General features: G+C 47.5%; 2 protein-coding genes across 2 annotated transcripts in view; one reads left to right on the plus strand and one right to left on the minus strand.

Moving 5' to 3' along the window:
* MECR (mitochondrial trans-2-enoyl-CoA reductase) overlaps positions 1–6,937 on the plus strand; it is a 16,408-nt gene extending 9,471 nt beyond the window's left edge. The window contains exons 5-10 of the mRNA XM_069971573.1: positions 58–160; positions 985–1,087; positions 1,169–1,242; positions 1,948–2,008; positions 4,520–4,592; positions 6,280–6,937. Coding sequence (XP_069827674.1) covers positions 58–160; positions 985–1,087; positions 1,169–1,242; positions 1,948–2,008; positions 4,520–4,592; positions 6,280–6,443 — 578 coding nt within the window. The 3' untranslated portion in view covers positions 6,444–6,937. The remainder of the gene's footprint in view (positions 1–57; positions 161–984; positions 1,088–1,168; positions 1,243–1,947; positions 2,009–4,519; positions 4,593–6,279) is intronic.
* A 9,871-nt stretch (positions 6,938–16,808) lies between these two features.
* LOC138793886 (putative transmembrane protein 244) lies at positions 16,809–79,534 on the minus strand. Its single transcript, XM_069972613.1, has 6 exons — positions 79,496–79,534; positions 26,061–26,146; positions 24,270–24,343; positions 22,201–22,326; positions 17,784–17,828; positions 16,809–16,910 (listed from the first exon to the last, which is right to left on the minus strand). Exons 2-6 carry the CDS (start codon positions 26,090–26,092, stop codon positions 16,819–16,821), a joined length of 369 nt encoding a protein of 122 aa, XP_069828714.1. The 5' UTR covers positions 26,093–26,146; positions 79,496–79,534; the 3' UTR covers positions 16,809–16,818.
* Positions 79,535–144,179: the final 64,645 nt, after the last annotated feature.

Consider the following 144,179-nt stretch of genomic DNA (forward strand, 5'->3'; position numbering starts at 1 on the left):
CCCTATAGGTTGTATAATGCTTTTTGCCATTCATCCATCGTTTGTCGTTCTTCACAGGGGACTCTGTAATCCAGAATGCCAGCAACAGCAGTGTAGGGCAGGCTGTTATACAGCTTGCAGCATCGTTGGGTATTACGACCATTAACGTTGTACGAGACAGGTGCGTATATAAAATATCAGTCGTTTTTAAAAAATAAATGTAAACTTACTGTAGATGATGAGTAAAAGGGCTACTTTCAAATCAAATAGTGTCAGAAAGTTATATAGATTTGTAATTTACGTCTAGTTAGAAATCTCCAGTCTTCTAGTACTTATCAGCTGCTGTATGTCCTGCAGGAAGTAGTGTATTCTTCCATGTCAGGAACTGTCAAGAGCAGTAGCAAATCCCCATAGAAAACCTCTCCTGTTCTGGACAGTTCCTGACATGGACAGAGATGGCAGCAGAGAGCACTGTGTCAGGCTATGTTGACACTACATAAGAGACTGGTCGGGTCACGGAACGGCCGCTCTCAGAAATGATCATCCCGGCCGGTACGAAGATCTTTAGCGCCACAGAGTTCTGATGTGGCGCACCCTTGTGCGTTCGCATCAGAACTCCCCACTGCACACTATGGAGCGTGCGGCCGGAGAGAGTCAGATGTTTGCGGCGCCGCTAGGGAACCGGGCCGGAGCGTAAATTATGTGTATACGCTCTGGCCGGGATCCCATAGACGGAAATGTAACGTATATATTCGTAATAATCACGACCATTGTTGCAATGTGAAACAACGGCCGTAGTTTTACGAAAATATACGTAGTTTGAACATAGCCTCAGACTGGAAAGAATACACCACTTCCTGCAGGGCATACAGCAGCTGATAAGCACTGGAAGACTTGAGATTTTTAAATAGAAGTAAATTACAAATCTATATAACTTTCTGATATCAGTGTATTGGAAAGTGCCGGAGTATCTCTTTAAAAAAAAACTGAAATATGTATTTACAGGTCAGATCTAAAAAGCTTGGTGGATAGACTTCGGGATTTAGGGGCTGACCATGTGATCACAGAAGAACAACTGCGCAAGCCAGAAATGAAAGATCTGTTTAAGGTAAAATAAATCTTTTTTTATTTATTCTCGTTACTTCCACCTACTCGGACGCTCTTAGTCATTGAGCTCTCTCTCTTACAGAACTGCCCCCGCCCACGATTGGCATTAAACTGTGTTGGTGGGAAAAGCACGACTGAAATGTTGCGTCATTTGGAGTAAGTCATTTCAGCTCCTTCACTGGAATACTATAGTGTCAGAGCATGGTTGTAATTATACCTTTTGTATGTACTATGTAAAAAATTACCATACAATAATTAGCCATGTTTTATAGACTGGTCTGTTTTAAAGGGGCACTCCATCTAAATGTTTTTTTCTTTCAAACTGGTGTCAGAAAGTTATATAGATTTGTAAGTTACTTATATTTAAAAATCTGTAGTCTTCCATTACTTATCAGCTGCTGTATGCCCTGCAGGAAGTGGTGTATTCTTTCCAGTCTGACACCTCTGCCAATTGTCAAGAGCAGCAGCAAATCCCCATACAAAACCAGGAGTGGTGGTGCTATGAAAAATATATTAAAAAAAAAAAAGAAAAAATCTCCTGCTCTGGACAGAGGTGGCAGCAGAGAGCACTGTGTCAGACTGTAAAGAATACACACACAGATTTTTAGATAGAAGTAAATTACAAATCTGTATAACTTTCTGACACCAGTTGATTTGAAATAAAAAAAAAACTATTGCTGGAGTACCCCTTTAAGCACAAACAGACATGAAAAATCTGTATAGGTGAGCTATAAGTAGCTTTCTGTAGTTTAGAAAGGGTCTTTCTTTATTTTCCTTTATTTTAGTAGGGACTGCTAGTTTGTTTTGTACACTGTAACGTCTTAATGATCATGAATGTCATAAATATTATTTGCTTTTTAGTTATGGTGGCACAATGGTGACCTATGGAGGAATGGCTAAGCAGCCAGTTACTATCCCAGTGGTGAGTTTCCTCTACAGGATTGTATCAAGGTGTGAAATGTTAAATTTTAGAGCTCGACTGCCTATACGCCTTTTCATTGTGGTCATTAAGGGACCTTATTCTAGGCCGCTGCTTTTTAGGTCCATAAAATAGTACATAAAATTAAATTTTGAGAAAAATTACCACATATAATAATCAATAATTTCCCTTTACCCTTCCTTCTTCAAAAAAAACAAAAACAAACAAACACATACTCAGTATCGCCATGTCCATAACATTATGGTATTCTTTATTTTTTATCGGGAACGTGGTAAAAGGAAGAAGAAAAAAAAACACTTGGATTGCTGTAGCTATATTTTGTTAATCTCTGTAAAGCCATGCATATTCCAAAAAAAGTACCAATAACAACGACTTGCCCTGCAAAAAAATCATTTGCCTATGTCGATGGAGAAGTAAAAAAATAAAATGAAAATAAAAAAATTACACAGCTTGCGAGGTGATCATGGAAAAAAATTACTTGTGTAATGTGTGATGGGGAAGGAGTTAAAACAGACATTTCAGCAGCTAAATAAGCCCATGGTTAGATAGGGGGTCTCATCAGGATTCAGACATACCTGTTGTATCTTCAACATTTCCAGATTTTCAGCATCGAGATATCTGTCATTTTGGTAATATATAAATGAGGCTCAAAAGACAGGAGGGTTGTTCCCCAATACAGTAAAAGCCCAGTGGGTTGTTCCCCAACAGGGCAAAAGTCCAGAGGGTTGTTCTCCAGCATGATAAAAGTCCAGAGGGTTGTTCTCCAGCATGATAAAAGTCCAGAGGGTTGTTCTCCAGCATGGTAAAAGTCCAGAGGGTTGTTCTCCAGCATGGTAAAAGTCCAGAGGGTTGTTCTCCAGCATGGTAAAAGTCCAGAGGGTTGTTCTCCAGCATGGTAAAAGCCCAGAGGGTTGTTTCCCAGCATTGTAAAAGCCCAGAGGGTTGTTTCCCAGCATTGTAAAAGCCCAGAGGGTTGTTTCCCAGCATTGTAAAAGCCCAGAGGGTTGTTTCCCAGCATTGTAAAAGCCCAGAGGGTTGTTCCTCGACACAATAAAAGCCAAGAGGGTTGTTCCTCAGCACGGTAAAAGCCCAGAGGGTTGTTCCCTAGCACTATTAAAGCCCAGAGGATTTTTTCCCAGCATGGTAAAAACCCAGTGAGTTGTTTCCCAGCACGGTAAAAGCCCAGTGGGTTGTTCCCAGGAAAGTCCATAGAAGGAGCTAGTCTGTATGACTGCGGTCAGCTCTTGGTCATCCTGCATACAGCGCTGTTAGGGATAATATTGTCTAATCTGTAATTTAAAGGAGGACACTAATCAAGGTTCAGGCCTAGACATGGGCTCCGAGCATACATACCACTTGGTGGTCACCTGGGTAATCTCCACATCTCCACATTTTTTGTAATGGAGCATGAAGCCGCTGTTCATTTGATCAGTGAACCTGCCCGGTGATTTATTATACTTTGCCTGTTCCCATCTGTTCTTCCCACGCAGAGAAGCCCTGATATTCTGTTGGATAAATCATTAATCCTTCTCTTTTACTGGATCATAGTCATGTGAATGAGCACATTATGGCGGCACATTGAGTACGAGTAGATGTCACAGAGAGACGTCTTTCTATGTATCACCTCTTGTGTAGCCATCAGGCAATCCTCTCGGCTGCATTATAAACATGTAGACTCAGCCACGTGATTATTTCGAGGGAGAAAGCAATAAGCTGCCGCCTGATATCTTTGGTAGCGGCATATTTCTCACTGCAACAAAAGATCAACGGGGAGAGCCAAGAGGCCCCTTAACCCATTACAGCAGTTCTTATAATTTTTTTCTTAGAACATGTGTCTATTGCCCAGTGCCAGTGTACATACCTGCGAAGCTATGGCCCACTATCCAATCTGTACTTGGAATACATGGGATTTCGGTTAGTATGTAGATGACTTCTTCCAATTCATTCTTTCCAGTCTGACACAGCGCTCTCTGCTTCCCCCTCTGTCCATGTCAGGAACTGTCCAGAGCAGTAGTAGCAAATCCCCATAGAAAACCTCTTCTGCTCTGGACAGTTCCTGTCATGGACAGAGGTGGCAGCAGAGAGCACTGTTTCAGACTGGAAAGAATACACCACTTCCTTCAGGACATACCGCAGCTGATAAGTACTGGAAGACTTGAGATTTTTAAATATAAGTAAATTACTAATCTATAACTTTCTGAAACCAGTTGATTTAAAGGGGGAAAAATCGCCAGAGTTCCCCCTTTAATTTTAAACAGATGCCTACATGCAATGTCTGTAAATTGCTGGGACCATTGGCAGAAAACTGTAGTCTACTATTGATCTGCAGGCAGGGGTTGTCTCGATAAGTCAATGGACATAGCACCTGTTGTTAGAATAGTGTGCTGGCTTATTTGGTATACTCAAACTTCTATGTGTTACAGAGTTCAGATGAAAGTTGTTAAATGCGTTGACACTTTTTTTTACAGTTTTTCCCGTTTTCATTTATTTCAGAGTGCTCTAATATTTAAAAATGTGAAGCTCTGTGGTTTCTGGGTAACTCAGTGGAAAAAGGACCGCTATAACAGTGAGTATCCATGCATCACTCAATGCTCAACGTTACCTCACATAAGCCCTTAAAGGAAATGTGTCAAAAGACGTGCCTCAAAGGCTTCCATTATGAGGTCGTCTTATCACGTGACATAGAGCCGTGGCTTCTCCCGGATCATTCTCGCAGCCAGTCAGGGTGTGAACACTTAGACCCGGACAGATCAAAACTTTTCACATGTCTACCTCACATGTCAAAATATTTTTGTGATGACAGTGACACTTTCACACAGGCAGATTATCATTAATGAGCATTCCTAGGAACACTCATTTACCTGATAATCAACCATGTAAAAGGGCCAACCATCAGCCCGATGTGCGAGCAAACACCTGCTTGTCAGCTGATTTAATCTTTTGTGTGGTCCTTGTTATTGGCCGCACATCTCTCTATCTAAACAGGGGATGTGCAGCGAATAACAGTGCATTTTAGCGGCCGCACAAATGATGCAGCGATCGTTCGTGCTGCCCCTACGCATGATTAATTATGCCTTGTAAAGACACTGCAAGCAACAATGATATTACTAATGCTGCGTTTACACGGAACGATTATCGTGCGAATTTGCACGATAACAATAGAATTCGAACGATAATCGTACGTGTAAACGCAGCGAATGAGCAAACGACGAGCGAGAAATCGTTCATTTTGATCTTTGGACATGTTCTCAAATCGTGGTTGATAGTTCGCAAAAAATTCGCAGATCGTTCCGTGTGAACAGTCATTCGCCGATTTAACCAATGTGTGACATAGGCTTAAGCGATCGCAAAACGAATTTTCCGTACAATATATCGTACCGTCTAAACGCTGATCGTTATGAAAAAAAAAATCGTTACTCAGACATCGTTAATTGTACGATCGGGGGAATTATCGTTTCGTGTAAACGCAGCATAATTGTCTCTCATTAATATTTCCTTTGCTGTACGTTATTGCTAGATCGTACCCAAACTAGCGCACAGATTGGACGCTGGCATACTGCGCACATCCGGCTCTGGGGAGAAAGGCACATGACTGCTCTCTTCTTACTGCTCGTTCTAATGATGATACTGACACCAGTGTTTTTTTTTAAGATGGCAGGGACACTAACACTACCATACTATACCCACACATACACAGCTTAGCTACTCTTACATAAAGCTCAGTTTCACATGCACGCACAGCTCTGCTGCATTAACATATACACTCATAGAGATTGATAGATGGACACACGCATTTTAACACAGATAAATCTCTACCCTACCTGTACCAAAATTGAAGCTCCTTGCGACCATGGGACTAATCACATGACTGTGATATCATTGAAGGTCCAACAGTATCTTCATCTCTCATAAGTGCATGGGAGCTTTACTTGTAGGAAGCTGGATGTGATGTGCTCATTGCATCCAGCTTCCTCTCTGGCCTCCCACAGATGAGTGTTCAGCAAGCAAAAGGGAGAAGCCTGTGCCATAAGTGGCTGCACAGTTCTCTCAATGAGCAGGCATAGGGCTTATATAGGCCGGCCTGACTCTTATCGGGCTGCCTAGACTGTCTTATAGATTAAAAAATATGGTACATTTAGTCGTACGACAGTAGTTTACGTAAGTGAAGATTTACTTCAAAATAGTTTATTTTATATTTATTTTGCATAAAGATTTTTATTTCTCTACTTCTTATAACATGAATTTCTCTATAGATCGTGAAGAAATTACTAAGATGATTCGGGACCTCTGTGACTTAATCCGCAGAGGGGGGTTGCTTCCTCCCCCATGCACTGAATGGCCCCTGGAAGATTTCTCCCAGGCACTGCGAGATGCACAGACGCCATTCCTCTCCCGGAAACAGATCCTGATTATGTAATCGGGATACTTATTTATTTGCACTTGTCGTCTGACCGAGACCCTGCCAGAGGTGTACATTTATAGATATATTTTTATGTCTGTAAACAGTCTGTGAAATTTAAACTCTAATATAAGATTAAGGCTATGTTCTCTAGACGAAATTTTATCGGGAAAAGGCAGCCGTCTATTAACAATGACAGCTGCAAATAATGATCATTATCAATGGACGTCTGCCTGTTCCCGATAAATGCCGGCCCATTCCCGTAGTGGGAACATGGCCTCTATGTGACAGTATTTTACTTCTCTGTATATATTGCTTCATTAGAACATCCAAAACTTCCTTCAGTTGGTATATATATGGTTGATATATATTATGTATCGTATTACCTCCAGGTCCAGTCTATTCATGTATGTCAGGGAGGACACTGTACACAGCATTGCTCAGCTGAGATGTTGTGTGCAATGTGCAAGGCATTATATATATATATATATATATATATATATATATATATATATATACACACACAACACAATGCCTACATCTATATGCAATATGACAAACTCGCACAATAAGCAGCTCTGTTGACATAGATTGCATATACCTGTAAATAAAGCATAACTAAAACAATGTGTGATGTTTTTATTTTATTATTTGATGTAATTATTTCCAGCCCTGATCATACCTATACGCAGTACCAGGGTACAGTCATTATGTATCTGGCTATAGAAAGGAAACTGGAAATGGAGAGGCTTGTTATGCTGTGAGGTTTTATTGGTTTACCTACAGTTATGACTTTAGCTTGTGGCTAAAGATGAGCGAAACTCAAGCATGTTATAGGCTGAATTTATGTTTCCCCAGATTCTCTAGGGCTGCATCCATTTTCTTAAGCCACCAGTAATCAATTATCGAACATGCTTGAGTTGCACTCATCTCTAAGGGCTGTATCACATCACGATTTTCTATGTAATCGAGCACCCCTGGAGAGGACCTCCCACCGCAGGACAGGAAACCTGTGAAGATAAAAGTCTGACATACCTCTCCACACCTCAGTTCAGGTTTCCTGTCCGGCGGATAGGAGGCCTCTGAAGAGTCCCTTCCTGGGATAAAGATCTACCTTCTCCACGCCGGCTGCAGGTCCCCCGCTTGGCTACAGCAACAGAGGGGTTTCCTGGAGGCAGAAGCCTGTCCTAGGACAGCAGCCTCAAGCCTGGTAAGAGCTCCGGACGGAGCAGATGCCTCCCCAATAGCTCCTGGGACCATGCGGCTTAGTGTGGATCCGGGGGCTAGGGCAGAGCGGGCCGTGCCTGTCTCTCCGGGCGCGCGGCGTGCGTCCCGGGCGGGCGTAGGGCGTACGCTGCGGCGTGCGTTCCGCGTACGTTCGGGCGTGCGTACGCTGATGTACGTGTATACGTCAGACGCCTCTAGCGCCGAAGCAGAGTCGCGGAGGGATGACGTCAGACGCCGGAGCCGCCGCATCCGACGCTGCGGAGTTCGGTGGCCCGGCAGATTCATAAGGCCTGGGGATGCGTTCACCTCTTGTCCACAACTCCTATGCGTCCAGGAGTGGAGGACTCTGCCAGCCAGCCTCACCTGTCTGGTGAAACATATTTCCTGCCTCAGCATGTCTGAATCCTCGGGCAGGAAGGATAAAGGACGCCATGATCGCTCCTCGAGGTCTGATAGATCGGAGAGATCTGAGAGACATCAGAGACATGAGAAGCCTGACAAACCACCTAAGACTCCGGTACCTTGCAGACCAGGGGGACATGTTGGTGAGAGATTTTAACCCTTCTCTATAGTGAAATGGTTTATGTTGATGTTTTTCAGGTGTCTGATAAACCACCTAAAAAAGCTGCTGCCAAACAACATCATAAAGAATGTGCAGAGTGTAAAACCCCAGTACCTGATGACTATGCCAGGTCGATATGCCAGTTATGCGTTGATAGACTAGTCTCTCAAGAGTCGTCTTCCGTAGCGAACACCCTTAAACAAATTGTAAGGGATGAAGTCCAGGCTTCCCTAGCGGGGTTTGGAGTACTGGCACCCACTTCCTCTACAGCCCCAAGTGTACCAGTAATCTCTGTAGATATGGAAGGAGAAAACATATCCGAACCCCCTACAGGGGACAAAAGTTTAGAGGAAGGCGAGATAGAATATATACATTTATCTGATGAGGAACAAGATAGCGGGCCATCCAGCAAAAATCTTTTTCCAACAGATGACATTGACCAGCTAATTAAGGCTATCAGGACTTCAATCAATATTGAGGATAAGAAAATCCAATTATCTGCAGAAGATGCTATGTATGTAGGGTTGGCCCCCAGTAAACCCCGTACATTCTCTCTACACAAATACGTAAAAGCCCTGATTGATAAAGAGTGGGATAACCCGGATAGAAAATTTTTTATTCCGAGATACTTCAAAAGGAAATATCCATTTGAAGAAGAAGAGACTAGTGCTTGGGACAAAGTTCCGGCAATAGACGCCCCAGTAGCCAAGATAGCAAAGAAAAACTCTCTCCCATTTGAGGACATAGCTACTCTGTCTGATCCAATGGACAGAAAATCAGACTATTATAACAAACGAACGTGGGAGGCGGCCACGGGGGTTATCAGAACAAGCGTAGCCTCCACCTGTGTAGCTAGGTCGCTAAGGGTTTGGGTTGCTAAACTTAAATCCCAGTTATCCAATGAACCATCCTGTGAGAAAATCCTGGAAGATATACCAGTATTAACCAAGGCGGCAGATTTTCTTTCTGATGCCTCAGCAGATTCCATCAAGATGGCGGCTAAAGCAGCTGCACTTTCCAATTCTGCTAGAAGGGCTTTATGGGTTAAGTCATGGAAAGGAGATATGACTGCCAAAGCAAGATTGTGTGGGATTCCCTGTAACGGGAAACTCCTGTTTGGCCCCTTTTTAGATTCACTGTTAGAAAAAGCTGCAGATAAAAAGAAAGGGTTCCCGGTCCAGCCTAAACAACAGGAGACCTTTAAACAGAGAAAACAATTTAAGAGACCCTTTCGTGACTCCCAGGGAAACAAGAAATTTAGAGCCCCAGGGAAGGGTAAAGGCTTCATCTTTAATTCCAGGGACGACAAGCCTAAACCCTCCCAGCAATGATGGTCTCCCGGTGGGGGGTCGTCTGTCTCTTTTCTCCCAGGCTTGGGGGGGCATCTCCCCCAGTCCTTGGGTGCTCAATTCAATTTCTTCGGGACTTCTTCTGGAATTCAGAAGTCTTCCCAGAGACAGATTTCTCCCCACCGGGAAATTATCGGACGAAGCGAAACAATTTGTCATAGAAACAGAAGTTATGTCCCTGATTCAGAAAAAGGTCCTAGTTCCAGTCCCTTTACAAGAACAACAGAAAGGATATTATTCACCTCTATTCCTGGTAAAAAAGCCAAATGGCTCCTTCAGGGTGATAATAAATCTCAAGGGCCTAAACAAATTCCTGCAATACAAGAAATTCCGAATGGAGACCCTAAAATCAACCTTAAATCTTCTATTCCCAGACTGTGTGATGGCATCAATAGATCTAGAAGATGCATACTACCATGTACCCATTAATGTATCACACCAGAGATATCTTCGTGTAGCAGTCTGGCTGAAAAACAAGTGGGTTCATCTTCAGTACAGGGCTCTTCCATTCGGGGTCTCGCAAGCACCCAGGGCATTCACGAAAATTGTAGCGGACATGGCTTCGTATATAAGGAAACAGAACATAATCTTTATCCCTTATCTAGACGATTTCCTCATAGTAGCAAATACAATTCCTTGTCTTCAGCAACATCTCGAGATAGTATCTCAGATAATAGAAAGATTAGGGTGGAACATAAACTTGAAAAAATCAAATTTATCACCCTCAAGACAATGTGTATTTCTTGGGACACTACTGGACTCATCCCTCCAGATTTCTCTGCTTCCCTCCCCAAAACAAGAGACAATCAGGCAAAGGACTCTGGACTTGTTCCTCACCCACAGGCCTACGCTGAGGGAGGCAATGTCGCTTCTAGGCCTGTTCACCTCTTGCATCCAGCCGGTCTGCTGGGCCCAGATAAGGTCAAGGCCTCTACAGATGGACATTTTAGAGAACTGGAACGGAACCCAAGCAACTCTAAATCAGACATTTGTGCTGAGCTCCTCAGCAAGACTAAGCCTGCAGTGGTGGTTAGATCCAGAGAATCTAAAAAAGGGAGTAAGTTGGAATCCCTCTCAGGTAATCAGAATAACAACAGATGCCAGTCCCTGGGGTTGGGGGGCCCATACCAATCAAACTTATCTGCAGGGGAGATGGTCTCCTCATCTAAAGAACCAGACTTCAAACTACAAAGAACTCTATGCGGTTCTTCAAGCCTTAAAGGACCTTTCACATCAAGTATCCTCAAAAAATGTGCAGATATACTCGGACAACACCACAGCAGTCGCTTATATCAACAAGCAGGGGGGCACCCGCTCCCGGTCCCTACTTCAACTATCATACAACATTTTTCAGTTTGCAGAACACAACCTGCTATCCCTATCAGCAGTGCATCTGAAAGGGGATCTCAACAGACAGGCAGATTTCCTCAGCAGGACCTGGATCAGTCAAACAGAATGGTCATTGAATCCAGACATCTTTCTCAAAATAACAAAACGGTTCGGTTCTCCAACGATGGACTGGTTTGCCTCCAGAAACAACAGAAAACTAAGGAGGTTCTGCTCCCTAAATCCAAAAGATGCCCCAACAGCGTTGGACGCGTTTGCACAGGACTGGAGCAAGGAGTTGGGCTATGCATTTCCCCCTCTCAATCTGATCCCCAGAGTCCTAAAAAAGATAGCCCAAGACAAAGCCAAAATGATCATGATAGCTCCCTTTTGGCCCAGACCCCCATGGTTCACGTTACTGAGAACACTCTCAATAGACCATCCATGGATACTACCAGAAGTCCACAACTTGCTAACTCAAGGTCCAATAGTACACCCGACCTCGCCTCACTTGCACTTGACTGCATGGATGCTGAGAGGCTGATCCTGAGAGGTAGGGGACTGTCTGATGCTGTGATTAACACTATGCTTGCTTCCAGGAAAGAAATTACCTCTTCCATCTATTTGAGGACATGGAGAGTCTTTCTTAGGTTTTCACAGGGGAAACAAGATCCTTTTGGCGAACCTAATATCCCCTTAATACTAAGCTTTCTTCAGGCAGGTCTAGATAAAGGGTTAAAACCCAGTACTCTTAAAGTACAGATCTCAGCACTCAGTACCTTCTTAAATGCTAAAATTGCAGAGAACCTTTTGGTCAAAAGATTTATTAAGGGGGCAGTGAGACTACACCCTCCATCCAGAATTACGATTCCTCCCTGGGATCTGAATTTAGTCTTAGACGCACTTACTAAGCAACCATTTGAGCCTCTAGACACTCTGCCTATAAACATTCTTTCTCTAAAACTCACCTTTCTCCTAGCTATCACTACAGCCAGAAGGGTAAGTGAGATCCAGGCCTTGTCAGCCTTTCCTCCACATACACAAATCTTAGAAGACAGAGTGGTTATGAGGACCCTGCCATCCTTTCTCCCTAAAGTTGTATCTGAGTTCCACAAAAATCAAGAAATCATCCTTCCTACCTTCTGTAATAATCCATCTGATGAAAAGGAAAGAGTTTTTCATAATCTAGATGTTAAGAGATGTCTTTATAAATACCTCAAGGTCACTAAAGAATTCAGACGCTCAGAGAATTTGTTGATACAGTTTTCTGGAGTTAACAAAGGGAAGTTAGCCTCTAGACCTACTATTAGCCGCTGGATTAGACAAGCCATAACACTTGCTTACACATCACAAAACAGGGATCCCCCGTCCTATTTCTCAGCTCACTCTACTAGAGCCATGGCAGCATCATGGGCAGAAAAAGCAGATGCTTCTCTAGACCAAATTTGTAGAGCAGCAACTTGGTCTTCACCACATACTTTCTTACGCCACTATAGACTTCAGTTAAATCCTCTGTCTGATCTTTCTTTTGGTAGAAAAGTTTTATCTGCGGTGGTCCCTCCCTAATTTGGTTTCTAGATTAATCCTCCAGGGGTGCTGTCATAGGGCGACTGGGTAAAACCAGAATTACTTACGGTAATGATGTTTCCGTAAGCCCATGACAGCACCCCTCCGGTATACCCCCCCCCCCCATTGTTGCTAATTAATGTTTTTTATATTTTCTCCGCTGGAGTACTTTTATAGAACTGAGGTGTGGAGAGGTGTGTCAGACTTTTATCTTCACAGGTTTCCTGTCCTGCGGTGGGAGGTCCTCTCCAGGGGTGCTGTCATGGGCTTACGGAAACATCATTACCGTAAGTAATTCTGGTTTTCGATCATTGCCTGCAATTACACAGAACGATTTGCGTTTAAATTCAAACGATATAATGATTTTTCGCACGGTAATCGTCCCGTGTAATAGGGCCCATAGAGAATGTGAAAGCTCTTGTATTTTGCATCCTGTACCATTTAAGGCCCTGTGAGGAGCAAACGAGCGCTGTCGGCTCTCGTTTGCTCCTCATTTCCCGTTCGCTGCCTCCGATATTACACGCGGTGGCAGTGAGCGGGTGAGTGCGGAAGGGGCCGCGGGGAGCTGTGGGGGGGGGGGGGGGGGGCTGACCGGGTGAACATGGTTGGAAGACAAAGGACAGCAGCAATCAGCCGACATGAACAATGTAAGCTGATCGTTGCCTTCTATTCCACGGGACGAATACAGTCGATAATCATTCCGTGGAATAGGGCCTTTACATCAGCTTCTGTCAATTGCTTGAAGGTCATCTGGAGGGCAAGGTTGATGTATATCATCCTTATATGTAAGAAAGCAAGAGAAGGATGGCATCTCTTCAACAAAGTGCTATTTCTTTATTGTGCTAGTCCGCATAGTACAGTGCAACGCTTCAGCTCTTTAGCATGAGCCCTTTTTCAAGCTTAAAAATAGGTTGTGCAAATCGCCATTTTATATCTTAAATAAGCGATCACCAAAAAGATACAATTCAAATACATCAAATCAGTTCACAGGGTAGGTGGAACATAGCTACATTTATTAACCCTTTGAGGACCAGGCCCCATATGACCCAGTGGACCGTGCAAATTTTGATCTTAGTGTTTTCGTTTTCCCCTCCTCCCCTTCTAAGAGCTCTACCACTTTGTTTTCTATCTACAGGCCATGTAAGTGCTTGTTTGTTACAGGAATAGTTGTACTGCGTAATGGCGTCATTCATTTTACCATAACATGTATGACGGAATCCCAAATATATTATTTATGAAGATATAAATTGGTGAAATCATAAAAAAGAATGCAATATGGTAACATTTGGGGGGTTCCTGTGTCTACGTAATGCACTATATGGTAACAGCGACATGATACTATTATTCTATAGATCAGCCCGAACACAACCACATGCAGGTTTGCACAGATTTTCTAATGTTATATATTTTTTTTGGCAATTAATTATTAATAAAATGGGCTTATTGTGACACTTATAACGGTTTTAGTTTTTCACCTACGGGGCTGTATGAGATGTCATTTTTTCCGCCATGATCTCTAGTTTTTATTAATACCATATTTGTGAATATCGGACGTTTTGATCACTTTTTATAAAGATTTTTTTTTATATATAATGTAACATAAAATCGGTAATCCGCACACTTTTTTCCCTCGTTTCGTGTACGCCGTTCACCATTCGCAATGATGCTTCTTATATTTTAATAGACTGGACAATTACGCACGCTACGGTATATGTTTGTTTATTTAGTTTTATATGTTTTATTTATATAATGGGAAAGGGGGGTGAGTTCAACTTTTATTGGGGGAGGGGCTTTGGGGTAGTGTATTAGTGTTTTTAACTTTTTTTTTTACACATTTGAAGTGCCTTTGGGGGACTTGTACATTCATTACTTTGATTTATTACACTGATCATTGCTATGCCATAGGCATAGCATTGATCAGTGTTATCGGCGATCTGCTCATTGAGCCTGCCTGTGCAGGCTCAGTGCAGCAGATCGCCGATCGGACCGCACGGAGGCAGGTGAGAGACCTCCGGCGGTCCGTTTTGACGATCGGGACACCCGCAGTTACACTGCGGGGGTCCCGATCGGTAAGTGACAGGGGACTCCCCCTGTCACTTACACTTAAAGGCCGCGGCCGCCAGCGTGTCATTACCGGTGAGGTGCCGGCTGCTGATTGCAGCCGGCCCCCACCTGCTATGAAGCACGCTCCGTTACCCTAGGTCGTCTAGGAACAGACTTCCATGGCGTAACTATACGCCCTGGGTTGTCTAAGGGTTAAACATATCCATGGAATAAATTGTTAAATATTAGATATAACAGTTATAAACTCATCATATTCTATCGACTTCATATTACACTTAAAAGAGATTCTGTCAGCAGGTTTATGGCGTCCTATCTCAGGGTAACATAAACTAGTGACAGAGAAGCTGAACAGAATGATGTATCACTTACACTGCTCTGTGCAGCTGATTCGGAGATATCCTGCTGAATAACATGGACAATAAGTAGACCTCTCCATTATGTGCATGAGCTCAGTAGTCCTGGATATTCATGAGAAGCAGAAAACTCCACCCACCAGCTGCTAAATGGCAGTTATCTATCTTTGCTGTGTATAGTCAACTGTCAATCAGCAGGTGGGGGGAGAGGTGTAACAAGAATCCTATTCTCCTGCATATTGGGAGAACGGCTAAACAGGCACTCTAGGCCCCATATCATTGACACCGCTCCTTTTTTTACCCCAAGGAAGGCACCAGGACTAATTTGAACCCCAGTACCTGTGGTTTAGGGGAGGCTGTGGGTAGGTACAGATTTGCTGTAAGGTCCATAATATTATCTAAAAAATACAAGGTGACACAGAATTATTTGCTGTTAAATGATGGGCGTCCAATAAAAACAGCCATCATTTTGACAGTGTGTGAACATATCCTATGACTGTAAGGGCTCTATTACTTGGGACAATTATCGTGCGGAAAATCGTAATTCATTATAATTTGCTGTAATTCCGTGTTCGGTCACCAATCGTTCAGTGTAATTCCAAATCATTCCTTCTTTTGCTGGGATCAGATGGAGTAAACGATCGTAGTAACTAATGACCATCGTTCTGCGTAATATGGTGAATGATTTCAGGTTAACGATAAACAATCTCGTTTGCAATCATTTATCAGTAATCGTCAAAAATCGCTTCATCTAATAGGACCCTAACTGTATCCAGCCTGTAAAGGCCGTATTACACGTAGTGATTATCGTTTAAAGATTCGCTATAACAATCGATTACTAGTGAAAACTTGTGATTTTGTAGCAAACAATTCTGAGGTTATTATATTCCATAAAACCACAAATGTATATCGCAGAGCCCTGTATATTAAATGTCTATTAAAGAGGTTGTTCACCAAAACGTTTTTTTTTCCTGTCAGATCTACAGGTACCAGAGAGTGCCAGAGATTTGTAATTTACTATACTTATAGTATACTATAGTACTTATCAGCTGCTGTATGTCCCGCAGGAAGTTGTGTATTCTTTCCAGTCTGACACAGTGCTCTCTGCTGCCACCTCTGTCCATGTCAGGAACTGTCCAGAGGAGGAGAGGATTTCTATGGGGATTTGCTACTGCTCTGGACAGTTCCTGACATGGACAGTAAGTGCAGGGGGCAGCGGGAGAGGCTCCCTGCATCATCTTTAGATCGCCGCTGGAGCCCTTACGAGATAGCTAAGGTTTGCTGCTGCCGCTCCTGTTGCGCAGAGCGACAGCCATCGTTATCGTTCAAATAATTTTGAACATGTTGAAAGACAAAGATCAGCATGTTGGTTGATGGCTGCCTTATAAGAGCAGTTACCACACCATTCGCTTATCGGCCATAACACCTGATAATCGGCCAGATATGCCCAATAATCGCTTGGTGTAATAGGGCCTTTAGATAGATCCACAACCTCCTACTCTGGGTTCTTATCCTGATTGTCCTGTATGAAAACATAGTTTATAAGAACAGAGGAAATCTGTGGAAGTTTGGCAGTATTTGGTGTAGGCATCCTTTGTCTTTGTAGAAAACTTTTCAAATCAACTGGTTTAAGGAAGTTAAATAGATTTGTAATTCACTTTTATTAAAAATCTCAACTCTTCCAGTACTTATCAGCTGCTGTATGTCCTGCAACTGTGTATTCCTTTCAAACTGACACAGTGCTCTCTGCTGCCACTTCTGTCCATGTCAGGAACTGTCCAGAGCAGTAGCAAATCCTCATAGAAAACCTCTTCTAAAGGCAGAATGTTCTCTGCACAAACTTCAATACAATGAATAAAAAAGAAAAGATCTGTAGGCCAATATATATACAATATATATTTATTTGCCAATTGTTTTCATGTATTCATATATTACAGATAAACTGATTAAATAGTTGATATGTGCCTTTGACTTGAGCTTCTGCATGTGAAGTATGCGAGGGTCTGGCCTGATAGAATCATGAGGAACAGTCCACAACCTGGAATAAAGTTATTTATTATCAGTCCAATTGTAATCCACCCATACACACCACACTATGGATAGATAGCTACGGGTCAGTGCGTACGAGGTAGGCATTTTTCATATTTCTTTTTACAATGACCTGTTTCTGCATCACTATAAATAAAAATGGACATTGTAAAGAGAGTTGACCTTAGGACTTTTTTTTCCGTTTTACATGTTGCTTTAAAGGGGTATGAAAAACAATTCTTTCAAATCAACAAATAGATTTGTAATTTACTTTTACTTACAAATCTCAAGTCTTTCAGTACTTATCAGCTGCTGTACGTCCTGTCCAGTCTGACACAGTGCTCTCTGCTGACATCTCTGTCCATGTCAGGAACTGTCCAGAGCAGGAGAGGTTTTCTGTGGGGATTTGCTACTACTCTGGACAGTTCCTGACATGGACAGAGGTGGCAGCAGAGAGAGTACTGTGTCAGACTGGAGAGAATAAACCGCTTCCTGCAGGACATACAGCAGCTGATAAGTACTGGAAGACTTGAGATTTTTAAATAGAAGTAAATTACAAGTCTGTATAACTTACTGACACCAGTTGATTTGAAAGAAGAAAAAAAAAATCAGACTACCCCTTGGAGTTTGGCCGTGCACTCATATACCCAGGACTTTTGTATTGTTTTAAAAAGCTCTTTAAATGCTGTTATAAGCAGCTCAGAAAATAAAACATAAAAATACAAGAAGTTATATCAGTATATAGTATATAGTATATAGACCTTCAGACTATATCTTCTTTACTACACAGAGAGAAATGTCTTTGCCACTATATGATGGGGACCTTTATAAATATGATGTTTGAACGTTTTTCAGTAAGCAGTTATATAATTCTCCGTGTTACCTATTTGCAGCCACCACTGCCACATAAGGGGAAATTCTTGTGTAACTGTGGGAAAGAAAGTAAAACATTGTTGACCAGTAGAGCAGTATACAAGGTATTCTAAGCCTAGAAAATTGGGTCTAATATAATGTCAGTACCTTAAAGTGTAAGGCTATGTTCCCACAGCGTGAGACACCGGCCGTTTCATGACCCGGCCGGTGTCAGGGAAGATCATGCCCCCCCTCCTCGACATGCGCTGCCCCCCCCCCCCCAGTAGTCCTCTTATAACCCTCCTACCACCATACAGAGATTACATATCACCTCAAAACTGCTCTGAACAAAACAGGAAGATATTACCAATGAAGCCATAACATAATACTGCCACACCATGACCCCTATCACTACAGACCCTATAACAGAGTGCAGTTACATCCAGTGACTTACAGGAGGCGTCTTCTCTGATCAGCGTCTTTTTTTTTTTTTTTCTTTCTCTCTCCATCCAGCGTGAGCCACCTTGAAGTCTTCTCCTGGCTGGTAATCTTCCCTCCAGAATCTGTCAGAGAAATATTTTAGGCTCCAACACATACAGTAGTTAGGTCCCCTCTACGTCTATATAGTAGTTACGCCCCTCTGTGCCCCCACAGATTAAAGGTGTCCCTGTGCTCCCACTTAATAATTAGGTATGTTCTGTGCCCCAGTATAGTAGTAAGGCATATAGGCACTCTGTGCAGTCCCAATGTAATTAAGACCGCTGTGTGCTGCCCCCAGTTATATAGACCCCTTGTGCGCTGCCGACAGTAGTAAATACCACTTGTGTGCTGCCCCCAGTAGTATATACCTCTTGTGTGCTGTCTTCAGTGGTATATAGACCCCCCTGTGTGCTCCCGCAGTTATATATAGACCTGTGTGATCACCCAGTTATACATAGCCCCCCTGTGTGCTCCCCCAGTATACTATATAGACTCCCTGTGTGCTGCTCCCAGTCGTATATACCCCGTGTGCTCCCCCCAGTTGTATATACCCACCGTGTGCTGCCCCCAGTTCTATATACCCCGTGTGCTGCCCCCAGTTTTATATACCCCCTGTGTGCTCCCCCACTTGTATATAGCCTCCCTGTTAGCTCCCCCACTTGTTTATAGCCCCCCTGTGTGCTCCCCCCCTATATAGCCCCCCTGTGAGCTCCCCCACTTGTATATAGCCCCCTGTGAGCTCCCCCACTTGTATATAGCCCCCTGTGAGCTCCCCCACTTGTATATAGCCCCCCGTGTGCTCCCGTTTATATAGCCCCCTGTGCGCTCCCCCCATTTATATAGCCCCTGTGCACTCCCCCACTTATATAGAGCCCCCTGTGTGCTCCCCTGTTTATATAGCCCCCCTGTGCGCTCCCCCGTTTATATAGACCCCCACTGTGTGCTCCCCCCGTTTATGAAGCCTCCCTGTGCGCTCCCCCGTTTATATAGCCCCCTGTGCGCTCCCCCCGTTTATATAGCCCCCTGTGCGCTCCCCCCGTTTATATAGCCCCCCTGTGCGCTCCCTCCGTTTATATAGCCCCCCTGTGCGCTCCCCCCGTTTATATAGCCCCCCTGTGCGCTCTCCCCGTTTATATAGCCCCCTGTGCGCTCCCCCCGTTTATATAGCCCCCCTGTGCGCTCCCCCCATTTATATAGCCCCCCTGTGCGCTCCTCCCGTTTTATATAGGCCCCCACTGTGTGCTCTACCTCCTATATAGTATATAACACAAAAAAAAAAAAAAACATTTTTACTTACCTGGGACCGGCATCTCCTCTTCTCTTCTCTTCCCTCTTGTGGCCGCGGGAAGTGTTTCCCCTGCGGTCACATAAGGCCGCTGTCTGTTGTCATGGCACCAGTGACGCCTCGAGCGCCGGCACCAGAGACACAGAGCAGCCTCTTGTGACCGCATGGAAAACACTTCCTGCGGCCACAAGAGTGACTGACAGGGAGGGAGCCAATGGCTCCTGCCCTGTCAGTGCCGCTGCTGCCTTTAACTATGTGCGCTCGTTACGAGCGCACATAGTTAGCCGCAGCGGTCTTGGGCACCAGAGCGGGGCCCCCCTGGATGTTGGGGGCCCCACGCAATTGCGTGGGATGCGTGGTGCCCAAGACCGCTACTGGGCCTAGCTACACAGAGGGGGATGTATACAGTATGGAATGCATGTATTGGATCAGCTGTACTATGTAATGACAGCTTGCAAGTATTTTTGATGCAGAATTGCACTGTGTTAGAGCAGGGTAATGGCTCTGTTAACAATATGGTTAAATAGGTACTCCGGCTAAAATCTTTTTCCTTCAAATCAACTGGTTTCAGAAAGTTATATAGATTTGTAATTTACTTCTTTTTCAAAATCTTAAGTCTTCCCATACTTATTAGCTGCTATGTGTCCTGCAGGAAACTGTGTTTTCTTTCTGGTCTGAGACAGTGCTCTCTGCTGCCACCTCTGTCTATGTCAGGAACTGTCCAGAGCAGAAGAGGTTTTCTGGTTCAATGTTTTAATTAGGTTTTTTAAGAACAAATTACAAAAGAGAAAATCTTTAAGCACTGACTTTAGTGCCAACAGTATAGTTAACGTTTAGAAACAACAGGAATAACATTCGGTATATTATATAGATATATAATTGTGGTAACATACATTCAGCATGGTAGAATGACAATAGGTGTAGCACCTCCTGAGAAAATTAGTATAAAGTATACTGGTTTGTCAGTAAAGATAATATACAAGGTAAAGAGAGAAAAATAATATAATATAATGTACATTTCCTCAAAGCCCATATGTGAGCTGCTTATTGTGTGTGTGTACAGTATGATGATTCCATCCATAAACCCCATTTGCGTAGAAAAGGTTGTGTGGAGCCAGCGCCATATGCTAAAACCTTTTCAAAATGGAAAGAAGAGTTTACTGCTGTTATATACTCATTTTCCAGAGGGAGGGTACAAGTTTTCCAGTATCTGGCTAACACTATTTTTGCATGTATGAATAGTAGACAAGCTAATGGTCTGATTGTGGGAGGAATAGACTGGGTATCCAAGAAAAGAAGGATCATGTGGGGCCCCAGGGGCAGCTGCACCTGTAGTACTCTATTAATGATTATAATACTTGAGTTCCAATACGGTTTCACTATAGGGCACTGCCAAAGTAGATGGAAGAGCGTGCCGCGGTCAGCACAATTCCTCCAGCATTTGTCTGATGTTCCGGGGTAGATATGTGCTAGTTTTGTGGGTGTGTAGTACCATTGCAAGATGGTTTTTATAGCAGATTCTATATGGGGGCTACATGTGAAGGTTTTATGTATAACAGAGAAGTCTGCTTGCCAATCTTTGTCACTAAATTGCCGGCCCAGCTCCCGCTCCCAAGTACACAAGGGCGGCATTTTTGTAAAGGTCGTCAGGTTATTTAGTTGCTCATATATAGCACGCAGGCCTTTTTTGTTAGAAAATAAGAATAAAAATACTGTTTTCTCCGCCCTTATTCCTGAAGGTCTCAGCTTTTGCAAAAAATGTCTTACTTGTAAAAATTTGTAGAAGTCTTCTTTTGGTATATTAAATTCATCCTGCAGACTTTGATAAGGGCGGAGAAGATCAGCCTCATAGAATTGTGCTGTGGTGAGCAGCAGCAAAGCTCCATAGAAAATCTCTCCTGCTCTGGACAGTTCCTGACATGGACAGAGGTGGCAGCAGAGAGCACTGTGTCAGACTGGAAAGAATACACTACTTCCTGCAGGACATATAGCAGCTGATAAGTACTGGAAAACTTGAGATTTTTAAATATAAGTAAATTACTAATCTATATAACTTTCTGACACCAGTTGATTTGAAAAAAAAAGAAAAAAAAGAAATTTTGCCGGAGTATCCCTTTTAAGGCTGGCACAATGTCAAAAAAAGGAGTCTCCTTTAGCTCTATCTAGGATCTGTACCAGGGATGGTAAACCTGCAGTTATTCAGCAACCATTGTACAATTCCCATCATGCCTGGAGAGCAAAAACAGAGCTTGAGTTGTCCAGGCATGATGGGAACGGTTGTTCTGCAACAGCTGGAGGGTGAAGGTTCCCCATCCTAACCTATAGAACCAAAGAAGGGATCCAGTGGTCTCATAGAATAATATTAACGGCGATTCATTCACATTCACATGAAAAATCCTGCCAGTTATAAAGGTTCAGATAGTCAGCAGAGATGAGGGCAACTGGAGCATGCTGGGGTCAGATCGTTCAGCATTTGAATTCCGGTAGTAGAAGTTGGATGCAGCCCCTGGGAAACATGGATACAGCGAATTGCCTATGGCGGTATTCATGTATTCCAAGACTCTCTAGGGCTTCATTCACCAGTATTCACATGCCGAACGATCGGACCCCAGCATGCTCGGGTTGCCCTCATCTCCCTAATAATCAGCAATACTCTCCATACATCCAGGTATATATCACTTACCTACACAGCAGACGATTACATGAACAAATGTCACTGTGGCGGAATAATCCCATACCATGGAGCCAACAAGAGGGACAAAGAAAAGGCCACTCAGGAAGAAGGTTGTCCCAGCAGAAATGACATGGACTGGTGGAGAGAGTCGCCATATGTAAGGTTAGTAGCTTGTAGAGATACGGGGGACAGGTATCATTCCCTGAACCAGTACAGTGACAATAGGATGCCATTTTTTTGTACATTTCATAGTGCATATTCCCACTAAGTGCAAATGTGGAACCCAGGGAGGGGATGGATGGTGGGAAGGGGGGTGGATGGATAAATTCCATATTCCTACACATGCATTAATGTTATTTTGTTCTAAGAACTTGTGTCTCCTGTAGTGAAGCCTCCAGTGTTTCTGCTGTGACCAGATCCTGTGGTAGACTGTTCCACATAGTCACTGTTCTCATGGTAAAGAAGGCTTGTCGCCTCCGGAGATTGAACCTTTTTTTTCTCCGGGTGGAGGGAGTGTTTGTCTTTGAGTGGGTTTTACATGGAACTTCTTTTCCCAGTGTTCTTTTTACTTAAAGGATAAGTCCAGCAAAAATTTTAATTAAAGTCATACAAATCACCAATATACACTTATTACGGGAAATGCTTATAAAGTGCTTTTTTCCCTGCACTTACTACTGCATCAAGGCTTCACTTCCTGGATAACATGGTGATGTCACTTCCTGGGTAACATGGTGATGTCACTTCCTGGATAACATGGTGATGTCACTTCCTGGATAACATGGTGATGTCACTTCCTGGATAACATGGTGAAGTCACTTCCTGGATAAAATGGTGATGTAAATTCCTGGATAACATGGTGATGTCACTTCCTGGATATAATGGTGATGTCACTTCCTGGATAATATGGTGATGTCACGACCCGACTCCCAGAGCTGTGCGGGCTGTGGCTGCTGGAGAGGATGATGGCAGGGGGACACTGAGGGACACAGGATACTGGAGGGACACTGAGCATCCCTCTGCCATCATCCTCTCCAGCAGCCACAGCCCGCACAGCTCGGGGAGTCGGGTCGTGACATCACCATTTTATCCAGGAAGTGACATCACCATTTTATCCAGGAAGTGAAGCCTTGATGGAGTAGTAAGTGCCTTCACTTACACTTCACTTATTACAGGAAAGCACTTTATAAGCATTTCCCGTAAAAAGTGTAAATTGGTAATTTGTATAACTTTTGGGGGACAATACAATACAATACCTTAAAAAAAATTTCACTGAACTTCTCCTTTAAAGGGAACAAATCATGTTAAAAATGCCTATTAAGCTAGGGAAATGTGCTGATACATCAGCCAGCACACCTCCCATACATGTCCCCATATCCTCCGCCCTGCAAAGTAAAACTTACCGTTCCAAATTGGCGCGCTGTATGTTAATCACCCCCAAGTTATCTGGGCAGTGGGCCATTTGCAGGTAGTCACTGGGTGGTCCTGCGATGTAATCACGCCCCTCTGGGCCCACCTCTGGATAACGTTATGGCCTCACTGCTGTTTAAACAACACCTCTGCCAGACATGACCTCGCAGTACTGACCTAGCCTGTCTGACCTGTTTTTTCTATCTGACCCTTTGGCATGTTATGTGCCTGTTTGGTGTTGACTCGGCCTCTCTGACCTCTCCCCCTCACCTGTGCACTTATCCCAGCATGGGAAGTGTCAACCCCTGAGTATTTTGAGCTGCTACCGTTCCTGAGTTACAAGTTTCTCTAAAAGCCGATCTATATCCAAGATAGGAAACTACATTTCCCATCATGCATCTCCTTGTTTGCTCCATTTCTGTACTCACCCCCTTAGCTTTCTTTCCTGCCCACTGCTGTCATGACTATTGCACAGAAAACACAGGATTATTTGTTTCACCGATTTTGCATCACATCACCCCAGTATGTATTCCATACTAGCTGATGATGTAGCAGAGCCGACACCCGTATGGTGTAGCTATGTGCTGTATAACGGGCATCTGTTTACCAGGGTTGGGGGGTGACAGGATGACGGGTTTATGGAAGGTTTGAGAGCATGCTGGAATACCCACCTAGATATTGAGCACTACTGAGTGATGGTGTTATTGTGTGTTTAAAGGGTAACATCCAATCAAAATCTTCTATCCTTAATAAAAGATAATATAAATTTTTAAAGTTACCAACAAAATAAATGAGAATGAATTTACACTCAGCTCCCCACACAAATAATGAGGCCTCATACAGCCCCATAGAGGGAAATATACAAAAGGTATAAGGGTCAGAATAGAGCAACTTTTTAGCAAAATATTATTTTTATTAAGAAAAAGTAAAAAAAAAAATTATATATTTTTTTGCAGAAATCAATAGTACAGGTGATTTTAAGAAACTTTGTACTTTGTAATTGGGTTTATTAGCCGAAAAATGCATTTTTATCATGAAGCTCTCCCCCCTGTCTTCATGGGTTTCTTTGGAGAGGGGAGGGGTGGAGGGAGATGAGGCACCAAAACAGGACAACAAAGAGTTCATTTACAGCTACATCAACAGGCTATCTCTACTAAAGTCAGCACTGACCTCTCTGACCTCTGAATACCGGCTTTCATACAGCTCCCACTGTGTAATCCTTTGTTTTCTGCTCTCTCTCGGCGACTAATCTCCCTCCTCCCCCCTCCCCTCTCCATACAACAGACAGGGCCCGACTGATGTAAAACAGTTGAGATTTCCTGATAATGATCAGTGGATGAGAAAGAGGAGGGGGAGGGAGGGGGGGGGACCGGGGGAAAGTCTTTTTGAATGCAGATAATGGCATATTTGCCTAATAAACTCAATTACAAAGTTTCTTAAAATTGCTTGGACTATTGATTTCTGGAAAAAACAAACAAACAGCAACACAGTGACACTTTAATTAAGCAAAGTTATATAACAAACAGCATGTAACAAACGAAGGCCAAGAAAAATAGTAAAATTAATAATTTTTTTTCTTTTTTAATTTCACCTCACCAATATTTTTCCTCAGATTCGCTATACATTTGGTGGGAATATAAAAATTAACACTACAAATACAATTCTTTTCTCAAATATACAGGTCTGTAAAGGCTATGGCTAGGGATGGTCCGAACCTGCCGAGGTCTCGGCAATGATTCCTGCTGTCTTCCTCCTCCGTGGAGAGGGTGGATACAGCGGGAGGACATAGGCCATAGGCTGTATCCCAGTTTTCCAGAAGGTCCTCCCGCTGTATCCACCCGCTGCACGGAGCGGCCAGACAGCGGGAATCTGATGCCTAGCGTTCGTGTTCATACGAACCCGAACCTCGGCAGGTTCGGACCATCCTTAGTTATAGCTTCTGGGAGGCAAAAATGAAAATTGGGAAGTAAATACATTTTGAACCATTACTGATAAGGTTACATAGTGATTCTATTTCAAAATTCCCAGTCTTCCAGTACTAATCAGCTGCTGTAAGTCCTGCAGGAAGTGGTGTATTCTTGACATTCTGACATAGTGCTCTCTGCTGCCCCCTCTGTTCATGTCAGGAACTGTCCAGAGCAGGAGAGGGTTTTCTATGTTGATTTGTTACTATGGACAGTTCCTGATATGGACAGAGGTGGCGGCAGAGAGCACTGTGTCAGACTGGAAAGAATACACCACTTCCTGCAGGACATATAGCATATCATAAGTACTGGAAGACTGGTTGATTTAAAAGAAAAAATACATCTGTGTACCCCTATAATCAATTGCCCAATCAAAATAGACATAGCATACTATGATCCAATGGGTAAAAAGCTTGTACACCATTAAAACATGGATTAGTTTATCTTCAGCTAATTCTTTTCAATTTTACTAATGTGAAATGCAGTCAAGGCTCTTACCTCATGAACCCTGCACACACGCTGCATGCCATGTAGAACAGAGTATAAAAGGTGAGAACACAGAGGAATACATGGAAATGGATGTTCTAGGAGAGAAGACGATACGTATTCAAATATAATACAGAAAAAAAAGTGTCATCATAAGGTTACAGCCAACTCAGGGTCATCTGAAGTAAAATAAGAGAGTTTGTAGCAAAAAGTCTAAAACAAACCATTATAAACTTGAAGTCTGTCAGCTATACTGGTTTTCTTTAAGTGGTATCTGTCGATCCAACAAACTCTGCATAAACAACCGAAAGGAAATATTATAATATATCTTATAAGAGAAAAACCTCCTTCTTCACTTAGGCTCCTAACTTGCTCCTCAACTAAACGAGTCACTGTGAAAAACACTGGCCATAGAAGTCTATGGAAAAGGAAGGAGGCTTTAAGTGGCTAAAGAGAGTGCCAAAAGAAGACAGAAAAACACAAGGAAACTGTAGGGAGGCTTCAGTAGCCTTTAGTGAGTATTAGATCGCCCCTAAGTGCTGGATTCCCAGCTTCCACTGCTTAGTACTGCTCTATAATGTCATCCATGCTGCTGCTTCTAATAATGTGTTACTGTATATAGATATAGGAGAGCTCTGTGTGTATAGGAGACATCATAGCAGCTACTTTTCACTTGCTAGCTCAGGGACAACTAAAGCCTTGTGTATCAGAAATCTGGTGAAAAATACAGTTAAAGTACAATTAAAGGGGTAGTTATGCAAAAATAATAATAAATATATATATATATATATATATGTTTTTGTTTTTTCAAATCAACTGGTGCCAGAAAGTGCCAGAGTTTTGTAATTTATTTGTATTAAAAAATCTCAAGTCTTCCCGTACTTATTAGCTGCTGGATGTCCTGCAGTATTCATATTCTTTCTAGTCTGGAGAGCAGGCAAGGTTTACTACGAGGATTTGCTACTGCTGCGGACAATTCCTGACATGGACAGAGGTGGCAGCAGAGAGCACTGTGTCAGGCTGGATAGATTACATCACTTCCTGCAGGACATACAGCAGCTGATAAGTACTGGTAGACTTGAGATTTTTTTATATAATAATGTAATAAATTACACATCTCTGGCACCAGTTGACCTGAAAGTTTTTTTGTTTTTTTTTGCTGAACTACCCCTTCAATTCATGGTTAAATGGGTTATATATGATCATTTGTCCTGTGCCTTCCTGTTTATCCCAGATTAGACCCCAGGCAACATTGGATCTAGTTATATATTCAGACAGTGTGGATATATAGAAATAACATGATATTATCGCCTGCTTTGCAGCATTGTATATATAAAAGCATTAGTATTACTGCAATGTATTTACCCTGTACCTCCAGTTATGCAGTCAGCTTGGAAAAATGCGGCTCGATCCAAGTAATCGGGTTGGATAAGCAACTGTACAACACCCAACGAGTTCCGTGCAAGTCTCCTATGAAGGAGGACCGGCTCATGGAACAGAAATAATGCAGTAAAGCAGGGGCGTAACTAGAAATGGCTGGGCCCCATAGCAAACCTTAGATTCAGCTGCTTCATCTATAAATTATTCTTTAGGCTATGTTCACACAATGTACTTTTTATTAACAGAATGGCTGTCCTTTTCATAATGAAATGATTGGAATGCAAACAACAGACGTTCACACAATGTATTCACACAACGGCCGTCAAAATAATGATCGTGTCAATTATTTCCGTCCGTTGTTGGTAGACTTCAGTGAAATTTTTATTTAAAATAATGACCGTTGTTTATACTTTGTGTGAACACAGCCTTAGAGGGGTTATCCAGCGAAAATCTTTTTATTTCAAATCAACTGATATCAGAAAGTTATATAGATTTACTTGTGTTAAAAATTCTCAAGTCTTCCCACACTTATTAGCTGCTGTATGTCCTGCAGGAAATGTTTTATTTTCAGTCTGACACACTGCTCTCTGCTGACATCTCTGGCCAAGACAGGAACTCTGTCTCGGTTTTCTATGAATCCCCATAGAAAACCTCTCCTGCTCTGGACAGTTCCTGTCTCAGCCAGAGGTGGCAGCAGAGAGCACTGTGTCAGACTGAAAATAAAAAAAGCTGCAGGACATACAGCAGCTAATAAGTGTGGGAAGACTTGAGAATTTTTAATAGAAGTAAATTACAAATCTATATAACTTTTTGATATAAGTTGATTTGAAAGAAAAAGATTTTCACTGGACAACCCCTTTAAACCTGATACTATAACTGTAATACACAATGTCGGACTGGGGTATCTGAGCCCACCAGTGGAAATTATTCTGGGGGCCCACCAATGAAGAACCAGTGTGAAACAACGTGTCAATCAGTGTTACTGCAGGTTCTAAAGCTGGGGGCCCACCGGAGGATGGGGCAGTCCAACACTAATAATACATGACTTGATCAATAGATGTGGAATTGGTCAGAAATCTGTTGCATAACTCATAATATACACTCATAATATACAGCTATGACGCAGAAGAAGAGAGAAAGGTTCATTGAGGTCAAGCGAAGACTTAGGCAAAATAATATAAAATTTGCAGTCTTGTACCCGGCGAGGCTCAGAGTGATTTACCAGCAGCAAACCCACTTTTTTGATGATGTACCAGAGGTAGTTACGTGGTTGGAGTCACATGGTTTTTAGAAATATAGATATGTTTATTTATTTTCTTCCCCCTGAGAAAGATCTGCAGCCGCGTGTTGATATGGGCTGGCACAGATAAGCACAAGTTTAGGGTGTCTAGGCGGGCTCGCTTAGAGACCATGTGGGGGGGGGGAGGGGGGATAAGGGGGGGGGGATCAGGAGGGGGGGAGGGCTCAGCTGGCAGGGTGTTTTTTTTTTTTTTTTTTTTTTTTTTTTCCTTTTCCCTATTTTAGTAAATGATAAAGGTGGTGTTTTGGAATGCTAGAGGGATTAACGAAAAGCTTAAGAGATATGCGATATTAAGGGAGCTGCTGAGGCATCTTCCGGCTATAATATGTATTACTGAGACCCATCTGGTTCAGGATAGGATCCAAGTATTGGATCGCCGGTGGGTGTCTCACCAGTACCACGCAGTGTATTCGTCATATGCGAGGGGAGTGAGTGTGTTGGTTCACAGATCAATTAATCTGAAGCCCATTCAGGTAGAAATAGACTCGGAGGGTAGATACGTATTTATGGCGTGTCACCTAGAGTGTATTCCAATGTTATTTGCATTTGTATATATACCCCCGCCTTTTTCAGTGGAAGTGTGTGTAAAATTCTTTACGTTTTCTTTAAATTATATGGAGTGGCCACTATATATGATGGGGGACCTTAATGCTGTCCCGAATGAGGAATTAGACCGGAAAAGGGTGGATGGGAGAGGAGCCCCTCGGGGATTGGGGTCGCCTCTCCAGAAATTAATGGAGGAGTTCAAGTGGGTGGACGCTTGGCGTTATCTGTACCCAGAGCATAGGGCATTTACCTGTTATAATGCATCTCACGGAGTGTTCTCCAGATTAGATTTGGTCCTAGTAAACGACAGAGCCCTGATGCTAATTAAGAATATCAGTTTTGAACCAAGAAGTGTGTCGGATCATGTTCCAGTGAGAGTGGATATTGATACGGGAAATGGGAGTAGTTGTCGTGGTCATTTATTTAGATGTAACCCACATTGGTTAAATTTGATAGATATGCAACTGGTTATAAATGAGATGAATAATTTCTATGAAATCAATAGGGGCTCTGCGGAACAACATATAATCTGGGACACATCGAAGGCATATTTAAGGGGGCTACTGATAGGGCAAGTTAGTGGAGCAAGGAAAAGATTTAAGGAAAAAGAGGAAAATTTAAGACAGGGAGTAGTTAGATCTGAAAAATTATATATAGAAAAGGGGACTGAGGAGGCTAAAGTTAAATGGGTGGAAGCCACGGAGGAATTGGGTCAATATATGCAGGAGAAGGCTCTTAATCAGAGTAGATTCAGGGGCTCGCTTAACTATTCGCAGGGAGGTAAACCTGGTAAATTATTGGCCTCACTGGTAAGAGGAAAAGACTCTAAGAGAATTGTGACAGAGATTAAAAACCAGGAGGGAGTAGTAGTTAGGGAACCTGAGGGAATACTGGCAACATTTACCGGATTTTTTAAGGATCTGTATAGATCTAGGTGGCAAGATGGGGCTGATCTAGATGGTTACTTTTCCTCTCTTGAATTACCAAGACTGTTGGAGGAACAGAGACAATGGCTAGATCGGCCCATCGAAACGGAAGAATTATCACAAACACTTAGAGGTATGGCACCAGGAAAAACCCCGGGGCCAGATGGGTTACCATCAGAAGTTATTAAAGCAACTGAAAAATCTTTGTTGTTCCAATTTCAGGAGGTTTTGTGTAATTCTTATGTTAGAGGCTATCTTCCGGAATCCCTATATGATGCGGATATTGTCCTAATTCCCAAACCAGATAAGGATCCCCTGGATCCAGAATCATATAGACCCATTTCCTTGATAAATGCGGATATGAAGCTTTTGTCAAAACTTCTTGCTAATAGACTAGTGAAGGTTTTTACTTCTTTAGTTAGTAGGGAACAGTGTGGTTTTGTTCCAGGTAGATCCACTCATGATAACATCAGAAGGGTGTATGCAAATATACAGGAGGGATGTCCGGGGGGGGGGCCACTCTGTACTGTCCTTGGACGCAGCTAAGGCGTTTGACAGTGTAGAGTGGCCCTTCCTGTGGAGAACACTGAAGGAATTTGGTGTTGGTGAAGTGTTTGTAAGGTGGATGCAGATAATATACTGTAAACCGAGAGCTAGGGTTGTCCTTAATGGATGTTTGTCGGAGTATTTTGATTTGGGTAGAGGAACCAGGCAGGGTTGTCCCCTCTCCCCCCTGCTCTTTGCCCTGGTGATGGAACCTTTGACTAGATCTATTAATAAAAACGAGAAGATACGGGGCTTTGGAGTGGGAGGGAGTGGGGACAAAATAGCTTTATATGCAGATGATCTTTTACTTTTTCTGGGAAACGCAGCAGAAGGATTGGAGGGGGTGATGGAAGAGTTACGGTGGTTTGGGCAGCTCTCCGGTTTGGTTATTAATTGGGGGAAATCGGTCCTCCTTCCCCTTGACTCTAAAATTAGGGTGTACAACCAGGAAGAACTTAAAATCTTGGAACCAGATGGAACCTTTAAGTATTTGGGGGTCTGGATAGCCGCAGAGCTGGGAACATATAGACAACTAAACATATATCCGAGAATTAAAAAAATGAAACAACAGGTCAGTATATGGAATAGGCTCCCCTTGTCTAGGGCAGACAGAGTAGGCTTAATAAAGATGATCTGGTTACCGCAGCTGAATTATGTATTGGGAGGATCTCCAGTGTGGTTAAGCAAAAAGATCTTTAAGAAGATTGGTGGACTACTGAACGAGCTCATTTGGAACAGAAAAAGGGTGCGCCTAAAGTTAGAGATTTTGATGTTGCCAGAAGAGAAGGGGGGGCTGGGAGTACCTGATTTTTTTAGATATTTTGTGGCCTTTAATTTAGCATGGATAGTGAAATGGAGAGGGATAAAGTTTATGGATAAGTGGCTAGGGGAACAAAAGGGGTGGGTGACAGATATATTTGAACTGTTAGAGGCAAAATTAAGAGTAAATTACCATAGGGATTCATTATATAATTTGGTAATTAAAGTATGGGAAATGGTTAGAAACGGGGACAAAAAAGACGGAATGTACTCCTTCACTCCAATGTGGGGTAATAGTCAAATTCCAGAAATAGCTAAAATTCCTGAACCAGAATACTGGATAAAAAGGGGTTTAAAATATGTTCATCAGTTTTTTACGAGTGGGGTGTTTAAGTCATATAAAGATTTAAATAATAATTTAGAGATTTCACTTTGTCATCTAAGATATTTACAAGTAAAAGATGCTATTAAAAACACGAAACATGGAGTGTGTTGGAATGTTAGAATTTCAGAAGGAATTGCACAAATTTTGGGTATGTCGGGAAGTACTAAAGGTAAAATCACCAAATTATATAAGGTTTTGGGATTGATGTATAATAGTAAGGTTAAAATTAATTCACAGAAGAAATGGGAGATTATAATTGGGGAAAGAGATCAAGAGTTTTGGATAAAAGTGTATGAAAATGCAAAAAATTATATCACAGATAAAAAACATATGATGACACAATTTTTTTGTACACATAGATTGTATTACTCAGCAAAAGATATTAGTAAATGGAGGAAGGGAAAAGTGGTTAGTTGCTATAAGTGCGGCACAGATAATGTAACCTTAGAACATCACTGGTGGATGTGTGGAGGGGTGAAATCATTTTGGGAGGAAGTTTTTTTAATTTTGTCACGATTATTTGATTTGGTAACAGAAGATGAATATATTTCTGCAATTCTGGGGGTGTTTGATGAAAGACATACATTGAAAAGTACTAATAAGGTAATTTATAAATTGCTTCTGGCAGCTCGGATGATTATATTGCGAAACTGGATATCCCCAAATGCCCCTAGTGTGAGGGAATGGAGAGAACTAAGTACCGTAATCTTAAAGAATGAACTCTGGCATAATATTTACATAAAGAAAAGTAAGGATAAGAAGCTAAAAGATCACGTTGAACAATGGGAAAAGTATTGGAGTGATAATGTTTAGAGTAGTTAAAATTTTTTATATATTTTTATATATTTATGTTTTTTTTTTGTTTGTTTGTTTTTTTTTGTTTTGTTTTGTTTTCTTCTTCCCTGCCAGCTGAGAGGGGGTGGGAGGGGTTGGATAGAGAAGTTATGGTAGAATAAGAAGAGTTAAGATTACATCTGGGTTGATAGTTGGAGAACAACAAGAAAGTGAAGTATTATACTGGTGGAGGAAAAAGTGTTATAAGTTGTAAACCTGTGTGGTACTCTCAGGGCGCCTATGTTGTTGTTAAAATTATAAAGGATGATTGGTGGGTGATTGGGGTGGGGCTTTATCGCGTCCCTGCTGGATCGTGGAGGCGGAGTGGGTTGGATGGGCGTGGGGACCCATCATGTTTAATATACTTATAGAGAGGTTCAGGTCAAGATGTAGACCGGACTGAGATGGAAGTGGTTAATTTTTTTTTTTTTTTAAAGGTTAAGCCTCAAGAGTTGGAAGAATGTATGTGAATCCCACCTGTTCGGAGGTACCTTGTTGTCCATGATATATGGATGTTGGGGTTCATCGGAACAGGTTGGGGCTGGGGACTACTGGCCCTGGTGAAACGGTGTCGTGGTTTCCAGTATGAGTGTGGGTTAGCTTTGTCTGCCCAGGGCATCTGACAAGGGTGTGTTGGGTAGGGAAGGAGACTGGAAGCATGTTGTGATCAATAAGAGGCTAAGAGACTGATATATGAAAATGTGAAAGATCAAAGAATGAGCTTGAATATGTTGGGTTGGCTTTCCCCTTTTCTGGCCTGCTCTGTCCTCCTGGTGGGGTGGGGACGCGGTTGGAGCCGTCACCTAGTTATGTATGGTAACTTTGTAAATAGTTGCAGTGGGGGTGGAGGAGGTATAGCTTTAAGAGTTGGAAGGGTTATGTGGGCGCCCTGCGGGTTTTACCCATACAAGGGGACATACCACGATTGGTGATGTATGATTCTTTGGATCTGAAACTAAGATAAAGGTCATAACTTCTGGGCGGGAGGGAGGGGGGGTTAGAAATGTTTTTTTGTTTTTTTTGTTGTTTTTTTGTTTTTGTTTGTTTTTTAGATATTACAATGTAATGTAAGGTGATACTGTTTCTATATGAAAATAATAAATTATTAATAAAAAAAAAAAAAATAATACATGACTTGATCAATAGATGTGGAATTGGTCAGAAATCTGTTGCATAACTCATAATATACACACAGAGCTCTCTATCTATCTATCTATCTATCTATCTATCTATCTATCTCCTATCTATCTATCTATTATCTATCTATCTCCTATCTATCTATCTATCTATCTATCTATCTATCTATCTATCTATCTCCTATCTATCTCCTATCTATCTATCTATCTATCTATCTATCTATCTATCTATCTATCTATCTATCTCCTATCTATCTATCTATCTATCTATCTATCTCCTATCTATCTATCTATCTCCTATCTATCTCCTATCTATCTATCTATCTATCTATCTATCTATCTATCTATCTATCTATCTCCTATCTATCTATCTATCTATCTATCTATCTCCTATCTATCTATCTATCTATCTATCTCCTATCTATCTATCTATCTATCTATCTATCTATCTATCTATCTCCTATCTATCTATCTATCTATCTATCTCCTATCTATCTATCTATCTATCTATCTATCTATCTATCTATCTATCTATCTATCAATCACTATCTATCTATCTCCTATCTATCTATCTATCTATCTATCTATCTATCTCCTATCTATCTATCTATCTATCTATCTATCTCCTATCTATCTATCTATCTATCTATCTACCTATCTATCTATCTCCTATCTATCTATCTCCTATCTATCTATCTATCTATCTATCTATCTATCTATCTATCTCCTATCTATCTATCTCCTATCTATCTATCTATCTATCTATCTATCTATCTATCTATCTATCTATCTATCTATCCATCTATCTATTATCTATCTATCTCCTATCTATCTATCTATCTATCTATCTATCTATCTATTATCTATCTATCTATCTATTATCTATCTATCTATCTATCTATCTATCTATCTCCTATCTATCTATCTATCTATCACACAGCGATGATAAGAAACAATCATGGAAACAAATACATATTACTGTACCATGCTCCTGTCCTCTCGGCTAATCTCAGCATTTGTGACGTGGCTGAGAGGCATTCTGGGATATCCTAAAATCCTCTCAGGCTAATGAGAAGCGTCCACCATGCTGTATACTGTGATTTTCCTGCCACTGTCACTCAGGGTTTAGTATGATGGACATCTCGGCAGTGGGAGATTATAGACTGATTAGTCGCAGCCACAGATTACACAGAGAATTTCACCTTGTGTACATTATATCCAACAGGCAAAATACTCAATTTATCAACACTATCAAATAACATAACCCCACTAATCACAGTGACCCACTCAGGACATGCACCATCACTAACCTCTCTGTTACTTACCACTTACATACTGTACATTGCCCCCCCATCCCAATGCATTAGAAAACAAAATATAATATATGACATCCAACATGGCGACCTGGTCCAGTAGGACTGACAGAGCGATCCCAAGCTAACATGGAGTTATTCATTTATTTTTCAGATGGACCATCATCTCTTGGAGAACCATCACACTATTTACATACAACAAAGGTTAAAGGGGATGTCCGGAGAGCAGAAGACGGCTAAAGCTTTCTGATCCCTGGCACTCATTTCCAGCCCTTTCATGTCTCGGAAGTAAGCGAAGACCTCGAGGGGGTGGACCCTGATCCTGATCATTGCATGCAGATAAAACCACACCTGTACGCAATGTCCAATAGCCACATGATGTCTCACCTCACAATGGCTTACTTCAAAGATTTGCCGGAGATGAGCGTCATGGAGCAGAAGGCTTCAGTTGTCTTCTGCTCCCCAGAAAAACCCTTTAAAGGGGTTTTCCAGCGCTACAAAAACATGGCCACTTTCCCCCTACTGTTGTCTCCAGCTTGGGTTGGGTTTTGAAACTCAGTTCTATTAAAGTTAATGGAGCTTAATTGCAAACTGCACCTGAACTGGAGACAACAGTAGGGGGAAAAGTGGCCATGTTTTTGTAGTGCTGGATAACCCCTTTAAACTGACAGGACTTTAGTTCCCAGCAGTGGCGTAGCGACCGCGGTTGCCGCTGCGACCGGGCCGCTACCAAGGGGGGGCCAGTGCCACTGCACTGCTCGCCTCCCACTCCCTCTTGTGACCGCAAGCAATGTTTTGCTTGCGATCACAAGAGGCAGGCTGGGACGGGCCCCCGGCTGTCTTGCGGCTCCCCAGGGAGCTCTGTGTGCGCGGGGGAGAAGTACTTCCGCAGGGAGCATCGTGTTGAAAAAAAACAGGTCCTGCGAAGCTCCGCCCCCTCCGAGGGAAGCCCCGCCAGCGCGTGTGACTAGGGGACTACAGAAATCATTCAGGTGAGTATAGATTTTTTTTTAAAGGGGATGATGAGGGGTGTAGTGGTATGATGATGGAACAAGAGGATGATGAGAGGAGTTGTGGTATGATGATGGAACAAGAGGATGATGGGGGGGTGTAGTGATATGATGATGGAACAAGAGGATGATGAGGGGTGTAGTAGTATGATGATGGAACAAGAGGATGATGAGAGGAGTTGTGGTATGATGATGGAACAAGAGGATGATGGGGGGTGTAGTGGTATGATTAAGGAACAAGAGGATGATGGGGATGTAGTGGTATGATGATGATGGAACAAGAGGATGATGGGGGTGTAGTGGTATGATTAAGGAACAAGAGGATGATGGGGATGTAGTGGTATGATGATGAAGGAACAAGAGGGTGATGGGGGGTGTAGTGGTATGATGAAGGAACAAGAGGATGATGGGGGGTGTAGTGGTATGATGATGAAGGAAAAAGAGGATGATGAGGGGTGTAGTGGTATGATGATGGAACAAGAGCATGATGAGGGGTGTAGTGGTATGATGATGGAACAAAAGGATGATGAGGGGTGTAGAGGTATGATGAAGGAACAAGAGGATTATGAAGGAACAAGAGGATGATGAGGGGTGTAGTGGTATGATGAAGGAACAAGAGGATGATGGGGGTGTAGTGGTATGATGATGAAAGAACAAGAGGATGATGAGGGGTGTAGTGGTATGATGATGGAACAAGAGCATGATGAGGGGTGTAGTGGTATGATGATGGAACAAGAGGATGATGGGGGTGTAGTGGTATGATGATGGAACAAGAGGATGATGGGGGTGTAGTGGTATGATGATGAAGCAACAAGAGGATGATGAGGGGTGTAATGATATGATGAAGGAACAAGAGGAGGATGAGGGGTGTAGTGTTATGATGATGAAGGAACAAGAGGATGATGAGGGGTGTAGTGTTATGATGATGAAGGAACAAGAGGATGATGGGGGTGTAGTGGTATGATGATGGAACAAGAGGATGATGGGGGTGTAGTGGTATGATGATGAAGGAACAAGAGGATGATGAGGGGTGTAATGATATGATGAAGGAACAAGAGGAGGATGAGGGGTGTAGTGTTATGATGATGAAGGAACAAGAGGATGATGAGGGGTGTAGTGTTATGATGATGAAGGAACAAGAGGATGATGAAGGAACAAGAGGATGATGAGGGGTGTAGTGGTATGATGATGAAAGGGCAGGAGGATGAAGGGGTAGTAGTATTATGATGGAGGTGGTTGTAGTATGATGATGGAGGGGCAGGAGGATGAAAGGGGTAGTAGTATGATGATGGAGGGGCAGGAGGATGAAAGGGGTAGTAGTATGATGATGGAGGGGCAGGAGGAGGGGACAACATGGGGGGCATCTGTAAGGGGGATAAAATGGGGGGCCATCTATATGGGGGATAACATGGGGGCCATCTATATGGGGGATAACATGGGGGGCATCTATAATAGGGACAACACAGGGGGCCATCTGGGGCCATCTATAAGGTGGACTACACGGGGGGTGTATACAATAGGGGGATATGTACTATAAGGGTGATACTAAATGAGGGTGTAAAGGGGTCAATACAGATGTGCAGTTTGTAGAGAGATGAGGATGGTGCCAGAGTGAGAAGCCTAATATGTCTGTCTGGCAGATTCTGTGGATTCGTGGTTCAGAGAAGTTCTCATAATGGCCCAGGGATGATGAAGAAGATGAAAAGGGAAGAACTCCGATCAAAGAAGACATCCCCTGTGAGTCACTTGATATAACTGCACTGTAATGTATATGGTGTATAGAGCCTGTGTACAGTGCGTCCACCTCTATATGACTGTATGAAGTGATATTGGTCTATGTACAGAGGATTTTATTCAGTAGCAGCGGTGGTGTTAGTCAGTATGTGGTAGTGTTAATCAGTAGCAGCGGTGGTGTTAGTCAGTATGTGGTGGTATTAGTCAATAGCAGTGGTGGTGTTAGTCAGTATGTGGTGTTATTAGTCAGTATGTGGTAAGGGGGGGCCCAAGTTGACCTCTTGCACCAGGGCCCAAGAGACATTAGCTACGCCCCTGGCAGGAAACATCGGCACACTACTCTTATTATATTGAATCAGTGTATTTGGAAAGAAAAGGAACAATTCCAAAATTGACCACTAGAGGTCAGTGTTGCTCTCCATACGAGTGTCCTTACAGCCGTGGAATTGAATTCACAATATTGTGATTAGTATTTGTACTGCAATCAATCTCTGCTGTAACAATTAGCCTCACATTGTGTAGAAGTTGAAGACAAAGCAGAGACCAATATGCTAGAACAGTACACGGGTATACAATACCACTTAATTAACAATAGTGTGATTGTTGGTATGCCTATAAGTGTACTCTCCACTTCTAACAAAACCCAAAGGAATTGGACACTAGATACGATGTGTGCTTATAAACCACACCAGTATATTGCCCGTAGGGGCTAAGTGGCCAAGTAGGGCTGAAGTCGAGGTCTCTAGGCATCCAAACTAAGTAATAAAAGTAAGCAAAAGTACATACGGCAGACACAAAATTGAACACATACAATGTGCCACACAAGGATTAATCAGTACATGATTTCAATACACACGTTCATACAATGATTAGGAATTGATAGAAGTTGGTGTGCCGGTAACCCTGATCTGGTTGCTAAACTGCAGGGCTTGAGCCCATACTACTAGGTTTCAGATATACTAGCTCGCTATCTAATCGGTCTTACTCTTCCCGTATTACGCTGGACGGGATAGTTGCCCGCCAGCCCCGGGAACAGAGACAGAATATAACGGCAACCAGGATGGATTAGTATCTACATGCACCAACACACACTCTGCTGCAGTCACGAGTGTAAACCACTCATCAGTGAAAATTAAAAGACAAGGACAGGCCCCCTCGACATGTTTCGGCACGACTTGCCTTTGTCAAGAGGTACGGGCACTCTGTCCGTCGTGCCGAAACATGTCTTTCAATTACACGGCTGTAAGGACACTCGTATGGAGAGCAACACTGCCCTCTAGTGGTCAATTTTGGAATTGTTCCTTTTTTTTTCAAATACACTGATCCAATATAATAAGAGTAGTGTGCCGATGTTTCCCTGTTACCATGGTCTAATGAACCCAGACACCCACAGTCCACTCATCAGTGTATTTTTAAATTTATACTTTGCACTATGATATATACCCACTATCAATAAAGGTATTTTTATGATACACAATTTCTTTAGATTCTGGGTAAATTTAGAGTCTTATTAGTCCAGTTTTCAACTGGTTCTATGTGTAAAAGATAAAAAAAAAAAACACAAAATGTGTAGAGCAATTTCCCCTGAGTACGGAAATACCCCACATGTGGACATAAAGCGCCATGCGGGTGCAGGGTAAGCCTCCAAAGGGAAGGAGCGCCATTTGGTTTTTGGAGGCTGGATTTGGCTGGAATGGATTTCGAGGGCCTTGTTGCATTTAAAAGGCCCCTGTGTTGCCAAGACAGTTGAAACCCCCCACAAGTGACCCCATTATGGAAACTACACCCCTCAGGGAATGTAACAAGGGGTGTAGTGAGCATATGGACCCCACTGGTGACGGGCACAAATGTGGAACAATGTGGCTGAAAATGAAATATTACATTTTCTACACTATAATGTTGGTTTAGCCCTAAATTTTTCATTTTCACAAGGGGTTAAAAGAGAAAAAAACACACAAAATGTGTAGAGCAATTCCCCCTGAGTCCGTAAATACCCCACATGTGGACATAAAGCGCCATGTGGGCGCAGGGCAAGCCTCCGAAGGGAAAGAGTGCCATTTGGATTTTGGAGGCTGGATTTGGCCAGAATGGATGATGAATGCCATGTCGCATTTACAGAGACCTCGTGCCGCCAAGACAGTGAAAACCCCCCACAAGTGACCCCATTCTGGAAACTACACCCCTCAAGGAACCTAAGAAGGGGTGCAGTGAGGATATGGACCCCTTGATGACGGGCACATTTGTACCGTGAAAGTGAAAAAATGAAAGTTTTCCCTTTCACGTCAAATTGTTCCACATTTGTGCCCGTCACCAGTGGGGTCCATATGCTCACTGCACCCCCTGTTAGGTTCCTTGCGGGGTGTAGTTTCCAGAATGGGGTCACTTGTGGGGGGTTTCCAGTGTTTTGGCAGCACGAGGGCTCTGTAAATGCGACATGGCCCTTAAAATCCATTCCAGTGAAATCCAGCTTCCAAAAGCCAATTGGCGCTCCTTCCCTTTGGAGGCTCGTCCTGCGCCCGCTTGGCACTTTATGTCCACATGTGGGGTATTTCTGTACTCAGGAGAAACTGCGCTACACGTTTGGTGTTTTTTTTTCTTTTATCCCCTTGTAAAAATGAAAAATGAAGGCTAGAACAACGTTTTAGTGTAAAAAATTAAATGTTTTCTTTTTTACACCACATTGTTCTGAAAATCTGTGAAGCACCTGTGGGGTCCAGATGCTCACCGCACCCCTTGTTACATTCCTTGAGGGGTGCAGTTTTCTAAATGGTGTACCTTTTAGGGGTGTTTTTTAGGTTCTGGCACCCCAGAGCCTCTAAAAACCTGAAGTGGTACAGTCAGAAATGACCAAATATAACGGAGGCGTTGAAATTCACTAGGCGCTCCTTTATATCTGAGGCTTGTGGTTGAGTCAAATAGCGCATTAGGGCCACATATGGGGTATTTCTATAAACTGCAGAAACGGGGCAATCAATATTGGGGTGCATTTCTCTGGTAATAGGTTTACAATTATGAAAGATATTGGATTACAAGAAAATCTCTGCACAGAAAATTAAAATTTTCAAATTTCTTACATACTTAGCTTTTATTTCTGTGACTCCACTAAAGGGTTAAAAAACTTTCTGGATGTGCTTTTGCAGAGTTTGGGGAATGCAGTTTTGAAATGGGGTGCTTTGTGGGGCTTTCTAACATACAGTCCCCTCAAATACACTTCAAACCTGAACAGGTCCCTAAAAATATCTGATTTTGAAATTTTACTGAAAATTTGGAAAATTGCTGCTAATGTTTTAAGCTTCCTATTGTCTAAAAAAATGAAATATAGTTTAATAAATGCCGCCAACATAAAGTAGACATGTTGCTAATGCTATTTAATATATAATTTATGTGGCATATGTGCTGGGGCACTCCGCTGAGGGTAGTAGTAGGTGGTAGTACTGGGTAGGAACCCGGGTAGCCACTTGCCTGATGTTAGGTCACGGTATAGGCACGAGGGATAGCAGCTAATTAGCGGGGACCTGACCATGTGGAGGCCGAGCAATTCTTTGTTGCCCCTAGTCAAGGCACCAATAATTAAACCAATGCCAGTGTTCAGAAACAACGGTAGTTGTGTATTTATTGAAACGGTGATACCTGGTAGCAACAGTCTCTCCGGATGCAACCGGGGATAAGGCAGACTTGGATAAGGCAGAGTAATGGTCGATGCTGCAATAGGCTGTGATGGTAGCGTTACTTGGAATAAGGAAACTGAATGATGAGAGTAGTGGTACTGGAGTTATGATACTGGGCGGAATGGAGTTGAGATGAATACTTGCTATTGATGATGAGAGAGATGATGAGAGTAGCGAATGAAGACGGCACCCAGATCTTTAGTGAAGATGAGTATCTTGAAGGACTTGAGGATAGGAAACCAGGTCCCGACTGGACCGGAACACCTCTGGTAACGCTGGAGCAGCAGAGCAGACGTGCCTCTCTCCTGACAGTGGAGAGGGGACACACACCCCCTGTCCTCTTGAAGATAGAAGACAGGACTGAGGTAGGACAGGAAGTCACATGGTATCCCCAGCCAAAGCTCGACGGCTATTGGAGTTACCATGGCAGCAGGGGCAGTCACGTCACATCAAGCCATTGCATCATCACACCATTAGGCACTGACAGCTGAAATAATACAAGAAATAAATGAAATAATGGACCTGAATACTAAGAGGGGTGATATAACACACAGTTTGCAGTGGACCATAGTTTCCAGAACAGGGAAAATAAAATACTGACTGACACCTTTGGGCAAACAACAGGAGGAGAAAATCTGTTCTGGGACACTGCATACCTGCCCACTAAGAATGAGCCGACCTCGGCGAATCTGCAGTGGAAGCATCTCGATAATTGAAACAAAAATGAAAAAGACAACCAGACGAAAGGAAGGAATGTGGGTGTGAGTATGTAGGTGCGTGTTCCCCACGCTCAAGGCACAGGTGATGAGAATAGATGTGAAGAGAGAGAAAACCCTAGTGGCAGGACTTCACCTAGGGGTGCCTAACGTACTCTGGTGACCAGGTAGCTAGTGCGTGAACCATCTGACATGTGAGCCAGGACTACTTAACTGCTGGCGGGTGACCCTCAAATTCCAGACAGTTTAGACAGTAGGTTTACAATGGCAATGAGTTACCCTACTGGAAGAGAACACGTGAAGACCTGTGTAATGCCTTGGGTGTCTTGACACTTGAGCCGAGATGTTATGCATGGAATGATTTGGACACCTTGAGGAGGAAAAGAAGAAAATAATAAAAGCAAACATTCATCCGGAGGCCTCCATACATACCAATCAATCATACAATCCAATTGTTCATAGACCAGGTACACAAAAAGGTGCCAAAGGTGCAGTATGTATGAACAAGTGTAAGTGTTGAAGGCGACTATGTGCAGCAGCTACTGAGTGTTGGGACAAACAGGGATGAACAAGCAATGGAGACACAAGGAAAGGAAACATAGAAGACAAAATACTGTGAGGTCTCGAAGGAAGCACTGGCCCAAGGAATCTTTCCAGTGGAAAACACCATAACATAATATATGAGGAAAAATTCAATACTCTGTTAGGAAACACACTTTACTCTGAGGCTATCTATATGACTTTTTTTCTTACTCAGAGGAGGAAATATATGACTCTGATATGGAAAATAACCTTTTGACTACTGTAGTGCAATACTAGAGTGCAATAATAAACCTTGATAATCACATACTCATGAAAGTGCTTTAGGAAGAACTGGATAAGTGTCTCTGTTTAGAATGAGTCTCTTTCAGGCAATTAGACTATCGTCCATAAAAGGCTCTGGGACAGGCAATGAAGAACTATAGAACCCTTTTAGTGTCTCTTCAGCACATGGCTGGGTAATAAACAAGGAAGCTTGATCAGGAGGACCAGGTACACAGCTTAAACGTTGCAAGTGAACTTTCTTATACTAAGGCAACAAGGAAACACAGTGAAATGTAACATCTGAACAATCAAGAACTTAGCAACAGTCAGGATGGCCACCTTGGCCTAGCTCCCGAATGGAGCCTAGTAGGAGGAGGCAGGAGGACCCCCAGCAGACTTCTCCTTCTTCTCCCAGGGATAGTATTAGCGGGAGGGTGCTGGAGCAGGATCATCATTAGATGCAGTAGTGACCACACTGTTGGGCAAAAAACAAAGGGCGACAGCGCTCCATGGCGAGGATCAGAAGGGCAAGGTGAAAAAGGGATAGGGGTGCACGGCAACCCTCACCTGATGTGGTTGTGCAAAGGGAGGCACAACACTCTGCAGCGTATATATCAAGGACCGCAGCCACTCCCGATATCCAACAGGAAACAATGATGCAAACAACCTCCAACTCCAGACTACACGGATTATGGGGCGCAGGTCCAACTTGAGATCAAGGCACAGTGAGTAATAAAAATATATTTTATTGTGGAGACTCAACGCGTTTCGGAACCGCACCGGTTCCTTTCTCAAGAGTCATGATACTGATAAAACAGAACAGCACTATATATCACAAACCAAGATGACATCAAAAGGGGAGGAGGACTCAGAACCTCCCACTTCAATCAACACAGACACCTGTAACACCAATAAAGAAAGGCACATAGCTATATACTACATTGCATTAAAATACAATAATATATAAGAAGAGTATATAAAACGAATATGTATATAAATAAAAATAATAATATGTGTAGAAAATGTATAAAAAAAAAAATGTATAAAAAAAAAAATGTACCACACAAAAAAAGATTTTAGATAAGATGACTAATAACCACAAACATGAAACTACTTCTGAAGATCTCAATAAATATGGCATTTCTATGGTTACAGAATATAATTGTGGTACACAGGAAATTAAAAGGGTCTTAACGAAACATTGGGGTATTATTCTCAGTGATCCTATTCTAAAATCAATTCTTCCCAAACAACCTAATGTTATTTTCCGTAGAACTAAAACATTACGTAGCCATCTAGCACCTAGCAAACTCCGTAAAATTACTTCAGATATGGAAAATAGTAATAATACAAACAAAAATAATAATACAAAAACTAGATCTGTGGGCACCGTACGCTGCAATGTAGCGAGGTGCTTATGCTGCAATTGGATAACAGATACCCCAGCATCAACATTTACCTCTATAGTCACCAATGAGATATTTTTTGTCCGTGAAATGTATTCTTGTTCATCACAGTATGTTATTTATCTCCTAGAATGCCCATGTCACCTGCAGTATGTGGGACGCACCATTCAGACGGTGCGGTGCCGCATGAACAAGCATCGAGCTAATATTAAAAATTCATTTTTATTGCATAGTGTCTCTCGACACTTTTTTCTTAAGCCTAATTCTGACCCTAGTAGTTTGAGACTCACTATTTTGGAACGTATAGGAGAGAATGTTCCCAATAGATACAAGCAGCTCATTAATAGGGAATCATACTGGATTTTTAAACTTTGCTCTTTGTCACCAGATGGCTTAAATGAGACACTAGAAAATACGAAGGTATAATTTTTTAACTTTATATACTTATTTTTAAATGTGTGTATATGGGTGTGTGGAGGAAAGAAAGAAGGGAAAAAAAGAAAAAGAAAAAAAATTATTATATTTTTATTTATTTTTTTTTTTATTTTATTTTTTTTATTTTTTTTTTATTTTTTTATTTTATTTTTTTTTTGTTTGTTTTTTTTTTTTTTTTTTTAATTTATTTATTTTTTTTTTTTTTTAGAAAGAATTTTTTTTTTTTTTTTTTTTATACATTTTCTACACATATTATTATTTTTATTTATATACATATTCGTTTTATATACTCTTCTTATATATTATTGTATTTTAATGCAATGTAGTATATAGCTATATGCCTTTCTTTATTGGTGTTACAGGTGTCTGTGTTGATTGAAGTGGGAGGGTCTGAGTCCTCCTCCCCTTTTAATGTCATCTTGGTTTGTGATATATAGTGCTGTTCTGTTTTATCAGTATCATGACTCTTGAGAAAGGAACCGGTGCGGTTCCGAAACGCGTTGAGTCTCCACAATAAAATATATTTTTATTACTCACTGTGCCTTGATCTCAAGTTGGACCTGCGCCCCATAATCCGTGTAGTCTGGAGTTGGAGGTTGTTTGCACACTGTTGGGCGTCACTGTGGTGATAGGAGAGATGATGGGGGCCACGATAGATGACTGAAGTGGTAGAAGCGGCAGCTTTAGCCACAGCAGTGGAGGCAGCCATACTGGTAGCCGTAGTGGACGGGCCCACTGTAGTGGAAGCTGCAGGAGCAGCGGTAGGCATAGCGGTTGCAGCTGTAGTGACAGGCGGCAGGGCAGCGAGGGCCTCCTGAATGTCCTCGATCAGTTGCATAATTTTAGGCTCACGCCCGAGCACCCATTGCGGCAGATACAGCGAATCACGCCCTGGAGGCCCCCACAGACCCGGGGATACTGAGGCCTTGGCGGAGGTCTCCCCTTTAGGACCGGGGACTGAGGACAGCGGGGACGGTCCACTTACAATTAGCTCGCTGTCCGGTGATAAGGACCCTCCAGTAGAAAAGGCGAAGTCAGGGGCACTGGAGTGATCGGGCCCCGGGGAGGTATCGGTCTCAGACGTAAGCTCCTCGTTCGGATCAGCGGAGGTCGGAGTGGAGGCCCGGCTACGACTCCCGTCATCTGATGTGGCAGCGCCCCAGCTGGTATCACTGTAGGATGGGAGCGGTGCTAGCAGGCATGCAGGATTGCGTGGCGGTAGGCTCTCTGGCAGCTCCAGTATCACGGGAGCTGCGGCTGCAGGCAAACGTTCCTCGGGGGCCGCCATCTTGCTACGCACTGGCGGGCTTTTCAGGAGGACGAAGGAGGAGCGAGAGGGCAGAAAGCTCAACTCCCCAATCTGCCCAGCAACTGTGACGTCAGCAGCCTGGTGTAGCCAATCAGGGGAGGCAGCAGCAGAGTCTATGGCGCCTGGTGGTTCCCGCGCTTCGGCAGTTAAACCCCTCCTCTCTGGGGTATGGCGCAGCAAACAATTCCAGGGCAGTAGGCCCCCATGGGAGGGCCGCAAAGAGGTCGCGGGGCACATCCACAAACCCCATGATAAGGCAGCAAACTGTCCACTTTTAGCAACACCACCCCAGGCAAAGTCCTTCTGGGAGTTGTAGTACAGTTTTAGGGGTCATGCGAGTTGGCACAACGAAGTTTATATCCTGTTCGTGACGCCAAATTTCTTGCACTGGGCCACTCCGCTGAGGGTAGTAGTAGGTGGTAGTACTGGGTAGGAACCTGGGTAGCCGCTTGCCTGATGTTAGGTCACGGTTTTGGCACGAGGGGTAGCAGCTAACCAGCGGGGACCTGACCATGCAACAGTCTCTCCGGATGCAACCGGGGATAAGGCAGACTTGGATTAGGCAGAGTAATGGTCGATGCTGCAATAGGCTGTGATGGTAGCATTACTTGGAATAAGGAAACTGAATGATGAGAGTAGTAGTACTGGAGTTATGATACTGGGCAGAATGGAGTTGAGACGAATACTTGCTATTGATGATGAGATAGATGATGAGAGTAGCGAATGAAGACGGCACCCAGATCTTTAGTGAAGATGAGGATCTTGAAGGACTTGAGGATAGGAAACCAGGTCCCGACTGGACCGGAACACCTCTGGTAACGCTGGAGCAGCAGAGCAGACGTGCCTCTCTCCTGACAGTGGAGAGGGGACACACACAGCCCCTGTCCCCTTGAAGGTAGAAGACAGGACTGAGGTAGGACAGGAAGTCACATGGTATCCCCAGCCAAAGCTCGACGGCTATTGGAGTTACCATGGCAGCAGGGGCAGTCACGTGACAACAAGCCATTGCATCATCACACCATTAGGCACTGACAGCTAATAATATACAAGAAATAAATGAAATAACGGACCTCAATACTAAGAGGGGTGACACAACACACAGTTTGCAGTGGACAATAGTTTCCAGAACAGGGACAATAAAATACTGACTGACTCAGATATAAATATACACCTTTGGGCAAACAACAGGAGGAGAAAATCTGTTCTGGGACACTGCACATAACCATTTTTTGTATAAGCAGTAAAGTCCCAAAGTTGGAAAAATGCATTTTTTCAAATTTTTTCACGTTATTTTTTTTTTTTTTCATAAAGATTCGTTATAAGTATTGACTCCAATTTACCAGAAATGTGAAGTACCATATGTCACGAGAAAACAATCTCAGAATCAGCCGGATAGGTTAAAGCATCTCGAAGTTATTAATGAATAAAGTGACACAGGTCATATTCATAAAATTTGTCTCTGTCCTTAAGGCCATTTCAAGCTCTGTCCTTAGGGGGTTAGTGAAAGTTCAGCTCAGCAGGCGGCTGGTGGTGGATATCCAGCTAAGCAGGTCAGTGAAGGCGGTTGCTGCGCTCTGGAGATGGCTGGTGATTGAAATGAGGTCACAGGTGGTCATATTCCAGTTGGGCAGGTCTCCAATGGTGTTGTTTGGACTTTGCATTTTGATGGTGCTGGAGTTGCTACGCTGCAGGTTGATGGTGGTGGAATTGGGCCTCTACAGGTTGGTGGTAATCTTCCAGCTGGGCTGCTCTCTGATGTAACTGTTCAGCCACTGCAGGCCCCTGGTGATGTTGTCACATCATTTTAAATCATTCGCTGTCGGCGGTAGGGATGTTCCTCTGAGCGTGCTGTGGTGGTGGTGGTGGCGGGGAAGCCACTGAGCACTTCCTAGGATATGATGGCCAGGCATTTCCTCAGCTCCTCGGTACTGGAAAAGCATTGCACGATAAGTCTGATGCTCTGGAGAAAGCCGATCAGCATCCTGCTGGTGGTGGTAGTCCAGGACAACACCTCACTTGCAGTTATCAGCCAAGCGCACCTGTTGCAGTGGCTGGTCACCCAAGTCAGTAGCTGGAGGGTTGTGGTAGTCCACACCAGCTTCTCACTTATGCTGCTCAGGATGTAGATCGCTGATGGTGATGGCAGACATCCATGTTATCAGATCACCGGTGGTAGTGGTGATGATCCAGGTGGCTGCAGATCCAGTTGACAAAATCACAGGTGGTGGTGATCACACTCACTCGCTCTACAGCAGCTGCGATCCAGGTCAGCAGGGCGCTATTACTGAAAGTCCAGCTCAGCAGGCGACTGGTGGTGGATGTCCAGCTGAGCATATCACTAATAGCAGTCAGCCAGCTGAGCAGGTCAGTGAAGGCGGTTACTGCACTCTGGACATGGCTGGTGATGGAAATGAGGTCACAGTCGGGCAGGTCTCCAATGGTGTTGTTTGGACTCTGCATTTTGATGCTCCTGAAGTTGGAATTGGGCCTCTGCAGGTTGGGGGTAGTCTTCCAGCTGGTCTGGTCTTTGATGGTACTGTTTGGCCACTGCAGGCCCCAGGTGATATTGTCTCAACTGAGTGGGTCGCTGATGGAATTGCCCCAGCTCAGCGGGTTGATGAAGGGTTCAATCATGATGAGTGCTTGTCTGGTGGAAAGACAGCCCACCAGGATTGTAACCAAATAGCAAAGGAGGTTGCCAAAAATGGCAAGCTCCCTGTCAATCCTCTCCTCTCTCTCCATGGAATGACGAAAATCAGAAACACTAGAAATAACTGGCACTATACACAGGCAGAAAGCAAGGTAGTACAGACAGTGTGATCGCTAGTGAGTCCCTAAGAACAGAGAGTCTGGGGCTCTGCACCGTCTTTTATAGGGCCCTTGGATGACATCACCAACTGTGTCACTTACGTGATGTCACTGCTTATCGTAGTGATGTCATGAGCTTGCCCAGACATGTTGTCATGATTGGAAGTTGTTGTTTTAGGTTGGAGGACATTGCACTAGCACATTGGCTGATGGGCCCTGGGGCAAAACTTTAGCTTGATTCTTATATCCAATTACTCTAAGGTGACGCCCCCTAATGTGCCACAGTGTCCTAATGAACTGTCACTGTCACTCCTCATGTATTGCACCAATGTCCCCTTATAATGAATGGACAGCTGAAAAATTACAACTCCCTTTATGAACTGATGGCATGATGGGGGTTGTAGTTCTAGGGATAATAATCTCACCTGTCCAGGTTTCTGCTCTTCCCTGGGGCTCTGGCCTCCTCTGGTCACGTCTGGCTGCTTTGTATGATGGCGGAGCTAATGGCTCAGCCTATATTACACAGAGCAGGAGTCCCGGAGGCAGGAGAGGGAGCATGGGGCTCCTGCCAGCAGTCTATTCAGTTGCTGATACAACTGAGTAGGGAGAAAAAGAAGCCTGGTAGCAGCATCCCCTATAGCTACGCCACTGGGCATTTGATTACCGGTGGTTGAAGAAGTTGGATGCAGCCCTAGACCATAGGTTGTATCTATGTTTTCCAGGACTCCCTAGGGCTGCATCCAACTTCTTCAGCCTCTGGTAATGAAATGGCGAATGATGGGACCCGAGCATGCTCCAGCGGTGCTCATCTCTACTGACCACATAAGCTGGCTGCACTTTATTCACTCAGTGGTCGAGACTTCTGTTCTTGGAATTGGTGGTGGTCCTAGTGGTCAGACTCCCACCCATCCGTTTTTGACTCTTGGTGTTAAGGATACACCTGTATTTTTGCTCAATATTTTTGGACAGTATTTTGCAAATGAGGAAAGAAAACACAGAAAGGCTATGTTCACACACTGCTGAAATTTAATGCCATTTAATAGCAGATAACAGATTTTTTTTTTTTATAACAGTAATTATTTATTAAATGGCGGCCGTCCACTCAATTTCAGCAGTGTGTGACCATAGCCTTTCTGTGTTTTCAATCCACTCCTGGTTTTGGTTGCAAAATACTGTCCAGAAATACTGTGTGTGAACATAGTCATAACATGGATACGTAAGTGATCCCAACCTAGAGCTCCCCAGAGGTTGCAGAACTACCCACAATATCCAAACAGCCTTCTTCAGTCCTGAGAGGGTTAAACTCTAAAGGACAACCTAAAGCTATCAGGGCATGATGGGAGTTGTAGTTTTACAAAAGCTGGAGACAGGTTGGAGAATATTTATTTATTCATGTTAACCCCTTCAGGCCACTGTTAGTTTTACATAAACATTGTTTGGGGTTATTAAAAGGTTTGTTAAAAAAAATCTTTTTAATCAGCTGGTGCCAGAATGTGCCAGAAATTTGTAATTTACTTTTTATAAAAAAGCTCTCAAGTCTTCAAGTACTTAGCAGCTGATGTTTGCCCTGCAGGAAGTGGTGTTTTTTTTCCCAGTCTGGCACAGTGCTCTCTTCTGCCACCTCTGTCCATGTCAGGAACTGTCCAGAGCAGCAGCAAATCCCTATAGGACTTTTCTTGCTCTTCAGACTAGAAAGAATATACTACTTCCTGCAGAACATACAGCAGCTGATAAGTACTGGAAGACTGGAGATTTTTTTAATAGAAGCAAATTACAAATCTCTGGCACTTGCTGGGACCAGTTGAGAGGAAAGGTTTTGTTTGTTTGTTGTTGTTTTTTTTTGTATACTATCCCTTCAAAGCGGTTGTTTTACCTCCTAGTGAGATTGGTCCCCTAAGGTGGAGATGGGGAACCTTCAGCCTCCAGCTGTTGCACAACTACAATTCCCATCATGTGGCTCAGGGAAGAAACAGAGTGCTGCACATCACACCTATGGCTGATACTAGTGCCGCTTGGCTAAATAAAAAACACATCAGAATTTTGTGTATGAATTGATCAAGCCATACTGCCCCATGTACCTCGTGCCGGTATCTGATACACATGGGTCCCTACACTAAGTCCACACCGTGCCAGTCAGTGGCCACCAACCCCGCAGGCGTGCACAGCCAGGGAACGGGGGCCATGGGACGGCCCTGCGACCCCCATGCCACAGGACCAGACCCAAAAACACCACACCAGAACCCGGCCAGCACCGCCGGCGGAGAAGGTCGCCCCCAAGCAGCACAAGTCTGGAAAAGGTATTGCGCTCACCATAGCTGCAGCAAACAGAATGGGAAAAAAACAGGAGGGATTAAAACCATGTGCACTCAGGTGTCTCCTGCTAATTGCGGTCATGTGGGTCTCACCAGGAGGAGTGCAAAACACGGAGAAAAGAGAGAAACAAAATGTGGCTCAGGGAAGAAACAGAGTGCTGCACATCACACCTATGGCTGATACTAGTGCCGCTTGGCTAAATAAAAAACACATCAGAATTTTGTGTATGAATTGATCAAGCCATACTGCCCCATGTACCTCGTGCCGGTATCTGATACACATGGGTCCCTACACTAAGTCCACACCGTGCCAGTCAGTGGCCACCAACCCCGCAGGCGTGCACAGCCAGGGAACGGGGGCCATGGGACGGCCCTGCGACCCCCATGCCACAGGACCAGACCCAAAAACACCACACCAGAACCCGGCCAGCTCCGCCGGCGGAGAAGGTCGCCCCCAAGCAGCACAAGTCTGGATAAGGTATTGCGCTCACCATAGCTGCAGCAAACATTCTGTTTCCTTCTCCGCCGGCGGTGCTGGCCGGGTTCTGGTGTGGTGTTTTTGGGTCTGGTCCTGTGGCATGGGGGTCGCAGGGCCGTCCCATGGCCCCCGTTCCCTGGCTGTGCACGCCTGCGGGGTTGGTGGCCACTGACTGGCACGGTGTGGACTTAGTGTAGGGACCCATGTGTATCAGATACCGGCACGAGGTACATGGGGCAGTATGGCTTGATCAATTCATACACAAAATTCTGATGTGTTTTTTATTTAGCCAAGCGGCACTAGTATCAGCCATAGGTGTGATGTGCAGCACTCTGTTTCTTCCCTGAGCCACATTTTGTTTCTCTCTTTTCTCCGTGTTTTGCACTCCTCCTGGTGAGACCCACATGACCGCAATTAGCAGGAGACACCTGAGTGCACATGGTTTTAATCCCTCCTGTTTTTTTCCCATTCTGTTTGCTGCAGCTATGGTGAGCGCAATACCTTATCCAGACTTGTGCTGCTTGGGGGCGACCTTCTCCGCCGGCGGTGCTGGCCGGGTTCTGGTGTGGTGTTTTTGGGTCTGGTCCTGTGGCATGGGGGTCGCAGGGCCGTCCCATGGCCCCCGTTCCCTGGCTGTGCACGCCTGCGGGGTTGGTGGCCACTGACTGGCACGGTGTGGACTTAGTGTAGGGACCCATGTGTATCAGATACCGGCACGAGGTACATGGGGCAGTATGGCTTGATCAATTCATACACAAAATTCTGATGTGTTTTTTATTTAGCCAAGCGGCACTAGTATCAGCCATAGGTGTGATGTGCAGCACTCTGTTTCTTCCCTGAGCTACAATTCCCATCATGCCTGGACAGCCAAAGCCAGGCATGATGGGAATGGTAATTATGTAACAGCTGGAGGGCCAACGTTTGCCCATCCCTGCCCTATGGGTTTGATTGCAGAAGGGGGGGAGGGGAGTCTGACTGCTGAGACTCTACTGATCCCGAGAATCCTAGACACAATGTGGATTTAGGTCCTGAAGTAAGAAACTACATCTGAGTTGCTGTGTGTCACATCATGTCCTACACAGCAGGTTTTGTGACTTCTGCCGTCTATGATAGAAAAGTGTCAGAACACACAGAGCTTGGTAGTTTGCTGTATATGAGGCTGCATGGCCATATAATGCACAAAAAAAAGTGTATATATATATATATATATATATATATATATATATATATATATATATATATATATTATAGAGATTCAATTTTTTTCTCGGTTATTCAGTCATAGATTCCTGGTTGTGGCATTTCATGTGACGGCATTAGTGACATGTCTATAGAGCAGGATCACACACCATACAGTAATGCCAGGCCTTGTATTATTGCCCCTTTGGCACTTTAAGCCTCTATATAAAAAGACTGTAATGCACAGACAGCTGTAATAGCCAACATCCCATCTTCACCCGATATCAAAGAAGATTCTCAGACTTATTGTCGATTAAATTCTCTATATTTTATTGCATGATTATTACATGAAGCCATACCTCCCAAGTATCCCTCTTTTGGAGGGACCAGGGATGCACGATGCACCGAAATATCGATACTACTATCAATATTTCAGGCAAAAAAACGGTTCGGTACCAGGATTTCCTGGTATTTGATACTTTATGTTCAGCTGCGTAATATAAAGTATAGCGCAGAGAACACGGCGGGCGGCTATCTGAGCACCGGCCATGTTCTCTGTGTTGCCCCCTGGTGTCACCTTTTCCACCAGCGCACTGTCCGCTCCCAGAGTCGGCAGGTCGGAATTTTATGATCTGGAGAGAGGGATCCCGAAAAGCTGAGAACACACAGGGAGCAGTGCGGGCCCTGTTATCAGTGGCCGCAGGAGAGAGACGGAGCGCACACACAGAAGGCACAGAGAGACGGAGCGCCCACACAGGAGGCCCAGAGAGACAAGAGAGCCCACACAGGAGGCATAGAGAGAGAGAGCGCCCACACAGGAGGCACAGAGAGACAGAGCGCCCACACAGGAGACACAGAGAGACGGAGCGCACACACAGGAGGCACAGAGAGAAGGAGCGCCCACACAGGAGGCACAGAGAGACGGAGTGCCCACACAGGAGGCAGAGAGAGAGGGAGTGCACACACAGGAGGCATAGAGAGACAGAGCGCCCACACAGGAGACACAGAGAGACAGAGCGCCCACACAGGAGGCAGAGAGAGAGGGAGCGCACACACAGGAGGCATAGAAACAGAGCGCCCACACAGGAGACACAGAGAGACAAGAGCGCACACACAGGAGGCACAGAGAGACAGAGCGCCCACACAGGAGGCACAGAGAGACAGAGCGCCCACACAGGAGGCACAGAGAGACGGAGCCCCACACAGGAGGCACAGAGAGACGGAGTGCCCACACAGGAGGCATAGAGAGACGAAGCGCACACACAGGAGGCACAGAAGGATGGAGCGCCCACACAGGAGGCACAGAGAGACGGAGCCCCACACAGGAGGCACAGAGAGACGGAGTGCCCACACAGGAGGCAGAGAGAGAGAGGGAGCGCACACACAGGAGGCACAGAGAGACAAGAGCGCACACACAGGAGGCACAGAGAGACAGAGCGCCCACACAGGAGGCATAGAGAGAGAGAGCGCCCACACAGGAGGCACAGAGAGAGAGGGAGCACACACACAGGAGGCACAGAGAGACGGAGCGCCCACACAGGAGGCACAGAGAGACGGAGCGCACACACAGGGGGCACAGAGAGATGGAGCGCACACACAGGAGGAATAGATGACCCGAAAGGAAACCAGGGGGGAGACAGGCCTGTCGGGGGAGGGCACACTGCTTGGACTGCAAGTGAAGAGCTATGCGTACTGCCCCCAAACTGCTCCACACAGAGGTTAAAGGCAGGCCTGTATTTAGTGTTCACACTGCCCTAGGCACTTTGCATGCTGAGGTGCCCCCCCCTTGCCCTGAAACCTCCTGCCCCAATCCTAGACTTGTCACCCTGTATCCTCCTGCCCCTACCCTAGACAGGTCACCCTTCAGAGTAACACCCTTAAGACACTACTCCCAAGACCCTGCTTTGTTGTGTCCCTACCCTTACTGGTCACCCTATATACCCCTGCCCGCACCCCAGACTAGTAACCCTGTATCCCCCTGCCCCCACCCTTGACGGGTTACCCTACATCCCTTTGCCTCAAACCCAGACTTATCGCCCTGTATCTTCCTGCCCCACCCAAGACTGAACAGCCTGTATCCCTCTCTCTCAAATCCAGACTGTTAACCTTTTGTCCCTAATTCCAAGCCCAGACGGGTCAACCTGTATCCCACTGCCCCACCCTTTACCGGTAATCCTTTATCCTACTGCCCTCACCACAGACTGGTAACCCTGTACCTCACTGCCACCACCCCAGACTGGTCACCTTGTATCCCCCTGTCCCCTCCATAGACGGTTCAACCTGTATTCCCCTGCCCCATCACAGACTGAACACCCTGTATCCCCCTGTCCCCTCCATAGACGGTTCAACCTGTATTCCCCTGCCCCCACCCTAGACGGGTCCCCCTCTATCCTCCTACCCCCCACCCTAGAGTAGTAACCCTGTATCCTCCTTCCTCCACCCAGATGGGTCATACAGTTTTACGCTGCCCTCACCCCAGACTCGTCATCTTGTATCACACTGCGCCCACCCCAGAATGTTCACCCTGTAACCTAATGTTAGTATCCTCGCATGTTGTTTCTTCTCTTTGTCCACCTACAGTAGAAAAAAAATCACAGGTGTGATAATATGTTCCTAGAATGGAGATCTCAATATATATGTAACACTCTAAAGACACTGCTCCTATGACCCTGCTTTGTTGTGTCCCTACCCTTACCCCAGACTGGTCACCCTATATAACCCTGCCCCCACCCCAGACTAGTCACCCGGTATCCCGCTGTCCCCATCCTAGACGGGTTACCCTATATGCTCTTACCTCAAACCCAGACACATTACCCTGTATCCTCCGGCCCTCCGCCCAGACTGGACACCCTGTACTACCCTTCCCCACCCAAGACTGAACAGCCTGTATCCCTTTGTCTGACACCCAGACTGTTAACCTTGTGTCCCTTATTCTAAGCCCAGACTGGTCGACCTGTATACCACTGCCCCACCCTTAACTGGTCACCCTGTACCTCACTGCACCCTCCACAGACTGGTCACCCTGTATCCCTCTGTCCCCTCCATAGACGGTTCAACCTGTATCCTCTTGCCCCATCACAGACTGAACACCCTGTATCCCTCTGTCTCAAGCCCAGATTGTTCACCTTGTGTCCCTAATTCCAAGCCTAGACTGGTCAACCTATATCCCACTGCCCCACCCTTAACTGGTCACCCTTTATCCTACTGCCCCCACCCCAGACTGGTCACCTTGTATCCCCCTGTCCCCTCCATAGAAGGGTCACCCTTTATCCTCCTACCTCAACCCCATACTGGTTACCCTGTATCCCACTGCCCCCATCCCAGACTGGTCACCTTGTATCCCTGTACCCAAGCAGAGACTGGTCTCCCTGTATCCCACTACCCCCACCTCAGACTGATCACCCTGTATCCTCCTAACCCCACCCTAGACTGGTCACCTTGTATCCTCCTTCCTCCACCCAGATGGGTCACACTGTTTCCCCCTTCCCTAACCACAGACTGGTCACCCTGTAACCCCCTAATGTCAGTGTTATCATATTAAGTGTCCATGGAAGATATAGGTCATTAAAACATATATCTACATGGCCCAGGAACATATTATCACACCTATGAAGGTCTAGACCAAGAGTCTAGCCTGATAGTTATCAGTAATTAATAATGATATCAATTACCTGTCCTGCGATTCTTCTATTCCAGCTTCTGATGGGAAATCTTAGTCTCCTTGCATGTTCTTTCGTCTCGTCGTCTACCTACACTGGAAAGAAATCACAAATTAGTAACTATCATAAAAAAAATTATTGTAAAAAAACTACAGTAACTTTTCACAACTTTAGCATCCTTGCTACCTACCTACCTATCTTGTTGACTGCCTGGCTGCAACTAAACTGCTTGCCTGTCTAGCAGTTATATATGTCATCACAGCCTTGATGACATCATGGAACACTTTTGTGGCTTGCTAGCTGTAAACAACTTTATCTATTTGCTCTATTCTGGCATGGTATTGGAAGCAAAAAAATGCCTTAGAAAAGTACATTAGAAATGCATAGCCTCCTATGCAGTCACTTAGGAAGGTGCTCACGACACACAGTGTGGTATACAAACTTGGCTAAGCACCCTTTTGGGGGTCTTTTTTTTGCAAACACATTTGGAAGCGTGGCAACATATTAGGAGACCAGGAACATACAGGGGCGGTCTTGGCATTTCTGGGGCCTCAAGCGAAGTTATGTCTAGGGCCCCCCTCAACATGCGTTCCAAAACAATAGACCGCTGTGTGTTGCCCCCAGTAGTATATACCTCTTGTGCGCTCAGCAGTGAGCGGGGCAGCAGCTCTGTCCAGCGGTCTTGAGCACAAGAGCGGGGCGTGGGGGCCCCCGTGGATGTTGGGGGCCCCAAGCGATCGCTTGGGGTGCTTGGTGCCGAAGACCGCCACTGGGAACATATTATCACACCTATGCAGATGCTGGTCTTGGGGATGTACAGGCGCTTAGACTGTGTGACCAGGGACTGCAGTGGTTTTGGGAGGCATTCGCACAGGCATGGCTATTGTAGGCATAATGTGTTTTCCCTCTGTTTTGCTTCCTGGTTCTTGGTGTGGTGCTAAGACCGCCTGTGCTGCGTCATGAGGGTCAACCAATGGAAGGCGTCTATATTCCCGCCAAGGGAGTCTATAAATCCCCCTCTCGCACTCACCACTTCCTCTTGTTGTTCCGGAAGCGAGCTGTCCCTCCCTCCCTCCCTTGTTGTAAAAAAAATAAATATATATATATTGTCATATGATGTTCATATGTCTTCTGTGTTCTGAACTATTTCTCTATAAGTCACAGCTGGCGGCTTTTATGGAGCAGTTATGGTTTAGCCAGTAAGAACGATGTGCCCGTTGGGAGTCCAGCGGCCGGCACACCGCTTCCGGCTCGAGTTTGGTATCTGCAAGTTGAAGTTAAGTGCCTTATAATTCCTTGGAGAAGTAAGTTAATAAAAGCTGTGGCCGACCATCGTCCAGCAAAGATTTAACCTGTTTCATGTCTTCATTAGGCCTACCCGGGTTTAAGGGGTTATAGATCACCTTACTGCAGTCAAGACAAGGGGGAAGATTTATGAAAGGGTGTAAATATACACCGGGTGTAAACTGCCCACAGCCACCAATCACAGCTCCTCTTATATTTTACCAGATCTGAAAGCTGAGCTGTGATTGGTTGCTGTGGGAAGTTTAAACCAGTTGTATATTTACACCCTTTCATAAATCTCCCCCTAGGAGTCTAGCCTTATATTTATTAGTAATTAATAATTATATTAATTACCTGTTCTGCGATTCCTCCATTCCAGCTTCTAATGGGAATATTCTTCTCCTTGCATGTTCTTTCTTCTCATTTTCCACCTACAGTAGAAAAAAAATCACAGGTGTGATAATACATAACTAGAATGGAGATATATATGTAACACTCTAAAGACACTGCTCCCATGACCCTGCTTTGTTGTGTCCATACCTTTACCCCAGACTGGTCACCCTATATACCCCTAGCCCCACTTCAGACTAGTCACCCAGTAAGCCCCGTAATGAGCCACATGTACTGTATAATGGAGGAAGCACATGACAGGGGTAGGATGCAGTTGTGTAAAGGGTTAAGGGGCAGTTGGTTTAGGAGGGAATAGAAGGGGTGGAGCAGGGCTAGTGTCGAGGAGTACATAAGAGGGGGTGGGGTTACACGTGGTCAATCAGGAAGCAGAGCGGGTAGCAGGAGTTTGTCTGCTGTGTGAAGGTGCTTACCATGCTGTCTGCAGACGAACTTCTCAGGCAGGTGCGGGAGCTGGCAGCTCAACAAGGTCCTGGCTGGCTGGGGAAGCAGCTCCTGGGATCCTCATCTGCAGCTCCTTTGGACGGCTCTGCGGGAAGGAGGACGAGGACCGGCCGTTCCAGGCCGCCGGAGAGATTAAGTCTGGATATATCCCCCGTCCCCCTGGCGCCACAGAAGGAGCCCTCCTCGAGACCCTCTGCTTCCCTCTTCCAGCCGGCCCTCCTCAGCCTCTGAGGGGAGAGCGAGGAGGAATCCTATACAGTGGCAAGGGGTGGCGAGCCCGGGGAGTTCACCTTCTTCTGCCCCCTCCCCTGGGCTTCAGAGTCGGCGATCGGAAGTTGCTGCTGTTCCCCCTGTGGAGGCACCCCACGGGGGGAGAGCCTGGCGGAGCGTTAGTAGATGAGCATCCCTGACCCCTCTGGCTCTGGTGCGGGCTGGAGTGAGGACGTCAGCAGCATCGGCAGTCCAACGTGCTATCCTGGGATGCCGTGGCCCAGACTCCCAGTGGGCGCCGGCACTGCTAATTGGGAGGTGGAAGATAGCACTAGGTGGAGTGCTCCTCCGGCCTAGGTTCTGGCTGGGAGGAGGGAATCTGCAGCAGGGATCTCACAGCTTTCCCGGGGGCTTGTGGCGGCAGCCCCGCGCCCAGCCGGGGGTCAGGAGCTAGAGGACTGTGCCGGTCAGTGACCACCACCCCCGCAGGCGTGCATGGGCAGGGAAGGGTGGCATGGAATGGCCCTGAAACCCCCATGCCACAGGACCAGACCCAAAATGCTCTATGATATAAGGGTCGCAGGGCTGCTCCATGGCCTCCCTTCCCTGACTGTGCACGCCTGTGGGGGTGGTGGTCACTGACCGGCACAGTGTGGACTTAGTGTAGGGACCCATGTGTATCAGATACCTGCACGCGGTACATGGGGCAGTGTGGCTTGATCAATTCATACACAAAATTCTGATGTTTTTTATGCAGCCGAGAGGCACTAGTGTCAGCCATAGGTGTGAGGTGCAGCGCTCTTTTCTCTCTTGTATTGCATTTTGCTTTCTTTCTTTCTTAGTGTTTTGCACTCCTCCTGGTAAGAACCACATGACCGCAATCAGCAGAAGACACCTGAGTGCAGGGCCGTTCCATGGCCTCCCTTCCCTGACTCTGCACGCCTGCGGGGGTGGTGGTCACTGACCGGCACAGTGTGGACTTAGTGTAGGGACTCGTGTATCAGATACCTGCACGCGGTACATGGGGCAGTGTGGCTTGATCAATTCATACACAAAATTCTGATGTTTTTTATGCAGCCGAGAGGCACTAGTGTTAGCCATTGGTGTGAGGTGCAGCGCTCTTTTCTCTCCTGTATTCCACAAAAATACTAGTTTGTGGATGAGGTTGTTGGCGGCGCCGAAGGGTTTGGGGGCTGGGCAGTCCTTTCGGGATGGAGCCGGCAGCTCTGGGGCTTTCTCGGGGCAGTCGGCCTCTTCCGGTAAGGGCTGCTGCTGGCAGTTTAACGAGGGCCACTGCAAGTTTGGCTCCGACTGCCGATAAAAGCATGAGTGCTCCGGCTGCGGGGGAGAACATAGCTTATCGAGATGTTTCAAGGAAAAAGGTAGAGACGGAGAAGTTAACCAAAAGAGGGGTGATGCCAGTGAGGGTGGAAAGGATGCTGCCGTATCACGCACGGTATCCAAATAATGCGGCGGCACAGTTGCTTAGAGGGTTTCAGTAGGGGTTTTCGAATCCCGGGCGGGCAAGGGGCTCCGGAGGGGCCGATGCGTAATCTGGCGTCCACGTTGGTTTGGCTGGATATTGTGACTGATAAATTGTTGAAAGAAGTTCTGTTGGGCCGGATGGCGGGGCCTTTGATACGAGCCCGCTTCCGGGATTGCGGGTCTCTCCTCTGGGCCTGGTGCCTAAGAAGGAGCGGAATAAATTTCGGCTTATTCATCACCTGTCGCATCCCGGAGTTATGTGCAGTTTCTTATACCTCGTTTGACGCGGCTTTTAAATGGGTGCACCGGTATGGGAAGGGGACACTGCTAGCTAAAACTGATATTGAGGCGGAATTCCGGTTGCTGCCGGTTCACCCGGAGAGTTTCCATTTGTTGGGGTGTTGTTGGCAAGGGCAGTTTTTGTGGACTTGTGTCTCCCAATGGGTTGCTCTATTTCTTGCACCTATTTCGAGACATTTAGTTCCTTTTTGGAGTGGGTGGTGCGGCTGGAAGCTCAGGTGGCGTCCGTGTTGCACTACTTGGATGATTTTTTGTTTGTGGGGCCTGGGGGTTCGAGAGTTTGCGCGGCATTGTTGCAGACCATGGAGCGGTTGGCGCAGTACAAAACTGATGGATCGGCTATGGTGATGCGGTTCCTGGGTATTGTCATTGATACTGAGCGCTGGGAGTGTCGGTTGCCGGACGATAAGCTGGTGGAACTGAGGGAGGCGGTGAATGGGGCTTGCGGTAGGAAGAAATTGCGTTTGCGGGAGCCTCAATCTCTGCTACGGCGTCTCAATTTTGCATGCCGCATTATGCCCATGGGTAGGGTATTTTTCGCAGGCTAGCCATGGCATCTGCTGCTCCCTGAAGAAGCCAATAGCGAAACGACATTGGAGGAGTGTGAGGTGGGAGGCCTGAGGCTTTGGGAATTGTATCCCTGGGTAACATTGTTTATGTGCACCTGCTTATACCTTGGCTTATTGAGCTATGCAGCCTGTGTTTTTGGATATATTCTAGTATTTGCACTTTATAATATGCTTACAACCGGGCTGTCTGTAGCTAATTTATGAGTATTTAAGATATGCACTTGCACTTTAATCTTAAAACATATACCTGTCCTCATGTTGGGTCTCCCACCTCCCGGGTCCTTGCTTGTTTTTATGTTTTTGTTTTCTCTTGTCCCTATTATTGTTGCGATACTTCCCAATAAAGTTTTTTTGTACTAATGTATTTCATATTTTTGTTTATATGCATATCGGATGGGTTTATAGGTGTTTAGTTCATTCTCTGTACCATTCGGTTATTTCTCCCCCCCCTATTTTTTTCTCTGGGGTATAGGACGTTTATCACAGAATCCAGAATCTATAGGTGTTTTCTAGCCATGGCATCTGCTGGAGTGGGGCGTCTGTATCATTATGTCCGGTTGCCCTCTGAGTTGCGGGAGGACTTGTTGGTTTGGAGGGAGTTTTTGGGTAAATACAACGGTCGGAGTATAGTCATGGAGGGGCTGGTATCCAATGTTGATTTAGAATTATACACGGATGCTGCTGGGGGACACGGTTTGTGGCATTTTTGCAAGGTCAGTGAAGTGCTGAGCTGTGGCCGGAGGACTGTGTGCAGAGGGGGAATTTTGGCATTTTTAGAAATGTTTCCAATTGTGGTGGCTTTGGAGCTTTGGGGGGGGCAGCTGAAGAACAGGAAGGTGTGTTTCTTGTGCGATAACTTGGGGGTGGTGCAAGCTATTAACTTACAGTCGGCTAGGTCTCCTCCTGTTGGGCTGCTGTTGAGACGCGTTGTCCTGAAGGGCTTAGAGTTGAATGCCCATTTTACGGCAATGCATGTGCCAGGGGTCAGGATTAAGATCGCTGATGCTCTTTCTCGTTTCCAGTGGTCCAGGTTTTGGGAGCTGGTGCCAGGGGTGGAGCCTCACCGCACCCCTTGTCCAGAGTGGCTGTGGCGGCTGGTTTGAAGGCGGCTTTGAGTTTGGTGCGGAGATCGGTTTGTCTAACCACGTGGAACACTTATCGCAGGTTTTGGTGGGAGTGGGAAGCTTTTTTAGGTCAGTTGTGCGGGGTGTGTGGGCCTCGGGATTGGGAGTTGTGCTTGTTGTACTATGTGGGTAGGGCCTTTGAGGATGGGGTCTCTCCCTCTGGAGTAAGCCGTCGCATGTCGGCTTTAGCCTTTTGGGTTCCGGCTTGGGGGGGAGCAGGATGCGACAAAATCCTTTTTGGTGCCTAGGGCTTTGCGGGGGTTTCGGAAGGGGTGTGTGGTGAGGGATGCACGTAGGCCAGTGTCCCTTTCGTTATTGCTTCAGCTGGTGACGGTGCTGCTGTCGGTGTGTTTGTCGGGGTACGAGCGTGGGCTGCTTGCCTTAACCTTTTCCTTTGCGTTTTTTGGGGCGTTTCGGATCTTTGAACTGGTGGCGCCAAGCAAAAGGAAACCTGGGGGTCTATTGGCTGAAAATTAGGTGCTGAGGGGTTCGGTTTTGGAATGTAGACGAAGACGAATCAGAGGGGCAGGGGTGCTGTGGTGCACTTGGGGTAGTGGGCTGGTTCAGCGGTTTGTCCCGCGAGTCCTTATCAAGCCTTCTTGGGGGTGCGGCCGCCGGGCGGCGGTCCGCTGCTTAGGCATGCTGACTATAATCTTTCCTGTCCGTATATCAGTTCGTACAGGTTTTTAGGAAGGTTTTGGGGTTGTTGGGTTTGCCAGCATCGGAGTATAGTTCCCATTCTTTTCGAATTGGGATGGCCATGGAGGCAACTAGGTGGGGGTTTGCCCCGGAGGTTGTCAAATGGATTGAGAGATAGGAGTTTGACAGATTTCGCCTGTATGCTCGCCCTCAGTTGTTGTAATTGAGTTTTTTCTAGAATTTCGGGAGCCGAGGGAGTGCTGTTGAAAAGGGGTGCTATTGGTTTTATGTTGTGCCATTGTGTTTTTCAGGTGAACCTCCCTGCCTGGTGTGGATAGCTGGACACTCTTATGTGTGTAGGGGGAGTGTGCGGGCGGATGTGCGGACCGATGGGCAGCAGCTGGGATTTCCAAGGTCCGAGGTGCAGGTTCGCTGGCTTGGTTTCCCTGGCTTGATGTGGCCCCGCTTGTTGCCTGAGTTCCAGTTCTTAGCCGGTATGGATCGTTGTCCAGATATCCTTGTGATCCATGCAGGTGGGAATGATCTGGGGGTGCGGGCCTCCAGGGCCATTATGCGGAACATAAAACTGGATTTGCTCCAGCTATGGTCGTCTTTCTCGGGTATTGTTATTGTCTGGTCGGATATCGTGGCCAGGGGGAAGTGGCATTAATAAAACAAGGGTGAAGATTAATAAAGTGGTGGGGTGTTTTGTGGCCAGGGATGGGGGTTTCGTAGTTTGACACAGGGATCTGAAGGATGGGTCGGCTGATATTATGAGCTTGGATAGGGTGCATTTGAATGCTATGGGGCAGGATCTGTGGAACTTGGGGATTCGAAATGGCATTGAGCGGGCTCTGGAGTTGTGGAGGGTCGACCATTTGTAAGGAAGGGGTCACAAAGGTCGTCATGGCCGAAGTGGGAGGGGTTTTTGAAGGCTTTGGCAATTGGATAATTCTGCGGATTGAGGAGGAGTGATACATTCTCCTCCTATACCTGTTACGGTAGACAATGTCCTGGGGCTGGGGTGTTACCCAGCTATAGTTTGGTCCCCGTGGGTAAGGTCCCCAGGGTGATTGTTAGGTCTCCCGGTGGGTGCCTTCGGGTTAGGTGACGGCGGCCGGAGACATATATTTATATTTATGTGAATAAATGTTAATAAAACTGAAAGAGTTATTTATATGTTATTTTACATGTTATTTATGTTTTAAATAAAGGTGCTGTTGCGGCCTTTCCTTTTAGCAAGGTGTCTGAGTGTTATTAAGGGAAGGGAAGGTTGGTATGTAGCACGGAGAGCTAGACTATCCCTTAGTCACGTATCCCCCTGCCCCCACCCTAGACAGGTTACCCTATATCCCCTTGCCTCAAACCCAGACTGATCACCCTGTATCCGCCTGCCCTCAGTCCAGACTGGTCACCCTGTATCCCTCTACCCAAGCACAGACTGGTCAGCCCGAAAACCCCTGCCCCAACCCTAGACTTGTAACCCTGTATCCACGTGCGGCCACCCCAGACCGGTGACCCTTCATCCCCGTGCCCCTACCCCTGACTGGTCACCCAGTATCCTCCTGTATCCACCACAGCCTGGTCACCCTATATCACCATGCCCAGAAGCTTAGACTGCTCACCCTGTTTGCCCCTAATGTCAGTGTCATAATATTAGGTGTCCATGGAAGATATAGGTCATTAAAACATATATCTACATGGCCCAGGAACATATTATCACACCTATGCAGTTCTAGACCAAGAGTCTAGCCTGATTGTTATCAGTAATTAATAATGATATCAATTACCTGTCCTGCGATTCTTCCATTCCAGCTTCTCATGGGAATGTTCGTCTCCTTGCATGTTCTTTCTTCTAGTTCTCCACCTGCAGTAAAAAAAAAATCACAGGTGTGATAATATGTTCCTAGAATGGAGATCTTAATATATATGTAACACTCTAAAGATACTGCTCCCATGACCCTGCTTTGTTGTGTCCCTACCCTTACTCCAGACTGGTCACCCTGCATACTGTTGCCCCCACCTTAGACTAGTCACCCTGTACCCTTATGTCCCCGCCCCAAATTGGTCACCCTGTATGCTCCCGCCCCCATCCCAGACTTTTCACCCTGTATATCCATGGAACCACCCCAGGACTAGTCATTGTGAATCCCCCTGCCCCCACTCTCGACTGGTCACTCTATAAGCCTTTGCCTCCACCTAAGTCTGTTCACCCTATATACTTCTGCCCCCACCCCACATGAGTCACTCTGCCCCAAACCCAAACTGGTCACCTTCTATCCCCCTACACAAGCCCAGACTGGTCACCCTGTATCCCACTGCCCCCACCCTAGACTTGTTACCCTGTATCCTCCTGCCGCCACCCCAGATGGGTCACCCTTCATCCTTCTGCCCCTACCCCTGACTGGTCACCCAGTATCCTCCTGTTCCCACCATAGGCTGGTCACCCTACATATGCCCCCAAACCCAGACTGGTCACTCTGTTTCCCCCTATTGTCAGTGTTATAATATTAAGTGTCCATGGAAGAGAGAGGTCATTAAAACATATAATTAAATGACCCAGGAACATATTATCACACCTATACAGGTCTAGACCAAGAGTCTAGCCTGACAGTTATCAGTAATTAATAATTTAATAAAAAAAAAATAAAAAAAAAAAAAGTTCCCTCCCAAGATCATAGAGGGGGCAAAGAGAAGAGCTATGGAATTAAATAGAAAAGAACATTTGGGAAAGAAAAAAGGAGACGACAAGAAAGGAGAGAAAAGTGACATACAAGAAAATAGAAAGAATGATGTTAATTTTATTACTCGACATTCAGCCAATCATATACAAATAAAAAATATTTTAAAGAAAAATTGGAATATTTTACAGAGGGATCCGTTTCTAAAAGACTGTATAGGTAAAAGTCCCAGCATGATATATAGGAGAGCACAAACAGTAGCCCCCTCATATCCAGTTTTAAAAAAACAAATAAATGCGGCAACAACAACAAAAAAAAGAAAATATTGGTATTTTTAAATGCAATAAAAAAATGTGTAAAACATGTCATTATTTAGAGAACAATACGAAAAGCATTGAAAGTAATATCTCCAAAGAAAAAATAGATATCAAAACCTAAACTGTGGATCAGAGTATGTGATCTACGTGCTGGAGTGCCCGTGTGGCCTCCAGTACGTGGGTAGAACTAGTCAAACACTACGAAAAAGATTTAATACACATCGTTTCAACATCAAACAAAAATACAGGAAACACAGTGTGTCCCGTCATTTCGCTATGTTTCATAATGCTGACGATAGCCTACTGAAAGTATATCCAATAGAGCAAATACATTTCTCACTGAACAGATTTGCTAAATTATGTAAAAGAGAAAGTTATTGGATATTTAAATTAAACACCCTGGTACCAAATGGGCTTAACGAAACAATAGAACGAGTTTGAAAGGAGGGGGTTAATAAGGGAAGGGTTTTCCCACAAAATAAAAGTGGAAGTGACATCACAAAAGGGAGGGTATCCTCTAATATATAAATATGTGTGTTTAGTATATGTATTATCGTCCCTGATAAAGGAACTTGTAGTTCTGATACGCGTCGGACAGAATAAAGTTGTCTACTTGTTTTAGTTATACTCACAGCTTATTTCCAAGTGCGGTGTGCACCAATCCGGGTGTAGTGAGAGTTCACCCGGGAGGATTACCACGGGTTTCCGTAACACACATGCCGCAACTGAAGACTCTGGGAGGACTTCCAGCAGTAGAATACCGTCTATCAGGGCCGGACTGGGGCTGAAAAGCAGCCCTGGCACACAAGCCCCACCAGCCCACATATATATTCCCCACACACCTATTTCACTATGTTGAGCAGAATTTTTTTTAGCTTTACTACTGTCACATTATTTTCTTACATATGTGAAGTATTACTCCCTGCAGACTATAGAAGAGTATACAGCAGTGATATCCCATAGCAGATGTACACAGATGCTGAGAGTATACAGCAGTGGTCAGACAGTCACAGGTAGAATACAGAGCCATTACAGAGGATTTTTCCCCACTCCTGTCATTGTGCTGTTCCCCTATCCGACGCCTAAATAAATTATCTCAGACTGCTGACTAAATGGAATTCACAGACGCTGAAATAAATTCATAACCTGGACCCCAAAAAAAATGTATGACACAGGCCTAAAATGCATACCCCAACATGTAACTTCAGACCCCAGGCCACATTAACTTATACTGCAAACTCCAAAGGAAACACAGATCCAAGACTGCCTCTCCCCACACAGCTCAATCGCCTCAACCTCCAATCTCTCGAGTGCACCTCCTCCGTACTCCTCCATTCTCTATAGTGTGCACCACCTCCGTACTCCTCCATTCTCTATAGTGTGCACCACCTCCGTACTCCTCCATTCTCTATAGTGTGCACCTCCTCCGTACTCCTCCATTCTCTATAGTGTGCACCACCTCCGTACTCCTCCATTCTCTATAGTGTGCACCACCTCCGTACTCCTCCATTCTCTATAGTGTGCACCACCTCCGTACTCCTCCATTCTCTATAGTGTGCACCACCTCCGTACTCCTCCATTCTCTATAGTGTGCACCACCTCCGTACTCCTCCATTCTCTATAGTGTGCACCTCCTCCGTACTCCTCCATTCTCTATAGTGTGCACCACCTCCGTACTCCTCCATTCTCTATAGTGTGCACCTCCTCCGTACTCCTCCATTCTCTATAGTGTGCACCACCTCCGTACTCCTCCATTCTCTATAGTGTGCACCACCTCCGTACTCCTCCATTCTCTATAGTGTGCACCACCTCCGTACTCCTCCATTCTCTATAGTGTGCACCACCTCCGTACTCCTCCATTCTATATAGTGTGCACCACCTCCGTACTCCTCCATTCTCTATAGTGTGCACCACCTCCGTTCTCCTCCATTCTCTATAGTGTGCACCCCCTCTGTACTCCTCCATTCTCTATAGTGTGCACCACCTCCGTACTCCTCCATTCTCTATAGTGTGCACCACCTCCGTACTCCTCCATTCTCTATAGTGTGCACCCCCTCCGTACTCCTCCATTCTCTATAGTGTGCACCACCTCCGTACTCCTCCATTCTCTATAGTGTGCACCCCCTCCGTACTCCTCCATTCTCTATAGTGTGCACCTCCTCCGTACTCCTCCATTCTCTATAGTGTGCACCTCCTCCAGGTAACACAGAGGGGACACAACCAGAGTGACACTGCCAGGAGCCACACTGTGTGACAATGTGAGTGCGATGTGCTGCATCACCGGCTCTCACACACACCTGTCCTAGCTGATCTGCCTCTTTCTTGCACAGTAAACGCTTAGGGGAAGATTTATGAAAGGGTGTAAATATACACCTGGTGTAAACTGCCCATAGCAACCAATCACAGCTCAGCTTCCAGCTCTGGTAAAATATAAGAGGAGCTGTGATTGGTTGCTGTGGGCAGTTTACACCACGTGTATATTTACATCCTTCTTCTATGCCCCATATTTTTCACTTCAAGTCCGATCTGTGCCCCATATATTTGATTAAAGCCCCTCTATGCTCCAATTACTAGTGTCCCCCCCACAGTGCCCCCACCAGAGAAAAAAACAAACAAACAACAACTCTCCTGTGACCCGTTCCTGCAGCTCCTCTCCCGGCAGCGCGTGTCTTTTCTCTATAAGGCATCAGTGTGACTTCTGGTGCTGCATGGTTTTGCTGATGGCTTTGTAGTCCTAGTCCTACACACTACTTACCCCACCTGACCCCCCCCCCCCACACACACACACACACTACCCCACCTTAACCCACCCCCCCGGACCGCCTGGAAAACTGGGATACAGCCATAGCCATAGGCTGTATCCCAGTTTTCCAGACAGTCCTCCGGCTGTATCCACCCTCTCCACGGAGCGGCCAGACAGCGGGAATCAGAAACCGATAATTCAGGTTCTTACAAACCCGAACCTCAGCCGGTTCGCTCATCTCTACAGTAAAGTTAGTAGGTATGTGGGTTGCCCCCTGTATATAGAATCCCCTGCTGTGCTCCCATATAATAATAAGGCCACCTGTGCAGTGCCCCAATAGTAATAATCCCCCCTGGGCTGTCCCCATAGTAATAATCCCCCCCCCCGTGCTCTGTCCCATAGTAGTTATCCCCCTGTGCTGTCCCCATAGTACTCCCCCTGTTCTGCACCCCCATAGTAATCCCCCCGTGCTGCACCCCCATAGTAATCCCCCCGTGCTGCACCCCCACAGTAAGCCCCCTGTGCTCTGCTCCATAATACCCCCCCCTTTCACCCCACGCCCCCCCCCCCCCCCGCATCGCCAAATACAAACAAAAACATTATACTCACCTTATTCTGAAATACAGCGGGTCCTTCTCTCTTCTGATTTCCTCGCAGGCCGTATCCTCCCAATAAACTTGCGGTCCCGTGGGCTGTGGGTGGGCGGCACTATCGTCAGTCTGAGCATGATGTTTCGGAGGGGCGGCCGCTGACAGGGGCACACTAATTAAGATCCCCCCCCCACACTCACACACTACCCTACCTGACCCCCACACACACACACTCACACATTAGCCCACCTGACAAATCCCCCCCACACTCACTACCCCACCTGACACTCCACACACACTCACACACTACCCCACATGACCCACCACACTCACACACTACCCCACCTGACAAATCCCCCACATACGCTCACACTACCCCACCTGACAAATCCCCCACTCACGCTCACACTACCCCACCTGACAAATCCCCCACACACGCTCACACTACCCCACCGGACAAATCCCCCACTCACGCTCACGCTACCCCACCTGACAAATCCCCCACATACGCTCGCAGTACCCCACCTGACAAATCCCCCACTCACACTACCCCACCTGACAAATCCCCCACATACGCTCACACTACCCCACTTGACAAATCTCCCACTCACACTATCCCACCTGACAAATCCCCCCCCACACACTCACACTATCCCACCTGACGAATCCCCCCCACACACTCACACTATCCCACCTGACAAATCCCCCCCACACACTCACACTCACACTATGCCACCTGACAAATCCCCCACACACTCACACTATCCCACCTGACAAATCCCCCCCACACACACTCACACTATCCCACCTGACAAATCCCCCCCACACACACTCACACTATCCCACCTGACAACCCCCCCCCCCCACACACTCACACTCTCCCACCTGACAAATCCCCCCCCACACACTCACACTCTCCCACCTGACAAATCCCCCCCTCCCCTCTCCACTCCTCCACCTGACAATCCCGCCCCTGCCACCGCCTCCCCCCACCTGTCCGAATCGGCGCTTCTGCCACCTCACCCCTCCGTGGCCTGCTCCTTCCCCCGCAGCCCGCTTTTTTCCGTGCGGCCCGCTCCTCCCACCGCAGCTTGTCCCGTCCTGGCCCGCTCCTTTCACCGCAGCCCGCCCCTGCTCCTGGCGTGCTCAACCAATCAATGTGGAACAGGAGCGTGGGGCCGCTGCGACTGGCTTTTGTGCATGTACAACGCGTGCGCCACAGCCAGCCAAAGCGGCCCCACGCTCCTGCTCCGAGTTGATTGGATGAGCACGCCAGGAGCAGGGGCGGGCTGCGGTGGAAGGAGCGGGCCAGGACGGGACGGGCTGCGGTGGAAGGAGCGGGCCGGAAGGAGAGGAGCGGGCTGCGCGGTGGGAGGAGCGGGCCGCATCGGTGATTATTTTTTTTTTTTTATTGTGCAACCCGGGCGGCCCACGGACTGGTAATCCGGCCAGCCCAGCGGGCATTTGCCCGGCTTGCCAGATTACCAGTCCGGGCCTGCCGTCTATCCTAATATAAGCGATCCGGGCAACGGGGGGGAGTAGGTCGATCTCCCCTCCGAGAAGTAAGTGAACATTGGTTTATCTTTCCTTTCATTGTATAATAGAGCTGGTTTAGAAGTTGATCGCTCCCCACTTATACATTTTTCTTGTGCTTGTTGCCGCTTTCATCCACCTATACGAGCCAGAGCTCTCAACAGTGTCCGGAGGGTGCAGCGATCCCAGCAGAAACCATTGGATCCATGTGTATTGCCGTTGTTTCTTTGTGAGTGGTGTTTGCACCACTCACTAAGTGTAAGTGTGTTTTTTCTTTGGTGCCTTTTTTTGAGTTTCTATCTATAAGAATCTAGCCGCTCCCGCAGTATTTTTTCTCTATTTTTTTTCCAGTAATTAATAATTATATCAATTACCTGTCCTGCTATTCTTCCATTCCAGCTTCTAATAGGAATGTTTGCCTCCTCGCATTTTCTTTCTTCTCTTTGTCCGCCTACAGTAGAAGATAAATCACAGGTGTGATAATATGTTCCTAGAATGGAGATCCTAATATATATGTAACACTCTAAAGACACTGCTCCCATGACCCTGCTTTGTTGTGTCCATACCCCTACCCCAGACTGGTCACCCTATATACCCTTGCCCCCACCCCAGACTAGTCACCCTATATCCCCCTGCCCCCACCCTAGACGAATTATCCTATATCCCCTTGCCTAAAACCCAGACTGGACACCCTGTACTACCCTGCCCCACCCAATACTGGACAGCCTGTATCCATTTGTCTGAAACCCAGACTGTTAACCTTGTGTCCCTAATTCCAAGCCCAGACTGGTCAACCTATATCCCACTGCCCCACCTTTAACTGGTCACCCTTTATCCTACTGCCCTCACCACAGACTGGTAACCCTGTACCTCACTGCCCCCACCACAGACTGATCACCCTGTATCCTCCTGCCCCCATCCGAGACTGGTAACCCTGTATCCTCCTTCCTCCACCCAGATGGGCCATACTGTTTCCCCCTCATGTCACTCCAGACTGGTCACCCTGTAACCCCCTGCCCAAGCCCCAGACTTTTCATCCTGTATCCTCCTGCCCCCAGCCCAGACGGGTCATCCTGTTTCCATCTGCCCTGTTTCCCCCTAATGTCAGTGTTATAATATTAAGTGTCCATGGAAGATATAGGTCATTAAAAACATATATCTACATGGCCCAGGAACATATTATCACACTTATGCAGGTCTAGACCAAGAGTCTAGCCTGATAGTAATCAGTAATTAATAATTATATCAATTACCTGTCCTGCGATTCTTCTATTCCAGCTTCTGATGGGAATGTTCGTCTCCTTGCATGTTCTTTCGTCTCGTCGTCTACCTACACTGGAAAGAAATCACAAATTAGTAACTATCATAAAAAATTTTATTGTAAAAAGACTACACTAACTTTTCACAACTTTAGCATCCTTGCTACCTACCGACCTATCTTGTTGACTGCCTGGCTGCAACTAAACTGCTTGCCTGTCTAGCAGTTATATATGTCATCACAGCCTTGATGACATCATAGAACACTTTTGTGGCTTGCTAGCTGTAAACAACTTTATCTATTTGCTCTATTCTGGCATGGTATTGGAAGCAAAAAAAATGCTTTAGAAAAAGTACATTAGAAATGCATAGCCTCCTATGCTCTCACTTAGGAAGGTGATCATGACACACAGTGTGGTATACAAACTCGGCTAAGCACCCTTTTGGGGGTCTATTTTTTTTAAACACATTTGGGAGCGCAGCAACATATTAGGAGCCCAGGAACATATTATCACACCTATGCAGGTGCAGGTCAGGACAAGAGGGGAAATTCATGAAAGGGTGTAAATATACACCTGGTGTAAACTGCCCACAGCAACCAATCACAGCTCCTCCTATATTTTACCAGATCTGAAAGCTGAGCTGTGATTGGTGGCTGTGGGCAGTTTAAACCAGGTGTATATTTACACCCTTTCATAAATCTCCCCGTAGGAGTCTAGCCTTATATTTATTAGTAATTAATAATTATATTAATTACCTGTCCTGCGATTCTTCCATTTCAGCTCCTGATAGGAATGTTCATCTCCTTGCATGTTCTTTCTTCTCATTTTCCACCTACAGTAGAAAAAAATCACAGGTGTGATAATATGTTCCTAGAATGGAGATCTTAATATATAGGTAACACTCTAAGGACACTGCTCCCATGACCCTGCTGGACTGGTAACAACCCTGTACTTCACTGCCAACACTACAGACTGGTCACCTTGTACTACCCTGCCCCACCAAAAACTGAACACCCTGTATCCCTCTCTCCCAAACCCAGACAGTTAACCTTGTGTCCCTAATTCCAAGCCCAGACTGGTTAACCTGTATCCCACTGCCCCACCCTTAACCGATAACCTTTTATCCTACTGCCCTTACCACAGACTAGTAACCCTGTACCTCACTATCACCACCCCAGACTGGTCACCTTGTATCCCCCTGTCCCCTCCATAGACGGTTCAACCTGTATTCCCCTGCCCCCACTCTAGACAGGTCACCCTGTATCACACTGCGCCCACCCCAGGCTGGTCACCCTGTAACCCCCTATCCCCTCTATTGATGGGTCACCCAGCAATCCCCAGCCCCCACCCTAGACTGGTCACCCTGTATCCTCCTGCTCCCATCCAAGCTGTTAACCCTGTATTCTCCTGCCCCTATCCCAGACTAGTCACCTTGTATCCTCCTTCCTCCACCCGGATGGGTCACACTGTTTCCCCCTGACGTTACTCCAGACTGGTCACTCTGTATCCCACTGCCCTCACCCCAGACTAGTCACCCTGTAACCCTCTGCCCAAGACCCAGACTTGTCATCCTGTATCCCACTACCCCCACCTCAAACTGGGCACCCTGTATCCTCCTGCCCCAAACCCAGAATGGTCACCCAGTATCCTCCGGTTCCCACCTTACGCTGGTCCCACCTTACGCTGGTCACCCAGTATCCTCCTTTTCCCACCATAGGCGGGTCACCCTCCATATGCCCCAAGCCCAGACTGGTCACCCTATATCCCCCTAATGTCAGCATTATCATATTAGGTGTCCATGGAAGATATAGGTCATTAAAAACATATATCTACATGGTCCAGGAACATATCACACCGATGCAGGTCTAGACCAAGAGTCTAGCCTGATAGTTATGAGTAATTAATAATGATATCAATTACCTGTCCTGCGATTCTTCCATTCCAGCTTCTCATGGGAATGTTCGTCTCCTTGCATGTTCTTTCTTCTAGTTCTCCACCTGCAGTAAAAATAAATCACAGGTGTGATAATATGTTCCTAGAATAGAGATTTTAATATATATGTAACACTCTAAAGATACTGCTCCCATGACCCTGCTTTGTTGTGTCCCTACCCTTACTCCAGACTGGTCACCCTGCATACTGCTGCCCCACCTTAGACTAGTCACCCTGTACCCTTATGTCCCCGCCCCAGATTGGTCACCCTGTATGCTCCCGCCCATCTATACGCTGGGACCACAAAGATATTAGTTTGTGGATGAGGTTGATGGCGGCGCCGAAGGGTTTGGAGGCTGAGCAGTCCTTTCGGGATGGAGCCGGCGGATCTGGGGCTTTCTCGGGGCAGTCAGCCTCTTCCGGTAAGGGCTGCTGCTGGCAGTTTAACAAAAGCCACTGCAAGTTAGGCTCCGACTGCCGGTATAAGCATGAGTGCTCCGGCTGCGGGGAAGAACATGGCTTATCGAGATGTTTCAAGAAAAAAGGTAGAGGAGAAGTTAAATAAAAGAGGGGTGATGCCAGTGAGGTTGGAAAGGATGCCGCCGTATCACGCACGGTATCCAAATAATGCTGCGGAACAGTTGCTTAGAGAGGGTTTCAGTGGGGGTTTTCGAATCCCGGGCGGGCAAGGGGCTCCGGAGGGGCCGATGCGTAATCTGGCGTCCACGTTGGTTTGGCTGGATATTGTGACTTATAAATTGTTGAAAGAAGTTCTGTTGGGCCGGATGGCGGGGCCTTTTGATACGAACCCGCTTCCGGGATTGTGTGTCTCCCCTCTGGGCCTGGTGCCTAAGAAGGAGCGGAATAAATTTCGGCTTATTCATCACCTGTCGCATCCGGATGGAGCGTCCGTGAATGATGGGATAGACCCGGAGTTATATGCAGTTTCTTATACCTCGTTTGACGCGGCTTTGAAATGGGTGCACGGGTATGGGAAGGGGACACTGCTAGCTAAAACTAATATTGAGGCAGCATTCCGGTTGCTGCCGGTTTACCCGGAGAGTTTCCATTTGTTGGGGTGTTGTTGGCAAGGGCAGTTTTTGTGGACTTGTGTCTCCCAATGGGTTGCTCTATTTCTTGCGCCTTTTTCAAGACATTTAGTTCCTTTTTGGAGTGGGTGGTGCGACAGGAAGCTCAGGTGGCGTCCGTGTTGCACTACTTGGACAATTTTTTGTTTGTGGGGCCTGGGGGTTCGAGAGTTTGCGCGCCGTTGCTGCAGACCATCGAGCAGTTGGCGCAGTACTTTGGGATTCCGCTAGCGCTTGGCAAAACTGATGGACCGGCTACAGTGAGGCGGTTTCTGGGTATTGTCATCGATACTGAGCGCTGTGAGTGTGAGAAATTGGTGGAACTGAGAGAGGTGGTGAATGGGGCTTGCGGTAGGAAGAAATTGCATTTGCGGAAGCCTCAATCTCTGCTACGGCGTCTCAATTTTGCATGCCGCATTATGCCCATTATTTAACGAAATCCTTTTTGGTGCCTAGGGCTTTGCAGGGGTTTCGGAAGGGGTGTGTGGTGAGGGATGAGCGTAGGCCAGTGTCCCTTTCGATATTGCTTCAGCTGGTGACGGTGCTGCTGTCGGCGTGTTTGTCTGGGTACGAGCGCGGGCTGTTTGCCTTGGCCTTTTCTTTGCGTTTTTTGGGGCGTTTTGGATCTCTGAACTGGTGGGTCGTGGGCTAGTTCAGCGGTTTGTCCCGTGAGTTGTTATCAAGCCTTCTTGGTGGTGGGGCCGCCGGGCGGCGGTTCGCTGCTTAGGCATGTTGACTATACTTTCCTGTCCGTATATCAGTTCATACAGGTTTTTAGGAAGGTTTTGGGGTTGTTGGGTTTGCCAGCATCGGAGTATAGCTCCCATTCTTTTCGAATTGGGGTGGCCATGGAGGCAGCTAGGTGGGGGTTTGCCCCGGAGGTTGTCAAATGGATTGAGAGATAGGAGTCTGACAGGTTTCGCCTGTATGTTCGCCCTCAGTTGTTGTAATTGAGTTTTTTCTAGAATTTCGGGAGCCGGGGGAGTGCTGTTGAAAAGGGGTGCTATTGGTTTTATGTTGTGCCATTGTGTTTTTCAGGTGAACCTCCCTGCCTGGTGTGGATAGCTGGGCACTCTTATGTGTGTAGGGGGAGTGTGCGGGCAGATGTGCGGACCGATGGGCGGCAGCTGGGATTTCCAAGGTTCGCTGGCTTGGTTTCCCTGGCTTGATGTGGACCCGCATGTTGCCTGAGTTACAGTTCTTAGCCGGTATGGATCGTTGTCCAGATATCCTTGTGATCCATGCAGGTGGGAATGATCTGGGGGTGCGGGCCTCCAGGGCCATTATGCGGAACATGAAACTGGATTTGCTCGAGCTATGGTCGTCTTTCTCGGTTATTGTTATTGTCTGGTCGGATATCGTGGCCAGGCGGAAGTGGCGGCAGGCCAGGTCTGTGGCCAGCATTAATAAAACCCGGATGAAGATTAATAAAGTGGTGGGGTGTTTTGTGTCCAGGAATGGGGGTTTCGTAGTTTGGCATAGGGATCTGGAGGATGGGTCGGCTGATTTTATGAGCTCGGATAGGGTGCATTTGAATGCTATGGGGCAGGATCTGTGGAACTTGGGGATTCGAGATGGCATTTAGCGGGCTCTGGAGTTGTGGAGGGTCGACCATTTGTAAGGAAGGGGTCACAAATGGTCGTCATGGCCGAAGTGGGAGGGGTTTTTGAAGGCTTTGGCAATTGGATATTTCTGCGGATTGGAGGAGGAGTGATACATTCTCCTCCTTTACCTGTTACGGTAGACAATGTCCTGGGGCTGGGGTGTTATCCAGCTATAGTTTGGTCCCCGTGGGTAAGGTCCCCGGGGTGGTTTGTTAGGTCTCCCGGTGGGTGCCTTCGGGTTAGGTGACGGCGGCCGGAGTAAAAGTGGAGACCCCCAGTGTGTTATTATAGTAATGGAGTTGCAATTTGGGACATATAATTATATTTATGTGAATAAATGTTAATAGAACTGAAAGAATTATTTATATGTTATTTAACATGTTATTTATGTTTTAAATAAAGGTGCTGTTGGGGCCTTTTCTTCTAGCAAGGTGTCTGAGTGTTATCAAGGGGAGGGAAGGTTGGTATGTTGCACGGAGAGCTAGACTATCCCTTAGTCACGTATCCCCCTGCCCCCACCCTAGACAGGTTACCCTATATCCCCTTGCCTCAATCCCAGACTGATCACCCTGTATCCGCCTGCCCTCAGTCCAGACTGGTCACCCTGTATCCCACTGCCCCACCCTTAACTGGTAATTTTTTATCCTACTGCCCTCACCACAGACTGGTAACCCGGGTACTTGACTGCCAACACTACAGACGGGTCACCTTGTATCCCCCCGTCCCCTGCATACAGAAGTAAACCTGTAACTTCCTTCCCCCACCCTAGATGGGTCACCCTGTATCCTCCTACCCCCACCCAACACTGGTTACCTTGTAAACCCCTGCCAAATCCCCAGATTTGTCATCCTGTATCCTCCTTCCCCCAGCCCAGAAAATTCACCTTCCTTCCCCCTGCCCAAGACAGATCACCCTGTAACTCTCTGCCCCAACCCCAGACTGGTCACCTTGTATCCCTCTACCCCAGCACAGACTGGTCAGCCCGAAACCCCCTGCCCCAACCCTAGACTTGTAACCCTGTATCCACGTGCGGCCACCCCAGACCGGTGACCCTTCATCCCCCTGCCCCTACCCCTGACTGGTCACCCAGTATCCTCCTGTATCCACCACAACCTGGTCACCCTATATCACCATGCCCAGAAGCCCAGACTGGTTACCCTGTTTGCCCCTAATGTCAGTGTCATAATATTAAGTGTCCATGGAAGATATAGGTCATTAAAAACATATATCCACATGGCCCAGGAACATATTATCACACCTATGGAGGTCTAGACCAAGAGTCTAGTTATCAGTAATTAATAATGATATCAATTACCTGTCCTGCGATTCTTCCATTCCAGCTTCTCATGGGAATGTTCGTCTCCTTGCATGTTCTTTCTTCTAGCTCTCCATCCGCAGTAAAAAAAAAAAAAAATCTAAAGTGTGATAATATGTTCCTAGAATGGAGACCTTAATATATATGTAATACTCCAAAGACACTGCTCCTATGACCCCTGCCTTGTTGTGTCTCTACCCGAACCCCAGACTGGTCACCCTAAATATCCCTGCCCCCATCCCAGACTAGTCACCCTGTATCCCCCTGCCCCCCACCCTAGACGGGTTACCCTATATGCTCTTGCCTCAAACCCAGACATATCACCCTGTATCCTCCTGCCCTCAGCCCAGACTGGACACCCTGTACTACCCTGCCCCAACCAAGACTGAACAGCCTGTATCCCTCTGTCTGGCTCCCAGACAGTTAACCTTGTGTCCCTAATTTCAAACCCAGACTGGTCGACCTGTATACCACTGCCGAACCCTTAACCGGTCACCCTTTATCCTACCGCCCTCACCACAGACTGGTAACCCTGTACCTCACTGCCCCCTCTACAGACTGGTCACCTTGTATCCCTCTGTCCCCTCCATAGACGGTTCAACTTGTATCCCCCTGCCCCCACCCTAGACGGGTCACCCTGTATCCTCCTACCCCCACCCTAGACCAGTCACCCTGTATCCTACTTCCCCCACCCAGATGGGTCATTCAGTTTCCCCCTGACGTCACCCCATACTAGTCACCCTGTATCCCACTGCCCCCAGCCCAGAAGGGTCACCCTATTTCCTCATGCCAGGCAGGTCACCTTGTAACCCTCTGCCCCAACCCCAGACTGGTCACCTTGTATCCCCCTACCAAACCACAGACTGGTCACCCTGTATCCCACTGCCCCCACCCTAGACTGGTACCCTGTATTCCACTAACTCCACCTAAGACAGGTGACCCTGAAACCCCCTGCCCCAACCCTAGACTTGTTACTCTGTATTCTCCTGCCGCCACCCCAGACAGGTCACCCTTCATCCCTCTGCCCCTACCCCTGACTGGTCACCCAGAATCCTCCTGTTCCCACCATAGGCTGGTCACCCTACATATGCCCCCAAGCCCAGACTTGGTCACCCTGTTTCTCCCTAATGTGAGTGTTATCATATTAAGTGTCCATGGAAGATATAGGTCATTAAAAACATATATCTACATGGCCCAGGAACATATTATCACACTTATGCAGGTCTAGACCAAGAGTCTAGCCTGATAGTTATCAGTAATCAATAATGATATCAATTACCTGTCCTGCGATTCTTCCATTCCGGCTTCTGATAGGAATGTTCGTCTCCTTGCATGTTCTTTCTTCTCGTTGTCCACCTACAGTAGAAAAAAATAACAGGTGTGATAATATGTTCCTAGAATGGAGATCTCAATATATATGTAACACTCTAAAGACACTGCTCCCATGACCCTGCTTTGTTGTGTCCCTACCCGAACCCCAGACTGGTCACCCTATGTACCCCTGACCCCACCCCAGACTAGTCACCCGGTATCCCGCTGCCCCCACCCTAGACGGGTTACCCTATATGCTCTTACCTCAAACCTAGACACATTACCCTGTATCCTCAGGCCCTCAGCCCAGACTGGACACCCTGTACTACCCTGCCCCACCCAAGACTGAACAGCCTGTATCCCTCTGTCCCCTCCATAGAAGGGTCACCCTTTATCCTCCTACCTCAACCTCATACTGGTTACCCTGTATCCCACTGCCCCCACCCCAGACTGGTCACCTTGTATCCCTCTACCCAAGCATAGACTGGTCTCCCTGTATCCCACTACCCCCACCTCAGACTGATCACCCTGTATCCTCCTAACCCCACCCTAGACTGGTCACCTTGTATCCTCCTTCCTCCACCCAGATGGGTCACACTGTTTCCCCCTTCGCTCACCAAAGACTGGTCACCCTGTAACCCCCTGCCCAAGCACCAGACTTGTCATCCTGTATCCTCCTGCTCCCAGACAGGTCACCCTGATTCCCCCCTGCCCCTACGCCGGAGAGACCACCCTGTAACCCTCTGCCCCAACCGCAGACTGGTCACCTTGTATACCCCTACCCAAGCAAAGACTGATCACCCTGTATCCTACTGCCCCACCCTAGACTGGCACCCTGTATCCCACTACCCCCACCTCAGACTGGTCACCCTGAAACCCCCTGCCCCAACCCTAGACTTGTCACCCTGTATGCTCCTGCCCCCACCCCAGACGGGTCACCCTTTATTCCCCTGTCCCTGCCCCCGACTGGTCACCCAGTATACTCCTGTTCCCACCATAGGCTGGTAACCTTACATATGCCCCCAAACCCAGACTGGTCACCCTGTTTCCCCCTAATGTCAGTTTTATCATATTAAGTGTCCATGGAAGATATAGGTCATTAAAAACATATATCTACATGGCCCAGGAACATATTATCACACCTATGCAGGTCTAGACCAAGAGTCTAGCCTGATAGTTATCAGTAATTAATAATGATATCAATTACCTGTCCTGCGACTCTTCTATTCCAGCTTCTGATGGGAATTCTTTGTCTCCTTGCATGTTCTTTCATCTCGTCGTCTACCTACACTGGAAAGAAATAACAAATTAGTAACTATCATAAAAAATTTTATTGTAAAAAGACTATAGTAACTTATCACAACTTTAGCATCCTTGCTACCTACCTACCTATCTTGTTGACTGCCTGGCTGCAACTAAACTGCTTGCCTGTCTAGCAGTTACATATGACATCACAGCCTTGATGACATCATGGAACACTTTTGTGGCTTGCTAGCTGTAAACAACTTTATCTATTTGCTCTATTCTGGCATGGTATTGGAAGCAAAAAAATGCCTTAGAAAAAGTACATTAGAAATACATAGCCTCCTATGCACTCACTAAGGAAGGTGCTCACGACACACAGTGTGGTATACAAACTCGGCTAAGCACCCTTTTAGGGGTCTTTTTTTTTGCAAACACATTTGGAAGCGTGGCAACATATTAGGAGACCAGGAACATATTATCACACCTATGCAGGTGCAGGTCTTGGGGACGTACAGGCGCTTAAGGCCCTATTCCACGGAACGATTATCGGCCGATATCGGCCGCTACGGACGATAATCGTCCCGTGGAATAGAGTGCAACGATCAGCCGACATCGTTCATGTCGGCTGATCGTTGCAGTCGCTTGTTTTTCAACATGTTGAAAAACAAGCGACTGATATAGCAGTGATCTGCTGCTGTCGCTCCGTTGAATAGGAGCGTCAGCAGCAGACGCTGCTATATCCTATGGGCTGCCCGGACGATCAGCGATCACCCGGGCAGCCCCCCCACAGCTCCCCGCCGCCCCCTCCCGCACTCACCTGCTCGCTGCTGCCGCGATGAATAGCGGTGGCAACGAGCGGTGGCTGAGAGCGCTCGTTTGCTCCTCTAACGACCCGTGGAATAGGGGCTTTAGACTATGTGACCAGGGACTGCAGTGGTTTTGGGAGGCATTCGCACAGGCATGGCTATTGTAGGCATAATGTGTTTTCCCTCTGTTTTGCTTCCTGGTTCTCGGTGTGGTGCTAAGACCGCCTGTGCTGCGTCATGAGGGGTCAACCAATATCCCCCTCTCACACTCACCACTTCCTCTTGTTGTTCCGGAAGCGAGCTGTCCCTCCCTCCCTCCTTTGTTGTAAAAAAAAAAATATATATATATATATATCACTGGCGTAGCTACCATGGGGGCAGGGTACGCCGTCGCTATGGGGCCCGAGGGTTTAGGGGGCCCGGGCCCGGGCCCCCGCGTTAAAGTATGCCCCCGCCGCCTGTATTGCCGCTCACTATGCATATGCATAGTGAGCGGCCCTGAGCCATCCCCTCCGCCCGCCCCTTCTATCGCTGCTCAGCTGAGCCGATCAGAAGCCCGGAAAAGTGCAATGAGCAGCACTTTCCTGGGCTCCTGATCGGCTAAGCGGCGATGGAGGGGGCGGGCTGGGCGTGCGGAGGGGATCGCTGTCCTACTCACCTGTCCGCCGGCCCCAGCAGCTCCTCTCCCGACACTCCGGTCTCCCGTCATCCCCCGGGCACAGGCAGTGGGGTACAGAGACGCTGCCTGTGTCCCGGAAGTGTTCTGCAGCGGCAGTCTCTCTGTCCCCCGCTGCCTGTGCCCGGAGGATGACGGGTGACCGGAGTGTCGGGAGAGGAGCTGCTGGGGCCGGCGGACAGGTGAGTAGCCTGTTTGTTGTTTTTCTGGTCGCAGGGGGGATTGGCTACTATGAGGGGCACTATATGGGGCATTGGCTACTATGGGGGCACTGTATGGGGCATTGGCTACTATATGGGGGCACTGGCTACGATGGGGGCACTGTCTGGGGGCATTGGCTACTATATGGGGGCACTGTATGGGGGCATTGGCTACTATATGGGGGCACTGGCAACTATCTGGGGGCACTGTATGGTGGCATTGGCTACTATATGGGGCACTGTATGGGGGCATTGGCTACTATATGGGGGCACTGGCTACTATGTGGGGGCACTGTATGGGGGCATTGGCTACTATGGAGGGCACTGGCTACAATTGGGGCACTGTATAAGGGCATTGGCTACTATATGGGGGCATTGGCTACTATATGGGGGCATTGGCTACTATGGGGGGGCACTATATGGGGGCATTGGCTTCTATGTGGGGGCATTGGATACTATATAGGGGCATTGGCTACTATGGGGGGCACTATATGGGGGCATTGGCTACTATGTGGGGGCATTGGCTACTATATGGGGGCATTGGCTACTATGGGGGGCACTATGTGGGGGCATTGGCTACTATATGAGGGCATTGGCTACTATGGGGGGCACTATATGGGGGCATTGGCTACTATGGGGGCACTATGTGGGGGCATTGGCTACTATGTGGGGCATTGGCTACTATGGGGGCACTATATGGGGGCATTGGCTACTATGTGGGGCACTATATGGGGGCATTGGCTACTATGTGGGGCACTATATGGGGGCATTGGCTACTATGTGGGCACTATATGTGGGCATTGGCTACTATGTGGGGCACTATATGGGGGCATTGGCTACTATGTGAGGCACTATATGGGGGCATAGGCTACTATGTGGGGCACTATATGGGGGGATTGGCACCAATCACACTGCTGCTATCTCCAAACTGTGACAATGAGCAAAATATTTTTTTTCTATTTTCCCCCCTAAAATCAGGGGTGCGTCTTATCAAAAGGCGCGTCCTATAAAGCAAAAAATACGGTACTACATGGGGGGGGGGCAGAGAAGGGTCTAACTACTTAATGAGGGACACAGTTGTCTAACTACTATATGAATACAGAGGGGACCACTATATGGGGGAACAGATGGAGCAAATAGATGCGTAGGATATTGGGGCATGAGTAAGGAACCTAAACTGTCTGGCAGATCCTACTGAGAGAAGTCCTTATGGTGGCCAGGCTGGATGGAGAAGAAGGGAAAAAGTGAGCAACTCCAATTGGAGAAGACGCCTGTAACTGCACTGTGATCACTTATGGTGTGTAAAGCCTGTGTGGAGCCTATACATGCCACTATATGGCCAATGGTGATATTGGACTGTGGATTTTATTCCGTAGCAGTGGTAGCATTATTCAGTATGTGGGGGTTTTAGTCAGTAATAGGTGGTAATATTTGTCCCATGTAAACTGGTACTGTTTGTATTATTCATCTTAACATACTGGATTTGGTTGGTAACAATATAGTGGTAATGGCAGTGGTCATGGTGCTATAATGCTTTTCCTAATACTATATATACACATTGCTCTCTCTTCACAGCTTAGTGGTCAGTTGTTTGGGGGGGGGGGGCCCAATCAAAAGTTTGCTATGGGGCCCAGCTAGTTCTAGTTACGCCCCTGATATATATATATATATATTGTCATATGATGTTCATATGTCTTCTGTGTTCTGAACTATTTCTCTTTAAGTCACAGCTGGCGGCTTTGGTGGGTTTAAAGTTATGGAGCAATTATGGTTTAGCGAGTAAGAACGATGTGCCCGTTGGGAGTCCAGCGGCCGGCGCACCGCTTCAGGCTCGAGTTTGGTATCTGCAAGTTGAAGTTAAGTGCCTTATAATTCCTTGGAGAAGTAAGTTAATAAAAGCTGTGGCCGACCATCATCCAGCAAAGATTTAACCCGTGTCATGTCTTCATTAGGCCTACCCGGGTTTAAGGGGTTATAGCTCACCTTATTGCAGTCAAGACAAGGGGGAAGATTTATGAAAGGGTGTAAATATACACCGGGTGTAAACTGCCCACAGCAACCAATCACAGCTCCTCTTATATTTTACCAGATCTGAAAGCTGAGCTGTGATTGGTTGCTGTGGGCAGTTTAAACCAGGTGTATATTTACACCCTTTCATAAATCTCCCCCTAGGAGTCTAGCCTTATATTTATTAGTAATTAATAATTATATTAATTACCTGTTCTGCGATTCCTCCATTCCAGATTCTAATGGGAATGTTCATCTCCTTGCATGTTCTTTCTTCTCATTTTCCACCTACAGTAGAAAAAAAATCACAGGTGTGATAATATGTTCCTAGAATGGAGATCTTAATATATATGTAACACTCTAAAGACACTGCTCCCATGACCCTGCTTTGTTGTGTCCCTACCTTTACCCCAGACTGGTCACCCTATATACCCCTAGCCCCACTTCAGACTAGTCACCCAGTAAGCCCCGTAATGAGCCACATGTACTGTATAATGAGGGGAGCACATGACAGGGGTAGGATGCAGTTGTGTAAAGGGTTAAGGGGCAGTTGGTTTAGGCGGGAATAGAAGGGGTGGAGCAGGGCTAGTGTTGAGGAGTACATAAGAGGGGGTGGGGTTACACGTAGTCAGTCAGGAAGCAGAGTGGGTAGCAGGAGTTTGTCTGCTGTGTGAAGGTAGTTACCATGCTGTCTGCGGACGAACTTCTCAGGCAGGTGGGGGAAATGGCGGCTCAACAAGGTCCTGGCTGGCTGGAGCAGCAGCTCCTGGGGGCCTCATCTGAAGCTCCTTTGGACGGCTCTGCGGGAAGGAGGACGAGGACCGGCCGTTCCAGGCCGCCGGAGAGATTGAGTCCGGATATATCCCCGTCCCCCTGGCGCCACAGAAGGAGCCCTCCTCGAGACCCTCTGCTTCCCTCTTCCAGCCGGCCCTCCTCAGCCTCCGAGGGGAGAGCGAGGAGGAATCCTATACAGTGGCAAGGGGTGGCGAGCCCGGGGAGTTCACCTTCTTCTGCCCCCTCCCCTGGGTATCGGAGTCGGCGATCGGAGGTTGCTGCTGTTCCCCCTGTGGAGGCACCACACGGGGGAAGAGCCTGGCGGAGCGTGAGTAGAGGAGCATCCCTGACCCCTCTGGCTCTGGTGCGGGCTGGAGGGAGGACGTCAGCAGCATCGGCAGTCCAACGTGCTATCCTGGGATGCCGTGGCCCAGACTCCCAGTGGGCGCCGGCGGGAAATTCGTAGCAGCACTGCTAATTGGGAGGTGGAAGCTAGCACTAGATGGAGTGCTCCTCCGGCCTCGGTTCTGGCTGGGAGGAGGGAGTCTGCAGCAGGGATCTCACAGCTTTCCCGGGGGCTTGTGGCGGCAGCCCCGCGCCCAGCCGGGGGTCAGGAGTGTGCACACCTTCCCTGACTGTGCACGCCTGTGGGGGTGGTGGTCACTGACCGGCACAGTGTGGACTTAGTGTAGGGACCCATGTGTATCAGATACCTGCACGCGGTACATGGGGCAGTGTGGCTTGATCAATTCATACACAAAATTCTGATGTTTTTTATGCAGCCGAGAGGCACTAGTGTCAGCCATAGGTGTGAGGTGCAGCGCTCTTTTCTCTCTTGTATTGCATTTTGCTTTCTTTCTTTCTTAGTGTTTTGCACTCCTCCTGGTAAGAACCACATGACCGCAATCAGCAGGAGACACCTGAGTGCAGGGCCGTTCCATGGCCTCCCTTCCCTGACTGTGCACGCCTGCGGGGGTGGTGGTCACTGACCGGCACAGTGTGGACTTAGTGTAGGGACTCATGTGTATCAGATACCTGCACGCGGTACATGGGGCAGTGTGGCTTGATCAATTCATACACAAAATTCTGATGTTTTTTATGCAGCCGAGAGGCACTAGTGTCAGCCATTGGTGTGAGGTGCAGCGCTCTTTTCTCTCCTGTATTCCACAAAAATATTAGTTTGTGGATGAGGTTGTTGGCGGCGCCGAAGGGTTTGGGGGCTGGGCAGTCCTTTCGGGATGGAGCCGGCAGCTCTGGGGCTTTCTCGGGGCAGTCGGCCTCTTCCGGTAAGGGCTGCTGCTGGCAGTTTAACGAGGGCCACTGCAAGTTTGGCTCCGACTGCCGATAAAAGCATGAGTGCTCCGGCTGCGGGGGAGAACATAGCTTATCGAGATGTTTCAAGGAAAAAGGTAGAGACGGAGAAGTTAACCAAAAGAGGGGTGATGCCAGTGAGGGTGGAAAGGATGCTGCCGTATCACGCGCGGTATCCAAATAATGCGGCGGCACAGTTGCTTAGAGGGTTTCAGTAGGGGTTTTCGAATCCCGGGCGGGCAAGGGGCTCCGGAGGGGCCGATGCGTAATGTGGCGTCCACGTTGGTTTGGCTGGATATTGTGACTGATAAATTGTTGATAGAAGTTCTGTTGGGCCGGATGGCTGGGCCTTTGATACGAGCCCGGGGGGGGTTCGTTGTGGGGCCTGGGGGTTCGAGAGTTTGCGCGGCATTGTTGCAGACCATGGAGCGGTTGGCGCAGTACAAAACTGAGGTGATGCGGTTCCTGGGTATTGTCATTGATACTGAGCGCTGGGAGTGTCGGTTGCCGGACGATAAGCTGGTGGAACTGAGGGAGGCGGTGAATGGGGCTTGCGGTAGGAAGAAATTGCGTTTGCGGGAGCCTCAATCTCTGCTACGGCGTCTCAATTTTGCATGCCGCATTATGCCCATGGGTAGGGTATTTTTCGCAGGCTAGCCATGGCATCTGCTGCTCCCTGAAGAAGCCAATAGCGAAACGACGTTGGAGGAGTGTGAGGTGGGAGGCCTGAGGCTTTGGGAATTGTATCCCTGGGTAACATTGTTTATGTGCACCTGCTTATACCTTGGCTTATTGAGCTATGCAGCCTGTGTTTTTGGATATATTCTAGTATTTGCACTTTATAATATGCTTACAACCGGGCTGTCTGTAGCTAATTTATGAGTATTTAAGATATGCACTTGCACTTTAATCTTAAAACATATACCTGTCCTCATGTTGGGTCTCCCACCTCCCGGGTCCTTCCTTGTTTTTATGTTTTTGTTTTCTCTTGTCCCTATTATTGTTGCGATACTTCCCAATAAAGTTTTTTTGTACTAATGTATTTCATATTTTTGTTTATATGCATATCGGATGGGTTTATAGGTGTTTAGTTCATTCTCTGTACCATTCGGTTATTTCTCCCCCCCTATTTTTTTCTCTGGGGTATAGGACGTTTATCACAGAATCCAGAATATATAGGTGTTTTCTAGCCATGGCATCTGCTGGAGTGGGGCGTCTGTATCATTATGTCCGGTTGCCCTCTGAGTTGCGGGAGGACTTGTTGGTTTGGAGGGAGTTTTTGGGTAAATACAACGGTCGGAGTATAGTCATGGAGGGGCTGGTATCCAATGTTGATTTAGAATTATACACGGATGCTGCTGGGGGACACGGTTTGTGGCCTTTTTGCAAGGTCAGTGAAGTGCTGAGCTGTGGCCGGAGGACTGTGTGCAGAGGGGGAATTTTGGCATTTTTAGAAATGTTTCCAATTGTGGTTGCTTTGGAGCTTTGGGGGGAGCAGCTGAGGAACAGGAAGGTGTGTTTCTTGTGCGATAACTTGGGGGTGGTGCAAGCTATTAACTTACAGTCGGCTAGGTCTCCTCCTGTTGGGCTGCTGTTGAGATGCGTTGTCCTGAAGGGCTTAGAGTTGAATGCCCATTTTACAGCAATGCATGTGCCAGGGGTCAGGATTAAGATTGCTGATGCTCTTTCTCGTTTCCAGTGGTCCAGGTTTTGGGAGCTGGTGCCAGGGGTGGAGCCTCACGGCACCCCTTGTCCAGAGTGGCTGTGGCGGCTGGTTTGAAGGCGGCTTTGAGTTTGGTGCGGAGATCGGTTTGTCTAACCACGTGGAACACTTATCGCAGGTTTTGGTGGGAGTGGGAAGCTTTTTTAGGTCAGTTGTGCGGGGTGTGTGGGCCTCGGGATTGGGAGTTGTGCTTGTTGTACTATGTGGGTAGGGCCTATGAGGATGGGGTCTCTCCCTCTGGAGTAAGCCGTCGCATGTCGGCTTTAGCCTTTTGGGTTCTGGCTTGGGGGGAGCAGGATGCAACAAAATCCTTTTTGGTGCCTAGAGCTTTGCGGGGGTTTCGGAAGGGGTGTGTGGTGAGGGATGCACGTAGGCCAGTGTCCCTTTGGTTATTGCTTCAGCTGGTGACGGTGCTGCTGTCGGTGTGTTTGTCGGGGTACGAGCGTGGGCTGCTTGCCTTAACCTTTTCCTGGTGGCGCCAAGCAAAAGGAAACCTGGGGGTCTATTGGCTGAAAATTAGGTGCTGAGGGGTTCGGTTTTGGAATGTAGACGAAGACGAATCAGAGGGGCAGGGGTGCTGTGGTGCACTTGGGGTAGTGGGCTGGTTCAGCGGTTTGTCGTGCGAGTCCTTATCAAGCCTTCTTGGGGGTGCGGCCGACGGGCGGCGGTCCGCTGCTTAGGCATGCTGACTATACTTTCCTGTCCGTATATCAGTTCGTACAGGTTTTTAGGAAGGTTTTGGGGTTGTTGGGTTTGCCAGCATCGGAGTATAGTTCCCATTCTTTTCGAATTGGGATGGCCATGGAGGCAACTAGCTGGGGGTTTGCCCCGGAGGTTGTCAAATGGATTGAGAGATAGGAGTTTGACAGATTTCGCCTGTATGCTCGCCCTCAGTTGTTGTAATTGAGTTTTTTCTAGAATTTCGGGAGCCGAGGGAGTGCTGTTGAAAAGGGGTGCTATTGGTTTTATGTTGTGCCATTTTGTTTTTGAGGTGAACCTCCCTGCCTGGTAAGGATAGCTGGGCACTCTTATGTGTGTAGGGGGAGTGTGCGGGCAGATGTGCGGACCGATGGGTGGCAGCTGGGATTTCCAAGGTCCGAGGTGCAGGTTCGCTGGCTTGGTTTCCCTGGCTTGATGTGGTCCCGCATGTTGCCTGAGTTACAGTTCTTAGCCGGTATGGATCGTTGTCCAGATATCCTTGTGATCCATGCAGGTGGAAATGATCTGGGGGTGCGGGCCTCCAGGGCCATTATGCGGAACATGAAACTGGATTTGCTCGAGCTATGGTCGTCTTTCTCGGTTGTTGTTATTTTCTGGTCGGATATCGTGGCCAGGCGGAAGTGGTGGCAGGCCAGGTCTGTGGCGGGCATTAATAAAACCCGGATGAAGATTAATAAAGTGGTGGGGTGTTTTGTGTCCAGGAATGGGGGTTTCGTAGTTTGGCATAGGGATCTGGAGGATGGGTCGGCTGATTTTATGAGCTCGGATAGGGTGCATTTGAATGCTATGGGGCAGGATCTGTGGAACTTGGGGATTCGAGATGGGATTTAGCGAGCTCTGGAGTTGTGGAGGGTTGACCATTTGTAAGGCAGGGGTCACAAATGGTCGTCATGGCCGAAGTGGGAGGGGTTTTTGAAGGCTTTGGCAATTGGATATTTCTGAGGATGGAGGAGGAGTGATACATTCTCCTCCTATACCTGTTACGGTAGACAATGTCCTGGGGCTGGGGTGTTACCCAGCTATAGTTTGGACCCCATGGGTAAGGTTGCTGGGGTGGTTTGTTAGGTCTCCCGGTGGGTGCCTTCGGGGTAGGTGACGGCGGCCGGAGGTAAAGTGGAGACCCTCAGTGTGTTATTATAGTAATGGAGTTGCAATTTGAGACATATATTTATATTTATGTGAATAAATGTTAATAAAACTGAAAGAGTTATTTATATGTGATTTAACATGTTATTTATGTTTTAAATAAAGGTGCTGTTGCGGCCTTTACTTCTAGCAAGGTGTCTGAGTGTTATTAAGGGGAGGGAAGGTTGGTATGTAGCACGGAGAGCTAGACTATCCCTTAGTCACGTATCCCCCTGCCCCCACCCTAGACAGGTTACCCTATATCCCCTTGCCTCAAACCCAGACTGATCACCCTGTATCCGCCTGCCCTCAGTCCAGACTGGTCACCCTGTATCCCACTGCCCCACCCTTAACTGGTAACTTTTTATCCTACTGCCCTCACCACAGACTGGTAACCCGGTACTTGACTGCCAACACTACAGACTGGTCACCTTGTATCCCCACGTCCCCTCCATACAGAAGTAAACCTGTATCTTCCTGCCCCCACCCTAGATGGGTCACACTGTATCCTCCTACCCCCACCCAACACTGGTTACCCTGTAACCCCCTGCCCAATCCCCAGATTTGTCATCCTGTATCCTCCTTCCCCCAGCCCAGACCATTCACCTTGCTTCCCCCTGCCCAAGACAGATCACCCTGTAACTCTCTGACCCAACCCCGGACTGGTCACCTTGTATCCCTCTACCCAAGCACAGACTGGTCAGCCCGAAACCCCCTGCCCCAAGCCTAGACTTGTAACCCTGTATCCACGTGGGGCCACCTCAGACCGGTGACCCTTCATCCCCCTGCCCCTACCCCTGACTGGTCACCCAGTATCCTCCTGTATCCACCACAGCCTGGTCACCCTATATCACCATGCCCAGAAGCTTAGACTGGTCACCCTGTTTGCCCCTAATGTCAGTGTCATAATATTAGGTGTCCATGGAAGATATAGGTCATTAAAACATATATCTACATGGCCCAGGAACATATTATCACACCTATGCAGGTCTAGACCAAGAGTCTAGCCTGATAGTTATCAGTAATTAATAATGATATCAATTACCTGTCCTGCGATTCTTCCATTCTAGCTTCTCATGGGAATGTTCGTCTCCTTGCATGTTCTTTCTTCTAGTTCTCCACCTGCAGTAAAAAAAAATCACAGATGTGATAATATGTTCCTAGAATGGAGATCTTAATATATATGTAACACTCTAAAGATACTGCTCCCATGACCCTGCTTTGTTGTGACCCTACCCTTACTCCAGACTGGTCACCCTGCATACTGCTGCCCCCACCTTAGACTAGTCACCCTGTACCCTTATGTCCCCGCCCCAGATTGGTCACCCTGTATGCTCCCGCCCCCACCCCAGACTTTTCACCCTGTATATCCCTGGAACCACCCCAGGACTAGTCATTGTGAATCCCCCTGCCCCCACTCTCGACTGGTCACTCTATAAGCCTTTGCCTCCACCTAAGTCTGTTCACCCTATATACTCCTTCCCACACCCCAGAGTCACTCTGCCCCAAACCCAAACTGGTCACCTTCTATCCCCCTACACAAGCCCAGACTGGTCACCCTGTATCCCACTGCCCCCACGCTAGACTTGTTACCCTGTATCCTCCTGAAGCCACCCCAGATGGGTCACCCTTCATCCTTCTGCCCCTACCCCTGACTGGTCACCCAGTATCCTCCTGTTCCCACCATAGGCTGGTAACCTTACATATGCTCCCAAGCCCAGACTGGTCACTCTGTTTCCCCCTGATGCCAGTGTTATCATATTAAGTGTCCTTGGAAGAGAGAGGTTATTAAAACATATATCTAAATGGCCCAGGAACATATTATCACACCTATGCAGGTCTAGACCAAGAGTCTAGCCTGACAGTTATCAGTAATTAATAATTATATCAGTTACCTGTCCTGCGATTCTTCCATTCCAGCTTCTAATAGGAATGTTTGCCTCCTTGCATGTTCTTTCTTCTTGTTGTCCACCTACAGTTGAAAAAAATAACAGGTGTGATAATATGTTCCTAGAATGTAGATCTTATTATATATGTAACACTCTAAAGATACTGCTCCCATGACCCTGCTTTGTTGTGTCCCACCCTTACCCCAGACTAGTCACCCTGTATCCCCCTGCCCCCACCCTAGACGGGTTACCCTATATGTTCTTGAAGTACCCACGGAGTGTATAGTGAAGGGAGGTACATGTGAGTGTATGAGCTCCCTAAGAGGCTAGGATTGTATATTGTTTTTTTTCCACCCCCTTGTTGTGGGGTGGTAATGATTTCGCCTTTCTAGATTTTTCTCTAGGTACAGAGGTTCACAGGAGTCCCATAAGTGTCTGGGCAGAATCTGGTAGGTATGGCCCTGATTGGCTGAATGGAAGGAGTGACGTCAGCAACCAGCTGTTTAAAATGAATTTCGGCGGGAAAGGCCGTTATCCGGGCGACAGGAGCAAGCAGAGAATATTCAAGATTCAAGACTGCCTGTGTGTGAGGAGAATTTACTTTATTGCCGCACTTTAAGAAGCGTGATGGATGATGAAAGTAAGAAGCCACTAGTGGCTAAAACATTCAATAAATGGTTACAAGCATTTTGTTTATACGCTTCAGTGTTTGGGGAGAAATTCACGGATAAATGTGGTGCATTGTTTCAACATGTGAGTATGGGGGTATTTTGGGGGTAACCCATGGGTTACTTACAACTAAATGTTTTGTCAAAAAATGACGGTTTATTCAAATTTGAGATGGGGTCAGAAAGTGGGGTTGTGGATAAATATCATGATACCGCAGCGAGCAAGACCTACCACATCTTCAGCAACCAGTTCTTCCTTTCGTAAAGGCATTTGTTTCGCGTTTAACGAATCCACGTGCAAGTGGTACAATTCCTGTAAGTATCGGCACGAATGTGCTCACTCTACCCAGCAACCCAGCACTACCAGGGATGCAATTTGAAGACCTTGGACTCCAGTGAGTCTACCAAGAATGTTGCCTTGGCTAGAGGCCTTCCCAAACTGGCAGACTGATTTGCTGATTTCCAGTTTTGGTGATGGTTTTTATGTGCCAGCTTTCTCAGGTGCAGGGTGCTCGGTGGTAGATAATTTGCGCTTGGCCATAATGTATCCTAAGGTGGTCAATGTCAAAATTTTGAGTGAAGTTAATCTAGGTAGAGTGGAAGGCCCGTTTCCTTTTCATTTTCTAATTTTCGGGTATCCCCCCTGGGTCTGATGCCTAAAAAGGAACCCAATAAATTTAGATTGATTCATAATTTGTCTTTCCCCAAAGGTTCTTCTTTAAATGACTGATCGCACTTTGGTTGCTGTGCATTATAACTCTTTCGAGGATGCGTTGGATCTTGTTCGAAATTGCGGTCCTAATGCTATAATGGCAAGGGCAGATATTGAATCTGCTTTTCGTTTATTGTCGGTGTCTCCTGGGGGACTTAATTAGTTGGGTTTTGTTTGGAGGGATACGTTTTATTTTGATAAGTCGCTCCCTATGGGTTTCAGATTGTCTTGCTTTTATTTTGAATCTTTTTCTTGTTTTTTTGGAGTGGGTTTTGAAAGAGCAAACAGGATTGTTGTCTTGTACACACTATCTTTATGATTTTTTGTTTGTAGGTAAAGGCGATTCAGATGTTTGTGCGTGTTTGCTATCCTCCTTTGTGGACATGTGTGGTCATTTTAGGGTCCCCTTAGCGGCTAATAAAACTATATCTCCTTGTTGCAGGTTGGAGTATTTAGGTATTGTTGTTGACTTTGAACAGATACTGTTTTGTTTGCCGTAGGCTAAAATACATAAAATGTGAGCTTTATTGTCATCTATTATTGGTTAAGAAGACAACTACATTGAAGGACATGCAGCGCTTGTTGGGTAACCTTGTATTATTTGCTACTAGGGTGATCCCTATGGGGAAAGTTTTTTTGTAGAAGTTTGTTTCAGAAGACTTGTGGTCTTATTTCTCCGCGTGCACATATTCGTTTGATGCTTACTTTGAAAGAGGATTTAGCGTTGTGGCTTCGTTTTTTTTTTGTCTGATTTCAATGAAAAGGTTGTGTGACAGGAGGATTTTCGAGAAGCTGGTGCTTTAGGGTTGTTAACCGATGCTGTGCGAAGTTGTGGCTTTGGAATTTTCTGGAATGAACGTTGGTGCGCAGAAACGTGGCATCCTACTTGGGTGGAGTCCAGTATGGTCCGTAATGTCGTGTTAATTGAATTGTTCCCGATTCTCGTTGCTTTCTCTCTGTGGGGCGACTCCTTTAGGAACAAGCGCATAATCGTAAACACGGATAATCGGGGAGTGATGTTTGCCATCATCCGTCTGTCAGCCAAATCGGATGTTGTTGTCAAACTTTTACGTCATTAGTGTTGCTCTGTTTCCATTTAAATGTGTGGCTTAAAGCTAGATACATACCTGAAGCTGTTAATGATGTCGCGGACTCTCTTTCTCACCTGCAGTTTTCTCGATTTCAGCTTTGGGTTCTGGATGCGGATCTCTTCGGTCATTCGTGTCCTCCACACTTGTCTAATCTTATATAGAAATGATGAGTACTTTCCTTTGGTCCAAGAGTTACTCGACAGGTAGAGGAGCTACGGTTTCCTTGTGTTCTATTACTGGTTGCCCTGCATGCCCGGTTAAAGTGGTCTTGGAGTATTTATTGGTCTGTCTTGGTTTTCCTGGGTCATTTTTGTTGCATTCCGATGGTACCTCCTTGTCTAAGTTTCAATTTGTCGCAGTTTTTTTGGAAATGTTTAAGTAAATTGGGTATGGATTTGCAAGGTTTCTTGGCTCATTCATTTCGCATTGGAGCTGCTACGGAGGCTTATCGTTTGGGTTTGTCCCCTACTAATATTAAAAGGTTAGGCAGGTGGTGTTCACATAGATATAAGCTTTATATTAGGCCTCATTTATGTGTTTGATTTCTTGTAGGTCGGTCTCCCATTGTCGTCTGTGTCCTCAGCCATTCTTTCATATATTGGGCCCATAGACGCGCTTTGGAGTGGGTCTATTCTACTAATTCTACTAACTCTCAGAGGAGGTAGCTATTTGTGGGCAGGGGTCAGTGGTCTCCGTTGGTTTCAGATCATTGATTTAGTGGAGAATAGATGTCTAGTGTGGCCTGCGCCTAATGTCTTAGTTATTCATGCAGGTGGAAACTACGTAGGGCGTAGGCGCACTGATGCATTGTTTCATGAGATGAAATAACATTCAACGTTCTACATAGTCTTTATCCTCGGACCGTTCTTAGAGATCGTTCCGAGGCTAATTTGGTCTTATCAAGGATTTACATTCCTTGACATGATCAGGAGCCGTGTTAACAGGGGTTTGGCGTGCTTCTTGCATTTGACGGGCGGTATTTCATACCAACACACTGACTTGGAAGTCTTTAATCCAGGCCTATATTGCTGTGATGGCATACATTTGTCGGATATATGCCTGGATATATTTAATTTGGGGTTGCAAAATTAGTTGGAAATAGACACGGTGTTGGTGGGGTCATGCTTGGCTTAGCCGGCACTGGTGGGTGGGTTGCCCTGTTTTTGTGCGGGGCAGACACTTGGACTTTATTGGACTGGAATTGAAGTTTATGTTGGATTATATTACATTTCAATGTAATGATTTATCCAAGTTATTTATTGAAATAATAACCCTTGAATAAACACTGTGGCCTTACCATCCACAGTAAAGAGTAATGGTATATGTTTCTCATTTATTTATTTAGATAAATAGTTAATGGGGAAGGGATGCCGATTACATTCACATGCCTCAAACCCAGACTTCTCACCCTGCATCCTCCTGCCCTCAGCCCAGACTGGACACCCTGTACTACCCTGCCCCACCACAGACTAAATACCCTTTATCCCTCTGTCTCAAGCCCAGACTGTTCACCTTGTGTCCCTTATTCCAAGTCTAGATTGGTCAATCTATATCCCACTGCCTCAACGTTAACCGGTCACCCTTTATCATACTACACTCACCACAGACTGGAAACCCTGTAACTCACTGCCCCCACCACAGACTGGTCACCTTGTATCCCCCTGTCCCCTCCATAGACAGGTCACCCTATATCCCCAAGACCCCATACTAGACTGGTCACCCTCTATCCTCCTGCCCCCACCCCAGACTGGTCACCCTGTATGCTTCTGCCCCCATCCCAGACTGGTAACCCTGTATCCTTCTTCCTCCACCCAGATGGGTCACACTGTTTCCCCTGTCGTTACCCCAGACTGGTCACCCTGTATCCCACTGCCCAAGCCCCAGACTTGTCATCCTGTATCCTCCTGCCCCCAGCCCCGACGGGTCACCCTGTTCTCCCCTGCCCCCATGCCAGGCAGGTCACCTTGTAACCCTCTGCCCCAACCCCAGACGGGTCACCTTGTATCCCCCTACCCAAGCACAGACTGGTCACTCTGTATCCCAGTGCCGCCACCCTAGACTGGCACCCTGTATCTCACTACCCCCACCTCAGACTGGTCACCCTGAAACCCCCTGCCCCAATCCTAGACGGGTCACCCTTCATCCCCCTGCCCCTACCCCTGACTGGTCACCCAGTATCCTCCTGTTCCCACCATAGGCGGGTCACCCTCCATATGCCCCCAAGCCCAGACTGGTCACCCTATATCCCCCTAATGTCAGTGTTATCATATTAAGTGTCCATGGAAGATATAGGTCATTAAAACATATATCTACATGGCCCAGGAACATATTATCACACCTATGCAGGTCTAGACCAAGAGTCTAGCCTGATAGTTATCAGTAATTAATAATGATATCAATTACCTGTCCTGTGATTCTTCCACTCTGGCTTCTGATAGGAATGTTCGTCTCCTTGCATGTTCTTTCTTCTCGTTGTCCACCTACAGTAGAAAAAAATCACAGGTGTGATAATATGTTCCTAGAATGGAGATCTTAATATATATGTAACACTCTAAAGACACTGCTCCCATGACCCCTGCCTTAATGTGTCCCTACCCGAACCTACTGGTCACCCTAAATATCCCTGCCCCTATCCCAGACTGGTCACCCTGTATCCCACTGCCTCACCCTTAACTGGTAACCCTTTATCCTACTGCCCTTACCACAGACTGGTCAACTTGTAACCCCCTGTACCCTTCATAGACGGGTCACCCTGTATTCTCCTACTCCCATCCCAGACTGGTCACCCTGTATCCCCCTTCCTCCACCCAGATGGGTCATACTGTTTCCCCCTGACGTCACCCCCGACTGGTCACCCTGTATTCTACTTCCCCCACCCCAGACTGGTCACCCTGTATCCTCCTGCCCCCAGCCCAGACTGGTCACCCTAAATATCCCTGCCCCTATCCCAGACTGGTCACCCTGTATCCCACTGCCTCACCCTTAACTGGTAACCCTTTATCCTACTGCCCTTACCACAGACTGGTCAACTTGTAACCCCCTGTACCCTTCATAGACGGGTCACCCTGTATTCTCCTACTCCCATCCCAGACTGGTCACCCTGTATCCCCCTTCCTCCACCCAGATGGGTCATACTGTTTCCCCCTGACGTCACCCCCGACTGGTCACCCTGTATTCTACTTCCCCCACCCCAGACTGGTCACCCTGTATCCTCCTGCCCCCAGCCCAGACGGGTTACTCTATATGCTCTTACCTCAAACCCAGACACATTACCCTGTATCCTCCGGCCCTCCGCCCAGACTGGACACTCTGTACTACTCTGCCCCACCCAAGACTGAACACCCTGTATCCCTCTGTCTGACACCGAGACTGTTAACCTTGTGTCCCTAATTCTAAGCCCAGACTGGTCGACCTGTATACCACTGCCCCACCTTTAACCGGTCACCCTTTATCCTACTGCACTCACCACAGACTAGTAACCCTGTACCTCACTGCATCCTCCACAGACTGTTCACCCTGTATCCCTCTGTCCCCTCCATAGACGGTTCAACCTGTATCCTCCTGCCCCATCACAGACTGAACACCCTGTATCCCTCTGTCTCAAGCCCAGATTGTTTACCTTGTGTCCCCAATTCCAAGCCTAGACTGGTCAACCTATATCCCACTGCCCCACCCATAACTGGTCACCCTTTATCCTGCTGCCACCACCCCAGACTGGTCACCTTGTATCCCTCTACCCAAGCACCAGACTTGTCATCCTGTATCCTCCTGCCCCCAGACAGGTCACCCTGATTCCCCCCTGCCCCCACGCTGGAGAGATCACCCTGTAACCCTCTGCCCCAACCGCAGACTGGTCACCTTGTATACCCCTACCCAAGCAAAGACTGATCACCCTGTATTCCACTGCCCCACCCTAGAATGGCACCCTGTATCCCACTACCCCCACCTCAGACTGGTCACCCTGAAACCCCCTGCCCCAACCCTAGACTTTTCACCCTGTATCTTCCTGCCCCCACCCCAGACGGGTGACCCTTCATCCCCCTGCCCCTGCCCCTGACTGGTCACCCAGTATCCTCCTTTTCCTGCCCTAGGCTGGTAACCTTACATATGCCCCCAAGCCCAGACTGGTCACCCTGTTTCCCCTAATGTCATGTGTTATCATATTAAGTGTCCATAGAAAATATAGGTCATTAAGAACATATATCTACATGGCCCAGGAACATATTATCACACCTATGCAGGTCTAGACCAAGAGTCTAGCCTGATAGTTATCAGTAATCAATAATCATATCAATTACCTGTCCTGCGATTCTTCCATTCCAGCTTCTCATGGGAATGTTCGTCTCCTTGCATGTTCTTTCTTCTAGTTCTCCACCTACAGTAGAAAAAAATCACAGGTGTGATAATATGTTCCTAGAATGGAGATCTTAATATATATGTAACACTCTAAAGATACTGCTCCCATGACCCTGCTTTGTTGTGTCCATACCCTTACTCCAGACTGGTCACCCTGCATACTGCTGCCCCCACCTTAGACTAGTCACCCTGTACCCTTATGTCCCCGCCCCAGATTGGTCACCCTGTATGTTCCCGCCCATCTATACGCTGGGACCACAAAGATATTAGTTTGTGGATGAGGTTGATGGCGGCACCGAAGGTTTTGGGGGCTGGGGAGTCCTTTCGGGATGGAGCCGGCGGCTCTGGGGCTTTCTCGGGGCAGTCAGCCTCTTCCGGTAAGGGCTGCTGCTGGCAGTTCAACGAAAGCCACTGCAAGTTTGGCTCCGACTGCCGGTATAAGCATGAGTGCTCCGGCTGCGGGGGAGCACATGGCTTATCGAGATGTTACAAGAAAAAAGGTAGAGGCAAAGAAGTTAACCAAAAGAGGGGTGATGCCAGTGAGGGTGGAAAGGATGCTGCCGTATCACGCGCGGTATCCAAATAATGCGGCGTCACAGTTGCTTAGAGAGGGTTTCAGTGGGGGTTTTCGAACCCGGGCAGGCAAGGGGCTCCGGAGGGGCCGATGCGTAATCTGGTGTCCAAATTGGTTTGGCTGGATATTGTGACTGATAAATTGTTGAAAGAAGTTCTGTTGGGCCGGATGGCGGGGCCTTTTGTTTCAATAGTTTTTTAATGAAGGATTTTTATATTTTACAACAAACATATATTGAAGAACAATAACATAGTACAATACCAAGACATAGGCTGGTATATACAATAGCTGGTACATGCTTGGAAATCACATAACAAACATACTCGCAAGTAGTGACAACCCCTTAATGGAACAAGAGGAAGGTAAGTAACGAATGAGTAGCAGATAAACGCATGCTAAAACCCAGGCAAATAAACTTGTGCGACAATGGGAGTCACGACATATAAGTAGCAAATGCGAATCAAGGGAACAAAGGACACAAAGACAGACAGAAAACGAGGAAATATGGCAGGTTGAAATGCTAAAAATATAAATCTGGATCCATGCTTATACTAATAACAGTCTGTTTAACGTAATACATAGAGTATGCTGATATATATATATATATATATATATATATATATATATATATGAGAGTATCAGAGGCTAATAAGCAATTGCCAGGAAAGGTGAATAGTAAGGAGTGGCCACTCGGTTAAATATATAGGTATCAGTAGGTGGTGGCATACATAGAAGACAGTTGAAACAAAGGGTATTAGGATTAGGTGATACAGATAATAAATAAAACAAGCTAGGTAACTGCGCCATCTAGTGACTGATAAGAAAAAGGACATCTGTAAAATACTGAGAGATATAACCATTAAACCATGCTACAAACGTCTGTGTAATCAGAGTCCCTATATCTAGCAGAGGAACATAATCATGTCTTCTTGATAAGTTAAGTGAGAAGCAGTAGCCAAAATAATGTAAACGTGAAGAACATAAAATTCAAATACAAAACGACACACCTAAACAGGTAACCACAGACACACAAACAATAACACAGGCACATATTTGCGCAACAAAGAGCTGAAAATAAGATCAGTCATATCAGACAAATAGAGATACCCAATAACAATGTGATAACGGTAGACAACCGCCGCAGGGCTGCTACGGTCAGCGCCGCAGGGACCCTGACTCATAGAGATCCGGATAGACCAGAATGTCCCGATACTTTTTAGACTGTGTAGCACGTGGTTGTCGAAGAGCCGTGAGCAAAGCTCTCTTAGTAATCATATGATAAATGCGGACAATGGTGTTCTTTGAGGTACCAGGTTTCAAGGTTGCAGGTGTATCGATTCTTCTGGCCCAATCCACAGAAATGTCCTCTGGTGTGAAGTCGGGCAATGTCTCTTTAAGAAAATTTGTGCCAAACTTGTGTAGGTGAGCAGCAGGGACACTTTCAGGAATGCCCCTTATCTTAAAGGGGTATTCCAGGGAAAATCAATAATTTAGCAAAGAAAAGGGTTAACCAAGGTTAACCCTTTCCTAATGTACTTACCTGTTGTTTTTTGGCCCCCCAAGGAGATCTCCAGTCCGGTCACGTGATCTTGCAGCTTGTGGCTCGGATCCTCTTCTCCTTCCGGTTCGGTGACGTCACCACCCGGCCGGCGTCGCTCTCCGTCTCATTAGCAGCAGAGCACTGAACCCTGACTGGCTTGGTAGCGTGCAGCCAATCAGGGCTCAGTGCTCTGCATCCCCACACGCTTCAGAGTGGGGGTCCCCTGAGGCTGCAGTAAATTATCAGGGGTCGTCGGGTTCAGTGCCGGTCACCAGTTACATGGGCCGGCACTGCACTACAGCAGGTGATCACTCCGCAACCCCCCCCCCCCCACCTTGTCAGCAATGCCGACCGAGTCCCGGGAGGGGATGCGGCGGGCGGCATTACTTCATTCATAGCTACCAGACACCCGGCTGCCCGCCGCATCCCCTCCCCCCAGGGACTCAGGGTCGGCATCGGTGGGGAAGTAATGTGTATCGGCTGCTGATCCCCCCCGGCCCCCCCTCCCTGTGTCCCTGTCGGATCACTCACCCCCGGAGGGTGCTGCTGGCCCCGATCTCTGCACTGGTCTGAAGCCCCTGTACTCAGCTGACAGGCTCTGTGTACGGGGCAAGAAATCTCTCCTGCCTCACTCACACAGAGCCTGTCAGCTACTGAGTACAGGTGCCTGAGACCAGTGCCGAGATCGGGGCCAGCAGCACGCTCCGGGGGTGAACGATCTCTGACAGGGACACAGGGAGGAGGGGGGAAGTCCTGCAAAGTAATGTGTATCGGCTGCTGATCCCCCCTGGCCCCCCTCCCTGTGTCCCTGTCAGAGATCGCTCACCCCCGGAGCGTGCTGCTGGCCCCGATCTCGGCACTGGTCTCAGGCACCTGTACTCAGTAGCTGACAGGCTCTGTGTGAGTGAGGCAGGAGAGATTTCTTGCCCCGTACACAGAGCCTGTCAGCTGAGTACAGGGGCTTCAGACCAGTGCAGAGATCGGGGCCAGCAGCACGCTCCGGGGGTGAGTGATCTGACAGGGACACAGGGAGGGGGGGCCGGGGGGGATCAGCAGCCGATACACATTACTTCCCCACCGATGCCGACCCTGAGTCCCTGGGGGGAGGGGATGCGGCGGGCAGCCGGGTGTCTGGTAGCTATGAATGAAGTAATGCCGCCCGCCGCATCCCCTCCCGGGACTCGGTCGGCATCGCTGACAAGGTGGGGGGGGGGGGGTTGCGGAGTGATCACCTGCTGTAGTGCAGTGCCGGCCCATGTAACTGGTGACCGGCACTGAGCCCGACGACCCCTGATAATTTACTGCAGCCTCAGGGGACCCCCACTCTGAAGCGTGTGGGGATGCAGAGCACTGAACCCTGACTGGCTGCACGCTACCAAGCCAGTCAGGGTTCAGTGCTCTGCTGCTAATGAGACGGAGAGCGACGCCGGCCGGGTGGTGACGTCACCGAACCGGAAGGAGAAGAGGATCCGAGCCACAAGCTGCAAGATCACGTGACCGGACCGGAGATCTCCTTGGGGGGCCAAAAAACAACAGGTAAGTATATTAGGAAAGGGTTAACCTTGGTTAACCCTTTCCTTTGCTAAATTATTGATTTTCCCTGGAATACCCCTTTAATGTTGTGGTCCCTGGATCTATCGTCAAGAGCATCCAAGGAAGTGTGTATATGTTGCACCTCAGCTTTCAGTAAACGATGTGACTCCAGAAGATTATTATGCTCTGCAATGATAGCAGAGATGCTATCCTCCGCAAGCAGAAGCCTCCCCTCCACTGTCTGTACTGATTCCTGTATAGCCTGGATAGTACAATCAAAGCCCGCTTGAATTGTGGATTGCAGTGTTAAAAGGAGGTCTTTAAGAAAAGACAATGTGACAGGAGCATCAGGTGCAGTTATAGTGGGGAAGATGTTATCTGGAGAAGTGGTGGCAGGGAGCTGTACAGGCAGGGCCGTATTTACCACTAGGCACCCGTGGTCCAGTGCCTAGGGCAGCACCTTGCAGGGGGCAGCACCAGGGAGCAGTGGGAAAAAAAATACTTTTTTTTTTGTTTTTATTTTTTAGCCTCCCACCTCCCTTTCAGACTTGCCAGTAAACCTGATGTCTTTTTGAGGGGGGGGGGGGGGGGGGGGGGGGGGGGGGGGGTAGGTATGATCAAGTCTGTTGTGGTGGTGTTGTTCTGGTCTGGTATGGCTGTGATGCCTGGAGCTATTACCTACAAACCTGTGGTGAGAATTCCGTCAGACAATATGCAGATCGCTCTAATTATTGATTCAATGTGGAAATTTATGTTTTAAGCTGTTAAAAATCATGAAAACGCGATTCACAATGTTGTTACATGTAGACAAATGCATGTGGCTGAAACCATGCTCCCCCACGCTCCCCAAAATCGGGCGTCTTCAGGTTTAGTGCCTAGGGCAGCAGCAGTTGTTAATATGGCCCTGTGTACAGAGTGACATTTCTGTTGCTTAGAACGGCTTGGCTGACCGAGGCAAAGAGAGGGAGGAGGAGTCCGAGATGCAGCAGTAATGTGAACTGTACATGGCCGATCCGGCTGACCAGGGGGACGTTCCCGCTGCTCTGATTGATCTGCTACACACTGTCTGGGCAAGAGACCTCTCTGCACGCTGTTCTGGGGTGCCCCTTTGGGACCAGGTGTCACAGCACAGCCCCTCTGCATCAGCCGTTCATCCCCCGATGTCGGGCCAGCCTGCCACGCTGGTCCGACATCCTTGCTGGAGAAGTTCCTCATAGAAGAGGGAGAGGGGCCGGCGCCATACTGTGGTGGCACAGTCACATGCTGCAGAGTGTTCTGCTGCCTCCGGGCGGCAGCCGAAGCTTTTTTAGACGTGGTCCTCATGTTACAGGACGAGTAGGGGCTTAATTGTGCTCACCAGAATGAAAGAGCCGCCAGTCTTTAGGTTCTGTATGCTAAAAGTCGTTAATTTAGCAGGAGCTCAAGGATCGAGCGTCTTCTTCCCATGGCTGCAGACCACGCCCCCCCTGGCGGGGCCTTTTGATACGAGACCGCTTCCGGGATTGTGGGTCTCCGCCACTGGGCCTGGTGCCTAAGAAGGAGCGGAATAAATTTCGGCTTATTCATCACCTGTCGCATCCGGATGGAGCGTCGGTGAATGATGGGATAGACCCGGAGTTATGTGCAGTTTCTTATACCTCGTTTGATGCGGCTTTAAAGTGGGTGCACCGGTATGGGAAGGGGACACTGCTAGCTAAAACTGATATTGAGGCGGCATTCCGGTTGCTACCGGTTCACCGGGAGAGTTTCCATTTGTTGGGGTGTTGTTGGCAAGGACTGTTTTTGTGGACTTGTGTCTCCCAATGGGTTGCTCTATTTCTTGCGCCTATTTCGAGACATTTAGTTCCTTTTTGGAGTGGGTGGTGCGGCAGGAAGCTCAGGTGGCGTCCGTGTTGCACTACTTGGACGATTTTTTGTTTGTGGGGCCTGAGGGTTCGAGAGTTTGCGCGGCGTTGTTGCAGACCATGGAGCGGTTGGCGCGGTACTTTGGGATTCCGCTGGCGCTTGACAAAACTGATGGACCGGCTACGGTGATGCGGTTCCTGGGTATTGTCATTGATACTGAGCGCTGGGAGTGTCGGTTGCCGGACGATAAGCTGGTGGAACTGAGGGAGGCGGTGAATGGGGCTTGCGGTAGGAAGAAATTGAGTTTGCGAGAGCCTCAATCTCTGCTACGGCATCTCAATTTTGCATGCCGCATTATGCCCATGGGTAGGGTATTTTTTCGCAGGCTAGCCATGGCATCTGCTGGAGTGGGGCGTCTGTATCATTATGTCCGGTTGCCCTCTTAGTTGCGGGAGGACTTGTTGGTTTGGAGGGAGTTTTTGGGTAAATACAACGGTCGGAGTATAGTCATGGAGGGGCTGGTATCCAATGTTGATTTAGAATTATACACGGATGCTGCTGGGGGACACGGTTTGCGGCCTTTTTGCAAGGTCAGTGAAGTGCTGAGCTGTGGCCGGAGGACTGTGTGCAGAGGGTGAATTTTGGCATTTTTAGAGATGTTTCCAATTGTGGTGGCTTTGGAGCTTTAGGGGGAGCAGCTGAGGAACAGGAAGGTGTGTTTCTTGTGCGATAACTTGGGGGTGGTGCAAGCTATTAACTTACAGTCGGCTAGGTCTCCTCCTGTTGGGCTGCTGTTGAGAGGAGTTGTCCTGAAGGGCTTAGAGTTGAATGCTCATTTTACGGCAATGCATGTGCCAGGGGTCAGGATTGAGATCGCTGATGCTCTTTCTCGTTTCCAGTGGTCCAGGTTTTGGGAGCTGGTGCCAGGGGTGGAGCCTCACGGCACTCCTTGTCCAGAGTGGCTGTGGCGGCTGGTTTGAAGGCGGCTTTGAATTTGGTGCGGAGATCGGTTTGTCTAACCACGTGGAACACTTATCGCAGGTTTTGGTGGGAGTGGGAAGCTTTTTAGGTGAGTTGTGCGGGGTGTGTGGGCCTCGGGATTGGGAGTTGTGCTTGTTGTACTATGTGGGTAGGGCCTATGAGGATGGGGTCTCTCCCTCAGGAGTAAGCCGTCGCATGTCGGCTTTAGCCTTTTGGGTTCGGGCTTGGGGGGAGCATGATGTGACAAAATCCTTTTTGGTGCCTAGGGCTTTGCGGGGGTTTCGGAAGGGGTGTGTGGTGTGGGATGCGAGTAGGCCAGTGTCCCTTTCGTCATTGCTTCAGCTGGTGACGGTGCTGCTGTCGGTGTGTTTGTTGGGGTACAAGCGCGGGCTGCTTGCCATAACCTTTTACTTTGCGATTTTTGGGGCATTTCGGATCTCTGAACTGGTGGCGCTAAGCAAAAGGAAACCTGGGGGTCTATTTGCTGAAAATTAGGTGCTGAGGGGTTCGGTTTTGTTATGTAGACGAAGACGGATCAGAGGGGCAGGGGTGCTGTGGTGCACTTGGGGTAGTGGGCTGGTTCAGCGGTTTGTCCCGTGAGTCGTTATCAAGCCTTCCTGGGGGTTCGGCCGCCGGGCGGCGGTCCGCTGCTTAGGCATGCTGACTATACTTTCCTGTCCGTATATCAGTTCGTACAGGTTTTAGGAAGGTTTTGGGGTTGTTGGGTTTGCCAGCATCGGAGTATAGTTCCCATTCTTTTCGAATTGGGATGGCCATGGAGGCAGCTAGGTGGGGGTTTGCCCCGGAGGTTGTCAAATGGATTGAGAGATAGGAGTTTGACAGGTTTCGCCTGTATGCTCGCCCTCAGTTGTTGTAATTGAGTTTTTTCTAGAAATTCGGGAGTCGGGGGAGTGCTGTTGAAAAGGGGTGCTATTGGTTTTATGTTGTGCCATTGTGTTTTTCAGGTGAACCTCCCTGCCTGGTGTGGATAGCTGGGCACTCTTATGTGTGTACGGGGAGTGTGCGGGCGGATGTGCGGACCGATGGGCGGCAGCTGGGATTTCCAAGGTCCTAGGTGCAGGTTCGCTGGCTTGGTTTGCCTGGCTTGATGTGGCCCCGCTTGTTGCCTGAGTTCCAGTTCATAGCCGGTATGGATCGTTGTCCAGATATCCTTGTGATCCATGCAGGTGGGAATGATCTGGGGGTGCGGGCCTCCAGGGCCATTATGCGGAACATAAAACTGGATTTGCTCGAGCTATGGTCGTCTTTCTCGGGTATTGTTATTGTCTGGTCGGATATCGTGGCCAGGCGGAAGTGGCATTAATAAAACAAGGTTGAAGATTAATAAAGTGGTGGGGTGTTTTGTGGCCAGGGATGGGGGTTTCGTAGTTTGGCACAGGGATCTGAAGGATGGGTCGGCTGATATTTGAGCTCGGATAGGGTGCATTTGAATGCTATGGGGCAGGATCTGTGGAACTTGGGGATTCGAAATGGCATTGAGCGGGCTCTGGAGTTGTGGAGGGTCGACCATTTGTAAGGAAGGGGTCACAAAGGTCGTCATGGCCGAAGTGGAAGGAGTTTTTAAAGGCTTTGACAATTGGATAATTCTGCACATTGAGGAGGAGTGATACCTCCTCCTATACCTGTTACGGTAGACAATGTCCTGGGGCTGGGGTGTTACCCAGCTATAGTTTGGTCCTCGTGGGTAAGGTCCCCAGGGTGGTTTGTTAGGTCTCCCGGTGGGTGCCTTCGGGTTAGGTGACGGCGGCCGGAGACATATATTTATATTTATGTGAATAAATGTTAATAAAACTGAAAGAGTTATTTATATGTTATTTTACATGTTATTTATGTTTACAATAAAGGTGCTGTTGTGGCCTTTCCTTTTAGCAAGGTGTCTGAGTGTTATTAAGGGAAGGGAAGGTTGGTATGTAGCACGGAGAGCTAGACTATCCCTTAGTCACGTATCCCCCTGCCCCCACCCTAGACAGGTTACCCTATATCCCCTTGCCTCAAACCCAGACTGATCACCCTGTATCCGCCTGCCCTCAGTCCAGACTGGTCACCGTGTATCCCGCTGCCCCACCCTTAACTGGTAACTTTTAATCCTACTGCCCTCACCACAGACTGGTAACCCGGTACTTCACTGCCAACACTACAGACTGGTCACCTTGTATCCCCCCGTCCAATCCATATAGAAGTAAACCTGTATCTTCCTGCCCCCATCCTAGATGGGTCACCCTGTATCCTCCTACCCCCACCCAACACTGGTTACCTTGTAACCCCCTGCCCAATCCCCAGATTTGTCATCCTGTATCCCCCTTCCCCCAGCCCAGACCATTCACCTTGCTTCCCCCTGCCCAAGACAGATCACCCTGTAACTCTCTGCCCCAACCCCAGACTGGTCACCTTGTATCCCTCTACCCAAGCACAGACTGGTCAGCCCGAAACCCCCTGCCCCAACCCTAGACTTGTAACCCTGTATCCATGTGCGGCCACCCCAGACCGGTGACCCTTCATCCCCTGCCCCTACCCCTGACTGGTCACCCAGTATCCTCCTGTATTCACCACAGCCTGATCACCCTATATCACCATGCCCAGAAGCCCAGACTGGTCACCCTGTTTCCCCCTAATGTCAGTGTTATAAAATTAAGTGTCAATGAAAGATATAGGTCATTAAAACATATATCTACATGGCCCAGGAACATATTATCACACCTATGCAGGTCTAGACTAAGAGTCTAGCCTGATAGTCATCAGTAATTAATAATGATATCAATTACCTGTCCTGTGATTCTTCCATTCTGGCTTCTGATAGGAATGTTCGTCTCCTTGCATGTTCTTTCTTCTCGTTGTCCACCTACAGTAGAAAAAAATTACAGGTGTGATAATATGTTCCTAGAATGGAGATCTTAATATATATGTAACACTCTAAAGACACTGCTCCCATGACCCTGCTTTGTTGTGTCCCTACCCTTACTCCAGACTGGTCACCCTGCATACTGCTGCCCCCACCTTAGACTAGTCACCCTGTACCCTTATGTCCCAGCCCCAAATTGGTCACCCTGTATGCTCCCACCCCAGACTTTTCACCCTGTATATCCATGGAACCACCCCAGGACTAGTCATTGTGAATCCCCCTGCCCCCACTCTCGACTGGTCACTCTATAAGTCTTTGCCTCCACCTAAGTCTGTTCACCCTATATACTCCTGCCCCCACCCCAGATGAGTCACTCTGCCCCAAACCCAAACTGGTCACCTTCTATCCCCCTACACAAGCCCAGACTGGTCACCCTGTATGCCACTGCCCCCACCCTAGACTTGTTACCCTGTATCCTCCTGCCGCCACCCCAGATGGGTCACCCTTCATCCTTCTGCCCCTGCCCCTGACTGGTCACCCAGTATCCTCCTGTTCCCACCATAGGCTGGTCACCCTACATATGCCCCCAAACCCAGACTGGTCACTCTGTTTCCCCCTAATGTCAATGTTATAATATTAAGTGTCCATGGAAGAGAGAGGTCATTAAAACATATATCTACATGGCCCAGGAACATATTATCACACCTATGCAGGTCCAGACCAAGAGTCTAGCCTGATAGTTATCAGTAATTAATAATTTAATAAAAAAAAAAAAAAAGTTCCCTCGCAAGATCATAGAAGGGGCAAAGAGAAGAGCTATGGAATTAAATAGAAAAGAACATTTGGGAAAGAAAAAAGGAGACGACAAAAAGAAAGGAGAGAAAAGTGACATACAAGAAAATAGAAAGAATGATGTTAATTTTATTACTCGGCATTCAGCCAATCATATACAAATAAAAAATATTTTAAAGAAAAATTGGAATATTTTACAGAGGGATCCGTTTCTAAAAGACTGTATAGCAGGGGTCCTCAACTGGCGGACCGCGGTCCGAACACGGACCGCGGAGGCCAGCTGTCCGGACCCCTGGTCAGACCTCCTAACCGCCCCGGATCCGGTCCGTCCCGCTCCCACCGCACTGCCTCCCGCCCCATAGGCGTACTGTCCTTAGATGTCAGTACGCCTGTGGGGCTGGGGGCAGTGTCGGTCCGCCCCCCGGCTGATACGCGCTCTGTAGGGACGTCCCGGGGATTCCCCAGCAGAGCGCGCACCACAGACCTCAGTGTACGCTGCCGGCCTGTCCTTCCCGGAAGTGCAGGCCGGCGGCGTACGCTGAGGTCACTGATGCACGCTCTGCTGGGGAATCCCCGGGACGTCCCTACAGAGCGCGTATCAGCCGGGGGCCGGACCGACGGGAAGAGAAGAAGACAGCTGCAGCGGGGAACGAGGTGCTAGGTGAGTTGTTTTTGTTATTTTTTTTTTCTGTCTGGGGGGCATCTACAAGGGGAGAGCGCACAGGTGGACTATATACTACAGGGGGGACCTCACAGGGGGCTATATACTACTGAGGGGGCTATATACTACTGGGGGGAGCGCACAGGGGGCTATATACTACAGGGGGGACCTCACAGGGGGCTATATACTACTGAGGGGGCTATATACTACTGGGGGGAGCGCACAGGGGGCTATATACTACAGGGGGGACCTCACAGGGGGCTATATACTACTGAGGGGGCTATATACAACTGGGGGGAGCGCACAGGGAGTTATATACTACAGGGGGGACCTCACAGGGGCTATATACTACAGGGGGAAAGCACAAGGGGGACTATATACTACTGGGGGGGACCTCACGGGGCTATATACTACTGGGGGGAGAGCACAGGGGCGCTATATACTACTGGGGGGAGCTCACAGGGGGCTATATACTACAGGGGAACAGCGCACGGGGGGGCTATATACTACAGGGGGAGCTCACAGGGGGCTATATACTACAGGGGAGAGCTCACAGGGGGGCTATATACTACTTGGGGGGAGCTCACGGGGGCTATATACTACTGGGGGGAGCTTACAGGGGGCTATATACTACTGGGGGACAGCGCACAGGGGGCTGTATACTACAGGGGGAGAGCGCACAGGGGGGCTATATACTACTGGGGGGAGCTCACAGGGGGCTATATTCTACAGGGGGAGAGCGCACGGGGAGGCTATATACTACTGGGGGGAGCTCACAGGGGGCTATATACTACAGGGGGAGAGCGCACAGGGGGGCTATATACTACTGGGGGAGCAACAGGGGGCTATATACTACTGAGGGAGAGCGCACAGGGGGGGCTATACACTACTGGGGGAGCAACAGGGGGGCTATATACTACCAGGGCAGTCACCCCCTTTGTACCTAATATCAAAGGCCTGGTGAGAGAGAAAAAAAAATGCCAATTTTCCCGCTAATAAGCAGCAATTCTGTATATAAATAGTTGAACGTTTGTGACAAAGTAACAAAACACGTTTCCTACTGATGTTCAGCTCGGACCTTCACCTGACAATAGACCCCGGTAAGTGGACCTTCACTAAAAGTTGTTGAGTACCCCTGCTGTATAGGTAAAAGTCCCAGCATGATATATAGGAGAGCACAAACAGTAGCCCCCTCATATCCAGTTTTAAAAAAACAAATAAATGCAGCAACAACAACAAAAAAAGAAAATATTGGTATTTTTAAATGCAATAAAAAATGTGTAAAACATGTCATTATTTAGAGAACAATACGAAAAGCATTGAAAGTAATATCTCCAAAGAAAAAATAGATATCAAAGATCACCTAAACTGTGGATCAGAGTATGTGATCTACGTGCTGGAGTGCCCGTGTGGCCTCCAGTACGTGGGTAGAACTAGTCAAACACTACGAAAAAAATTTAATACCCATTGTTTCAACATCAAACAAAAATACAGGAAACACAGTGTGTCCCGTCATTTAGCTGACGATAGCCTACTGAAAGTATATCCAATAAAGCAAATACATTTCTCACTGAACAGATTTGCTAAATTATGTAAAAGAGAAAGTTATTGGATATTTAAATTAAACACCCTGGTACCAAATGGGCTTAACGAAACAATAGAACGAGTTTGAAAGGAGGGGGTTAATAAAACAAATATCACAAAAGGGAGGGTATCCTCTTATATATAAATATGTGTGTTTAGTATATGTATTATCGTCCCTGATAAAGGAACTTGTAGTTCTGATACGCGTCGGACAGAATAAAGTTGTCTACTTGTTTTAGTTATACTCACAGCTTATTTCCAAGTGCGGTGTGCACCAATCCGGGTGTAGTGAGAGTTCACCCGGGAGGATTACCACAGGTTTCTGTAACACACATGCCGCAACTGAAGACTCTGGGAGGATTCCAGCAGTAGAATACCGTCTATCCTAATACAAGCGATCCGGGCAATGGGGTGGAGTAGGTCGATCTCCCCTCCGAGAAGTAAGTGAACATTGGTTTATCTTTCCTTTCATTGTATAATAGAGCTGGTTTAGAAGTTGATCGCTCCCCACTTTTACATTTTTCTTGTGCTTGTTGCCGCTTTCATCCACCTATACGAGCCAGAGCTCTCAACAGTGTCCGGAGGGTGCAGCGATCCCAGCAGAAACCATTGGATCCATGTGTATTGCCGTTGTTTCTTTGTGAGTGGTGTTTGCACCACTTACTAAGGGTACTATTCCACCAACAGATCTGACAACAGATTATCTGCCAAAGATTTAAAGCCAAACCCAGGAACAGACTATAAACAGAGAACAGGTCATAAAGAAAAGACTGAGATTTCTCCTCTTTTCAAATCCACTCCGGGGTTTGGCTTCAAATCTTTGGCAGATAATCTGTCGTCAGGTCTGTTGGTGTAATAGTACCCTAAGTGTAAGTGTGTTTTTTCTTTGGTGCCTTTTTTTGAGTTTCTATCTATAAGAATCTAGCCGTTCCCGCAGTATTTTTTCTCCCTTTTTTTTCCAGTAATTAATAATTATATCAATTACCTGTCCTGCGATTCTTCCATTCCATCTTCTGATAGGAATGTTTGCCTCCTCACATTTTCTTTCTTCTCTTTGTCCGCCTACAGTAGAAAATAAATCACAGGTGTGATAATATGTTCCTAGAATGGAGATCCTAATATATATGTAACACTCTAAAGACACTTCTCCCATGACCCTGCTTGGTTGTGTCCATACCCCTACCCCAGACTGGTTACCCTATATACCCCTGCCCCCACCCCAGACTAGTCACCCTATATCCCCCTGCCCCCACCCTAGACGAGTTACCCTATATCCCCTTGCCTCAAACCCAGACTGGACACCCTGTACTACCCTGCCCCACCCAATACTGGACAGCCTGTATACATTTGTCTGAAGCCCAGACTGTTAACCTTGTGTCCCTAATTCCAAGCCCAGACTGGTCAACCTATATCCCACTGCCCCACCTTTAACTGGTCACCCTTTATCCTACTGCCCTCACCACAGACTGGTAACCCTGTACCTCACTGCCCCCACCACAGACTGGTCACCTTGTATCCTCCTGCCCCCATCCGAGACTGGTCACCCTGTATCCTCCTTTCTCCACCCAGATGGGCCATACTGTTTCCCCCTGACGTCACCCCAGACTGGTCACCCTGTAACCCCCTGCCCAAGCCCCAGACTTTTCATCCTGTATCCTCCTGCCCCCAGCCCAGACGGGTCATCCTGTTTCCATCTGCCCTGTTTCCCCCTAATGTCAGTGTTATCATATTAAGTGTCCATGGAAGATATAGGTCATTAAAACATATATCTACATGGCCCAGGAACATATTATCACACCTATGCAGGTCTAGACCAAGAGTCTAACCTGATAGTTATCAGTAATTAATAATTATATCAATTACCTGTCCTGCGATTCTTCTATTCCAGCTTCTGATGGGAATTCTTAGTCTCCTTGCATGTTCTTTCATCTCGTCGTCTACCTACACTGGAAAGAAATCACAAATTAGTAACTATCATAAAAAATTTATTGTAAAAAAAAACTACAGTAACTTTTCACAACTTTAGCATCCTTGCTACCTACCTACCTATCTTGTTGACTGCCTGGCTGCAACTAAACTGCTTGCCTGTCTAGCAGTTACATATGTCATCACAGCCTTGATGACATCATAGAACACTTTTGTGGCTTGCTAGCTGTAAACAACTTTATCTATTTGCTCTATTCTGGCATGGTATTGGAAGCAAAAAAATGCTTTAGAAAAAGTACATTAGAAATGCATAGCCTCATATGCACTCACTTAGGAAGGTGCTCACGACACACAGTGTGGTATACAAACTCTGCTAAGCACCCTTTTGGGGGTCTATTTTTTTTAAACACATTTGGGAGCGCAGCAACATATTAGGAGCCCAGGAACATATTATCACACCTATGCAGGTGCAGGTCAAGACAAGAGGGGAGATTCATGAAAGGGTGTAAATATACACCTGGTGTAAACTGCCCACAGCAACCAATCACAGCTCCTCTTATATTTTACCAGATCTGAAAGCTGAGCTGTGATTGGTTGCTGTGGGCAGTTTAAACCAGGTGTATATTTACACCCTTTCATAAATCTCCCCGTAGGAGTCTAGCCTTATATTTATTAGTAATTAATAATTATATTAATTACCTGTCCTGCGATTCTTCCATTTCAGCTCCTGATAGGAATGTTCATCTCCTTGCATGTTCTTTCTTTTCATTTTCCACCTACAGTAGAAAAACATCACAGGTGTGATAATATGTTCCTAGAATGGAGATCTTAATATATAGGTAACACTCTAAGGACACTGCTCCCATGACCCTGCTGGACTGGTAACAACCCTGTACTTCACTGCCAACACTACAGACTGGTCACCTTGTACTACCCTGCCCCACCCAAAACTGAACACCCTGTATCCCTCTCTCTCAAACCCAGACAGTTAACCTTGTGTCCCTAATTCCAAGCCTAGACTGGTTAACCTGTATCCCACTGCCAAACCCTTAACCGATAACCTTTGTCGAGGTGCCTTCCCAAAGAAGGCCTACTGTTGTTGGCTGTTTCCTAATTGAGTTGGAGAATGGGTCCGGATCCCCTCTCCCACACCATGCACTTAGAATGAGGACACAGACTACGTATCTTGCAAACAAGTCTGGTGTGTTCTGCTATCTCTGAGAACCCACCTTTATTTATACAGGAAAAAACCAATGGTTATGAATGTAAAATGCAAAGTCATACACTATGCAAGTCATCAACTTCAAAAGAACGGATAACTACAGATATGTTTTGACAGATATGGACATACAATAAGATTAAATGTTCAATTAAAAATTGTTTACATAAGGATGTTGATACATGAACATTTTGTTATCTGCTTACAAAAATGTGAATAATAAAATAACATTTATTATCTGCTAAAAACAGGTGGTAGACCAGCTGTGTCCTTGAAGTTCAGTCATATAGGAAAGTTCATTTAGAAAAGATTTTATTTTTCTTCTTATTTCTTTGGGTGGATTAACTCATTCCTCTCACCTTTTATCCTACTGCCCTTACCACAGACAGGTCACCCTGTATCACACTGCACCCACCCCAGGCTGGTCACCCTGTAACCCCCTATCCCCTCTATTGATGGGTCACCCTGTATCCCCCAGCCCCCACCCTAGACTGGTCACCCTGTATCCTCCTGCCCCTATCCAAGCTGTTAACCCTGTATTCTCCTGCCCCTATCCCAGACTAGTCACCTTGTATCCTCCTTCCTCCACCCGGATGGGTCACACTGTTTCCCCCTGACGTTACCCCAGACTGGTCACTCTGTATCCCACTGCCCTCACCCCAGACTAGTCACCCTGTAACCCCCTGCCCAAGACCCAGACTTGTCATCCTGTATCCCACTACCCCCACCTCAGACTGGGCACCCTGTATCCTCCTGCCCCAAACCCAGAATGGTCACCCAGTATCCTCCGGTTCCCACCTTACGCTGGTCACCCAGTATCCTCCTTTTCCCACCATAGGCGGGTCACCCTCCATATGACGTTACCCCAGACTGGTCACTCTGTATCCCACTGCCCTCACCCCAGACTAGTCACCCTGTAACCCCCTGCCCAAGACCCAGACTTGTCATCCTGTATCCCACTACCCCCACCTCAGACTGGGCACCCTGTATCCTCCTGCCCCAAACCCAGAATGGTCACCCAGTATCCTCCGGTTCCCACCTTACGCTGGTCACCCAGTATCCTCCTTTTCCCACCATAGGCGGGTCACCCTCCATATGCCCCAAGCCCAGACTGGTCACCCTATATCCCCCTAATGTCAGCATTATCATATTAAGTGTCTATGGAAGATATAGGTCATTAAAAACATATATCTACATGGTCCAGGAGCATATCACACCGATGCAGGTCTAGACCAAGAGTCTAGCCTGATAGTTATCAGTAATTAATAATGATATCAATTACCTGTCCTGCGATTCTTCCATTCCAGCTTCTCAAGGGAATGTTCGTCTCCTTGCATGTTCTTTCTTCTAGTTCTCCACCTGCAGTAAAAATAAATCACAGGTGTGATAATACATTCCTAGAATAGAGATCTTAATATATATGTAACACTCTAAAGATACTGCTCCCATGACCCTGCTTTGTTGTGTCCCTACCCTTACTCCAGACTGGTCACCCTGCATACTGCTGCCCCCACCTTAGACTAGTCACCCTGTACCCTTATGTCCCCGCCCCAGATTGGTCACCCTGTATGCTCCCGCCCATCTATACGCTGGGACCACAAAGATATTAGTTTGTGGATGAGGTTGATGGCGGCGCCGAAGGGTTTGGAGGCTGGGCAGTCCTTTCGGGATGGAGCCTGCGGCTCTGGGGCTTTCTCGGGGCAGTCAGCCTCTTCCGGTAAGGGCTGCTGCTGGCAGTTTAACGAAAGCCACTGCAAGTTAGGCTCCGACTGCCGGTATAAGCATGAGTGCTCCGGCTGCGGGGGAGAACATGGCTTATCGAGATGTTTCAAGAAAAAAGGTAGAGGAGAAGTTAACCAAAAGAGGGGTGATGCCAGTGAGGGTGGAAAGGATGCTGCTGTATCACGCGCGGTATCCAAATAATGCGGCGGCACAGTTGCTTAGAGGGGGTTTCAGTGGGGGTTTTCGAATCCCGGGCGGGCAAGGGGCTCCGGAGGGGCCGATGCGTAATCTGGTGTCCACGTTGGTTTGGCTGGATATTGTGACTGATAAATTGTTGAAAGAAGTTCTGTTGGGCCGGATGGCGGGGCCTTTTGATACAAGCCCGCTTCCGAGATTGTGTGTCTCCCCTCTGGGCCTGGTGCCTAAGAAGGAGCGGAATAAATTTCGGCTTATTCATCACCTGTTGCATCCGGATGGAGCGTCCGTGAATGATGGGATAGACCCGGAGTTATATGCAGTTTCTTATACCTCGTTTGACGCGGCTTTGAAGTGGTTGCACCGGTATGGGAAGGGGACACTGCTAGCTAAAACTAATATTGAGGCAGCATTCCGGTTGCTGCCGGTTCACCCGGAGAGTTTCCATTTGTTGGGGTGTTGTTGGCAAGGGCAGTTTTTTAGCACTTGTGTCTCCCAATGGGTTGCTCTATTTCTTGCGCCTTTTTCAAGACATTTAGTTCCTTTTTGGAGTGGGTGGTGCGACAGGAAGCTCAGGTGGCATCCGTGTTGCACTACTTGGACAATTTTTTGTTTGTGGGGCCTGGGGGTTCGAGAGTTTGCGCGCCGTTGTTGCAGACCATCGAGAGGTTGGCGCAGTACTTTGGGATTCCGCTGGCGCTTGACAAAACTGATGGACCGGCTACGGTGAGGCGGTTCCTGGGTATTGTCATTGATACTGAGCGCTGTGAGTGTGAGAAATTGGTGGAACTGAGAGAGGTGGTGAATGGGGCTTGCGGTAGGAAGAAATTGCATTTGCGGAAGCCTCAATCTCTGCTACGGCGTCTCAATTTTGCATGCCGCATTATGCCCATTATGTAACGAAATCCTTTTTGGTGCCTAGGGCTTTGCGGGGGTTTCGGAAGGGGTGTGTGGTGAGGGATGAGCGTAGGCCAGTGTCCCTTTCGTTATTGCTTCAGCTGGTGACGGTGCTGCTGTCGGTGTGTTTGTCTGGGTACGAGCGCGGGCTGTTTGCCTTGGCCTTTTCCTTTGCGTTTTTTGGGGCGTTTTGTATCTCTGAACTGGTGGGTCGTGGGCTAGTTCAGCGGTTTGTCCCGTGAGTTGTTATCAAGCCTTCTTGGTGGTGGGGCCGCCGGGCGGCGGTCCGCTGCTTAGGCATGCTGACTATACTTTCCTGTCCGTATATCAGTTCGTACAGGTTATTAGGAAGGTTTTAGTGTTGTTGGGTTTGCCAGCATCGGAGTATAGCTCCCATTCTTTTCGAATTGGGGTGGCCATGGAGGCAGCTAGGTGGGGGTTTGCCCCGGAGGTTGTCAAATGGATTGGGGGATAGGAGTCTGACAGGTTTCGCCTGTATGTTCGCCCTCAGTTGTTGTAATTGAGTTTTTTCTAGAATTTCGGGAGCCGGGGGAGTGCTGTTAAAAAGGGGTGCTATTGGTTTTATGTTGTGCCATTGTGTTTTTCAGGTGAACCTCCCTGCCTGGTGTGGATAGCTGGGCACTCTTATGTGTGTAGGGGGAGTGTGGGGGCAGATGTGCGGACCGATGGGCGGCAGCTGGAATTTCCAAGGTTCGCTGGCTTGGTTTCCCTGGCTTGATGTGGACCCGCATGTTGCCTGAGTTACAGTTCTTAGCCGGTATGGATCGTTGTCCAGATATCCTTGTGATCCATGCAGGTGGGAATGATCTGGGGGTGCGGGCCTCCAGGGCCATTATGCGGAACATGAAACTGGATTTGCTCGAGCTATGGTCGTCTTTCTCGGTTATTGTAATTGTCTGGTCGGATATCGTCGACAGGAGGAAGTGGCGGCAGGCCAGGTCTGTGGCGGGCATTAATAAAACCCGGATGAAGATTAATAAAGTGGTGGGGTGTTTTGTGTCCAGGAATGGGGGTTTTGTAGTTTGGCATATGGATCTGGAAGATGGGTCGGCTGATTTTATGAGCTTGGATAGGGTGCATTTGAATGCTATGGGGCAGGATCTGTGGAACTTGGGGATTCGAGATGGCACTTAGCGGGCTCTGGAGTTGTGGAGGGTCGACCATTTGTAAGAAAGGGGTCACAAATGGTCGTCATGGCCGAAGTGGGAGGGGTTTTTGAAGGCTTTGGCAATTGGATATTTCTGCGGATGGAGGAGGAGTGATACATTCTCCTCCTAAACCTGTTACGGTAGACAATGTCCTGGGGCTGGGGTGTTACCCAGCTATAGTTTGGTCCCCGTGGGTAAGGTCCCCGAAGTGGTTTGTTAGGTCTCCCGGTGGGTGCCTTCGGGTTAGGTGACGGTGGCCGGAGGTAAAGTGGAGACCCCCAGTGTGTTATTATAGTAATGGAGTTGCAATTTGAGACAAATATTTATATTTATGTGAATAAATGTTAATAAAACTGAAAGAGTTATTTATATGTGATTTAACATGTTATTTATGTTTTAAATAAAGGTGCTGTTGCGGCCTTTCCTTCTAGCAAGGTGTCTGAGTGTTATTAAGGGGAGGGAAGGTTGGTATGTAGCACGGAGAGCTAGACTATCCCTTAGTCACGTATCCCCCTGCCCCCACCCTAGACAGGTTACCCTATATCCCCTTGCCTCAAACCCAGACTGATCACCCTGTATCCGCCTGCCCTCAGTCCAGACTGGTCACCCTGTATCACACTGCCCCACCCTTAACTGGTAACTTTTAATCCTACTGCCCTCACCACAGACTGGTAACCCGGTACTTCACTGCCAACAATACAGACTGGTCACCTTGTATCCCCACGTCGCCTCCATACAGAAGTAAACCTGTATCTTCCTGCCCCCACCCTAGATGGGTCACCCTGTATCCTCCTACCCCCACCCAACACTGGTTACCTTGTAACCCCCTGCTCATTCCCCAGATTTTTCATCCTGTATCCTCCTTCCCCCAGCCCAGACCATTCACCTTGCTTCCCCCTGCCCAAGACAGATCACCCTGTAACTCTCTGCCCCAACCCCAGACTGGTAACCTTGTATCCCTCTACCCAAGTACAGACTGGTCAGCCCGAAACCCCCTGCCCCAACCCTAGACTTGTAACCCTGTATCCACGTGCGGCCACCCCAGACCGGTGACCCTTCATCCGCCTGCCCATACCCCTGACTGGTTACTCAGTATCCTCCTGTATCCACCACAGCCTGATAACCCTATATCACCATGCCCAGAAGCCCAGACTGGTCACCCTGTTTGCCCCTAATGTCAGTGTCATAATATTAGGTGTCCATGGAAGATATAGGTCATTAAAACATATATCTACATGGCCCAGGAACATATTATCCCACCTATGCAGGTCTAGACCAAGAGTCTAGCCTGATAGTTATCAGTAATTAATAATGATATCAATTACCTGTCCTGCGATTCTTCCATTCCAGCTTCTCATGGGAATGTTCGTCTCCTTGCATGTTCTTTCTTCTAGTTCTCCATCTGCAGTAAAAAAAAATAACAGATGTGATCATATGTTCCTAGAATGGAGATCTTAATATATATGTAACACTCTAAAGTCACTGCTCCCATGACCCTGCTTTGTTGTGTCCCTACCCTAACTCCAGACTGGTCACCCTGCATACTGCTGCCCCCACCTTAGACTAGTCACCCTGTACCCTTATGTCCCCGCCCCAGATTGGTCACCCTGTATGCTCCCGCCCCCACCCTAGACTTTTCACCCTGTATATCCCTGGAACCACCCCAGGACTAGTTTTTGTGAATCCCCCTGCCCCCACTCTATACTGGTCACTCTACAAGCCTTTGCCTCCACCTAAGTCTGTTCACCCTATATACTCCTGCCCCCACCCCAGAGTCACTCTGCCCCAAACCCAAACTGGTCACCTTCTATCCCCCTACACAAGTCCAGACTGGTCACCCTGTATCCCACTGCCCCCACCCTAGACTTGTTACCCTGTATCCTCCTGAAGCCACCCCAGATGGGTCACCCTTCATCCTTCTGCCCCTACCCCTGACTGGTCACCCAGTATCCTCCTGTTCCCACCATAGGCTGGTAACCTTACATATGCTCCCAAGCCCAGACAGGTCACTCTGTTTCCCCCTGATGCCAGTGTTATCATATTAAGTGTCCTTGGAAGAGAGAGGTTATTAAAACATATATCTAAATGGCCCAGGAACATATTATCACACCTATGCAGGTCTAGACCAAGAGTCTAGCCTGACAATTATCAGTAATTAATAATTATATCAATTACCTGTCCTGTGATTCTTCCATTCCAGCTTCTAATAGGAATGTTTGCCTCCTTGCATGTTCTTTCTTCTTGTTGTCCACCTACAGTAGAAAAACATCACAGGTGTGATAATATGTTCCTAGAATGGAGATCTTAATATATATGTAACACTCTAAAGACACTGCTCCCATGACCCTGCTTTGTTGTGTCCCTACCCTTACCCCAGACTAGTCACCCTGTATCCCCCTGCCCCCACCCTAGATGGGTTACCCTATATGTTCTTGAAGTACCCACGGAGTGTATAGTGAAGGGAGGTACATGTGAGTGTATGAGCTCCCTAAGAGGCTAGGATTTTATATTGTTTTTTTTCCACCCCCTTGTTGTGGGGTGGTAATGGTTTCGCCTTTCTAGATTTTTCTCTAGGTACAGAGGTTCTCAGGAGTCCCATAAGTGTCTGGGCAGAATCTGGTAGGTATGGCCCTGATTGGCTGAATGGAAGGAGTGACGTCAGCAACCAGCTGTTTAAAATGAATTTTGGCGGGAAAGGCCGTTATCCGGACGACAGGAGCAAGCAGAGAATATTCAAGATTCAAGACTGCCTGTGTGTGAGGAGAATTTACTTTATTGCCGCACTTTAAGAAGCGTGATGGATGATGAAAGTAAGAAGCCACCAGTGGCTAAAACATTCAAGAAATGGTTACAAGCATTTTGTTTATACGCTTCAGTGTTTGGGGAGAAATTCACGGATAAATGTTGTGCATTGTTTCAACATGTGAATATGGGGGTATTTTGGGGGTAACGCATGGCTTACTTACAACTAAATATTTTGTCAAAAAATGACGGTTTATTCAAATTTGAGATGGGGTCAGAAAGTGGGGTTGTGGATAAATATCATGATACCGCAGCGAGCAAGACCTACCACATCTTCAGCAACCAGTTCTTCCTTTCATAAAGGCATTTGTTTCGCGTTTAACGAATCCACGTGCAAGTGGTACAATTCCTGTAAGTATCGGCACGAATGTGCTCACTCTGCAGAAGATCAGTCAGTCTGCCCAGCAACCCAGCACTACCAGGGATGCAATTTGAAGACCTTGGACTCCAGTGAGTCTACCAAGAATGTTGCCTTGGCTAGAGGCCTTCCCAAACTGGCAGACTGATTTGCTGATTTCCAGTTTTGGTGATGGTTTTTATGTGCCAGCTTTCTCAGGTGCAGGGTGCTCTGTGGTAGATAATTTGCGCTTGGCCATAATGTATCCTAAGGTGGTCGATGTCAAAATTTTGAGTGAAGTTAATCTAGGTAGAGTGGAAGGCCCGTTTCCTTTTCCCGCATTTTCTAATTTTCGGGTATCCCCCCTGGGTCTGATGCCTAAAAAGGAACCCAACAAATTTAGATTGATTCATAATTTGTCTTTCCCCAAAGGTTCTTCTTTAAATGACTGATCGCACTTTGGTTGCTGTGCATTATAACTCTTTCGAGGATGCGTTGGATCTTGTTCGAAATTGCGGTCCTAATGCTATAATGGCAAGGGCAGATATTGAATCTGCTTTTCGTTTATTGTCGGTGTCTCCTGGGGGATTTAAAGGACAACTCCCGCGCTAAGGAAAAAAAACAAAAACCAATCAGAAACCTAGCTTTTATACTTCTCATCCCTCCTGAGCTGTCACTGTTTGAATTTCCCACCCTCTGTGTACCTTCTGATTTCTAGTCTTGTTCTTCATTTCTTCCTTGCTTCCTGGTTTCAGCTTCCCTTGATGCACTTTGGCTGCTGTGACAAGCCAGCCCCCTGCTGTGACACAGCAAGTGCCTGCCCCTCCATTCACTACTACAACTCCCATCATACACTACACATGACCCCCTCTCTGGCTCTCTTCAGTCAGGCTGCTATATACACACACACATACTGTCACCTCACTGTAGTGTACATTCTGCAGGATTAGGTCAGGGCAGCAGGGGAGAGATAAGACGTCTGTGTAGCTGACATGCCGGGAGTGAGGAGAAAGATAAGCAAGTGACATGTCACTCACTGAGTCCACTCGGCAGCAGGAGGGAGTATGGGGGAGGGGGTCCTGTAGCTGGTTATGTGCCGGGAGTCAGTCACGAGTCATTATTGAGTTGCAGAATGACAGATGGCTTACAGTTGCTCAGCCAATGGGAGCTGAGCAAGCCTAGTCACCTGACCAGGCAGGGGAGGGGGAGGCTGGTGTGACAGGAGCTAGAGCAGCCCTCCTGCTGATGACTCATCGTCACTAGAAGGAGCTGAGAGAGCAGCCTGGTGACGACAGTAATTAGGTATGAAGGAGTTTCTTACACTTCCTGGTGGGGGATGAGGGGGGAAAAGACAGGGAAGGAGGACAGACAGGTGATTGAAGTATATTACAGTGTTATATAACTTTGTAATGTGCTTCAATTACTGGGAAAAAGTTTTTCATGGGAGTTGTCCTTTAAGTCGTTGGGTTTTGTTTGGAGGGATACGTTTTATTTTGATAAGTCGCTCCCTATGGGTTTCAGATTGTCTTGCTTTTATTTTGAATCTTTTTCTTGTTTTTTGGAGTGGGTTTTGAAAGAGCAAACAGGATTGTTGTCTTGTACACACTATCTTTATGATATTTTGTTTGTAGGTAAAGGCGATTCAGATGATTGTGCATGTTTGCTATCCTCCTTTGTGGACATGTGTGGTCATTTTAGGGTCCCCTTAGCGGCTAATAAAACTATATCTCCTTGTTGCAGGTTGGAGTATTTAGGTATTGTTGTTGACTTTGAACAGATACTGTTTTGTTTGCCGTAGGCTAAAATACATGAAATGTGAGCTTTATTGTCATCTATTATTGGTTAAGAAGACAACTACATTGAAGGACATGCAGCGCTTGTTGGGTAACCTTGTATTATTTGCTACTAGGGTGATCCCTATGGGGAAAGTTTTTTTGTAGAAGTTTGTTTCAGAAGACTTGTGGTCTTATACCTCCGCGTGCACATATTCGTTTGATGCTTACTTTGAAAGAGGATTTAGCGTTGTGGCTTGGTTTTTTTTTGTCTGATTTCAATGGAAAGGTTGTGTGACAGGAGGATTTTCGAGAAGCTGGTGCTTTAGGGTTATTAACCGATGCTGTGGGAAGTTGTGGCTTTGGAGTTTTCTGGAATGAACGTTGGTGCGCAGAAACGTGGCATCCTACTTGAGTGGAGTCCAGTATGGTCCGTAATGTCGTGTTAATTGAATTGTTCCCGATTCTCGTTGCTTTCTCTCTGTGGGGCGACTCCTTTAGGAACAAGCGCATAATCGTAAACACGGATAATCGGGGAGTGATGTTTGCCATCATCCGTCTGTCGGCCAAATCGGATGTGGTTGTCAAACTTTTACATCATTAGTGTTGCTCTGTTTCCATTTAAATGTGTGGCTTAAAGCTAGATACATACCTGAAGCTGTTAATGATGTCGCAGACTCTCTATCTCACCTGCAGTTTTTCTCGATTTCAGCTTTGGGTTCTGGATGCGGATCTCTTCGGTCATTTGTGTCCTTCACACTTGTCCAATCTTATATAGGAATGATGTGTACTTTCCTTTGGTCCAAGAGTTACTCGACAGGTAGAGGAGCTACGGTTTCCTTGTGTTCTATTACTGGTTGCCCTGCATGCCCGGTTAAAGTGGTCTTGGAGTATTTATTGGTCTGTCTTAGTTTTCCTGGGTCATTTTTGTTGCATTCCGATGGTACCTCCTTGTCTAAGTTTCAATTTGTCGCAGTTTTTTTGGAAATGTTTAAGTAAATTGGGTATTGATTTGCAAGGTTTTTTGGCTCATTCATTTCGCATTGGAGCTGCTACGGAGGCTTATCGTTTGGGTTTGTCCCCTACTAATATTAAAAGGTAAGGCAGGTGGTGTTCACATAGATATAAGCTTTATACTAGGCCTCATTTATGTGTTTGATTTCTTGTAGGTCGGTCTCCCATTGTCGTCTGGGTCCTCAGCCAATCTTTCATATATTGGGCCCATAGACGCGCTTTGGAGTGGGTCTATTCTACTAATTCTACTAACTCTCAGAGGAGGTAGCTATTTGTGGGCAGGGGTCAGTGGTCTCCGTTGGTTTCAGATCATTGATTTAGTGGAGAATAGATGTCTAGTGTGGCCTGCGCCTATCGTCTTAGTTATTCATGCAGGTGGAAACTACGTAGGGCGTAGGCGCACTGATGCATTGTTTCATGAGATGAAATAACATTCAACGTTCTACATAGTCTTTATCCTCGGACCGTTCTTAGAGATCGTTCCGAGGCTAATTTGGTCTTATCAAGGTTTTACATTCCTTGACATGATCAGGAGCCGTGTTAACAGGGGTTTGGCATGCTTCTTGCATTTGACGGGCGGTATTTCATACCAACACACCGACTTGGAAGTCTTTAATCCAGGCCTATATTGCTGTGATGACATACATTTGTCGGATATATGCCTTGATATATTTAATTTGGGGTTGCAAAATTTGTTGGAAATAGACACAGTGTTGGTGGGGTCATGCTCGGCTTAGCCGGCACTGGTGGGTGGGTTGCCCTGTTTTTGTGCGGGGCAGACACTTGGACTTTATTGGACTGGAATTGAAGTTTATGTTGGATTATATTACATTTCAATGTTATGATTTATCCAAGTTATTTATTGAAATAATAACCCTTGAATAAACACTGTGGCCTTACCATCCACAGTAAAGAGTAATGGTATATGTTTCTCATTTATTTATTTAGATAAATAGTTAATGGGGAAGGGATGCCGATTACATTCACATGCCTCAAACCCAGACTTCTCACCCTGTATCCTCCTGCCCTCAGCCCAGACTGGACACCCTGTACTACCCTGCTCCACCACAGACTAAACACTTTATCCCTCTGTCTCAAGCCCAGACTGTTCACCTTGTGTCCCTTATTCCAAGTCTAGATTGGTCAATCTATATCCCACTGCCTCAACGTTAACCAGTCACCCTTTATCATACTACACTCACCACAGACTGGAAACCCTGTAACTCACTGCCCCCACCACAGACTGGTCACCTTGTATCCCCCTGTCCCCTCCATAGACAGGTCACCCTATATCCCCAAGACCCCATACTAGACGGGTCACCCTCTATCCTCCTGCCCCCACCCCAGACTGGTCACCCTGTATGCTTCTGCCCCCATCCCAGACTGGTAACCCTGTATCCTTCTTCCTCCACCCAGATGGGTCACACTGTTTCCCCTGACGTTACCCCAGACTGGTCACCCTGTATCCCACTGCCCAAGCCCCAGACTTGTCATCCTGTATCCTTCTGCCCCCAGCCCCGACGGGTCACCCTGTTCTCCCCTGCCCCCATGCCAGGCAGGTCACCTTGTAACCCTCTGCCCCAACCCCAGACGGGTCACCTTGTATCCCCCTACCCAAGCAAAGACTGGTCACTCTGTATCCCAGTGCCGCCACCCTAGACTGGCACCCTGTATCCCACTACCCCCACCTCAGACTGGTCACCCTGAAACCTCCTGCCCCAATCCTAGACGGGTCACCCTTCATCCCCCTGCCCCTACCCCTGACTGGTCACCCAGTATCCTCCTGTTCCCACCATAGGCGGGTCACCCTCCATATGCCCCCAAGCCCAGACTGGTCAACCTATATCCCCCTGCCCAAGTCCCAGACTTGTCATCCTGTATCCTCCTGCCCCCAGCCCAGACGGGTTACTCTATATGCTCTTACCTCAAACCCAGACACATTACCCTGTATCCTCCGGCCCTCCGCCCAGACTGGACACCCTGTACTACCCTGCCCCACCCAAGACTGAACACCCTGTATCCCTCTGTCTGACACCCAGACTGTTAACCTTGTGTCCCTAATTCTAAGCCCAGACTGGTCGACCTGTATACCACTGCCCCACCTTTAACCGGTCACCCTTTATCCTACTGCCCTCACCACAGACTGGTAACCCTGTACCTCACTGCACCCTCCACAGACTGGTCACCCTGTATCCCTCTGTCCCCTCCATAGACGGTTCAACCTGTATCCTCCTGCCCCATCACAGACTGAACACCCTGTATCCCTCTGTCTCAAGCCCAGATTGTTCACCTTTTGTCCCCAATTCCAAGCCTAGACTGGTCAACCTACATCCCACTGCCCCACCCTTAACTGGTCACTCTTTATCCTGCTGCCACCACCCCAGACTGGTCACCTTGTATCCCTCTACCCAAGCACCAGACTTGCTGTCCTGTATCCTTCTGCCCCCAGACAGGTCACCCTGATTCCCCCCTGCCCCCACGCTGGAGAGTTCACCCTGTAACCCTCTGCCCCAACCGCAGACTGGTCACCTTGTATACCCCTACCCAAGCAAAGACTGATCACCCTGTATCCCACTGCCCCACCCTAGACTGGCACCCTGTATCCCACTACCCCCACCTCAGACTGGTCACCCTGAAACCCCCTGCCCCAACCCTAGACTTTTCACCCTGTATCTTCCTGCCCCCACCCCAGACGGGTGACCCTTCATCCCCCTGCCCCTGCCCCTGACTGGTCACCCAGTATCCTCCTGTTCCTGCCCTAGGCTGGTAACCAGGGGCGCCGCAATCATGAGGCGACCTGAGTCGTCTGCCTCAGGCGGCGCCACCAGCTGTCTTCATGGGGGCGGCATTCAGTGGCAGATTATAATATGAGCGGTTCGGGCGGCCGCCCACATTATAATCCGCCACTGATTGTACCATGTACCGGAGTCCCCCCGCGGCCGGACAGCATCTGTAATGAGATGCTGTGAGCGGGGGAGACTGTATTCATAAGCGCCGCGCTGTAATGAATCAGCCGCGCGGTGCTGTTACTACAGCGCGGCGCTTATGAATACAGTCAGGATCACGGAACGTGGGAATGCAGCCTTAGTCCCCCGGCTGATGTGCGGCTGCCGGGGGTGTCCCATCCTGTCCCCGGCAGCGCGCGCATCAGAGAGATCCCCGTGCGCCGGAAGTCACAGCCACAGGCACACGGGGAGCTCTCTGATGCGCGCGCTGCCGGGGACAGGACGGGACACCCCGGGCAGCCGCACATCAGCCGGGACCAGACCAGAGAGGCTCGACGGGGGAACGGATGGCAGGTGAGTTGTGTGCTGTTTTTTGTTTTTATTTTATCTGCTGTGCAGGGGGGGGGGGGGGAGAGGGGGACCATCTATAAGGTAGGGGGGGAAGGGGACCATCTATAAGGGAGGGGGGAAAGAGGGGGACGATCTATAAGGTAGGGGGGGAAGAGGGGGACGATCTATAAGGGGGGACCATCTATAAGGGAGGGGGAGAGGGAAGAGGGGGACCATCTATAGGGGGGGGAAGGGGACCATCTATAAGGGAGGGGGGAAAGAGGGGGACCATCTATAAGGGGGGGAGGGAGAGGGAAGAGGGGGACCATCTATAGGGGGGGGAAGGGGACCATCTATAAGGGAGGGGGGAAAGAGGGGGACCATCTATAAGGGGGGGACCATCTATAAGGGAGGGGGGAAAGAGGGGGACCATCTATAAGGGAGGGGCGGGAGGGGGACTGTCTATAAGGGGGGGGGAGAGGGGGACCATCTATAAGGGAGGGGGAAAGAGGGGGACCATCTATAAGGGGGCATCTATAAGGGAAGGGGGAGAGGGGGACCATTTATAAGGGGGGGAGGGGGACCATCTATAAGGGAGAGGGGACCATCTATAAGGGAGGGGGAGAGGGGACCATCTATAAGGGGGGGGAAGAGGGGGACCATCTATAAGGGGGGGGAGAGGGGGACCATCTATAACGGGGGGAGAGAGGGAAGAGGGGGACCATCTATAAGGGGGGGGGAGAGGGGGACCATCTATAAGGGGGGGGAGAGAGGGAAGAGGGGGACCATCTATAAGGGAGGGGGGGGAAAGAGGGGGACCATCTATAAGGGAGGGGGGAGAGGGGGACCATCTATAAGGGAGGGGGGAGAGGGGGACCATCTATAAGGGAGGGGGGAGAGGGGGACCATCTATAAGGGTTGGGGGAGAGGGGGACCATCTATAAGGGGGGGGGGGACCATCTATAAGGGGGGGAAGAGGGGGACCATCTATAAGGGGGGGAAGAGGGGGACCATCTATAAGGGGGGAAGAGGGGGACCATCTCCTAAAAGATCAGCACCCTCCTCTCCTGACATCCTCTGTGCTGCTGGGACTTCTCCTATAGGATTAGCACCCTCCTCTCCTGACATCCTCTGTGCTGCTGGGACCTCTCCTATAGGATTAGCACCCTCATCTCCTGAAATCCTCTGTGCTGCTGGGACCTCTCCTATAGGATTAGCCCCCTCCTCTTCTGACATCCTCTGTGCTGCTGGGACCTCTCCTATAGGATTAGCCCCCTCCTCTCCTGACATCCTCTGTGCTGCTGGGACCTCTCCTATAAAGTCAGCCCCCTCCTCTCCTGACATCCTCTGTGCAGAAAGGGACCAAACATTATGTTTATTGGGGACAGCAGTGGGGGGGGGGGGCAGTAGTGGATTATAATGTGGGCGGATTGACGGAGGGGGGGGGGGGGGGGGCGTCATTCTATAGTTCGCCTCGGGCAGCAGAGAGGCTAGAATCACCCCTGCTGGTAACCTTACATATGCCCCCAAACCCAGACTGGTCACCCTGTTTCCCCTAATGTCAGTGTTATCATATTAAGTGTCCATAGAAAATATAGGTCATTAAGAACATATATCTACATGGCCCAGGAACATATTATCACACCTATGCAGGTCTAGACCAAGAGTCTAGCCTGATAGTTATCAGTAATTAATAATGATATCAATTACCTGTCCTGCGATTCCTCCATTCCAGCTTCTCATGGGAATGTTCGTCTCCTTGCATGTTGTTTCTTCTCTTTGTCCACCTACAGTAGAAAAAAATCACAGGTGTGATAATATGTTCCTAGAATGGAGATCTTAATATATATGTAACACTCTAAAGATACTGCTCCCATGACCCTGCTTTGTTGTGTCCCTACCCTTACCCCAGACTGGTCACCCTGCATACTGCTGCCCCCACCTTAGACTAGTCACCCTGTACCCTTATGTCCCCGCCCCAGATTGGTCACCCTGTATGCTCCCGCCCATCTATACGCTGGGACCACAAAGATATTAGTTTGTGGATGAGGTTGATGGCGGCGCCGAAGGTTTTGGGGGCTGGGCAGTCCTTTCGGGATGGAGCCGGCGGCTCTGGGGCTTTCTCGGGGCAGTCGGCCTCTTCCGGTAAGGGCTGCTGCTGGCAGATTAACGAAAGCCACTGCAAGTTTGGCTCCGACTGCCGGTATAAGCATGAGTGCTCTGGGGGAGAACATGGCTTATCGAGATGTTTCAAGAAAAAAGGTAGAGGCGGAGAAGTTAACCAAAAGAGGGGTCATGCCAGTGAGGGTGGAAAGGATGCTGCCGTATCACGCGCGGTATCCAAATAATGCGGCGGCACAGTTGCTTAGAGAGGGTTTCAGTGGGGGTTTTCAAATCCCGGGCAGGCAAGGGGCTCCGGAGGGGCCGATGCGTAATCTGGTGTCCACATTGGTTTGGCTGGATATTGTGACTGATAAATTGTTGAAAGAAGTTCTGTTGGGCCGGATGGCGGGGCCTTTTGTTTCAATAGTTTTTTAATGAAGGATTTTTATATTTTACAACAAACATATATTGAAGAACAATAACATAGTACAATACCAAGACATAGGCTGGTATATACAATAGCTGGTACATGCTTGGAAATCACATAACAAACATACTCGCAAGTAGTGACAACCCCTTAATGGAACAAGAGGAAGGTAAGTAACGAATGAGTAGCAGATAAACGCATGCTAAAACCCAGGCAAATAAACTTGTGCGACAATGGGAGTCACAACATATAAGTAGCAAATGCGAATCAAGGGAACAAAGGACGACACAAAGACAGACAGAAAACGAGGAAATATGGCAGGTTGAAATGCTAAAAATATAAATCTGGATCCATGCTTATACTAATAACAGTCTGTTTAACGTAATACATAGAGTATGCTGCTATATATATATATATATATATATATATATATATATATATATGAGAGTATCAGAGGCTAATAAGCAATTGCCAGGGAAGGTGAATAGTAAGGAGTGGCCACTCGGTTAAATATATAGGTATCAGTAGGTGGTGGCATACATAGAAGACAGTTGAAACAAAGGGTATTAGGATGAAGAGCTGAGAAAACACATTATTGCAAGTGCACAGTGATACAGATAATAAATAAAACAAGCTAGGTAACTGCGCCATCTAGTGACTGATAAGAAAAAGGACATCTGTAAAATACTGAGAGATATAACCATTAAACCATGCTACAAACGTCTGTGTAATCAGAGTCCCTATATCTAGCAGAGGAACATAATCATGTCTTCTTGATAAGTTAAGTGAGACGCAGTAGCCAAAATAATGTAAACGTGAAGAACATAAAATTCAAATACAAAACGACACACCTAAACAGGTAACCACAGACACACAAACAATAACACAGGCACATATTTGCGCAACAAAGAGCTGAAAATAAGATCAGTCATATCAGACAGATAGAGATACCCAATAACAATGGGATAACGGTAGACAACCGCCGCGGGGACCCTGACTCATAGGCGGCAATACTATGGGTGGGCAAAAAGTTCGGAAGAGGCCGAGGAAGGTGGTAAAAATGTAACCAATGCAAAATAGATCCACAGAGCAAGGATATGTCCAAGGGAGTCGCAATACTAGAACAGTCTGTGCAGATGATAGTCAGAACTGTCGGACTTGCTACGTGGCGGTGAACAGGGTGTAGAGGACTTCTGAGGGTCAGGAAGGAGATTCCACTCGTATAACAAGCGTAGACCAGCCGTTGCATCTCGGATCAGAAATGAGGCAGAGTCTTTAAAAACAGTGAGGCGGGCAGGAGAGCCCCATTTATAAGTAATTCCGTGAGACCTCAACGTAGAGGTGACATAGGCTAAGGATTTACGCCACTTCATAGTCCGTGGGGAGAGATCCGGATAGACCAGAATGTCCCGATACTTTTTAGACTGTGTAGCACGTGGTTGTCGAAGAGCCGTGAGCAAAGCTCTCTTAGTAGGCATATGATAAATGCGGACAATGGTGTCCCTTGAGGTACCAGGTTTCAAGGTTGCAGGTGTATCGATTCTTCTGGCCCAATCCACAGAAATGTCCTCTGGTGTGAAGTCGGGCAATGTCTCTTTAAGAAAATTTGTGGCAAACTTGTGTAGGTGAGCAGCAGGGACACTTTCAGGAATGCCCCTTATCTTAATGTTGTGGTCCCTGGATCTATCATCAAGAGCATCCAAGGAAGTGTGTATATGTTCCACCTCAGCTTCCAGTAAACAATGTGACTCCAGAAGATTTTTATGCTCTGCAATGATAGCAGAGATGCTATCCTCCGCAAGCAGAAGCCTCCCCTCCACTGCCTGTACTGATTCCTGTATAGCCTGGATAGTACAATCAAAGCCCGCTTGAATTGTGGATTGCAGTGTTAAAAGGAGGTCTTTAAGAAAAGACAATGTGACAGGAGCATCAGGTGCAGTTATAGTGGGGAAGATGTTATCTGGAGAAGTGGTGGCAGGGAGCTGTACAGGCAGGGCCGTATTTACCACTAGGCACCCGTGGTCCAGTGCCTAGGGCAGCACCTTGCAGGGGGCAGCACCAGGGAGCAGTGGGAAAAAAAATACTTTTTTTTTTTTTGTTTTTATTTTTTAGTCTCCCACCTCCCTTTCAGACTTGCCAGTAAACCTGATGTCTTTTTGAGGGGGGGGGAGTAGGTATGATCAAGTCTGTTGTGGTGGTGGTGTTGTTCTGGTCTGGTATGGCTGTGATGCCTGGAGCTATTACCTACAAACCTGTGGTGAGAATTCCGTCAGACAATATGCAGACCGCTCTAATTATTGATTCAATGTGGAAATTTTTGTTTTAAGCTGTTAAAAATCATGAAAACGCAATTCACAATGTTGTTACATGTAGACAAATGCATGTGGCTGAAACCATGCTCCCCCCACGCTCCCCAAAATCGGGCATCTTCAGGTTTAGTGCCTAGGGCAGCAGCAGTTGTTAATACGGCCCTGTGTACAGAGTGACATTTCTGTTGCTTAGAACGGCTTGGCTGACCGAGGCAAAGAGAGGGAGGAGGAGTCCGAGATGCAGCAGTAATGTGAACTGTACATGGCCGATCCGGCTGACCAGGGGGACGTTCCCGCTGCTCTGATTGATCTGCTACACACTGTCTGGGCAAGAGACCTCTCTGCACGCTGTTCTGGGGTGCCCCTTTGGGATCAGGTGTCACAGCACAGCCCCTCTGCATCAGCCGTTCATCCCCCGATGTCGGGCCAGCCTGCCACGCTGGTCCGACATCCTTGCTGGAGAAGTTCCTCATAGAAGAGGGAGAGGGGCCGGCGCCATACTGTGGTGGCACAGTCACATGCTGCAGAGTGTCCCGCCGCCTCCGGACGGCAGCCGAAGCTTTTTTAGACGTGGTCCTCATGTTACAGGACAAGTAGGGGCTTAATTGTGCTCACCAGAATGAAAGAGCTGCCAGTCTTTAGGTTCTGTATGCTAAAAGTCGTTAATTTAGCAGGAGCTCAAGGATCGAGCGTCTTCTTCCCATGGCTGCAGACCACGCCCCCCTGGCGGGGCCTTTTGATACGAGCCCGCTTCCGGGATTGTGGGTCTCCGCCACGGGGCCTGGTGCCTAAGAAGGAGCGGAATAAATTTCGGCTTATTCATCACCTCTCGCATCCGGATGGAGCGTCGGTGAATGATGGGATAGACCCGGAGTTATGTGCAGTTTCTTATACCTCGTTTGATGCGGCTTTAAAGTGGGTGCACCAGTATGGGAAGGGGACACTGCTAGCAAAACTGATATTGAGGCGGCATTCCGGTTGCTACCGGTTCACCGGGAGAGTTTCCATTTGTTGGGGTGTTGTTGTGGAGGGCAGTTTTTGTGGACTTCTGTCTCCCAATGGGTTGCTCTATTTCTTGCGCCAATTTCGAGACATTTAGTTCCTTTTTGGTGTGGGTGGTGCGGCTGGAAGCTCAGGTGGCGTCCGTGTTGCACTACTTGGATGATTTTTTGTTTGTGGGGCCTGGGGGTTCGAGAGTTTGCGCGGCGTTGTTGCAGACCATGGAGCGGTTGGCGCAGTACTTTGGGATTCCGCTGGCGCTTGACAAAACTGATGGACCGGCTACGGTGATGCGAATCCTGGGTATTGTCATTGATACTGAGCGCTGGGAGTGTCGGTTACCGGACGATAAGCTGGTGGAACTGAGGGAGGCGGTGAATGGGGCTTGCGGTAGGAAGAAATTGCGTTTGCGGGAGGCTCAATCTCTGCTACGGCATCTCAATTTTGCATGCCGCATTATGCCCATGGGTAGGGTATTTTTTTGCAGGCTAGCCATGGCATCTGCTGGAGTGGGGCGTCTGTATCATTATGTCCGGTTGCCCTCTGAGTTGCGGGAGGACTTGTTGGTTTGGAGGGAGTTTTTAGGTAAATACAACGGTCGGAGTATAGTCATGGAGGGGCTGGTATCCAATGTTGATTTAGAATTATACACGGATGCTGCTGGGGGACACGGTTTGTGGCCTTTTTGCAAGCTCAGTGAAGTGCTGAGCTGTGGCCGGAGGACTGGGTGCAGAGGGGGAATTTTGGCATTTTTAGAGATGTTTCCAATTGTGGTTGCTTTGGAGCTTTGGGGGGACCAGCTGAGGAACAGGAAGGTGTGTTTCTTGCGCGATAACTTGGGTGTGGTGCAAGCTATTAACTTACAGTCGGCTAGGTCTCCTCCTGTTGGGCTGCTGTTGAGACGCGTTGTCCTGAAGGGCTTAGAGTTGAATGCTCATTTTACGGCAATGCATGTGCCAGAGGTCAGGATTGAGATTGCTGATGCTCTTTCTCGTTTCCAGTGGTCCAGGTTTTGGGAGCTGGTGCCAGGGGTGGAGCCTCACGGCACCCCTTGTCCAGAGTGGCTGTGGCGGCTGGTTTGAAGGTGGCTTTGAGTTTGGTGCGGAGATCGGTTTGTCTAACCACGTGGAACACTTATCGCAGGTTTTGGTGGGAGTGGGAAGCTTTTTTAGGTGAGTTGTCCGGGGTGTGTGGGCCTCGGGATTGGGAGTTGTGCTTGTTGTACTATGTGGGTAGGGCCTATGAGGATGGGGTCTCTCCCTCTGGAGTTAGCCGTCGCATGTCGGCTTTAGCCAAGCCTCGGGCTTGGGGGGAGCAGGATGTGACGAAATCCTTTTTGGTGTCTAGGGCTTTGCGGGGGTTTCGGAAGGGGTGTGTGGTGAGGGATGCGCAATGGCCAGTGTCCCTTTCGTTATTGCTTCAGCTGGTGACGGTGCTGCTGTCGGTGTGTTTGTCGGGGTACAAGTGCGGGCTGTTTGCCTTGGCCTTTTCCTTTGCGTTTTTTTGGGCGTTTCGGATCTCTGAACTGGTGGCGCCAAGCAAAAGGAAGCCTGGGGGTCTGTTGGCTAAAAATTAGGTGCTGAGGGGTTCGGTTTTGGAATGTAGACGAAGACGGATCAGAGGGGCAGGGGTGCTGTGGTGCACTTGGGGTAGTGGGTTGGTTCAGCGGTTTGTCCTGTGAGTTGTTATCAAGCCTTCTTGGGGGTGCAGCCGCCGGGCGGCGGTCCGCTGCTTAGGCATGCTGACTATACTTTCCTGTCTGTATATCAGTTCGTACAGGTTTTTAGGAAGGTTTTGGGGTTGTTGAGTTTGCCAGCATCGGAGTATAGTTCCCATTCTTTTCGAATTGGGATGGCCATGGAGGCAGCTAGGTGGGGGTTTGCGCCGAAGGTTGTCAAATGGATTGGGAGATAGGAGTCTGACAGGTTTCGCCTGTATGTTTGCCCTCAGTTGTTGTAATTGAGTTTTTTCTAGAATTTCGGGAGTTGGGGGAGTGCTGTTGAAAAGGGGTGCTATTGGTTTTATGTTGTGCCATTGTGTTTTTCAGGTGAACCTCCCTGCCTGGTGTGGATAGCTGGGCACTCTTATGTGTGTAGGGGGAGTGTGCGGGCAGATGTGCGGACCGATGGGCGGCAGCTGGGATTTCCAAGGTCCGAGGTGCAGGTTCTCTGGCTTGGTTTGCCTGGCTTGATTTGGTCCCGCTTGTTGCCTGAGTTACAGTTCTTAGCCGGTATGGATCGTTGTCCAGATATCCTTGTGATCCATGCAGGTGGGAATGATCTGGGGGTGCGGGCCTCCAGGGCCATTATGCGGAACATAAAACTGGATTTGCTCCAGCTATGGTCGTCTTTCTCGGGTATTGTTATTGTCTGGTCGGATATCGTGGCCAGGCGGAAGTGGCATTAATAAAACAAGGGTGAAGATTAATAAAGTGGTGGGGTGTTTTGTGGCCAGGGATGGGGGTTTCGTAGTTTGGCACAGGGATCTGAAGGATGGGTCGGCTGATTTTATGAGCTTGGATAGGGTACATTTGAATGCTATGGGGCAGTATCTGTGGAACTTGGGGATTCGAAATGGCATTGAGCGGGCTCTGGAGTTGTGGAGGGTCGACCATTTGTAAGGAAGGGGTCACAAAGGTCGTCATGGCCGAAGTGGGAGGGGTTTTTGAAGGCTTTGGCAATTGGATAATTCTGCAGATTGAGGAGGAGTGATACATTCTCCTCCTATACCTGTTACGGTAGACAATGTCCTGGGGATGGGGTGTTACCCAGCTATAGTTTGGTCCTCGTGGGTAAGGTCCCCAGGGTGGTTTGTTAGGTCTCCCGGTGGGTGCCTTCGGGTTAGGTGACGGCGGCCGGAGACATATATTTATATTTATGTGAATAAATGTTAATAAAACTGAAAGAGTTATTTATATGTTATTTTACATGTTATTTATGTTTTAAATAAAGGTGCTGTTGCGGCCTTTCCTTTTAGCAAGGTGTCTGAGTGTTATTAAAGGAAGGGAAGGTTGGTATGTAGCACGTACAGCTAGACTATCCCTTAGTCACGTATCCCCCTGCCCCCACCCTAGACAGGTTACCCTATATCCCCTTGCCTCAAACCCAGACTGATCACCCTGTATCCTCCTGCCCTCAGTCTAGACTAGTCACCCTGTATCCCCCTGCCCCCACCCTAGACAGGTTACCCTATATCCCCTTGCCTCAAACCCAGACTGATCACCCTGTATCCGCCTGCCCTCAGTCTAGACTGGTCACCCTGTATCCGCCTGCCCTCAGTCTAGACTGGTCACCCTGTATCCCACTGCCCCACCCTTAACTGGTAACTTTTAATCCTACTGCCCTCACCACAGACTGGTAACCCTGTACTTCACTGCCAACACTACAGACTGGTCACCTTGTATCCCTCCGTCCCCTCCATACAGAAGTAAACCTGTATCTTCCTGCCCCCATCCTAGATGGGTCACCCTGTATCCTACTACCCCCACCCAACACTGGTTACCTTGTAACCCCCTGCCCAATCCCCAGATTTGTCATCCTGTATCCTCCTTCCCCCAGCCCAGCCCATTCACCTTGCTTCCCCCTGCCCAAGACAGATCACCCTGTAACTCTCTGCCCCAACCCAAGACTGGTCACCTTGTATCCCTCTACCCAAGCACAGACTGGTCAGCCCGAAAACCCCTGCCCCAACCCTAGACTTGTAACCCTGTATCCACGTGCGGCCACCCCAGACCGGTGACCCTTCATCCCCCTGCCCCTACCCCTGACTGGTCACCCAGTATCCTCCTGTATCCACCACAGCCTGGTAACCCTATATCACCATGCCCAGAAGCTTAGACTGGTCACCCTGTTTGCCCCTAATGTCAGTGTCATAATATTAGGTGTCCATGGAAGATATAGGTCATTAAAACATATATCTACATGGCCCAGGAACATATTATCACACCTATGCAGGTCTAGACCAAGAGTCTAGCCTGATAGATATCAGTAATTAATAATGATATCAATTACCTGTCCTGTGATTCTTTCATTCTAGCTTCTCATGGGAATGTTCGTCTCCTCGCATGTTGTTTCTTCTAGTTCTCCATCTGCGGTAAAAAAAAATCACAGGTGTGATAATATGTTCCTAGAATGGAGATCTTAATATATATGTAACATTCTAAAGATACTGCTCCCATGACCCTGCTTTGTTGTGTCCCTACCCTTACTCCAGACTGGTCACCCTGCATACTGCTGCCCCCACCTTAGACTAGTCACCCTGTACCCTTATGTCCCCGCCCCAAATTGGTCACCCTGTATGCTCCCGCCCCCATCCCAGACTTTTCACCCTGTATATCCATGGAACCACCCCAGGACTAGTCATTGTGAATCCCCCTGCCCCCACTCTCGACTGGTCACTCTATAAGCCTTTGCCTCCACCTAAGTCTGTTCACCCTATATACTCCTGCCCCCACCCCAGATGAGTCACTCTGCCCCAAACCCAAACTGGTCACCTTCTATCCCCCTAAACAAGCACAGACTGGTCACCCTGTATCCCACTGCCCCCACCCTAGACTTGTTACCCTGTATCCTCCTGCCGCCACCCCAGATGGGTCACCCTTCATCCTTCTGCCCCTACCCCTGACTGGTCACCCAGTATCCTCCTGTTCCCACCATAGGCTGGTCACCCTACATATGCCCCCAAACCCAGACTGGTCACTCTGTTTCCCCCTAATGTCAGTGTTATAATATTAAGTGTCCATGGAAGAGAGAGGTCATTAAAACATATAATTAAATGACCCAGGAACATATTATCACACCTATGCAGGTCTAGACCAAGAGTCTAGCCTGATAGTTATCAGTAATTAATAATTTAATTAAAAAAAAAAAGTTCCCTCGCAAGATAGAAAAGAACATTAAATAGAAAAGAACATTTGGGAAAGAAAAAAGGAGACGACAAAAAGAAAGGAGATAAAAGTGACATACAAGAAAATAGAAAGAATGATGTTAATTTTATTACTCGACATTCAGACAATCATATACAAATAAAAAATATTTTAAAGAAAAATTGGAATATTTTACAGAGGGATCCGTTTCTAAAAGACTGTATAGGTAAAAGTCCCAGCATGATATATAGGAGAGCACAAACAGTAGCCCCCTCATATCCAGTTTTAAAAAAACAAATAAATGCGGCAACAACAACAAAAAAAGAAAATATTGGTATTTTTAAATGCAATAAAAAAATGTGTAAAACATGTCATTATTTAGAGAACAATACGAAAAGCATTGAAAGTAATATCTCCAAAGAAAAAATAGATATCAAAGATCACCTAAACTGTGGATCAGAGTATGTGATGATCTACGTGCTGGAGTGCCCGTGTGGCCTCCAGTACGTGGGTAGAACTAGTCAAACACTACGAAAAAGATTTAATACACATCGTTTCAACATCAAACAAAAATACAGGAAACACAGTGTGTCCCGTCATTTCGCTATGTTTCATAATGCTGACGATAGCCTACTGAAAGTATATCCAATAGAGCAAATACATTTCTCACTGAACAGATTTGCTAAATTATGTAAAAGAGAAAGTTATTGGATATTTAAATTAAACACCCTGGTACCAAATGGGCTTAACGAAACAATAGAACGAGTTTGAAAGGAGGGGGTTAATAAGGGAAGGGTTTTCCAACAAAATAAAAGTGGAAGTGACATCACAAAAGGGAGGGTATCCTCTTATATATAAATATGTGTGTTTAGTATATGTATTATCGTCCCTGATAAAGGAACTTGTAGTTCTGATACGCGTCGGACAGAATAAAGTTGTCTACTTGTTTTAGTTATACTCACAGTTTATTTCCAAGTGCGGTGTGCACCAATCCGGGTGTAGTGAGAGTTCACCCGGGAGGATTACCACGGGTTTCCGTAACACACATGCCGCAACTGAAGACTCTGGGAGGACTTCCAGCAGTAGAATACCGTCTATCAGGGCCGGACTGGGGCTGAAAAGCAGCCCTGGCACACAAGCCCCACCAGCCCACATATATATTCCCCACACACCTATTTCACTATGTTGAGCAGAATTTTTTTTAGCTTTACTACTGTCACATTATTTTCTTACATATGTGAAGTATTACTCCCTGCAGACTATAGAAGAGTATACAGCAGTGATATCCCATAGCAGATGTACACAGATGCTGAGAGTATACAGCAGTGGTCAGACAGTCACAGGTAGAATACAGAGCCATTACAGAGGATTTTTCCCCACTCCTGTCATTGTGCTGTTCCCCTATCCGACGCCTAAATAAATTATCTCAGACTGCTGACTAAATGGAATTCACAGACGCTGAAATAAATTCATAACCTGGACCCCAAAAAAATGTATGACACAGGCCTAAAATGCATACCCCAACATGTAACTTCAGACCCCAGGCCACATTAACTTATACTGCAAACTCCAAAGGAAACACAGATCCATGACTGCCTCTCCCCACACAGCTCAATCCCCTCAACCTCCAATCTCTCGAGTGCACCTCCTCCGTACTCCTCCATTCTCTATAGTGTGCACCCCCTCCGTACTCCTCCATTCTCTATAGTGTGCACCCCCTCCGTACTCCTCCATTCTCTATAGTGTGCACCACCTCCGTACTCCTCCATTTTCTATAGTGTGCACCTCCTCCGTACTCCTCCATTCTCTATAGTGTGCACCACCTCCGTACTCCTCCATTCTCTATAGTCTGCACCACCTCCGTTCTCCTCCATTCTCTATAGTGTGCACCACCTCCGTACTCCTCCATTCTCTATAGTGTGCACCACCTCCGTACTCCTCCATTCTCTATAGTGTGCACCTCCTCCGTACTCCTCCATTCTCTATAGTGTGCACCACCTCCGTACTCCTCCATTCTCTATAGTGTGCACCACCTCCGTACTCCTCCATTCTCTATAGTGTGCACCACCTCCGTACTCCTCCATTGTCTATAGTGTGCACCACCTCCGTACTCCTCCATTCTCTATAGTGTGCACCACCTCCGTACTCCTCCATTCTCTATAGTGTGCACCTCCTCCGTACTCCTCCATTCTCTATAGTGTGCACCACCTCCGTACTCCTCCATTCTCTATAGTGTGCACCTCCTCCGTACTCCTCCATTCTCTATAGTGTGCACCACCTCCGTACTCCTCCATTCTCTATAGTGTGCACCACCTCCGTACTCCTCCATTCTCTATAGTGTGCACCACCTCCGTACTCCTCCATTCTCTATAGTGTGCACCACCTCCGTACTCCTCCATTCTATATAGTGTGCACCACCTCCGTACTCCTCCATTCTCTATAGTCTGCACCACCTCCGTTCTCCTCCATTCTCTATAGTGTGCACCCCCTCTGTACTCCTCCATTCTCTATAGTGTGCACCACCTCCGTACTCCTCCATTCTCAATAGTGTGCACCACCTCCGTACTCCTCCATTCTCTATAGTGTGCACCCCCTCCGTACTCCTCCATTCTCTATAGTGTGCACCACCTCCGTACTCCTCCATTCTCTATAGTGTGCACCCCCTCCGTACTCCTCCATTCTCTATAGTGTGCACCTCCTCCGTACTCCTCCATTCTCTATAGTGTGCACCTCCTCCAGGTAACACAGAGGGGACACAACCAGAGTGACACTGCCAGGAGCCACACTGTGTGACAATGTGAGTGCGATGTGCTGCATCACCGGCTCTCACACACACCTGTCCTAGCTGATCTGCCTCTTTCTTGCACAGTAAACGCTTAGGGGAAGATTTATGAAAGGGTGTAAATATACACCTGGTGTAAACTGCCCATAGCAACCAATCACAGCTCAGCTTCCAGCTCTGGTAAAATATAAGAGGAGCTGTGATTGGTTGCTGTGGGCAGTTTACACCACGTGTATATTTACATCCTTCTTCTATGCCCCATATTTTTCACTTCAAGTCCGATCTGTGCCCCATATATTTGATTAAAGCCCCTCTATGCTCCAATTACTAGTGTCCCCCCCACAGTGCCCCCACCAGAGAAAAAAACAAACAAACAACAACTCTCCTGTGACCCGTTCCTGCAGCTCCTCTCCCAGCAGCGTGTGTCTTTTCTCTATAAGGCATCAGTGTGACTTCTGGTGCTGCATGGTTTTGCTGATGGCTTTGTAGTCCTAGTCCTACACACTACTTACCCCACCTGACCCCCCCCCCCCACACACACACACATACACTACCCCACCTTAACCCACCCCCCCGGACCGCCTGGAAAACTGGGATACAGCCATAGCCATAGGCTGTATCCCAGTTTTCCAGACAGTCCTCCGGCTGTATCCACCCTCTCCACGGAGCGGCCAGACAGCGGGAATCAGAAACCGATAATTCAGGTTCTTACAAACCCGAACCTCAGCCGGTTCGCTCATCTCTACAGTAAAGTTAGTAGGTATGTGGGTTGCCCCCTGTATATAGAATCCCCTGCTGTGCTCCCATATAATAATAAGGCCACCTGTGCAGTGCCCCAATAGTAATAATCCCCCCTGGGCTGTCCCCATAGTAATAATCCCCCCCCCGTGCTCTGTCCCATAGTAGTTATCCCCCTGTGCTGTCCCCATAGTACTCCCCCTGTTCTGCACCCCCATAGTAATCCCCCCGTGCTGCACCCCCATAGTAATCCCCCCATGCTGCACCCCCACAGTAAGCCCCCTGTGCTCTGCTCCATAATACAGCCCCCATTTGCCCCACGCCCCCCCCCCCCCCCCCCGCATCGCCAAATACAAACAAAAACATTATACTCACCTTATTCTGAAATACAGCGGGTCCTTCTCTCTTCTGATTTCCTCGCAGGCCGTATCCTCCCAATAAACTTGCGGTCCCGTGGGCTGTGGGTGGGCGGCACTATCGTCAGTCTGAGCATGATGTTTCGGAGGGGCGGCCGCTGACAGGGGCACACTAATTAAGATCCCCCCCCCACACTCACACACTACCCTACCTGACCCCCACACACACACACTCACACATTAGCCCACCTGACAAATCCCCCCCACACTCACTACCCCACCTGACACTCCACACACACTCACACACTACCCCACATGACCCACCACACTCACACACTACCCCACCTGACAAATCCCCCACATACGCTCACACTACCCCACCTGACAAATCCCCCACTCACGCTCACACTACCCCACCTGACAAATCCCCCACACACGCTCACACTACCCCACCGGACAAATCCCCCACTCACGCTCACACTACCTCACCTGACAAATCCCCCACATACGCTCGCAGTACCCCACCTGACAAATCCCCCACTTAAACTACCCCACCTGACAAATCCCCCACATACGCTCACACTACCCCACTTGACAAATCTCCCACTCACACTATCCCACCTGACAAATCCCCCCCCACACACTCACACTATCCCACCTGACAAATCCCCCCCCACACACTCACACTATCCCACCTGACAAATCCCCCCCAAACACTGACACTCACACTATGCCACCTGACAAATCCCCCACACACTCACACTATCCCACCTGACAAATCCCCCCCACACACACTCACACTATCCCACCTGACAACCCCCCCCCCACACACTCACACTATCCCACCTGACAAATCCCCCACACACACACTCACACTATCCCACCTGACAACCCCCCCCCCCACACACACTCACACTCTCCCACCTGACAAATCCCCCCCCACACACTCACACTCTCCCACCTGACAAATCCCCCCCCCCCCCCCCGCATCGGTGATTTTTTTTTTTTTTTTATTGTGCAACCCGGGCGGCCCACGGACTGGTAATCCGGCCAGCCCAGCGGGCATTTGCCCGGCTTGCCAGATTACCAGTCCGGGCCTGCCGTCTATCCTAATATAAGCGATCCGGGCAACGGGGGGGAGTAGGTCGATCTCCCCTCCGAGAAGTAAGTGAACATTGGTTTATCTTTCCTTTCATTGTATAATAGAGCTGGTTTAGAAGTTGATCGCTCCCCACTTATACATTTTTCTTGTGCTTGTTGCCGCTTTCATCCACCTATACGAGCCAGAGCTCTCAACAGTGTCCGGAGGGTGCAGCGATCCTAGCAGAAACCATTGGATCTATGTGTATTGCCATTGTTTCTTTGTGAGTGGTGTTTGCACCACTCACTAAGTGTAAGTGTGTTTTTTCTTTGGTGCCTTTTTTTGAGTTTCTATCTATAAGAATCTAGCCGCTCCCGCAGTATTTTTTCTCTATTTTTTTTCCAGTAATTAATAATTATATCAATTACCTGTCCTGCTATTCTTCCATTCCAGCTTCTGATAGGAATGTTTGCCTCCTCGCATTTTCTTTCTTCTCTTTGTCCGCCTACAGTAGAAAATAAATCACAGGTGTGATAATATGTTCCTAGAATGGAGATCCTAATATATATGTAACACTCTAAAGACACTGCTCCCATGACCCTGCTTTGTTGTGTCCATACCCCTACCCCAGACTGGTCACCCTATATACCCTTGCCCCCACCCCAGACTAGTCACCCTATATCCCCCTGCCCCCACCCTAGACGAATTATCCTATATCCCCTTGCCTCAAACCCAGACTGGACACCCTGTACTACCCTGCCCCACCCAATACTGGACAGCCTGTATCCATTTGTCTGAAACCCAGACTGTTAACCTTGTGTCCCTAATTCCAAGCCCAGACTGGTCAACCTATATCCCACTGCCCCACCTTTAACTGGTCACCCTTTATCCTACTGCCCTCACCACAGACTGGTAACCCTGTACCTCACTGCCCCCACCACAGACTGATCACCCTGTATCCTCCTGCCCCCATCCGAGACTGGTAACCCTGT

This window comes from Dendropsophus ebraccatus, chromosome 5, assembly GCF_027789765.1.
Source record: "Dendropsophus ebraccatus isolate aDenEbr1 chromosome 5, aDenEbr1.pat, whole genome shotgun sequence".
Taxonomy (NCBI): Eukaryota; Metazoa; Chordata; class Amphibia; order Anura; family Hylidae; genus Dendropsophus; species Dendropsophus ebraccatus.

Coding starts and splice junctions, on each gene's coding strand:
- LOC138793886 (XM_069972613.1), bottom strand. CDS start 26,092: ATGGCATGCAGCGTGTGTGCAGGGTTCATGAG. Junction 22,327..24,269: donor CAGTAGTGCTCAATATCTAG/GTGGGTATTCCA, acceptor TCTCTCCACCAG/TCCATGTCATTTCTGCTGGG. Junction 16,911..17,783: donor GCAGTGGTGGCTGCAAATAG/GTAACACGGAGA, acceptor ACTTTATTCCAG/GTTGTGGACTGTTCCTCATG.